Source organism: Pleurodeles waltl, chromosome 8 (genome assembly GCF_031143425.1).
Source record: "Pleurodeles waltl isolate 20211129_DDA chromosome 8, aPleWal1.hap1.20221129, whole genome shotgun sequence".
In the NCBI taxonomy this organism is placed as follows: Eukaryota; Metazoa; Chordata; class Amphibia; order Caudata; family Salamandridae; genus Pleurodeles; species Pleurodeles waltl.
In genome coordinates, this window is record NC_090447.1 from 1,494,573,539 (window position 1) to 1,494,717,717 (window position 144,179).

Sequence of the window (144,179 nt, forward strand, 5' to 3'; positions counted from 1 at the left end):
CAAAATAGCCCAGTCCTTTGGACCCCAAATGTTCATGCATCTGTAACAGACATGTCTATGTCTCCTAACAGGCACCACCACCCATGGCACCCTAACGGACGGGACAAGAAGAGCCAGCGCCCCCCAGGGAGACAGAGGCACCTCACAGGACACTGGTGAAGGATCCCTGGACACTGATGAGCAGGCAGGCCCCTCACACAGTCCTGGACTGTTACCTTGCAGCAGCCCCACCCAGGAAACCACTGTCACCCCTACCACCCAGTCAAGATCAGCAGCCCAGGGCAAGCATTCCCACATCAGTGTATCCAGGCCACAGACTGGTGGAACACAGGTACAGAGGCCACAGTCTCCCACTCCCAACATGCAAGAAGGCGAGGACCCCAGTACAAGTGGTACTGCCAGAACTGTGCAGGGGACACAGGCACAGGGGGCTAAGGCAAGTGCAAGGGTCTCGGTGGGCCAGGGGGAAGGCCACAGAATGGATGCAGCAGCCCAGGATGTGATATCAGAGGTATTGGGGGCCTACCAGCATACCCATGACTGGTTGGCACAGATAGTGTCTACCCTGGAGCACAGTCAGAGGATGCAGCAGGAACACCACCAACAGGCCATGGAGCAGTGGAAACAGCACTACGCCACAATGGCCATCATAGCAGGAGCACTGCTGCAGCTTGTACAAAACCAGTCTGAGACCCACACAGGACAGGAGGCCCCCACTACAGCACCGGACACACACCATGAAATTACACCATCAGCAGAAACATCCCAGGAACTTCCCTCACAGGAAACCCAAGGGCCTACCATGTAATCCCCTGAAGATCAACAGCAGACGCCCAAACAGACCCTCAGGCCACAATATGGCACTGGAACCCCAGCAAAGAAAAAGGCCCCCTTCAAGAAGTAACTCAGCAACAATCTGCACAGCAACCATCCCACTCAATCAGCCACCATACATTGCTAAGAGGCAATATGAACTAATGTAAAAAATGATGGACCCATCAATACTACCAACAAGGCTGCTACCAAGTTTGTTTTTAGGACACCCACCCCTGCCATCACTGTAAATAGCACTATTCACTCCCTGCAACCAGTAAAACACATATTACGCCTGTAACACTGTGTTAAAATGTGAATAAAGTGAAGTATGGATGCAACTGGCTGATAACCACTTTATTGTCAAATCGTTGCATGAAGGTAGTCCTGTGTGCCTAAATGTGGGCCCTAAGTAAATGCAGAAAATATCGATCTGTACCATACAGAACTGGACCATGTTACACATATCATTATCAACCCCACCTACATGACTGAGCACACTGACAGTATGTGTCACAAACCCCAATGTCAGCCCAAAGTCCCACACAGTTACTGGAAGTAGAGTTGTATCAGTTGGGTCCTGGAATTGACATCTTCCCCTTCCGCATCATCACCATCACTCTCCTCCCCTCTCTGAGGTAGCTGGTCAGGACATACAGCACCCTCCACGTCCATGAGGGGGATAGAATGTCTCACTGCCACGTTGTGCAGCATGCAGCATACCACCACTATTCTACACACCTTTTCAGGGCCATAGGCCAGGAACCTCCGGAGATATGTAGACAACGAAATCTAGCCTTCAGGAGACCTATTGTGCGCTCTATCACCCTCCTAGTACGTCCATGGGCCTCATTGTAGTTCCTCTCTGCATCCGTCCTAGGATCCCTCACTGGTGTCAGGAGCCAACGCAAGCTTGGATAGCCAGAATCACCTAGAAAAAGGTGCAATGGAGAGTAGTCATTGTTGAGCCCCTTAGTCAGACAGCCTGGCTGTCTGCTATGTGTTAGGTAGTGACTGTCACACTTACCTATGATCCACCCTCTGTCCTCTTGGAATTGTTCCATCCTCTGTGGTACACTACTGTTCCTCAACACAAAGGAATCATGGACTGAACCTGGGAACATGGCATTCACATGTGAGATGTACTGGTCTGTAGTACATACCAATTGAATGTTCATGGAGTGAAAGTTCTTTTTGTTTCTGTACACCTGTTCACTGACTCTTGGGGGTATTATAGGTATGTGGGTGCCATTGATGGCACCTATCACATGGGGTATGTTTGCAAACGCATAGAAGTCTGACTTGATAGCAGGGAGGTCAGTACTTTGGGTAAAAACTCACATAGGACTGCAGGTGTCGTACAAATGCATTTAGAAATCTTGTCAGTACCATGCTGAACATTGGCTATGAAAATCCAGCACCCATGCCCACTGCCACTTGAAATGAGCCCTTGACCAGGAAATGGAGTGCTGAGAGCCCCTGCACTTCAGTACGGATGGCATGCTGATTACGATTTCCCGGAGTTAGTGCAGGATCCAGTAAAGCACAAAGTTCCTGAATTGCTGCACATGTGAGTCTGTAATTGATTATGATCTGACACTCCACCATGGTCCTCATATCCACAAGTGGTCTTTACACCAATGGTGCCCTTCCTCGCCACAAGGGTCGGTACCTACGAGGGGTATCAAAAAGTGTGATGAACACACATACATAGGCACACATTGTCATCAATTGTGCACTGCATAGTTCATTGTAGTGACTCAACATTAACTGCTTCGTGACAGATCTACATCTACACCTCAATGAGGGAACAGTGTTTTTCATGCGTGGTATATTACGGAATGGTCACATGCATAGGTGCTTCATGTGGCTAGTATGGCCTGCATTGTGCAAAGTTTTATTTATAGATGCGTAGTTACTGCCAAAATGTCTGCCCACTGTAATCCAGGCCTTTTGTTGTGGAAGTGACCTCATACCGCTAGCGGTTGACGTCACTGCGTAAGGTAGTGTTTACCACCATTCGCACCGTCATTGGTTAACATGGATGCCAATGGGGAATCATGGCGTATCATAATTGCCCCCGGCGGTGACGGTGTACACCACCGTGGTACACATGCAATTTCATCTATTATTCACTTGACTCCCTGTTATTGTGCGGACAGGTACTCCACTCTGTGTACTGCGGTGACCTGCCTCTGGTCACGGATGTGGCTCGTGTTGCAGGGGGAAGTGCCCCGGCCTTCACCCAGGAGGAACTGGAGAGGCTAGTGGACGGGGTCCTGCCCCTGTACGCAAAACTCCATGGATGGCCAGAGGTACAGGTGACTCTGGGTTTGGGGGGCACTATTTGGGTGTAATGGATGGTGTTGAATGGACATATGTGTGCATCTCTGAGCCTGCATGGGCCGTGGTGCATGGCATGCTGCGTGCGTATGGCCTGTAAGTCTGAGAGTACTGTCCGCCCCATAGTGTACAAATAGCCAGCTGTACCTATCTTGCAAGTGCCTGACCTCTGTGTTCCATATTTGTGTCACCCTTTTAGGTAAGCGCCCACCAGAAGAGGACACTTTGGCATGCCATTGCCTAGGAGGTGCGAACCTTGGGGGTCTACAACCGGTGGAGCACCCACTGCAGAAAGAGGTGGGAGGACCTGTGGCGCTGGGCGCGTAAGATCTGTGAGGCCCAGCTGGGGAAGTCCTCCCAGCGTGGAAGGGGTGCCCGTCGGGCACTGACCCCCCTCATGCAATGTATCCTGGAGGTGGGGTACCCAGACCTGGATGGGTGCTTGAAGGCTGCACAGCAGTCACAAGGGGGTGACTACTCATGTCACAAACATCAGTCTGGAAGGATGTCTGTGTGTGCATTAGGGTTCATGCTGCTTAGAGGCATGGACTCTGACTGGTGTCCATGTACATGATGGTCCCCAAAGGGTGTAGGGGTGTCTTTGTCAGGTCTCCCACACGTCGCCTCCTTAGGTAGTTCAGGGGATGGGTGTAGAGCAGTGTTCAGGTCAGTAGTCAGGGGCGTGGCCATGGCCTTAGTGAACGGTGCTGCCTGTTGGGTGTGTCTTCTGGGTGGGTGTATAGATGGCCACTATGTACCTCCATTCAGCTATTTACAAGTGTCTCTCCTATTTTGTCTCCCCATCCCTGTTCTCTTGTGTTGGTTTTGTACAGCAGCATCATCTGGCGAGGGAGCTGAGGCACCAGCAAGTGGGGAAGCAGCGGCCCACGGATTCTCAGAGGCAGAGACATTCAACGCCAAGGGGACCAGTGGGTAGGAGGGCGAGGGAAGTACCACGGGAAGGCAACTACCACTGGAGGTAGTGACTCCGAGACCTCGTCCGATGGGGGCTCCCGGACGGCAGCTGATCCTAGTGGCAACACCACTACAGTGACATCTTCCGCCACCCCCATTCGATCACCGCCCTCCCTTCTGCTCCCCACCGAGTTGCCCGTGCCCGCTCACCCAGGAAGGTGGGCGTCTCCTTTGCCCCAGGCCCCTCCTCCCCTGCCCCAGTCAGCCCTGCTGCCCTCACAGAGGAGGCTATTGACCTCCTGAGAACCATCTCTGTAGGGCAGACAACCATTGTCAATGCCATCCAGGGGCTAGCATCAGAGGTGCAGCAGACAAATGCCTATCTGGATGGCATTCACGGTGCCGTGTCTGCCCTACAGAGATCTTTTCAGGCTCTGGCCTCCTCTTGGATGGCAGCCAGTTTCCCTGGTCATTCCGTCGCCCCTACCCCTTCCAGCACCCCACTTCCTTCATCCGTCCAAAGCTCACATTCTGACACGCAGTGAAGCACATCAACACACAAGAAGCACACTTCTAAACACAATCACCACACCCCCCACCACAAGCATTCACACAGCCAACAGACACATGCACACACAAAAACATCCACTTCCCCAGTGTGCCCACCTCTTCTGCCACCCTGTCTGTCCACTCTACATCCACACCCTCATGCACTGCACCAACAGTCACTGTTGCTGCTCCTCTTACTGCACTCACCACAATAGCTGACATCCATACATGCACCCCATACACCACACCTGCACTCACCACAACTACTGTAGTTGACACATGCACCACACTCACCAGACTTGCAGACACCCACACAACATACATCCACACTAGCTGCCTGTCTTCTCCCACTGTGTCCACCCCCTCCAAAAACACACAAACGCACCAAGACACACACCTATCACACATCCACCACACCACAGCATACTGTCCAGTCACCTGCACCCACTACGTGCACCCCTATACCACATACATCCACTGCCTCTGCCTCCACTCCCACGCCCTCATCCAGGACCACCCCAATTGCTCTGAAGAAACTTTTCCTCTCCTGTGCTGACCTCTTCCAACCCACTAGCCCACCTCATCTTGACCCTAAGCATGCTCACCTCCTTGCCCGTTCCACTCCTTCCACTTCACAGCCCACCCCTGTCTGCCCTTCACATTCCCGTGCTCCTTCCCCACAGAAAAAAGGCCCGGGCAGAGCCAAGTCCATCTGGCTCCACCCGCTTGAAACAACCCCCCCACACCTTCAAAGGACAAACCCCCACCACACCTTCCAAACGAAAGTCCAAGCCCCTACCACTGCCTGCCCCCGTTCTGTGAGGTGCCTGGATGCCGCTTTGTTGCCCCATTAGGTGGAGTACCGTGCACTTTTGGGGGTCAGGTTGGGTCCGTTGTGGCCCATGGCACTTGTAGCGCTACGGACTGGCCATTGGCCCTGTTTGAAGTAGTTGGCTCTGTGAGCTTTAATAAAATATTTCTGTGTGGCCTGTGTTTTGGCTGCACACTGTTGAACCCTGGTCTTTCGTTTCATTGTTTTGTGGGTCTGGGGCATTTGTATGTACTATGGTCAAGTTGGATTTGCCTTGTGTTGGGTAAGTACCTCTTGCTGTGGGGTGTATGGGTTGTGCTGCTGTAAAGGGTTTTGGGGGCATGCAGGGTGGGTGGAGTGGGTGGGTATGTAACTGTGCCCTTTCCTCCCTTGTTTCGTAGGTTGCCACACTTACTGTCGTCGTCTTCGTTGGCGGTCTCCGTCGTGGAGGTATATGGCAAGAAGCAGGACTGGCATGATCTGCAGCTCTCTGTTCATGTCTGCTTAAGCGCGTTGTGTGGGCCTCTGGTGAATGTTTCATTGGATTTGGTTCATTTCCGCCTGGCTTTGCGTTCCGGAGGTTCCCGCCCCGGGACTGGCGGCGGACTAGTGGTTCTTTATTTGATGGGCGGGTTTGGCCTTTGCGTCTGTCTGTGGGCGGACTCTGGTGTCGTCGTCGGCACTCTTCTACTTGCGGTGGGTGGTTTTTCTGGATGCCTGTGTTTTGTTTGGTTCATTATTTGGCCGTCCGGACCACTACTCTGTTTTATCGCCCACGGTATGGACCGCCGTGTTCATAATGAGGGCCATAGTCTGAAAGTAAAGACATGATATAAACATGAACTTGAACTACTTTATCAACATGTAACTTTGAATATTTGTTAAGACTGTAAGAATGCTGCATTACATTGGGTGTTTGGTCCTGTTATGAAAGAGGAAGAAAGCTACACTTGATAAGTTTATATGGTTATATCTAAAATATGCAGAATTCTAATAAAGTATATAAGAATTGCTAATATAGGAACCACATGTAGGAAGCTGGCTTTTTATATGATATATCAAAATGAGATATATTGTGCAAAGAGTTCAGGGGTTCCATTATTAGTGGACATTGGCTTTCTCTAGGAATTAATAGGTGCTCTTTCAGGGGGCTGGGTGGCCGAGCAGCCTTATGCTTATCGGAGAGGAGTGTTAGACATCTGCAAATACACACACAGTCAATAAATAAGACACACGACTCAACAAAAACAACAAGTACTGCATTCAGATATAGTACAGTAACTTAAGAGCTCAATCTCCTGGATTGTAGGTAAGTACTGTGCACGGGTCAGGACCACAGCAACAGGTCACCCCAGGCGGTACTGGGGAGGCCCCCTACAGGGGTGTAGTGCAGCGTTGGGTGCCCAGGATTACTCAGTGGAGATCGGTCCGGTCGAAAAGATGATGCAGATTAGGACTGGGGATCCGGTCGGGAGGAACCAACAAGTGGGTTCCAATCGTGAGATGTCCAGGTACATGGGGATACCTTGGGTCCTTTTCTCAATGAGTCAAGAAGGGTGCAGAGGTGCTTTGAGAAGTGTTTAGAAAGAGTGTTTTCTCCACCGGAGCACTTGCGGTTGAGTGAGCATGTGTGCAGACACTGCAGGTGACGTCTGGGGGTCCACAGTGGACAATTCCTAGGTGGGCTTCATCTCTGGAGGGCTGGGGAACCACAGTGGCACCATTGGTACACTTCAACTCAGGATGTGCATCATGGATGGCATGGTGCTTTCCGGTGTCGGGTTTTTGGTGGTCTGAAGTCCTCGCAATTTGTCTTACGGTGCCTGCAAAAATGCAGGGAAGCAGTCCGCTGTTTCACTGGAGTTTACTGGGTCTTTGTTGAAGGGCAGACTGTTATCCTAGGCTTTGGAGGCAAAACAGCTGCAAGACAAGTAGACTTTGGTGCAATTCTGCAGGAGCAGCGACAGGCTGTCAGGACTGGATCCAGGTCAGTTGCTTCTACCTTTGCTTTTGCAGCTCTTCAATATCCTTCTTCTTGGGTCGGCAGGAATCTGTTTTCCTGGTACCAGGGGTTCCCCTAAATATTGCAGTTAGGGGTGTTTCAGGGACTGCAGGGTTGTAGCCAATGGGCTACTTACCTCTGGGCTCACTACATGCCCTATATGACCACTTCCTGTGGGAGGGGGCATAACCCCGCCCCAGAGTCCCTAAATCTGCCAACACCAAGATGACAGATTTCTAAAAGTTGTGACCTGAGTGGTGGGCATACCTTCTTGAATTCTGAACTTCCCGCCTGTCCAGGTTCCAAATGGTCCCTGGGGCAGGTGGTCGGCATCTCTCCTGTGAGGGAAGCCAGATCTGCATACCAAGAGCAGAGGGCCTCTTTGAAGCCCCCTGCTTTGGAATGCAGATTTGCAGGTCATCTTGTTGGATGGAGTGTGTAAAGCACCTCTCCCAGAGCAGGCTTTGTGATTGAACACCCGAGAGCACAGGCCTCATGTCTGGTGGTGGCAGGCTGGCTAGAAATGGTCATTCTCCACACTGGTAATTGGTAGGTTTTCAGGGGGCCCCTCAAAGGTGCCTTGTGGGTATGTTTATTAATAAATCCTTCACTGGCATCAGTGATGGTTTATTATACAAGATGTTTGATACCAAACATCCCTATTTTCAGTGAAGCCATCATGTAGCTGGGTAACTCGTATTGACCAGTTTCCAGCACATGTACGTAAAATAGCATCCCTGTTCACTCACTATGTCTAAGAATCGACATAGCCAGGGCATATCTGCTCATGCGGACAAGTCCTTGGGTGCAATGTAATGCACCCTGCCTTAGGCCTGTGGGCCCTGCGCTAAGGGTGACTCACATACATTGCATGCAGTGTTAGGAGACATGGCGTACATGCGGTGTGTCATTTTGTGTTTTCACTTTTAGCTGCACCAAGACACGCAGCCTGCAACAGCAGTCTGCTTGTGCTAGGGTAGGGATCCCTGAAGGAGGCAAAATTTGTGCTGTCTCCTTGTGGGGACCCTCTTTGGTACCCATGCCGCAGGTACCACGGGTACCATTTACTAGGGACTTACGGGGAGCAAAAGTATTGCCAATTGGGGAACAGTTGCTCAGTTTTAGGGAGAGAGATCTGGCACTGGGGACCTGGTTAGCAGGAAACCAGTGCACTGTTGGTTAAAATTGCATTGTATACCAGGCAAAAAGTGCGGGTGACCATGTCAAAAAGGGTCACTTTCCTACACCACAGAATATTAATGCATGTGAATTACCTAACACAGTGGCACAAGATTCAAGTAGGATTTACACTTTTCTTCCACAGAGTTAGCATCCGAGGCATGTTCCTTCCTATGACTCACTGGAGAGTCATGACGTACATGCATCAAAATTATGTAGACCAGTAAATTTCATGATGTTGCTCTACCCAGATTCTCATGTATGTGTGAGTTTTCATTAACTGTTCCACCTCCCATATGGTTTGGATATTTTGGATGCTGATTTTGGGATGGTGAATGTTTAGATTCCCTAGATATTCAGCAAAGTCAGTGACCAATGTCCATTTTTACTTTGTAGAACAGTTCACACGTGTCCTAGGTTTTGTATTGAAAGCAGTGCTGTTCATATATTTCAGCCAGACAGAATAGGAATAAGCTGCCACCAACAATCTGTGGTGTTGCACACATCCATGCTAACATAGCTCCATAGTACGTTAACCTGTTCTTCTGTGATGACTGGCAGAGGATCCAGTCTCTTGCCGTGTCTTCCACAATTCGCTTCATATTGTGTGAGCACAATATTTCCCCCAGGTAGGCTTTTGTGTATGCCACAACTTAGTGACCATGGTAGGGCAGCTGAATGACTTTTAGAAGAGCGGTGACAGTACCATAATGCATGGTCCCCACACCATAACGCTACCAGCATTTATGCACAATTCATGACAGTCTCCAAAAGGCGGATAGATTGCTTTGACTTGAAGGTACAGTGTTGCTTCCTTCAAGAAATGAATGACTTCCAAGTGTTTTATTGAGCAGCAATAGTTGCAACCTATAGGCATTCATTGCTTTTGTGGCTTTTGTATCATTACCAGGAAGATTAAGGGTAGGATACACAAGTTATAAGATATACATGTTCTTCAGTTCTTTCCAGCTGGTATTGTTCTGCCACAGGGGGAACATGGATGGTGCAAAAGATGGTTGGCTGGGTTGTTACTTCCTATTTGGTACACTACTTCAAAGCCATATACTAGCCATTTCAATGCATATTTCTCAGTACAGGGTAGTGGGTGACGGCAGGTGCTATCAAACAAGGGTACACGCTATTTATGTTCTATAATGACAGCAAATTTGTGGCCATAAAAGTATGTGTGAAATTTTTGATATCTCCTTTTTATTGTCATGGCCTCACGTTCCATTTGTAATTCATCTCAATTTCAGTAAATACCATCATGGCCCAGTAACCTCAGCTTGATTCTTTTGGTGGTGCAGTTTCAAATCCAGTGGGACTGGCATCAACAGTCAGTCCACTTGATTTCATGGTGGTGTAATGCAGAAGAGGGGGTGCAATGGAACAGAGCATCTTGTGAAATGCCTCATTATGCTTCATGAGCAGTAGTCCACCCCCTTTGCATTTTGGATCAGAGAGGGTTTGCCAGATGTGGAATTAAACTACTGAACTATATTGTCATTCCTGAAATTCTCAGACCATTCACAACCATTGTGTTGTCTTGAATCTTCTTAGGGCCTGAGCACAATCCACTTTCCGAGAAGACGTGGCCAAAAAATTCCAACTGAACTTTGAGAAGTTCAGACTTGCCACAGTGTTGGGGGAGCCCAGAGTTAGAGACAGAGATTTGCCACAAAGTTACTTTGAAGAAGACACAATATTCCTAGACAATGGTGGGTCCATCAATATATAATCAGTTATCAGTTAAGTAGAAGGCCAGAGTAATGCCAGTGCAAACAATCTCCCAAAATATAGCAAAGTGTATTTCGTAACGTTCCCAGGATGCTTGAGCAGGAAGGAGAGCAGCCACACCAATACCCCCAAGATTAGGCCAAACCCAAAATATTACTTAAAGTCCTTGCAAGCACTCAAAGGAACACGAACTGGATCTTGTAAAGATTCTACCAACAAGTGGTCTTTATTTTGCTAACTTCATCAAAAAGCTTTCAGCCAACACACGTTTCATCCAGCCTCGTGGCCTACACTTCCTCAGGGCTAGAAAATATACATTAATTTGTTGTCCTTAGCATGGCATCTTACGTGAAATATTAATCCTTTAACCAACTGTAGCGATTCCAAAATGCAAAATAGCAAAATGAATGTTCCAGTGCACAAAACCCAAAAAGTCCATTGCCATCACCAAATAACAAAGGGCTAGATGTATCAAACGTTTTTGCATTCGCAAACGATGCGAATCGCAGAAATCAGCCGTTTGCAAATGCAAAAACTTGTTTTGCGATGTATGAAAGGCTTTTGCATGCCAAAAACAAGGAATCGCAAAAATTTTGATTTTTAGCGAAGCGACATGGCATTGCGTGTTGCAATCTGTGTATCACAATTTGCGACATAAAAAACCAAATCACTATTTGCATTTCGCAAATTGCGAGCTCGAATAGCGACTCGCAAATACAGATTCAATATTTCTTGTCGCAAGTTGCGATACGCAGATTGCGACACGCAAAACCATGTCACTATGCGATGCATCAAAACATCTCAAATTGCGAATATTCGCAGAATGGCCTTTTGCACATGCAATTTACCATGGATTGAAACCAGGTCGTAACCAGGTGCAACCTATATATTAATGGCCCAGAATGCCTCAGCCTCTTTTCCACAGTGGCTGCACTCTACGTCATGGTGAGGAGAATGAGGATCTTGGCAGGTTTGAGGAGAGGGAGGAAGAGACAGGAGCTCATTTTCAGAGTGCGCATTACCCTTTTTGACCAGACTGAGGAGGAAATATTTGATAAGTACAGGTTGAGCTCAGGTCAAGTGTCCCATGATACTTGACTTGATAGCTGAGCTACAACCCATACTGCAGCGCACAACACACAGGACCAATAACATACCCACCCATGTGCAGGTATTATGCTCCCTGCACCTACTAGCCTCAGGGAGCTATCAAGGGGGTCATAGCAGCAGCTGGAGGGGTATCACAGAGTGCCCTCTCTAGATTTTTCAATGCATTTCTAAATGCCATGCTGAGCAGGATACACCAGTACATCCGATTCCCCTACACCCCACAAGAAATACAGCAGACAAAAATAGATTTCTACCAGATAGCACAGTTCCCCCATGTCCTAGGTGACATAGATGGGACACATGTTGCAATCTGTCCACCATCGACCACAGAGTATGTGTACTGCAACCGTAAAAAACAACATTCAATGAACATACAGGTGATATGCAATGCCTCCTACATCATAACTGATATCGTGGCCAGGTACCCAGGGAGCACACATAATTCGTACGTCTTTCGCCACAGCGGGATTCACACAAGACTGGTAGCTGGGGAAGTTGGTGAAGGATATCTACTAGGTAATTTCCAACTTTGCAATGTTGCATTGATGGCAGTGTGACGTCAGTTGGCACAGCTACTCATTATACCCTCTGTTCCTTCCAGGAGACAGGCCTACGCAGTGCGCACCTACATGATGACGCCCTACCTAAATCCTGCAACACCAGCAGAGCGGAGATACAATTTAGCACACAGGGCAACCCGCAATGTGGTGGAGCGCACCTTTGGCCTGCTGAAGAGTCGCTTTCAGTGCATCCACAAAAGTGGAGAGGCACTACAGTACAGCCCGGACATGACCTGTAGAATAGTGGCCACATGTGCGATCTTGCACAATATAGCTACCACCAGGGGAATACCTGTGGAAATATATCGGAGCCAGACCCAGATGAGGATGATGATCCCATACCACCCCTACAGCCAGCAGACAGGACCAGTGCAGCAGAGGGCAGGCAAAGGCGTCCTGACATCACGCACAACCATTTCAGATGTAAGCAATGACAACACCACCTCTCTGACATGTATTCCGGTAGTTAGCACCTTGACTTCAGGTAACATATGTGTCACTAGGACAAAGCAATGCACAATAGGCAGACATGAGCCATTAACAGTGTCACACTATTATCATCATAGTTTTACTGTATTGCTACATGTGAAGGTAGTCCCCTGTAGCCCTCAATGTCACTTCCTATGACCACGCATTCCACTTGAGTGCACAGTGGCCTCGCCGGCTCCTCTTGTATCAGGCTCACAGGCAGTACTGTGCCTGGCACTGCAACACCTAGGATCCATCACGGGGACTGCAAGACTGTTGAGGCTAGATGACTCCTCAGTATCCCCAACACCCACTAGTTGGGTGTAGCACTGCGTGCTGTCAGCATAGCATCCAGAACATTGGTTATTTGCACCAATCCCTGTGCAACGTCCCTACTGCTATGTGCTGCCTACACCTGTGCAGCCACAGCACACCGTGATATCAGGGCAGTTGATGTAGCAAGACGATTTACGGATCTGCAAAAGCCATTAAACATTCCCATGAATTGTCGTTCACGCCTGCGGTGGCTCACACGCTCATGCCTGATCTCAGTACAGAGTTCCTTAATGCCATTTGTCAATTCCTTGGTGTTATCTGCAGCTGTTTGCTGTCCCTCATGCAGCTTGCAGATGTTTGCATTCAGAGACTCCAACTGCTTGTGCAGTCCTCCCATATTGGCATTGTGTGACGCTTCAAGGCCACCAAAGATTGATGGGCCCTCGCCTTCATCTGTGTGCCTGCATCGTGAGGTCTCCTGCGGGGAGTTGAGTGACGCTGGGGCAGGGACTGCTGCCTTCCTGTGGATCTAGCTTCTGGGGGTGGTGTGTGCCCTTCATCTGGCATTTCATCGGAGTCCAGGTTCAACTCATGGAGAGGTAACACCCTTGCCCTGCGTCTGATTGGTGCTATATACAATGACTCACTGGTGTTTGAGTCGGACAGTGGCTGTGTTTCTGCATCCCCCACAGTGGCACATTCTGCTGCTGCTGGGCCTGAGCCATCTGCAACGACAATGTGCAGCATGTCATTTATGAATGTATCACCAAATGTTGCACAATGGTAATAAATGTACACTTACATCGTATCACTGTGAATTGTGTGTGTTGTTCTTTGGTGTGTCTGTATACTTAATTGCTATCTATGTGCTATTTTCAGCTCTGGGTTGTGGACTACCACTCTCATAAGGCATTGTTGTGCCGCATGTAAGATGTGGAATGGACTACTTATCACAATGCTTTGCACTCATTGCTATTTCCTAAGTGGCATTTGTACATGCACATATGGTGATACACATCATTATTGGACTTACCTTTGCTGGTGCTGGGTGTGCCAGAAGTGTCAATGTCAGTGACCCCACTGACAGCTTCTGGAAGCAGTGTGGACTCCACCAGGTCTTCCATGGGGGTGGAAGGTGTCTGGGTGGATGGTCTGCCTCCTGTGCGCTTTGCCTCCTTTAGCCTGCTGGCCACCCTCTCCTTGGCACAGGAACGCAGGTCGTACCACCTTTTGCGTATCTCTTCCACCGAGCGCTGCGCAACCCCCACTGTGCAGATTTTGGTCTGGATGTCAGCCCAAAGTTTCCGCTTCTCACTCTTTGGTACCTGGGGTGAGCTCTTGACCACCTCCTCAGTGAGCACCTCCAGTTCTTGCTCACTGAATTGCAGCTTCCTCTTCCTCTCTCCCTTCTCCTTCCCATTGCCAGCATCGGCCATGTTGGTGTTAGGTCCTGGCTTGCTCCCACACTTGCTCCCTGGGGCTGGTCTGTGACTCTCTGACTGCTCCTGTGAGTGTGGTACCTGGAAACAGCATGGGCTGACTTACTTCCTGCTTGTGATGTCATCAGGCTGTGCCGGGTAACCGTTTTCGCAATTTGCGATTTTCAAATACCGAATCGCAATTTTGTTTGCGATTCGGTATTTGGACCTCGCAAATTGTATTAGCGAATTTTAAGAAATCGCTATTTCCGACTTGCAATTTTGTTACATCACATTTTGCGTGCCGGAAATAGTGATTTCTTAAAATTCGCTATTTGAGACTTGCAAAGCAAAATCTTGATACATCTGGCCCAATGTCCACAATCCCATATTAGGGAGTATCAACAGTTGTGATCTATTGCAAAACTGGAAGCTCATGCATTGTAAATAATTGTACATATCGGTAGTCTATAAGGCCCATAAATAAAGTTAAAGATATAGTTGTGAGGCAATGCACTTGGAATCACCAAGGTAATTGTGAATGAAAAGTATGATGAAGATAATCTCAAAAGACACCTTAAATACATAAATAACATCCATGATGATATCAGTCGCGGAGTAAACACGGATAGAGGGTTCAAGTGCAGTGATTCAAATCTCAAACAATATATTTCATATAAGAACCCCTTAGTTATTGTTTTATGTAGCACAGTTGCAAAGCTGTGTTATTTCTAATGTGATTTCTCATAGTTTTGTGACTACACAGGGTGAAAATTGACACAAAGTCTGGTGTCAGGGCTAGTCATGTGTAGCAATTGCAGTTATGTGTGCTTTAAAAGGGTGTTCACAATGGGGGACACTGTTTTGGCACTAATGTGCGAAGCACAAGAGGATACATAGTTATCACTTTGCAGGATTGGATTTTTTGATGATTCATATATATTGTACTTTTCAAAATTTGGACCCTGACCTTGGAAACTTTTTACATTCTATTGGGACACAGTGATGTTCAGTTATCCCACAAATTTGTGTGTCAACTTTCCATTTAGAGATTATCTTTATCATAGGTTTTATCCATACTTAACTTGGTGACTTACTCCAAATGTGTTGCCTCACAACTATAGCTGTAACTTTCTTTATGGGGCTTTAGGAGTACCAATATGTATAGTTATTTACACTGTATGAACTTAGAATTTTGGAAAGAAGCATAGCTATTGAAACACTCTACTATGGGATTCTGCATATGGATCGGATCGCGGGCTTTGAAATTTGATGATGGGAATGGACTATTTTGATGTCACTCATTGGAATCTTTATTTTGTAATTTCGCATTTTGGCATCAATATACTTGGGTGAAGGTCTAATTGTTTGCATAAGATACCATACTAAAGGCAACAAATTCATGCATATTTTCTAGCCCTGAAGAAATGTAGGCCATGAGGCTGGACAAAAACGTGTGTTGGCTAGAAGTTCTTAGACCAACCCCTTGTTGGAAGAATCTTTTCAAGATCCAGTTCATGTTCTTTTGTGTGCATGAAAGAAATTTAATTATTATTAATATCAGTTGCATTCATCAGGAAACTGAGTTAAGCCTGTGCTTTACAGACTGTATTTGGAATACTTCAGCTGAAAAGGAAATGGTGAAGTTCTGGCATTTATATTGGTGAGGGTGAAAGTGGTCATGAATCTTCTGTTTTCCTGAAGCATTGGTTGCTGATACCCAGACTTAAAGTTTAGCTTAGATAACCACTTGTCTTTATTCAGGTCTATCATCATATCATCCTTGATATGTGTCAAGTGCCTTTTCTATTTTCTATGGCTTTATTCAGGGGACTTATATCATTGCATAGGTGTACTGAGGCATGCAATTTGAGCTTGTCAAGTTCTTCCAACACCTAAGAATAGATCTGAAAAGGGCCTCTTTTGTGCCTGAAAAGGTTTCAATTTGTCATTGAAGTGAAGGGTCACAGGCTTTACTTTGAGGCACCGCAACCCTGAGAACAGGTGATCATAATCATCCATGAGGTTTCTTAATTTACATGTCCTTGCATTCAGCGCAGGGCATTAGCTGCTAGTTTCTCTAGGCTGATTCGCAAAGTGACTTTCGACTCATAAAGTTACAGGTGCAGAGTCTCTGCACATGGGGCAGAATCTCCCCACTCATTGTGGACTGTCGGCACTCGGGGCATAAACTCCACGCTGCAGTGCTCAGCGCGGTGATTCCACCAAGAGTGCAGAAATTTCATCCGATTGTGGAGACTCCACACTCACAACTTTACGAATCATAAGTGCTTTTTTTAATTGAGCCCTAAGTGTGTTACAACTTATCAATGTGCAGTGCCACACTCCACTAAAAAGAATTTGGCATTGAGTTTTCTCAGTGCAGTGCATTATCAGTGTCTAAACAGACATAACACATTATTTGCATGTTTATGTTTTGAAGCTTGGGGTGTTACCACTTCCAGACCAGACTAGTCTGACCAGACTAGTCAGAGGTTGAGTTTCTCTCAGCAAACTAGACAAAGAACACTTTTTCTCAGTTTGACCCAGTTCATTTCAGGGCTGTGCAAAAATAGTTTGGTCCATTTGTCACTGACATCTGACACTGGTCTCAACTTATTAGGGGACACATGATGTGTCCCTATGCAGCTGTTGCATGGAACATGGTAAATAGGTGTAAAATGGTTCTTGCGCCCACAGCTTCTCGATCTCTACCTTGACACTGCAGTTACCACAAGTGAGTTTTTGTACTGATTCCTTGTTAGGGTGGTGATGTGCATTTTCCCGTGCCGGGGAAGCTACAACATGTTTCTATGTATGAGTTCTGTCGTGGTAAACTCACAGTCATCTAGCTCTTGTTTGATAGACTTATGTGCCAGAGGTGATTCCATCTTGGAGGCTCGAGCTTGAGACAACTGGTAAGAGCAACCTAAATTCAAAATCGCTTTGAGGCTTTTGCGATGCCCCCTTAGGATGAGCTGTCTCAGTATGGCTTGCAACTCTATGATTTGGACCCTAAATTCTTTGTTTTGATCATTGTTCATGCAGGTACTTATGAGATTGCGCAGCTGTCTGTGGAAGTTGCCTACAGCTCCAGCTTCTTTTTGTTGGGTTTACCTCATAAAAATAATTCATAGCTGTTGTTGACTTGCACATTTAATTGGACAGCGAGCACAACCACCGCTTTGATGTATTCATGGCCGTCACCAGTGTCAGGCATGTTTTGAAAGAATTATAATCAAGTGTTATGGTGGAGAGATGCATAGTTTTTTGTTTAAAGGATAATACATGCAAGTTTAAGGATTACACTGGCATGTACATTACAAACCAATTTGTTTTTAATTCTAATTTGAAGAAGATTCAAGAGAGATGAGCCCATCTTTTCCTGAGTTTTTTTATACAGCCAGAGGAATAGAGCATTTAGGTCCAGATGTATCAAAGGGTTTTACCCATCCTGTGTAGATGGGATAATTTGTTCGTACAATTGGCCGTCACTGCTTTCAGAAACTGCTTAGCGAGTGATAAGTCTACTTTTGGAATGTCAGTGTATATTGTAAATCATAAAGAGAAAAGTACTAAACTAGACATAAAAAAATGTATCTTGTCACAGATGTGGATCTACGTATCATTTAAATAATTATGCTGGTTGCCTGACTGTGAGGACAAGGTGTTCCAAAGGAAAGAAAATTGGACATCTTCAAATTGTATGCAAGGTTGACAAGTCTGGTGGTAATGTCCGAGTGAACGGTGTTGAAGAAACAGATCAGAATTTGTGTGCTAATTTGGTTTTAACTGTGGAGGTTGGAGAAGGCAAGGTAAGGGAACTCTGGTTGTGGTGTGTATTAGAATGGCCATCTGAATATGATGGTGGATTGATGTCCATCATTAACTATTTTATCAGATGGTCAAATGGTGTGAAGTTCAAGAAATTGGATGTGAAGCCAAGAGCATATGGTGGTTCTGATATGAAGATGTTGCTTATTTTAGGACACCCTAGAGCTCCTGGAAGGAATGGTTAAAACAAAAGTTTATGTGGTTGAAAATTGTCTGATATTGTTGGGTGGCAAGATCTCAGTACACGTGGAGTTGTCCTTAAGCTAGGTTTGGAAAACCCGATGACATTAGATGATGTTTCAGTTTGTATGTTAGGAATGACTGTATACAGAGCAATAGCGCCATGGTACAAAATACAAATGTTTTTGCTGAACCTATAGGATGTGTAAAGGGGTTTGAACACAGAGTTACCCCCGCAAGACCAGTTGCTTTATCTCTAAGGGAAGATCAGGAGTGGCTGGCGGTGCTTGGAGGGGCAGGGCCGCGCGCAGGATTAATTAAAAAGAAAAAACCACTTACCTGCCTTGTCGCCGCTGCCGCCACCACCGCGTCAGTCCTCAGCTGCAGGCTGCAGCACAGGCTCCCAGCCTGCCCTGCGGCCAATCCTGAAGTTCTGTTCTTTTGGTTTCACAACATACACATGGAGCGGCATCCTTAGGATGCCTGGGAAGATGCAGGGTTGTGCATTTTTTGTGGCATAACACCTAGGGCTGACACCTGGCTGTTTTTGCAACCAGGCTATATTGTATGTCCTTTCTGATAAAAAAAAATGTAATAAGCAGTCAACCGTGAACATTTTGCCCTTTGAGATGTAAACTTAAAACAGCAAGCACAGGAAGAAAGCACTTACAAAGTGTTTGAGGGCTGTTTGAATAATATCTATTTGTTTATTAAAAGAAACAGTAGGATAATTGCCATGGTACCATCGAATACACTCACATAATTATTTTCTCACACACCAGCACTTGGCTTTCCAGTGTAGCAAAATGTAAACAAATGGCCAGTATTTTTTCTGAGAAAAAGACCTCTAATAAGACCTCTAAATCTAAGTTTAAGTTGATGCATCCAGTATTTGATGCAGACTTTGGGGAGTAGGGTAGAGCCACTGAAGAACGCATTTATGAGCATGTAATTATTCTTCATGACAATAAAGGTGTGTCCACGTATAAATGAAAACAGCAACACTAAAAGAATTGTTAGGAACATTTGCATGGCTTAGGAATTATACTGCTCATTTGGAGTGAAAGGACAACTATCATAAGCCAGGCTGTTCCCACACACATTATAACGTTTTTTGCGAAATCTCTTGTTAAAAAAAGGTTAAAATGGGCTTACAACCCACCCCTTATTTACCATTGGTTTGCTATGATGTCACTTTTGTTTCCTTGCTTCTTATAGGTTTGAGTCTCCTCCTCACCTCAACCTCCTCCTGGGGCTTTGTGTTTGCCCCTGCCCAGGAGCATGGCCCAAGCAAAGCTTCCTGTCTGCAGGCAGTATCTTTCCAGTGGCCACATGTTCCTGTAGGTACTCTTTTTTTAAAAACATTTTTTTACTTCTAAGAGTGCATGTCTGTGCAGTCCCTCTCCTTACCCCGCCCTCCCCCCACTGTCCGTTGTTGCTCAACTACCCCTGCTCTCCTCCTGCTGTTCGTGTTTTATTTTCCCATCCTTGCCCTTCTTCTGATGTCCCTGCTTTATTCACCACACACCGCAGTCCTCCTACTCTCCTCGCTTTAATTTGCCCCCACTGCTGTCCGTGCTTCATTTTACACTTCCCTGCCCCCCTTCTGCTGTCCGTGGTTTATTATGTACCCCCACCCTCCCTCATCCCCTGTGTTGCTTGCCCCTAACCACCCAGTGCTGTTTTACACATATTACACAGCAGTGCGGGCTGCTGTGCAACATGAGTTAAAGAAAAAAAGCGATATGACACAGTCAACTCTACCTGAACCATTGTACTTTAAAAAAAAATAACTTTAAGCCATGTTGCACAAAAGGTGTCTCTGCTGTGCAGCATGTCTAAAAACACATTGACAAAGCAAATAGGTGAAACATTGACAAAGCAGAGACAAAACCTATTGGCTTTGCCAATGCTTACTGTGCACGCCCCTCACCTCCCCTTATCCCTTCATGGCAGCCGGGTTCCCCAGGTTCTTGCGTGACCAATTAGTCCAGTTCTTTCTTGGAATTCTGGTACTTGTAGTCCTAGTTTTCCACTGGGTTAAATAAGACTACAAGTCCCAGAATGCTAAGCAAAAAAAAAACCTGGCCTGGCCTCACGAGTTATTTTGCAACCAGAAAACCTTTCAGCTATGTCCCTGCCTTGACCTCCCACCCTCCCTCCCCAGGCTCTCTTCTCCTCCTTCCACCCCTCCCCTGCAGCTGATATGTGCCCTCCACACAGGCACTGCGCGGGCCACCTCGGCAGCAAAGGGTCAGAGCCCGGCGGGTCCTGGGGGCGGTTCCAATATGGCGGCGCCCAGTGCAGGTGTGAGCTGCGAGGATTTCTCCGAGTTCCAGGTAGGCGCAGAGAGGGGGGCAGCCTAGGGGCCCAGAGGGGTGCGGGGCAGGCGGGGTGCGTGCTTCCCTGCAGCCAAAGGGGGGCTCACCCCGCCTGACGGACTGCGGGGGCCTCAGCCGTGCAGGATGGAGCCCCTACCCATAGTGCCTCGGGGCCAATGTGACTTATGATGAAGGGCAGACCCAGCTTCTCATGTGCAGCAGGTCGGCAGACACATTCAATCCATTCATCAGTTGAGGGATGAACTGACCCTGTTCAGTAAGACTGGGGCAGCCCCTTTGCTTGGGGGGCACAGGTTGTCCTCAGACTGCCCAACTACTTGTAGGAATATTTAAGAGGGAAAAGCAACTAACAACTTAATTTACAAACTGGTGGTGGTGTATATGTCAAGTGGACTGATGTGGTGGAAGGGGAAGGTGGTTCTGCATCAAGACACGTACGATAGGCGGTGTAACACCGGACAAGTGCCTGGTAGACCTGCTTTGGTTTAGAGACAGGAAGGAGAGCTTCTCTATCACCAAAACATGTTGTTGTGTGTCTGTCTGGGCGGGGAGAGATGCGAGACGGGGGTTGGATAGGCTCTACAAGACCCCAGGCATCAGTAGCCAAAGTAAATTTCCTATAGACAGGAGGGCAACGGAGGTTCCCCCCTCAGTCATTCATATTTTTGGATAGAATCGGGACCCCTACAAGCAGTGGTCGAAGTGGGCGGGATGAGAGGGGCACGACGTGTCCATACTTTTCTAATTTATGAAAAACCGTTCCCTTACTTCTTGTAAAAAGACAACAATCCCAGGACGATTAATTCTGATATTTTAAATGCTTCAGCTAAAGTGTCATGCAGTGAGTCTCCTGTGCTGTTAAACTAAAGCCAGCAGACAGCAAAACAGACCTTTCGGGCGGGGTGCCTGCTTCCCTGAAAGAAATGCAAATGTGCGCAACGAGTTACTCTTCAAATGAATAGGGTATTCTGCAAATGTATAGGAGGCTTGGGAGCCAGTACTGGCTTTAAATGATCAAATCACTCAAAGATATTGTATGATGACACAGATTTCTTTTTTGAGTGGTAGTGCAAAGAATTAACAAATGACCTGTGAAGTACATGCTTTTAATTGAAATTCTCTTTACATAGCGTTTCCTACCCCTGACAAGGTGTTCAAGGGTCAGTTAAATAAAAAAAATTGCATTAGGTTCAGTCTGGGTGTTACCAAAATCTATGATACAATGTGTAATGCAAGTTTAAAATAATAACGTACATATTCACATAGTCTCTAACCTCATAGTGCTAAAATACACAAGTCACTGTTCTTCACTGCACCAACCAAGATTCTGTGGCCCTTCGTTAACACACAGACCTCTACAGAGCATTAACTAATAGAGGTTTCATAGTATACTATAGGGTATTTCCCATTGAGTAACAACTTTTTTAAATTTATTTTTCTTTTGAACTGTGTGCTATTTTATATGTAGCAATCTGACAGTGAAAGACCAAAAGAACTTAAAGAATATCTTGTTTTTAGCCAGACCTGACCCCGCCCCCACAGTCACTGACCCCACCCCTTTGCATGCATCATTGAATTCCTTTTTCAACAAATTTCTTCTTTGAATAGCCAAGGCTGGACAAATACAGACCACGTGCACCAACGTTTCCACTGCCAGATGGCATAAGTGGCATTCCTGGTTAACTCTTTGAGTCTCCTTCTTCCTTTTGGGTAAGACGTCTACTGTTGGGATACCTCCAAGCCTTAGCCTTAAAAAGATTTGCTTAATTTTTAAAGAATAGGGTGCGGCAATAATTGGTGATTCTTTATATGTTTTACATGATTTAAGAACCAACCATTATGAGACCTTTTGGATAATTCCTCCATATCTTCTAGCCAGCTTTGGAGCTTAATTAATTTATTCACTGCTTTCCTAAATACTGGACTAGACAGAGTAATGTCCCATAGGTCACCCAGATCCAGCTGATTTTTTTTTTCCCCCAGATACTCTTTGTAGTTACTATTGCCCCTCTCAGGGCTAACTTCCTGCCATACTAGATTAGCTAACGTCCCTTCCAGGGAATGCTGAAGTTTATGGCAACATTTAATAAATGCTGCATGTCTAGCCAACGACTGCCTTACTAGCGAAAATTCCAGTCTGACTTGGACATAGGATGTCAACCTAGGTAACCGAAAAGCTTGCTTGTAAGATTTTACCATTAGTTTAGCCAAGAGAACTTCCTCTGCCCCCCTCATTATTTATGTACCATAGGAGAGCGTTGGTAGTAATTTAGCTCTCGTAACTGGTGCTAACGATTTAAGGGTATGCCCATGGGTGGTCTTTGCTAAAGTTCCAAAGGCATGATTGAGAGCTTGGGCTTTATTCTTTATCACTTCGCTATGGCATTCATACGTCCCTCTTGAATCTATCCTGACCTAGAGATACTTATAAGTGGCCGCTTCCTCTATTATCTTTACATTAAAATGTCACTTACGCTGAGTAAAGGGTCTATTATTAAGGACGATCACTTTTGTTTTACTCTGGTTTATTTCCACCTTATTAATTTTTGTATACCATCAGTTGTATTTCATCAGTTTTTCCATACCTATTCTAAAGTTGCTAAGCATCAGCAGGTCATCTGAGTATACCAGTTGGATCGCTGGTGACCACCAAGAGTTGGTGAATGGGCTGACTGACTGTTTAACACTGTGTGGAGGTCTGCGATGTAAAGATTAAAGAGGAGTGGTGCTAGAATACAGCCTTGTTTTAAACCAGTTGTTGTTTTAACTGCCCTAAATAAATGAGAACCATCTCCAAGCTTAACTGTCACCCATGTATCAGAATAAAGTAATCTAATAGCATTCAAGATAGTTGGAGGCAACCCCCACCCCCCAATCTCTGCAATTTTGCCCACAAGTTGCCACAAGAGACACAGTCAAAAGCTGCTTTAAAGTCAACAAAGCACATATGTATAATGGAGTCCCTGTTGCCTTTGCTCTGTTAATGATCAAACCCAAGGCCGTAATGTTCATTAAAGTACCTTGATTCTTGATAAAGCCGGTTTGGTTTATGGGAAGTCTGCCATTATCTACCGTCCAAGACTCATTTGGTGGTTTTGAGTTCTGTTTTTTTAAGATGTATTTAGGCAATGTTGGAAATGTTTAGAGTTTTGTTTAATGTGTGCTGATGATTGATGGGACATGGTGTCCCTGGTAGATCATACTGTTGTGAGCATGGTGGTACCAAAAAGGCTGTGATGTGCTCAATATGTGTGCAGTGTTCTGTCTTGTGTATCGCTGGTGAGTGTGTGTGTTGTCAGTGTCCAGAACTGGGGTATAGTTACCAGTGGTACGACTTGGGAAGTGTTACTGGGGCCAAGCATAGTGAGGGGCTCAGCCTGCTTGTAGCAGCTGCTCAACTTCGTAATTCGTACTATGTATCACACCTGGTAAATTTCAAACTCCGGGGTATCCTTTTTAACAGTTGTGATAAATAGCACACTGGGTCCACGGTGGATGAATCCGGGTCATATTTCCACAATAAACACCAACTCTTTAAAAGTCCTCTATTTAGTTCTTTTGTATATAAACTATTTGTTCAGGTATCCTTAAAAAAAATTCTGGTCCTATTGGACTAATGTTGGACATCACTAAGAGAAATCAAAAGAGCAAGTCTCCTCATGTTTTTTGGGGTGGGCGATTACTGATTACTGCCAAAGCAGCTCCCTCACCAGAAGCTGTAAGAATGTGGCATGTGGGGGCATACAAGTGGATGAGGGCTGCAACAGGCACCTCCTCTGGCCTTTTCATTGCCACAACAGTGATTTCAAGTTGGCCTATAGCCAGTACATGTAGTTCATCCAGATAAGGTTTGTTGCCTTCAGGTAGTTTCACATTTGTTTTCTTCATTGTAAGTACACCACTAAGTGTGCAAGTAAGATAAAGGGACTAGATGAGCTACTCACCGGATATAGGAATATACATTGAAACCTCTGCTGGTCTGTACTCGCCATACAAGAGATGTAGGCCATGGGAGCTGAGTAGGCAATGTTGGGTTATTTCATTCTCCTTTTACACCATCTAGCCCTATAGTCTCTCCTTACACCCATTCAGGAAAACAGCTATCTTTGCCTTCTCTAGCTGTTTGCTCTTTTATTTATTTGGTGGTGAGAGAATAAAATACACAGAAGAAAGATGAAGTAAAAGACAGAAGCAATGAAAGAGGGTGATACATTTTCTGAAACCTATTAAGACTATGGTTCGAGCTTGGGGATCTTTAGTTCCTCTGGTAGCACAGACATAAATAACATTCCATCATGAGATGGAGAACCTAGTGGACTGTGACCAGTGACTCTCCTGCACGTTGCACGAGTATTGTGCATTCTGAGCAACAGTCAGTCCTGTGAGATTTACAGGGGTTCATATTGTTAGTAGGTTCATTCCAAACCTCCTTTCCCCATGAATAGACACACTGAGAAATACACATTAAGCTTATATTATTATGATTTGTATTAAAATCATACCCGCCCTAGTGCATATGAGTGTATAGATGTGACCATAATAACAAACAGAATAGTGGTAACAAAGGAGCTAATAAACGGAATATTAGAAAGAATTGCAACATTATACCAGTATTTTTAGAGTTTCCTTGCATTTGTTCTCCAACTCCTCCCTTCTTGTCTCTAACTATGCTATGGTAACACCAGATGGAGACTGTACGAATTTCTCAGGTAGCTTTGCCTTTTACAATATCCCTTAGCAGAACATCAGAGGCACTTTTTCCATATGGAGAGAGCTAGTGCCAGAGCAAGCTGATAAGGCCTGTCTGGCAGCCTTCTAAAAAGTGTTTAAAGCTCCTGTCTGCCTGAGCCTGCTCCCTGGAGATACAAAGATTCCTCTCTAACACTTGTTTGTATTTAACTTAATACTCTTTTTTTCAGATTGTTTTGAAAAGAACGGATCTCTTATTGAATGTTATTCAAAATAACAATCAATATGCACTCTCACTTTTTCTGATTCTGTGAAACAATATTTACTGTTTGAAACAGATATATAAACAATTGCTGATCAAGCATTAAGTAATATGAAACATTGTTTTCAAAACACATTTTATTATGGGTTTTGCTACAGTGTGCATTCGTACAACAGGAGTAGAAATGTGCAAGATATGATCTCCTAGCAAGAGTGTCGCCAGTAATAGCAGATACATTGACAATACAAAACAAAGGGTACCTCTTCTGAAATCCAACAATAATAGTATTTGAACCAGGAATACAGGTATAAGGCGTCTTAACATGTGAGTACACTGTAGAGAGTGGAAGCGTGTGTGTCCTAGACATTAAGCGCGAGAGTAACGGGGAGCTGAGGAGCAGTCAAAAAGGGAAAACTCTTACAACTAAACAGGTGGGGTACCATAGTGAGTTAGGAAGGTGCAGTCCGTACATGCAAGAGTTTGGTGGGCTGGGGGGGTGAGTGGAGGAGAGGGAGAAGAGGTCTGGGATCTCAAATGGATAGCTTGCAGCTCCGGATCAGTAAGTGGCGCCAGGGCAGGGTAGATTATGTGGTCTACGAAGCTACTTCTAGGATCCATTGGTGCAATCCTTATAGGAGGATTCACTACCCATAGCAGAGAGCAACTAACCATCGTCGGCTCCAAGCGGGAAGTCCTGCTATATTTAGTCCCAGGACTGTGTGTTGTATGGGCTGGGCTAGCCTCTCCGCACCTCAAGCTTCAGCAGGGCGCCTTCTTAGTCAGACCAGTTGCTCAACTCACATCTCCAACCCTGTATAAGAGGGCCAGTGGGAGATCTGCAAAACTGGAACACATGTCTATGAGCCAAGACCAGAACAAGGTCAGCTAATTTAGTGGTTATTCTTTGGAGCTGGGTTTAGGGAATAGGCTGAGCAAGCAGACACCCGTAAGTTGCGGCCAGTAGCAATATTATTGAGGTGAACAACCGTTTCCCAATTTGGGGTGAGAGCCAGGCAGGCCCACACCATGTGATAGAAGTCCAGTCCTACTAACTGGTATCTGTAGCTGATGGCCTGTGCATCCAGGAATAACTAATTTATGCTTTTAGGGGTCAAGTACACTCTGTGCAGATAATAATACTGAATAAGCTTAAAGTGCGCATTGTGTAGTATGGGGGGTATCGGTTAGGATAATAAATCAGTCTGCATCTGTGACTTCCAAATTCATGTCAGTTGCCCATGACTCGCAGAGGGGGGAAGCTCTCATGTGATCTGGGAAAAGAGGCATTTATAAAGTAGAGTGATGCTTGCTCCCGTCCTTGTGTTGTCATATGTTCTTCAAGCGGACAAAAAGAAAAAAGGGAGCACACTGCCTCACACTCAAGCAAAAAGTTAGCCCCAATGCATCATGGTAAATGCAGTCACTTCGTTTTGTGCTGAAAAAGTAATCAAAAGTCTTTCACCTAAGTAGGTGCAGCAAGTGCTGTGTATCTCTGGACACGTGTTTCTAGGTTTAGCCCGTCATCAGCAGAGAGCAGCCAAGTCTGTGGGGTTGCTTGAAATGCCGCCCAAAGTCTTCTCAGGTTTATGTACCACTCACTGGCGCACAGGTGCCTCTCCAGAGCTCGTCAGCTCGTTAGCTCAAGGGAGCAGTCATTGGACAAAAAGAAAAAAGGGAGCACACTGCCTCACACTCAAGCAAAAAGTTAGCCCCAATGCATCATGGTAAATGCAGTCACTTCGTTTTGTGCTGAAAAAGTAATCAAAAGTCTTTCACCTAAGTAGGTGCAGCAAGTGCTGTGTATCTCTGGACACGTGTTTCTAGGTTTAGCCCGTCATCAGCAGAGAGCAGCCAAGTCTGTGGGGTTGCTTGAAATGCCGCCAAAAGTCTTCTCAGGTTTATGTACCACTCACTGGCGCACAGGTGCCTCTCCAGAGCTCGTCAGCTCGTTAGCTCAAGGGAGCAGTCATTGGACAAAAAGAAAAAAGGGAGCACACTGCCTCACACTCAAGCAAAAAGTTAGCCCCAATGCATCATGGTAAATGCAGTCACTTCGTTTTGTGCTGAAAAAGTAATCAAAAGTCTTTCACCTAAGTAGGTGCAGCAAGTGCTGTGTATCTCTGGACACGTGTTTCTAGGTTTAGCCCGTCATCAGCAGAGAGCAGCCAAGTCTGTGGGGTTGCTTGAAATGCCGCCAAAAGTCTTCTCAGGTTTATGTACCACTCACTGGCGCACAGGTGCCTCTCCAGAGCTCGTCAGCTCGTTAGCTCAAGGGAGCAGTCATTGGACAAAAAGAAAAAAGGGAGCACACTGCCTCACACTCAAGCAAAAAGTTAGCCCCAATGCATCATGGTAAATGCAGTCACTTCGTTTTGTGCTGAAAAAGTAATCAAAAGTCTTTCACCTAAGTAGGTGCAGCAAGTGCTGTGTATCTCTGGACACGTGTTTCTAGGTTTAGCCCGTCATCAGCAGAGAGCAGCCAAGTCTGTGGGGTTGCTTGAAATGCCGCCAAAAGTCTTCTCAGGTTTATGTACCACTCACTGGCGCACAGGTGCCTCTCCAGAGCTCGTCAGCTCGTTAGCTCAAGGGAGCAGTCATTGGACAAAAAGAAAAAAGGGAGCACACTGCCTCACACTCAAGCAAAAAGTTAGCCCCAATGCATCATGGTAAATGCAGTCACTTCGTTTTGTGCTGAAAAAGTAATCAAAAGTCTTTCACCTAAGTAGGTGCAGCAAGTGCTGTGTATCTCTGGACACGTGTTTCTAGGTTTAGCCCGTCATCAGCAGAGAGCAGCCAAGTCTGTGGGGTTGCTTGAAATGCCGCCAAAAGTCTTCTCAGGTTTATGTACCACTCACTGGCGCACAGGTGCCTCTCCAGAGCTCGTCAGCTCGTTAGCTCAAGGGAGCAGTCATTGGACAAAAAGAAAAAAGGGAGCACACTGCCTCACACTCAAGCAAAAAGTTAGCCCCAATGCATCATGGTAAATGCAGTCACTTCGTTTTGTGCTGAAAAAGTAATCAAAAGTCTTTCACCTAAGTAGGTGCAGCAAGTGCTGTGTATCTCTGGACACGTGTTTCTAGGTTTAGCCCGTCATGTTCTTCAAGCATTTATGTGGCTCCAGTTCCTCCTCACACCATGAAGGAGAAAGTGTAACAGAAGTAGGGCATAGTCAACCTTCCTGTCCTGAAAACTCTGCAGCTGGCCATTCGTGTAGCAGTCGCCCAAGCGAGTCATGCCTCTATATTCCAAGTCAAGCAGGCCAGACTAGACATTCTTATGCAGTAAATGCAACACAGTTGCCAGGAGCACATCCTTCGCATACGGAAGTTTAGTTCCTGTATGCTGGAGTGCTCAGGTCCATTCAAACTGTAGGGTGGAGAGTAATGGGCCCTTAAATTATGTGTGTTGCCGGAGTCGCAATGAGAGTAATAGGGCCAGCACGGTGGCACGGGTGAGGATTCATCTCAACGCATCAGCCATTCCACTCCAGGGCCCATCTCTCCAGTACTGTTTTGCAGTGCCCTTTTCAACTGTGGCAAATTTGTAAAGCTCCGGATCAGGGATCGTCAGGACCCCTGCATCTGCAGCGAACTACAGTTTATTCAGGGCAATCCGTGAGACTCTAGCTCCCCAAATGAGCTGAGTCAGTAAGCCATTCATCTAGTTGAAAAGAGACTTGGGGAGACAGATTAGGAGGGCAGCAAAGTAGTAGACAAGGCGAAGGAGAAATATCATTTTGGATAAGGTGAACCTTCCATCAAAGATATGGGAGGGATAGCCAGAAATGTATGACTTTGTGTAGAGAGGCCAACACTACCCCAATGTGACCCTCTATTAATTCTGCCTTGGTATGTTATGCATTGACTCTGAGATATCAAATTGTAATCTGTTCCCAAAGAAGAATCCATCCTATTTCAGGGGGAGGAGTCCAGGTGGGCAGGCTGTGCGGTGGAAATGCGTTGGACGTATTCCAATTGACCTGGAGACCAGCCCGGGCACCGGAGATCTCCAGTGCTCCGGAAGCTCCCTTCACATCTGAGCATTCTCGACGCATGTGTAAAAGGAGGTCTTCTGCGTACAGCGAACTATGAAAAAGAAAGTCACCAAACTGCTAACCATCGAAATGCTGACCCCTGGGGAGCGTTGGGGCCAGTGGTTCTGTCACTTAGGTGAATAGTAATGGTGATGGGGCAGTCTTGATGTGTACCCCTCTCTACTGTGCACGGTGTGGAAATAACAGTAACAATCTTTACGCGAGCCATCGGCCTCATATATAGCAGGTGCATTCAGTTGAGGAACCCTCTGCCCAATCCCACACCTCCCGTAGTGCCGGAGATCTAATCCCAACATAGGGCATTAAAGGCTTTGCGGATCATGATAGGCCTTCATGTGCTCAGGCTTTTGTAAGACTGGAATCAGTTCTTGGATGTTTGGTATGGTGCTGCGGTAAGGGGTAAAATCGGATTTGTCCTCGTGGATGAGAACACCAACAAGGGTCTTTTAACTCGTACCTTACCTAATATTTTATAATCAAAATTAAGCATAGAGAGGATTCTATAAGAGGATACCCTATCAATGGCCTTATCCTTTTTTAGGAGGGGGACCCAACAGGACTTCATGTAGCGCTGAGGGAGATATCCAGAGGACTTGGCTTTGTTAAACGATTTGTTTAAACCCTGACGCGCATGTAGGTGGGAATAATAGGTGTGGAAAATGCCATTGATCTCAGTGTGGGAGTACACTAATTCATCAGTGGCATCGCACAACTGTAGGATCTGGGAGCTCCGTTGGTTATAACTGGCCAGTAAGTGGGGATCCATGCACAATAAAGGGCTTAGTGACTCCTGGGGAGCTCCAATCGAGTGCTGCTTATTCCGTGGCAGCTGACTCGGTCCTCTCCAGTAATATGAAACATTGTTGACTGTTTTAATTACATATATAAATAATTGCTGAATTATCAAATCGTTCTGAAATAAACATTAAAGAATATGTGCATGCTAACAAAACTGATTGCAGTATGCATTAATAATGGAAAAATTTGCAGTCACACGTATGACATAGGTAAGCAGAAAACATGCAAAAGATTACATAAAGAAGGAGAGAAGATACAGGCAGAAGATGTACTTACATGTAGAGCAGGAAATGGGAACGGTGCCGGGATGGACACACAGATGGGAGACAAGTTGAAGGGGCATAGAATGAAAGGACATTTTAAGAGAAGGAGGACTCAGTGATGACATGTGAGAACATATGTATGTTGAGGCATAGTGCCAACCTGTCACTTTCAGTCACATCAGAGTGGTTGGAGCAGTGCTTAATTTGTGCTTCTTGTTTCCGGTGCGGAGCACTGGCACTTATTTTTGAGGGCCGGGGCTTATTCTTCTGCCTCAAGCATTTGCTGCGAGCAAAAGACACCTATGGGAAAGACGGAGGAAGGGAAAAACAAAAAAGCGTCACAAAGGGAGAAAGTAGAAAGCTGGAGGAGTGAGCTGAAGGGGCAGAGAGTGGCTTTAAAGGGATTGAAGAGGCCTGGGATGGCTTCAGGATTACGATGCCTCTGTATTCCGTGTTCACACATTTAATTGCAGCAGCCACGTGTTTAAGAGGAGGGCTTTGGGCACCAGCACCTTTTTATTTACGAATTAAGCACTGGCTTGTAGTCATTGATATTGCAACATATAAAAAGAAGACTCTAATTCAAAACCCACAAGACGATCAAGTATCTTACATCCTTGGGCTGAATGTGGAGATGAGAGGTGAGTAGAGTAACTTCCAGGGTGAATGGCATCCTATGGTTCACTGGACAGCTTGACCAGGCTGTTTAGGTGTGTAGCTATTATTGTTGCAGTAGGTATAGTGGTATAATGCCACAGGAGTTTTAGGGGCCTACTTAACTTAACTCCAATTACACCTTTCTTTAACCACCCAACTGAAGGTATTTTGCTTGCGTTGGGGCCCATGGCACTCTTGCTATGCCTCTGATCCCTAATGGTTCTGGGAATACGTGGGTAAAGCTGGAGATGCAAAATCAAGGAGATGAGGTGTTGGAGAGAGAACAACACTAGGCAGTGAAGGAGGTGGAGTGGCCATGGTCAGATGGCATACAGATAAAGAAAAAAACAGCTCCCAGTAGTTGAGTGGGAACATGCATCAGGCCTCGAAAAATCAAAAAAATGTTACTAGACCTGCAGGTTGGGTAACTTCAATATTCTACTCGATCTAACTAAAATGTACTTGACCCGTAAACTGATCGCTGATTGTGTAATCCTAGGCAAATATTTTTTTTACAGACTCACCTTTTTCTTCATTCTCACATATTAGTGCACATTCAAATAGTTTTGTTTGATTAAATTGACTAAGCGTTTGCTCCATGTATAATAATAGCCCACATATCAGGTACACATGATCCCTGACTTGCCTCTTAGTTTCCTGGCATTGCCATCATGGCACGGACAGGAGTGATTCTCAGTTCATGTTTAAACACTCACTTTTAATAAATACAGTACTTAAGCATGATGTGATAGCACACTCTCATTTACAGACAGTAAATTTCCCATTGAAATGGCCAAAAACTTTCCCATGAGCTTGCAACTTTGCTGATAAAACTATATAGTGTATTAAAAATAAGCTGAGAAAACATTTATCATTTGCACATCACCAAGTAAAGTGTTCTGATTTGTTTTTATCCTATTAAAATATTTTTTTCATCCCACAGAAGTACAAAACAAGCATTTGCAATGCAATGGGTCTCACATTTTCTCGAGTTAAAGCTATTAGCGTTGTAAATTCCTAACTGGACTTTTCTTGTCACCTTAATTGAAAATGAAAAGTAAAATAGTTGACATAAGTGAGCTGATTCAAAGCGCCATGGCCGCCATGCGCATGAGTGCAAAGGAGAGACACAAAAAGATAAAGAAGTTTGGTCGCAGTCAAACGTATGGCAGTTGTGCAATTATTCATGTAACAGGGGCACAGCAGTAACCAAACCGCCCCAAGAGGGACAAAAGTAAAGCATTCATCAATGATGACAAAGGATTTTTGAAAGGCAAGCCACAAACAAGTGAAAGTGATGAGCGTGCGGTGGGCATGGTTAAGAGCCCACGATTCTTACAACAGGTCAAAGCGCTTGCACGTTTGACTTAAAAACAGGCTTTCACAACTACTGAGATATATTTTGAAATGTTTGTACAGTTGACTTAGTTATTTAAATGTGTGTTAAGAAAAATCTGACACCCTGTAGCCTCTCATTTCACTTTTTGTAAAGCAGGTCAGACAGTTCACTTTAGAAAATCCTCTGCAGTTAGAGAAGTCAACTGACTTCTGACCTCTTTCTATGAACATAGAGTAAATGTGACAAGATGAAAAGAAGATTTAAAGACATTTTATTGCTTCTTCACTTGAGTGAACAGAACACCTGTTCTGTGTCAACTCGCCAGAACGGGCGAGTAGGTTCTGAATTTAGTTCGACCTGATCAAGTCTGACTCTGCATAGTGAGTGGGCTAGTAGATTTTTCTAGGCCTGCTGCATATGTTCCCTAAGGTCAGCCTGGGCGGATGTGACTGCTGCACCATTCCAGTGTGCACATGCACAAGGGGCAGGGGAGCGCCAGCTTGATGTGGACAGACACAGGGAAGGGAGCTGCACTGAATCCTTGTGATGGACTGCTCCAATTCCTTATATACTTGCAAACAGGCAAGTGCATGAAAAGCACCATGCCACACAGGATCTGCACTAGTTACCCGTAGGCAGGAAAAGGTGAAAGAGCCCACCACTGCTCAGTGGTCTAGCATGTGGGTGTGAGCAGCACCATCTGTCTCCTGAAAAGAATAGAGAACGGGACAGCACCCTCTTGCTGAAGATCTCTTAAAGTCTACTCCCAATATATGATTCACTTAGGGTAGTCATTTTCAGTAAAGTTAACAGAGAAGATGTAGGCATTGATTGTGATTCTAACTCCTTGCCACCAGTGTAGTGAGGAAAATGCCCTGTGAGGTCTTAAACCTTCTTTGTAGAAGGGACATTAGTGTAGACATCTCACTTCCGGCTCCTCGAGCTTTAAACATTTCATTCAAAGAATACTGCATAGACAGCCTCAAAATCCTCTTGTCAAACTCGCCGTTACCCTTTCGATGTGACACAGCTTCTTGCTGCAGGCTATTAATGTTGAACAAATGTAAAATATTTAGAAGATTCTTTTTACAGAACAGATTAACATTCTATAGAAACCTGATGATATGTATCTAAGTGTTGATTGCCAGATGTTTCTCGTCCAAATTAATGATAGAAAAGACACCAACAGATGTTTATTTCGAGATCCCTAAATGAATATTTTAGGCGAATTACTAATTTGGAATGGTCACATCATCCACTTCACAGAATGCAAACCTCCATCTTCACTACAAGCTTCATCTATTTCTAGTCACCTGTAACCAAGGGCTATATGCATGCCAAAATGCGAGGTTCTGGATGTCTGAGGAAACAACTCAATTTGGAAGGGTTGTTGTAATCGGCTGCCAGTGGTGGGCATTTAAGGAAATCTGTAATTGCTTGAACTGTGGGGAAGACTGCATAAGGAGCAAGTAATCATAAACTATAGTTAAGATGCATTGAGTGTTCAACTAGTTCCATATGGCAAATGACTAAAGAATAATTTACTCATTTGCCATCAGTTAGTGTTGTCAGTCCCACTTTTTTCATGCTCATTTAGTGTTGCTGTCTAGAGTACAGATGACCAGTCAAACCCACAAGGATTGTTTTTGCGTCCAGTAAATACCTGGACTCTTTTACGCCCTATTAATGAAAAGGAGGAAACATCACACAAGACAAGAAAGGACAGGGCAAACAGATTAGTGTTACCAGCCTCAAACTCCAGATATTTATGACTTTGCAACTTAGCATTAAAACATTTTCTGGCTGCTTGTACTGGGATAAACGCATGGGTCTTTTCATCCTCCACCTTTCTTGATTTAGCTAGTTATCAGAGGCATCACAAATTATTTGAATGTGTTCTTTCTTCACAACTTGTAAGTCTTGATATCTTCTCTGAGCCTTCTGAGACAGGTCCGAAAACACAAAGCTCTTGCACCTTTGGAATTGTAGCAATTGTTGTCTTGCTGTTGCTCATGTCACCCATTCCATTTGATCTGTGTTCTCTAGCTTCACAATAATGGTACCCCCTCTGAATTTCTCTGCCACAGCCTTGCTTCAGCATTCTTGTTGCCTTAACAGTGTCATTCTCTGTGCCCATGACCTCGCTTAGCATCGCGGAAGAAATCCTCGCAGGAAGGCCACCACATCTTCCTCTGCAGCAAGTGATGGAAATCATAGAACTCTGATTCTGTTTACCTTCAGTCTATTTTTGAAGCTCTCCACATCACTTTCCATTCTGGAGGTAACATTATTCCTGAATGCCGTATTCTGAAGTGGTTCTTCACAACAAGATTGCCCAATAGCTTCTATGTTCTCCAAGCACTTTTCTTAGATTTTAACTTCCACACGTCTTCATCTTCAGCAACTTCAGTTCCATGCTTGTCAGTTTTGTTAGTGAATCCATAATAAATATTACCTTTTGTCAGTTGGGCTTCCCCTGCTGCCATCATGCTACTTGGTGATCCAGTTGAAGGTCCCTCAGAGGTCTTCTGATGGTTAAAATAAAAAACAAGCATTTGCAATGCAATAAGTCTTGCATTTACTTGAGATGGAGCTCTTGGCGTTATAACTGCATAACTGGACTTTTTTGCCACATAAAGTGGTCAACCCTGCTGCATCTTTTGATCCTTTCTGCCACATAATATCAGTGGCCCTACATGTAACTAAAAGGCTAGTAGGCCTACTGGAATATTTTTTCAAACAAGGCCCTTATAACACAAACTACTCCCAGGTGCTAAACAAAAGTTCTAGCCATGAGAGAACTTAAAATACACTGAAAGGTGGGATGGGTTATTCTATTGGGGTCACCACCAATCTAGTGTGGGGACCCAGAGATGATCTAGACGGAAAGAGCATGTTGTGGTGAAACGTTTTGAAGGTGGTCCTATTGTCTCAGGACCACCACAGGCTGAGTTATGAGCAAAAATGTTTTGTAAAAGGAATAGCCTGCAAAGCATTATGGGACGGGTTTCCAAGTGCTGCACATATTGCAGTCTATTGACTGTAATGCTCAGAACAGCCCCTAGAGGACACCACAATAAAAATAGCATTTCCAAGAAAATTGGTCATATAACCATATAGTTAGCCCCTAGAGAGCACAACCACCTGAAAACAGAAAGACAGAAAGTAATGCAGTGCAGCCATATATTTAGCCCCAAGAGGGTATAGTGCATTACATATGTTAAAGGATAACAGGCCTACTACAATGATATTATAAACAAGGCCCTTAAAACACAACCTACTCTCAGATGTAAAACAAAAATTAGAGCCATGAGAGAGGTTAAAAAGACACTGAATAGTGGGAGGGGTTATTGTTTTTGTATCCCCACTAACCTAGTGCAGGGACCCAGAGATGACCTAGACAGAAATTGTGTGTTGTGCTGATCATTTTGGTGGTGGCCCCATTGTCTTAGGACCACCACATGCTGAGTTATGGTCAAAACGTTTTGAAAAAGAATGCTTGCAAAGCATTATGGGGCGAGTTTCCCCATGTGCAGTGAATATTGTAGTATCGGCTCTCACGCTGTAATGTGAGAGCCTCTTTGATAATTTCTGTGTTTTATTTAGGGAAAGCATTTACCAATTCCAAGAGTGTTTTCTTAAAGCCATGGACCCCGAAGGGGAGAAACAAAAGCAAAATTGAAATGACTCAGATTAGGTAACGGTGTGAACAATGTGACGAGCGTTCCAATACCACTGATCAAGTTTGCACGGTTTGTGCTTAAAGTGCCATGGAACGATAAGGGGAGAGACAAAAGAAAAAAGTAGCTCGCCCTCCCAAAAGTATATCTGCAATCGTGCAATAAACCATGTAATAGGGTCAGTCTGCAAGGCATAACAAAAGAGCTGCAAGGTGGGACAAATGTAAAGCATTTACCAATGATGTCAAGGGATTGTTGAAAGGCAAGCCCAGGAACGAATGAAAGTGATGGGCATGAGATAGGCGTGTTTAAAGCCCACGGAATAGATTACAACAGGTCGAAAAGCAGCGCTTGCCCTCTGCTATGCTCAACCTAAAATTCATGCTTTTCCCTTATGTAGTTAGGCGTCTGTTCATTTGCCATCACAGATGGGAGTAGAGCAGAAACCTGTGGCACAGAACCATGACTAGAATCTCATGGGCCCAGTGGCTCTGACCCACCCCACCCTAGTTGCACCATTTGTCAAGGCCTCCTTAGGCATCATCTCTTGTGGTAAGGGAATACGTCCCCGGCTACATCGTTGATTGTCATGCGGAAGTGAGGAACTGTCTTATCTGCATTAATGTGTGCCTTATCTGCCAGTACTGGGACACTTTCACTTCAGCCAATTGGTGCTCCTGTCTGAGCGTCTCAAAGGACATTAGGCCATTCTTGTCCAAAATGTCCTCCAGAGTAGAGATTCCTGCAGTATCCCAAGGGCCAAAGCCTTTCATCTTGCCCACCTTCCCAGGACATTGCTATCCCACAGAAGAGTTGATCTTGTCAGCTTTTTACCCCACTCCAAGTGCCTCGTGACCTGGTTCCAGATCCGGGCTACTCTTATGGTGTGTTTTCGGAGCTGAATCCACAGTGGGTTTCTTTAGAACCCTGCTGGGTACAACCTACTTCCAATTGCATGTCTGTCTACCTCCAATTCTGGCTCCTCAAAAGGTTCGAAGGCCCAATCATTCACCTTTACCATTTATGCCACCCAATAATATGTAATCCCCCATTTGACTATCTATTTGGCAGAAGTCGTCCTCTGGTCTTCTGTACGGGGTGTTTTGTAGCACATACACCAGTTTTGATAAAGTAATCATTTTATACATGGCTTCTGTGCCTGAGAGTGATAGGGTTAGAGTCCTCCAGTGCTTCACATCATTCCGGAGCTCTTGCAGGAGTCTGTACAAGTTGTCTCTGAGAAATATGCCCAGGTATAAAAAAGCCACCTAGTGTGGTTTGTAATGGGAGGTCACTGGTAATTGCCTCTCTGCCTCCTGACAGCGGGTGTAGATGGGACGTCTCCCAATTAATTGTGTAACCGGAATACATTCCGAAGATGTGGAGTATTTGTAGAAGTCTTGGAATTGAGTAGAGCATTGTCCTCATATAGTGAGATATTTTCATCCCATGTGCCATCTCATCGTAGCTCCCTCACCAGCCCATCTTTCCTGATCCAGGCCACTAGCAGTTCTAATGCCATGGCAAAAAGCTTTGGGGGGAGAGAGGTCATCCCTGTCTCATTCCCTTTTCTAGTTAGAAAGCTTTGGAGTATACCCCTTCTACTCTGAACTGAGCCATGGGCTCGCATTATTTACCAAAATTGGGAGCACATATAAATCATCTACCCCCCCCACCAATATGAGTATAATTTAATACTTAAATAAACATTATTAATAGCTCTAGAACTGCTGAAGGTCTGAACCAGAACCATATGATGTATCATGTATCTTCATGATGTATTCATAATAATTTGGTTGTATGGTAATTTGTTTTAGCATATGACTGATTGCAAATAGTAGTTCATTTGTTCTTCTGGAATGTAATATATGTTTTAAAAAAAAAGTTTGAATGTATGATAAACACGTTTGTTAAAATGAATGTGCGTTAGAAGTGAAGTGTTCCCAAAATTGCCACTTAGCATTTTTTCACCTCATTTAAAAAATGCCCATGTGGGACTGGAACGTCAAAAATACGTTTTGCTTTTATACTGAAATTTTGAAGTAGTGTGATGCTGAACACTCTGAAACAGTCAAAAACACAAATAAATACCTAACATAAAAATTCCTCATGTGAAATCCAGCAGTTTTTCATGTAATTAACCTAACTACTTTCAAAGGGGCCTCTTTGCCTTTTGGTGCGGTTATGCCTGTGAATGTTTTTTTAAGGAAACAGTGAAAGATATAGTGAATTTTGTTATAAAGCTGGCAGTAAAGGGTGACTCATTGATAGGTTGGGGTAGAGAAGAATTCATTGATGGCAGTACAGATTGAGTCGTTGATATCTGTGCAGAGAAGGATATCTACTGGCATTATAGATTGCCCTTGATGAGTGGGTAGAAAAACATGTATGTGAAGTAAGCATTGGAGCCTGGATAATGTTGTTCATATGTTGAAGATTAATTTATCACCAACAGCGCCACAGGAGTTCCCTTGCCCGCTCTCTGTCAAATGTCACTGAGCCCCTGTGGAACACAGTGACCTCTTAGACATCCCTGGTTACCATGACACCAGTGATGTTAGAAACTAGAGAGCATTGAGAAGAGTTTGTACAACAACATTGCACAATATAACATATCTCTTTTTTCCAATAATAACAATTGAACAAATGATTTACAAAAAATTAATAACGTTTTTTTGCGTAATTGTTCACAAGATAATAGTGCTCTACTTTTCTCAAATACAAATTACAGGTTGAAGTGAATAAAGTTTAAAAATGTGGTGGAAAATATATAAATTATTCTAGTTAAATGTATAAAATGTTACCATATAACACATCCCCTCTTTTACTAATGAAAAGAAAAAACATGCTTGTATAATCAACATACACAAAATTAATCCAGAAACCAAAACAATTGACTGGACTAATTTATACTATCGCCTTGATACCTAACATGTGCACGAGGTTCCCTGCGGCCCTCACCACATGAATTAACAATTGCCCTTTTATTCCACCTTTTGGCTGTACTTTAAAACATGCCAATTGTGTACACTTCTCACTTCCATGGAGATCGAAAATTTATTAACATCATCTCTTTTCCTTCCCAATTTGATTTTGATGTAGTCACCTTCTCCAATTGTCTTTCCTTTCATGCCTTTATATGCTTCGCTTTTGGTTTCACATTCCTTCATCTACAGGGAGTGCAGAATTATTAGGCAAGTTGTATTTTTGAGGATTAATTTTATTATTGAACAACAACCATGTTCTCAATGAACCCAAAAAACTCATTAATATCAAAGCTGAATATTTTTGGAAGTAGTTTTTAGTTTGTTTTTAGTTTTAGCTATGTTAGGGGGATATCTGTGTGTGCAGGTGACTATTACTGTGCATAATTATCAGGCAACTTAACAAAAAACACATATATACCCATTTCAACTATTTATTATTACCAGTGAAACCAATATAACATCTCAACATTCACAAATATACATTTCTGACATTGAAAAACAAAACAAAAACAAATCAGTGACCAATATAGCCACCTTTCTTTGCAAGGACACTCAAAAGCCGGCCATCCATGGATTCTGTCAGTGTTTTGATCTGTTCACCATCAACATTGCATGCAGCAGCAACCACAGCCTCCCAGACACTGTTCAGAGAGGTGTACTGTTTTCCCTCCTTGTAAATCTCACATTTGATGATGGACCACAGGTTCTCAATGGGGTTCAGATCAGGTGAACAAGGAGGCCATGTCATTAGATCTCCTTCTTTTATACCCTTTCTTGCCAGCCACGCTGTGGAGTACTTGGACGCGTGTGATGGAGCATTGTCCTGCATGAGAATCATGTTTTTCTTGAAGGATGCAGACTTCTTCCTGTACCACTGCTTGAAGAAGGTGTCTTCCAGGAACTGGCAGTAAGACTGGGAGTTGAGCTTGACTCCATCCTCAACCCGAAAAGGCCCCACAAGCTCATCTTTGATGATACCAGCCCAAACCAGTACTCCACCTCCACCTTGCTGGCGTCTGAGTCAGACTGGAGCTCTCTGCCCTTTACCAATCCAGCCACGGGCCCATCCATCTAGCCCATCAAGACTCACTCTCATTTCATCAGTCCATAAAACCTTAGAAAAATCAGTCTTGAGATATTTCTTGGCCCAGTCTTGACGTTTCAGCTTGTGTGTCTTGTTCAGTGGTGGTCGTCTTTCAGCCTTTCTTACCTTGGCCATGTCTCTGAGTATTGCACACCTTGTGCTTTTGGGCACTCCAGTGATGTTGCAGCTCTGAAATATGGCCAAACTGGTGGCAAGTGGCATCGTGGCAGCTGCACGCTTGACTTTTCTCAGTTCATGGGCAGTTATTTTGCGCCTTGGTTTTTCCACACGCTTCTTGCGACCCTGTTGACTATTTTGAATGAAACGCTTGATTGTTCGATGATCACGCTTCAGAAGCTTTGCAATTTTAAGAGTGCTGCATCCCTCTGCAAGATATCTCACTATTTTTGACTTTTCTGAGCCTGTCAAGTCCTTCTTTTGACCCATTTTGCCAAAGGAAAGGAAGTTGCCTAATAATTATGCACACCTGATATAGGGTGTTGATGTCATTAGACCACACCCCTTCTCATTACAGAGATGCACATCACCTAATATGCTTAATTGGTAGTAGGCTTTCGAGCCTATACAGCTTGGAGTAAGACAACATGCATAAAGAGGATGATGTGGTCAAAATACTCATTTGCCTAATAATTCTGCACTCCCTGTAGTGCTGGGTTAGTTTGATTTTGGGTTCTCTACCTCTCGACGTCACAAACGGTAACACACCAATTACACCATTCACAGTTGTGTTGTACGCCTGCACTATTTTGTCCACAGCCTCTCTCACTCCCTTCCTGCTATTCACTGCCATTTGTGTGGTTCCTTTGACTAGTTGGTTGGCCCTCTCAACTGTGCCATTACCTTGGGGATTATATAAGGATGTGCAACCATGTTTCACCCCATGTCCTTTTAAAAATGCTTGCATCAGTGTGGATTTAAAATAAGTACCATTATCTGTAACAATGATTCCTGGGCATCCCTCTTTCATGAATACATTGTTGAATACTTTGATAGCCTTGTCCATTGTAATATTCCTTACAAATTCAACCGTTGTGGAGATTAAGCAGGCTATTGCCCAGAGTTACAGAGTGGAACCCATTAATTAGATCAGGCACTGAGGTGAGAATTATCTGGTCCAAGGGAACTGAGCCCAAGACCTGCTGAGGCGGGAATTGAACCATGGTCCTGGCCAGATCTCTGCATCAGGGTCTGCCGCTCTAACCATTGTGCCACACTTCTCCACTGCATCCAAAGTAAAGAAGGCTTGAGAAAGAATAGGTAAAAAGCAAGTTTCTTGGTAAATGGTGCACTCATAGAGTTGATGTTTGATCTTGGATCAATGTATACCATAGTCACACTATGTTTATTTCACAAGGTATTGCCACACACCTACAGTGGCATGCAGCTAAAGGGTTATGGAGGGGAAGAGATACAAATCTTAGGATTTATTGAGTCAATATTTTAATTCAAAGGTTGGGAGACAGCAGAAAAGATGTATGCATCTCACAATGGTCGAGCCGTACCGGCTGGAACTCAGCAGTATGATTTGAACATTGTACTTGATCCCAAATCTAACAAACAAGTTTTAGTTATCCAGGGTAATGAGAAAATAGATGCAGTGTAAAACTGCATCTATTTTCTGCACTGCACTGTTTTCTGATGTGTTCTAAGTGAAAATTGGCTCACTTAAAGGTTATGTTCATGAAATCAAATTGAAGGTGGAAGTGATACCAGTAAGGCATAGTTTGAGGAAGGGTTCCATCGTAGTCCGTGAAAAGGTAAAGAAAACATTAGAGGCTGTGCTGATGGAGGGCATCATGGAGCTTGTTGAAGCCTCAAAGTGGCAATCTCCAATGGTTACCCCAAAAAAGGGGATGGTTGTTTAAGATTTTATGTAGACCATAGGAGCTTGAACCAATGCATAGTGAGGAACAGTTTTCTTTTCATATCAGAAATTATCTCCATAACTCTTTTTCTACATAAGGTATTCATGACAAATTTGCATTCTTTTTTTCCAGAATTTTGGGGTTTCTAAAGGAACTCGGAGTTTGTTGATTCTCCTGGATGGGACTCAGAAAATAGGCCAAATATAGCTAAATTTTGAGTTTTTTGGCAAAAATAAGGAAAAAGTGCTCCACAAAAAAGTGTTTGTTTTTCCCCTAAAAATGAGATCAACAAAATATTTGCTGTGCTAAAGTCACCGTTTTCTTGGCTTTTGGGAACATGGAGAACTGAATCAAAAAACGTTTTGCTTTTCCTTTTATCACAGTTTTGGCATTCTTCAAAGAGGTAGCCCATTTTTGAAACTCATGTATGAGTTTGGACAGCTATAGATTTCTGAAAAGTAGACAGAATTTTGATTTTATCAATAGGTCATTTGTGTACATGCTGCAAAGTTTTTTTTTTTCTTCAAAGAAACAAACTGTTGAAGTGTGAAAAAAAAGGAGTAGAGCAAAAAAGTCTATTTGAGACAACGTTTTCATTTGTAACTTCTCGTCACAATGGCCGATGTACAAAAGTGATATGTCATTACATCTGAGAGACCCTTCTGGTTGCGGTGATATATAGGGTTTGTGCGTTCTCCAAAAACCCGAGGTTCCTAGAGCCAATAACTGAGCTGCTCCTTGCAATTTTTTTTCATTGTGTATTGGGTATAGAGCAATACATATGGTAAAATATAAAGAGTGGAAAGTAGGTGTCAAGGAACCCTTTGTATTCCTGAAATACGCACAAGATATGTAGTTTAGAATTAGTGGCAATTTGTATATCTCTGAGTTTGTGGGTACCCATACCAGCATGTGAATTACAGGGCATTTCTCAAAATGTCTTCTTTCTTACACACTAGCTTATATTTGGAAGGCACAAATGCAGAGAAATACAATTGGTAATGACACTTGTTCTACTACTCTGTGTTCCTCCATGATACAAATGTTCCACACTTGTGTGGATTAGCCTAGTGCCCCCGATAAGAAGGGGCCCAAAACGCAACATGAACACATCACATTTTTCCACTGAAAACCAATGCTTTTTTGCACTTTGGAAACCTACCAAACCTGCTCATTTACGAAAACTAGACACCCAGGGGAATCCAGGATGGGGTGACTTGCTTGGCTCTCACCAGGTTTTCTTACCTAGAAGCCCAGGCAAACCTTAAACTTTGACAAAAAACACACATTTTCCTTACATTTTGTGATGAAAAGTTCTGGAATCTGTAGGGAGAAACAAAGTTCCTAATGCGTATCATTCCCCCAGATCTCCCGTTAAAAATGGTACCGCACTTTTGACAGTGGGGCTAGGGGCCGCAGCAGGAAAGGCGCCATAATGCAACATGGACATATGACATATGTCCACTGAAAACTGACACTTTTTTCCAATGCAGCTAGCCCTGGATTTTGGGTTCTAGCTCAGCCGGCACATAGGGAAACTGCAAATTTTTTAAAACTAGACACCTAGGCGAATTGAGAGTGGGATGGCTTGCATCACTCTCACCAGGTTTTTGTAGCCAAAAGCCCTTATAAACCTAGAACTTTGAGTAAAAAAGCATTTTTCCCACATTTTGTGATGGAAGGTTCTGGAATCTGCAGGGATTAACATGTTTCCTACCATTTACCCTCCCCCCTCCCCCCCCCACCCGAAGTCCCCCGATTTAAAATACCTCACTTGTGTGGCTGTGCCTAGTGCTCACGACAGAAACTGATCAAACTAAGGTCAACAAGTGTAATTTTATGAGGATTCCCATTGACATACGTTTGATCCATTCCTGTCATGGGTACTAGACCCAGCCACACAAGTGGGGCAGCATTTTTATTGGGAGAAGTGGGGGAACGCTGGGGCTGTAGGAATTTTGTGGATTCCTTCTGATTCTGGAAGAATACATCACAGATGTAAGGGAAAAGTGTGATTTCAGGCAAATTTTGAGGTTTGCAGGGTATTGTGGGTAAGACATATTTGTGGATCCACAAGAGACACACCTCTCTGTACTCCCCTAGGTATGTAGTTCTCAGAAATAACTGGGTTTGGTAGGTTTCCCTAGGTGGCAGCCCTGCCGAGGCCCCAAAACTTGCAGCTCCCACTTTTGTTAATGCGCCACACTGCGTCTTGGGCCCCACCCTTTTAGGGTGTGAGGCCTACCCGCTCAGGTGAAGTACCATTTTTATCAGCAGACATGCAGGAACTCTTGGTGCCAGGAAATCTCATAACTTTAAGTCACAGAAATATGAAGAAAAGGTGTGTTTTTAGCCTGTGTTTGAGGATTGCAAGGGCTTCTTGGTAAGAAACTCTTGTGGGATCCATGCAAGACATACCACCCTGGAGTCCCCCTGGCGTTTAAGTCTGACCCCAAACAGTCACAGGCGCAGTACTTACATCATAAATTGTTGTCAGCATGCAGACATCTCGTCTGTCTGAAATTTTCACAGCAAGAAGTTCATCACTACCAAAAAACACCGCTTTGTCCCCTTTCAAGTTTTTGTACACATGAGCTCATTAGGGTAACCTTTGCAGTTAGAGTGGATTGTGCCACACGCCACAGAGCCCACTCTGAACAATTCATTAAATAATTGCACACCTGTGTAGAATTTATACATGTGTAAATTGTGACTTTGTGAAAAACGTGCTCTGGCAAGATCCCACATACATTTTCTCACTAATCCAAATTTGGAAGGACAACCAGAGGGGCAATTGAAGAATCTCTGCCAGTGCACACCCTGAAATTATATGCATATCCAGTGGCACTTTCACAAAACATATGCAGCTTAATGCCATAACATACTCTCTTGCTAGGAATGCATTGTCTAGAAACTAAACATTCCTTAACATGAGACCAGAGACTCATCCATAAATATTTCTTTCCCTGGAACATAGATCTTTGAGAAATGAGGTACTAAATAATCAAGGACAGGCCGAATCTTTAAGAGACTGCCACAATCATGTTGATCTTGTGGCAGTGCTGTAGCATTTCCCACAAAATTCAGTATTTGCTGTAGAAGCAAATACTGACTTTGACTCATAGTTGCTGGAAACATAGCAGTTGCCATCAAGGGACCAGTAGACCACTATAAAGACAAAGATGGCTTCCTTATCTATCCCATCAGAAAAGTTAAATCCCTAGAACTGCTTAATCTCATGAAGATTTGTGGGAGTTTACCGGTAGCTCTGGAGTAGGTCTTAAGTGTGGCACTGTTGTCCCTGGAAACTGTTCTACAGACAAATTAGTCTGCTCAACAATATCATCCCAAACACATCATCAGTAAACAGCAGGAAGAAAGGTATCTATTGATTCCACTCCACTAAAGGCAGTCAAAACAGGCTGCATCATGTTAGGGTCAACCCAGGGTTCAGCAGTTCAAATGGAAGCCTTTTGGCCCATGACTGCAGTTCAGCTTGCACTTGCTGCAATCCGGGCAAATCGCCTGTAAAAGAGGCACATCATCACATGATTCCTCTTGAACAGAAAATTCACTGCCAGAAACTTCAACTTGGTCGTCCGCCTCAGAGCCATTTTCGGAGGCAGATACAAAAAGCAAATCTGCAACCTGCTGGGCGGTCAGCCTGCGGTATGCTATAATGCTTACTAATGAAACTAACACAACAAACGACTGCACTAAACAACACTGTGTCAAATTAGAACTCCACAAGCTCAGCTTTATCAAAGAGTAAATATAACTATTGACATATGAGCTTGTACAATCCACACAATGAACTTGATACTCTAAAATTTTACCTCTCACTAGCTACAGACATCTAGGCTGAGGATCAACTGCACCTACTCTGCACAGACAGAGCAAGCACTAACAACACAAAACTGGAAAGGAAAAACAAAACCAATTGCACACAAGATAACTAAAAGATCTTGCACAAATCCAAACATGAATTTGAAGAAAAGGAAATCATGAACTAAATATGCTACAATTATTACATCTGTTAAAAAACATTCACCCAGGGCAGTGATACTCGTTTGAAGTAAATATTACAAAGTCTTTTTTTTTACCAAACACATGCAAGTACACAGATCCATCAGTGCTGAAACCGAAAGCAGGAGTCGCCACCAAGGAAATCAAAAGCTTTGCACTAGAATAAAAAGGAGAAATAAAATGGAAAACAGTCAAAACTTGTAGTGATATATTTGGCCAGTGACCCTTGCCCAAGGGCCCGCTTTCTGGCATGTATCTATATTAATCCCTGGTGTCTAGTGGTTTTGGGGGCAGATCGACCTAAAGTATGGCTGATCTGCCTCCGTGGGAGGTACGAGGTTGGGAGGGGGGTGGTGAACAGCCACAACATTTCCAAATAATAGTGAGCGAACCTTGCCCAAGGGGCCGATCACCGAATTGTAACTAAATTAAGCACTGGTGTCTAGTGGTTTTTCATCCTCCCCTTGGGAGCAGATCGGCTTAAAAAATGGCAGATCTGACAGGGGGGGGGTGGGGGGTGGGCAAGGGAGGGGTACAAAAACGGCAAAAATGTTGTCCTGTAACTGGGAGCGATGCTTGCCCAAGGGGCTGCTTCCTGCATCAAAAGAAAATCCCTGGTGTTTAGTGGGTAGATTCAACCCCCCCCCCCCCCCCAATCCCACAGCAGAAATGTACTGCAGAGACACATCGGGGGGAAAGGAAAAACTCTTAAAACTCTTTCCTTTCCCCCTGTTCCTCTCTGCCTTTCTGATCCGTCCCTGGAGGAAAGAAACTTCCCTTCAAACTGACGCGCTGGAAGCCAGTGGCTTCCAGCGCTTTGCTAGCTTGTTTTGATGACATTTGGCGTGCTTGCATGAGCTGATGTCATCAGCTCAGGGGTGTTGACATCCCTGGAGGGGGCCTGAGATGGGGGGGGGGTTTGGTCATTTCCGTGGGAGGGCACCAGCGCTTCCCCCTTGAGGGCATACTAGGATATGCTGGACATATCCTTAGCACCTGAGTGCTGATGGTGAGGTCGTGTCCAGCACGCCCTTAGCACAAGAGGGTTCAAGAGGAGATGATACAGAATCCGATGTGAAAAATATCATACAATTTAACTAGGCGATGCTTGGTCACAATAAGATCAGCTTTGCTAAGAAGGAAGATACTATCTTTCATTTACTGGGCCTCTGAGGTAATGCTAGGTGTTCTGAAGAGATTTCCTCATGAAAGGCAAATGGATGAAATTAGGAGGCGTGCACAGAGATAAGCGGTGAGAGCTTCTGTCTCTAACATGCTGAATACATTATGGGTGCATGCTTACAGAGTTAATTACTAATAAAATGGGCAGATGTGTTTGTAGTTTAGGCAGTAACTAATGAGTATGTTTAAATTCCAAGGCCAATAAAAACATTAATCAAATTAGGATTTGAAGGAGGGGTCACAGTATGGCTGTTAAGCAAGCATAACTGTACCTCACAGGACAATGACAAATATAATTCTTCAATGATGGGTTCGCCTCCCACGCTGCTGGTTATCTGGAGCAGATGCTCATTGGCAAATTGAAGTAAGCACTGGAGCCTGGCTAATGTCTTATTTTGAAGTTTAATTTATCACAGGCCCCCAGGAGTTCCTTCACCTGTTTTCTGTCAACTGTCACTGAGCCCCAGTGGAACCCAGTGACCCCATAGATATCCCTGTTTACCATGAATGAATGAATACAGTGCTTTTAAAGCATACAATCACTCAAACTAGAGCATCCTGGCGCTGGCTTAGACAACGTTTCTCAAAAAAAAAAACATTGCAATGAAAATCAGAAAAAGGACAAGGGTAAAGAAGAGACAGCACAGAGAAGGGAAAAAAAGAGCAGTAGGCCTTAGCCAAACAATTATATTAAAGGATAGCATAAAACACCTGGGGCAAGGAACAGCCAAGTCTTCAGGTTCTTCTTGGAACTGGCTTCATTTGTTAATGAGTCAGAGCGAACCAGTAAGTTGGTTCCAAGCGTTTCATCCTAAGACCATTAATGATTTACCTCCTATGGATTTGAGGTTAAAAGAGGGAGGTTTTACCAAGTTGACATTGTAAGATCTGAGAGTCCTCTGAGTCCTTTAATGGCAAAACCAGTCGGATAGATATTTGGGGCCCGTATCATGAAAAGCTCTAACAATCAGCACCAAAGTTTTGAATAGAACCCTCTTGTGAATAGGCAGCCTGTGCAACTCTCTTAGTGCGCAGAGGTATACCTGGGAAGATTAAGCATAAGTCTGGCGGGCGAATTTTGGACCACCTTGAGCCTATGAAGCAATTGCTTTGAACTTCCTGCGTGAGGCTATTGCAGTAGTCGAGCTTCAAAGTTATAAGTGCTACCATGACAGCATGACAACAGTGGTATTAGAAACTAGAGAGGATAGAGAAGACATTCTACACTCACATTGTACACTATAACAGCATGATTATTAGAAAGCCCACATACAGACTGAGTTACTGGGAAGTGGCTAAAGAAGGATACATTGCTGCTAGTATGGACTGAGTCATTGATAACCAGGTGCAGAAGGCTACACTGCTGACAGTACGGACTGAGTCAGCCATAAGCAGGTAGAGAATGATACATAGCTGGCAGTATAGAATGAGTCATTGACGAGTTTTGGAAAAGGATGCAGTACTGACAGTGTAGATGAGACACAGTCAGTGATGACAAGGTGAAGGATACACTGCTGTCAGTACAGACTGAGTCATTGGTAAGTGGCTATAGAAGGATATATACTGCTGTCAGTACAGACTGAATCATTGATAAGTGGATATAGAAGGATACGCTGCTGTTAGTACAGACTGAGTCATTGGTAATTGAAGATAGAAGGATATATACAGCCGTTAGTACAGACTCAGGCCCTCATAATGAGGGTTGCGGTGGTGATTGGACTGCCGCCAGCACCGCCAGGTTGCTCCCGGTTGACAGCCTGGTGGTTGTAATCCTCCAGGGCAGCGCTGGATTCAGAGTTCCCTTTCCGCCAGCCTTTGCATGGCAATCAGACTGCCATGCAAAGGCTGGCGGAAAGGCAGCATCGGTGCAGTGCATGGGCAGTGCAGGGGCCCCGACCGCCAGCACAGCCAGGTTGCTGCCAGTTGACAGCCTGGCGGTCTCGGCAATCGTAATCCACCAGGGCAGCGCTGCCTTCCGGATTCAGAGTTCCCTTTCTGACCTCCTTTGCCTGTCGGTCGGACCACAAGGCAAAGGCTGGTGATAAGGGGGCGTTGGGGATGTGCATGGGCAGTGCAGGGGCCCCCAAGGACAGCCCCGTCGTGCTTTTCACTGCCTGAATTATGGGCAGTGAAAAGCGCGACGGGTGCTGCTGCACCCGACACACTGCAACATTGCCGCCGGCTCGATTACGAGATGGCGTCAATGTTGCAGTGAGTTTCCAGCTGGGCCAGCGGGCAGAAACACTGTTTCTGCCCGCTGGCCCAGCTGGAAACTCATAATAGGGCCCGCAGAGGGACGGCTGCATAGGCGGTCATCCTGACGTGGGACTTTGGCAGGTGGCCTCCGCATGATCAAAGGATCATGCGAGCTATTAACAATTAAATAATCCAAAAAAGCAGATCGTTTTTGCCTTCCTTGGTGGGTGATTACAAACCCACACTTAATGAATCCCTGATTCCTATTGTGTGTGTTCCAAAGTTTCAAATATTTTTTCGTATCCTTAGATTTATTGTCAAATTATCTTGTCTCAGTTTCACAAATTTCAAAGTAGATCAACAGCATCATGTTCCACAGATGAAAACTTGTGCATGTGATCACTGAATGTGCTTTGTGTCCTATGTTTTTACTCTGAAAAAGTTAATATTAAAAAGGAAGTTCAAAGAAATTGCACTGTTAATACCAGTGAGTGTTTGCGTTCCAGTTACTCTTTTTTGTGCATTGGTTCATGGTAGTGTAATTCCAATATGTTCATCTCTGTTGTCATAGTTCTAATGTTCTCTGTTGGAGACCATCCAGGTCAGTGGTCTGGATGTATGGTGCAAATATCGTTGGTGCTACTGTGCTCATTTTGCATCCAGCCTATACTGTGGGAAGTATGCAGTCAGGCACTTGTTATCCTTTGAAATGATGTTGCTAAAGAGACTTACATAGCTCATTTATATACACAATTATTTCAAGTTCAAGAGTTCTTTATTCAGTTTTTTAAAACAAATCATAAAAGTCAAATCTAACACAGAACAATCCCTTATAATAAGCAGGCAGCCATTAAAACTGCTGAATAAAATAGATAAAGACATACTAGTACAATTGCACAAAGAGGAATCCAATCTCTAGAAAGTGCAGTGTATGAGAATAGAACAAAGTACATTTACACAGGAAATAAAAGGCACCAAAAATGTACAAGTAATACAATTAAATAACTTCATAGGGCACTCCTCAACCGTCTATGGATTTGTTATTACTGACAGCCATTTTAAGAAAGCAGCATACACTACAGCAAACATTTGGGGTGCATAACAACTGTAAGTACAATAAGGCTTCATTACATTTCTGGAACACAGGAAATTTCAGGATGTGTTTAAGACAAATTAAAAAGAGAGGTTTATAAAATTTACAAAAAACATAACGTGTAATAGTGATCGTTTTGCTGCCCCATTACATGGGCAGGCCGGTATTTGGCTCCCTGAAAGCTTAGTCATCAGATAAACACGAAAGATGCCATACTGCACCAGCCCTAAATCTAAAAAGTAACAACTTTTCCCACTGTGAAAGTTCTAGATGCAGATAATATGCCACATCTCCTAAAGCTATAAACATATAACAATTACATTGTTGAGACTTGCTAAAAAAACACTACAATCTTTGAGATGCAGAATTCTACATGGGGAGATTTCACTAACTCCTTATTCAATTTATTTATGCTATTCGGGCGATAGACATTTCAGGAAGACCAACGTCACCAAAAGTCTTTTAACATACCTCAGCCAAAGAATTGAAAGTCCCTTATCAAGGATAAGGGAGGTCAGAACAACTTCCCTGTTAAAACTTTGGTTAACGCTGGACTGTATCTTATCCCACAGTAAAAGTGGTGCCAAATTGATGGAGTTGGAAACTTATTGCAAATTTAGCTCCGAATGCAGAATAAAATTGGAACTAATTGGTGGGAGATTCAGGAACACAATTATTATTTCCCTATCAAAATCAGTACTGGTTTTGTTGACTTTGAAAAAATAAAGAGATGAGCCGACCTTGCCAGGATTTTAATTCCCGCTCTGTAGAATTACATGGATCTAAACACTGAGCAGTTTTACATAATGTCTAGTCAATGTGTGCTAGATAAGCCGCATAAGGAGATCTTCAGTATAACACGGACATCTCTCAGGGTTACACAGGTTGAGACTTTTCCCTTTCTGATTGTGACACATCATTGCTGTGTATTTAAATGGGGAGGAAGCAGTTGACCAGTGACACCTGGAGGTATTGGCTTGGGAGAAATCTCTGGTGTGTTGTATTGAAATATAACAAATTTAGCCTACAGAGTAGGTGGAAACGTGTTGCAACATGAGAAGTGATCTTCATTATATGGTATGTGTAGGCTTCTGCCCAGCTTCTCAAATCTCTAACCGCATCTCTGCGTCTCTTCACCCGCTAACTGAAAGATGACCTTCTATTCAAATCTTCAACCTTGTGACCCCGCTTCATTAACCCAGATACCAAACTTTACCCCATGAATCTCTTCCATGCATCAAGAAATACCTAGTGGTCACTGTGAAAATAATCTGGAACATAAGAGTTTGTTCCTCTGTATTCTTGCTGGGACCATATTTTTACATACATGACGTTCGTCTCAACTCACCATTGTCAACTACTTTTCCTCCTTAACATGCCCTTGTGACAAAATGTACTGTGTGCATACTCCCTGCTACTTTATCTCCCTGCTGGTGAGCGTCTTACTCTGATCTCTTTTGTTTCTGGTGTTCTTTTCCCTGGACATAGTCTGTGCTTGGCAAAACCTCTAAATAAAATAAAGGTGGCTCTGGGACAAAAATCCTATTTTGTTTCTCATGACGTATGTGTTCATTCACATAGCATTTTACACATCGTAGTTGGATGGAGGGAAGCAAAATGACCTGTATGCGATTATTAATTCCAAACCCTAATTTATAGGCCAGAAGTTCTTTGGTTTTGGTGCACAGAATGCATTTATGAATGCAGAAATAACACCAGTATTGTGGATTTACAGCATTCACAGATTTAACATAATGCTCCATTGTACATATACCTGAATGTGCATACCTGCAAAAGTAGGTGAGCATGCATAAACTAGGATACTTGTAACTTCGCAACGCTGAAACGCACAGTTTGGAAATGAACTCCTGTTAAATGCGTTAGAATGTGTGTTTCAAAAGTGGGAGTGGGACGTGGAAAAACCCTGATGTTTATTGCCTGTCGTTTGTGAGAGTTTCTCATTTTCTACATTTGACAAATATTTCTTCTGTGGAAAAATACAAAAAAGTTAAATGTATATTTGTGTTACAGTTATGCATGCGCAATTCTCTACCTGGTACTAGTTACACATCCGTTTTCAGTACTCAAGGAAGTTCACTACTGGAATTGATTTCCACACTATTCTTGGGGAAAATCTGTCAGTCCCATTAAAGCTGAAAACTTCTCCAACCTTAGAAGTGGTCCTAGGAAGACTTGTTTCAATAGTGACTGTACCCTGCTCCAATTTAGTTAAGAACTTAGGACACGCATCTTTACATTTTCATGCATTGTAAGTGCACTTCTGCTCTTAGAACCCAGCTAGCCTGACAATCACTATTTAAGAGTATCTTTGCCTTTGACCATATACAGTGCTCTGCAGCCTTATGACTAGGTTTGTGCTATACCGTAGACTTATTTACATTATTTCTGACCATTTTTATTCAGTTTGATGCTGAGGTTTCAGATGTTGGACAGTTATGTTCTATAGAAAGGCTTGTTATCTCTCAGGCCAGAAGTCTTATGTTGAAGCACTGCATAAATAGTGTGTAGTTTGTCAATGTCTTGACAAATATCACATTGTTGCTGATTTCTTACTGCCTCAACCATAAATACATTGTTGATAATGTGCATTTATCAAGTTTTTGGACAGAGCAAACAGGATTGCTGCTTTTATGAATATGGTTATGCCTAGAGTTTCAGTTCTCACAATGTTTCCAGTTGTATAATTGTTTTATGTTTTAAAACTTTACTGCTTCTTCTTGTGTACCACTTCTTTCACAACATTTCTAGGAAACGCTCAGAGCCATGCGAACAATTGATGACCGGATAGTTCATGAACTGAACACCACAATACCAACCGTGTCCTTCGCAGGGAAAGTTGACGCCACCCAAACGTGTAAACAGCTCTACGAGTCGGTAAGTTTTGATGTTCTCAATGATATTCCATGAGGTATTTTCTGCTTTGTGCGTATGTTTTATCCGTGCAAGTTCCAGGGGTGGTCAGTCTTGGTCCCAGTGAATCAGTCTCCCACAACCCTTGAAGCAGTAAATATGCCTTATAGGTAAATGATCATCACTCTAAATATGAAGTGGTTAAATATACACAGGGTGCACCTGGTCACTCTCAGACTTTGGGTCTGTTACATATCAAATTCCAGAGCGATTCTGTTGGGAAGACTTATTTACAAAACAAAAAGATTTAGAAAACCAACATTTTGATAAGGGGTTAATGACTCTTCCCCCTTAAACAGCTCATGTAGGGACTTACAACAACACACCACTCAGCCAAAAACAAAACTATATTTAAGAATTCTAAGACAACAACATTATATATAAGGGTGTTCCACGAGGTGAGATTGACGTAGAGTTTGTGAAAGTGAGGTCACAACAAAAGACCAATGTACAACATCTAACACATCATTAAGAGCCTGTGAACAGTTATAAAAGTTTGTCAAATCGGGCAAGTTGTCAACTCCTTGCTTAGCCCTGTAACTGTAAACCTCCATCAGGATCATAACTTAATTCATTTTTGATGTTTTGACTCATGTATGCTTTGGATTTGGGTCTTCAGCAGGGCAACAAGAAAGGTATACAGCCTTGAAAGCTACTTAATGGTGACTGGTATCTGGGTCACTAGACCTCAAAGATACACTGTGCGCAAGCTTATGATTAGTGGCGCTGCAGCTCCATTAATCGTAACCTTGAGTGCAGTTAACAGATATTTTCCATGGCCCCTCTCACCCTGCAAGTAAGGTTACTTCTAAAATGTGACTTTCTAAGGTGAGAATCGATGGGAAAGAACCCGAGGTTTAATGTAGATGCAATTGGGAAAAACAAGAATTGGCACAGCCAGTACGTTTCGGCTATATAAAATCTTTTAGCTTTGTCAGTGTTTTTTTTTTTTTTTTTTCATCTTGCACAGCAGTTGAGCCTCTGTGCAATATGTTTTAAAGTAATAAAATAGGCTTTTCAGTACCTAACCATTGCTTGTGCCAGCAAATTAATAAAGTTCAACAGAACATTACAATACACAATAACCATGTCCCTGTTAAAAATCTAAATAGTCTATAACATAGGTTAACTAAATCGAGTACCTATAAAAAAAAAAGCTAATACCATCTGTTATTAAATAAAAATTCCCAACTTTACCAACGTTGGTTTAACAATAAAGTCTTATAATTATACAGAGCTTGACAAAAATATACAGTATAACTTTAAGTGAATTTATAGCTTTAGCCTCTTAGTCCTATATTTATACTCTTCTAATTACCCTCACCAAGATAGAATTTGAGTTCCATCGGATCAGCTGAAATGCACCAGTACAACATCTCCCAGAATGCACTAGGATGTTAAAAATCTCAAATTAGAGCACAGCGTCCTTAGTGACAGACTCATATGGTTACCTTAGCTTACAAGCAATGGGGGTACTCCGATATAACACTTCTCCGGCAGTATTGTCACTGGGAGGCCTTTCTCAGCTTCATTTTTTGCCACCCTGTTTATGTAGGATATTTTTAACAATATTAAACTGCATAATCATTAAAACGGTGGCAGATGTCAGAGTCCAACAACGACTGCAGAGAATATTGCAGGGTCTCAGGAAGCCATTACCTTTTAAAAAACTAAGCAAATCCAATAAGTCTGCATTGCCAAAGCTAAACAGAAGACCGCTTGTCTTTGTCAATGCTTGTTTTAAGTTACCAACACCTACTTTAATGAGAAACACAATTTCTAAAGTGCAGTGCACTTTTTCAAAGGACAGGCTTCTATTTTCAGTTAGCATGAAGTCTCTCAGAAGAGCATTGCTCAGGCGTGGTGATGTTCTCTGCCATTTCTATTTGTTTGAAATTGGAGCAGGTGTTTGCAGTTGCATTCCAAAAAACTTCCTTTTATTCATCAAAGGGTTGTTACAACGTTTTATAACAAATAATATATAGTAGGAGTTGTAATATGCTTTATAAACCCTATTTTTTTTGTGAAAATTCTGTAGTACTCAACATGAGTGTTCACCATTACGTAGGATCAGTTCACTAATTTGAAACATAAGAAAATTATTTGAAAATTAACAAATGGTGTCTCACAGGGCTTATTATAATTAACATAGTCAAATGCTGGTTTTTAGTTTCAGCACTGTTCCCAATTCCAGTATTAAATAGACAATTTCCTGGTCAATACTATTTCTGTTTTTGCCATCAGGCCTGGTTTTAGGTATTTACACCTCTGTTGTTAGTCTATACTTTGCATATCCAGTACCCATTTTGTAAAGGTTAGGAATAAGCTATCTGGCTGCCAATGTTTAGAGGAGAAAATAAATGATCCTGCCACCTCCAACATGATGTACTGTGAGAGGGCACACCCAAAAGTGTCATTTTAGTTGTAAATTCATTTTTCTTTTCCACCTCTTACCCTAATAACTCTACTGTCCCATCCCAGAGGTAGGCTGACATGGGTCATTCTGCCATCGTGTGTTCCCATGTACCAGTGGCAAGAAGGCGTATTTTACCATAAGGGCTATCTTCTGGAAACAATTAGTGATTTTTACCTGAATAGAGAATCAGCAAAGTGTTATGAATTATTCTGATTAGCACACAGTAGTACCCCTCGTAACAAGGAATGTATCACTGTGTACAGCTTAAAGTGATAAAACCTGGTAAGTAATATCACATATTCACCCAGGTGTCACCAATATTCATAAAATGAAAAGGCATTTATTTGTCAGTTGATTGCAAGCTCTACTCGGTCAAGTTTGAATTTTGGTTGTGAGCTCTACTCAATCAAGTTAAATTTTAACTTGCATAAATTACATAAAATAGGCTGGAGAACTTTATTCATGAGTCCAACCAAAAATAAACTTCTTGCAAAGAATCACAGTAGATCCAGTACATATTCAAATTTCATGACTAGTCAAGCAACACTGTTAAGGAAGTCATCATTCTTATACAAGCAGCACATGGACATCCGCTTCCTAGACAAACATTGTATGGACAGCCACAGCCAACATGTGTTTGGCTTACACACCGCTTCTTCAGGGCTGGAAAATACCAGATTAACAGCTTGAGTTACAGAATACATTCCTTGATTTTTACAGCACCTAATTGAACAGATAAGTATTGTATTTGAAAATTGAAATGAAGAGGAAAAAATATCAGTTCACAGTATGCCCTCAAAAAAACCTTTTTCAAGCAATATATATTGATGTATCATTTCTAAACATTGAAGTTGGTATACAGACTGAAACAAAAAAAGTTTTGAAGAGGAAAAGGAGTAAAAACATGAATTTGCAGTAAGATAAAACCTAATAACATTTCCAGCTTACCAAAGAAATATATGTCTATCTACCCTTTGTGAATTTTATAAACATCTGAAGCAGAAAATCCTGAGTATAGGTTATTTTTTTAGTAGCGGAGACTATCTTCATTGGAACTACAATAGAAATCCTACCTGACCAGAGAACAGAAAAAAATATATATAAAGATATAGATAGATAGATAGATAGATATAATCTCTCTCCCCGGGACCCTACAACCTCCTTACCTATTTGTTAAGACTCCTCGACATTATAAAACTCCAAAATCTCACAAAAAAAACACTCACATATATGTATATCTTGCCATTCAAATCAAAGTACATGATAAAACCCACAGATATACAGACGTGATTTCTAAAATACAAATAAGAGCAGTAAAATTAATTAGCCTCCCAGTCAAAGGGCTACAGCAACCAGAAAGTAAAGCTCAATTACTAGCTGTACGTTTACCTGATTGATTGTTCGCCGCGTGTCAAAAGAAGCAAACCTAATCAGAAAAATCCCACCCATTTTAAACTCTTGCGTAAAGGGTTGGCATCTGACATCACTTCCCAACAATTACCCTAACCTATTTTTTAACTGACCAATTAGCACTGATTCTTCCGTTGAGTTTCAGTATTCTAAATCAACCCTTTACCAAACGTCCGTAACCTAATGGTATACTACAGTGGTTCTCATTCAATCATTTTGTTTTTTTATATATGTTTTTATTGTTTCTTCAACAGTAAAGAGGAGAAAAAGAAGGAAGGAAAAAAAAAAAAAAAGGATTACAGTTGCACTCCAGGATAATACAAATGATTTTTCTCCCTCTTCTTCCCTCCCCTCACACATATTCCAAAACAGATTCCTCACTTATTAATGTCCATTTAGCAATGTAGATACTATTATGCATTTAAGTAAAGAATCCTGGAGAACGTATTGTACCTAGGGAGTGCAATAACATAATAACATAAAGAATAATGAACAAAAGGCTGAAAAACGAGAGAAAGAAGAGAGAGATGGGGCCGTGATCATGGCGGGCGTGCGCGGGGGTGGGGGCCGGAAGGGGAGGGGAGGTGGGCGATGCCGGCACCCCCGCTAACAATGCCCCCAATGGAGACTGGATCATTCCGGTATATGCTCGCATTAAGGCCACGAGCCAGGACGGTCATGGGGGCCCGGTACTCGCACATGCACGGCGGTGGGGCAAAGGCGGGACAGTCGCCCAGGCAGGGAGAGGCCACGACAGTAGATCCGTCTGGGGTGTTCAGTGTGCCTATGTGCATTCCCTCTTTTAATTTAGTAAATTACCAGAAAGCTTCTATCACTAATTATGTTCTGTATGTCGACTCTTACCAGTTGCGATTGTTTCAATTATTAATTACTGGCTTACAACTTCTTTGTGTATACTGGGATAGCCAATTGGGACAATATTACAATTACAACCTGTAAATGCTATTTGTTACCTATCCCTGCTATTTATTCAGGGAGGTCGGTTATCATCTTTGCTTTCCATGACTGTCACGAAGGAGCTATTCTCATTCAATCATCTATTCTAATTTAATTTCAAATTGAACTACAAATAAATTCAAGTGCTCAAAACAATAAGCACATCTCACCTATCCTAATGTAGTTTTGAACTGTGGTCCACTCCCTTTCAGGATATCCCTCTTGTAGTCTCCCTCCATCAACACGCATAAACTACACTGATGCCAAAACTATTCGTGTGTATCTGAGACTCCTATACTCACACAGCATTAATAATATAAAAAACATCAGCCAACACTTCCTAACGGTTACTCAAACTGATTTACCCCCACCACTTAGAACCAACTGTATCCTCTATTGAATCACCCATTATCAAACATGCATAACATTCAAAGTAAAATTAAATGCTATAAACGGTAAACACATGTTGCCTTGTAAACTGCATTCACAAACAATATCAAATCACCTAAAAAAAAAAAAAAAGTCCCTCGAAAATGCAAAACTTTTTTGCCTACCTTGATTAATCCCAACACAATCCATTGTACCACAAGGAGCCCATTCCTCAACAGCATAATAGGCTCACAAAATATGTAAAGAAAAGCACTCATAATTACTTTCACCCAATTTCAAATGCCAGACTACCCACAGATTATCTTGCAATTCAGTCTAATCAACACCACTTATTGAATCTTGATCGTTTTGATCTGCATTTAATCAGATAAATATTATATATTTTTCTAAACAGTGTGGATCATTTTTGTGGCATTATACTGTGTTATTGCATGATTTATTGCACAAATACTTTACACATTGCCGTCTGTTAAGCTTGACTGCTCAGTGCCAAGCTACCAGAGGGTGGGCACAGGATAATTTGGATTGTCTGCCAACACTTCACCCAGGAAGTGCTGGCAGGTAGCTTGGGCCAAGTCACAAAAAAAAGAAAAGGGACCAGGTTAGGGACACCCTGACCCTCTAGCTCTGGTGTTGGGGTCCCAGTGAGAGCCTGCCAGGGGCAAAACGCATTTTTGTTTTTAAAACAAAAAAAAATTGGAAAATACGCTGAGCCAGATTCCCAGATTTTTTTTTAAAGCACGGTCTCCTGCCCTTTTCTTTTCATTAGCCCCTGGGAGGGCCAGGTCCCGGGGGCATTGGGGCCTATAATTAAGGAGGGGGTGCATGGGGGGCCCCCTCATAGGGCTTCCGTTAGCCCTGGGGGGGCACTACCTCAGTGCTTAATTTGTAATTAAAAATGTGCTGGTGCCCAAAGCTTTCCTCTGAAACACGCTGCAGTTGAATGTGCGAGCACGGAATTCTGAGGCTGTGCGATCCAGAAGCCGTCTCGAGCCTCTTTTATTCATTTACAGCCACTCCCTGCTCCTTCAGCTCACTCTTGCACCTTTCTGCTGTCTCTGTGACGGTTTTTCGTTTTTCTCTACATCCATCTTTCTCATATTTGTCTTTTGCTCACAGTAAGTGCTTGAGGCAGAGAAATAAGTGCTGGCCCTCAAAAATAAGTGCCAGTGCCCAGCAACCGGAAACCAGCAACACAAATTAAGCGCTGAGCTACCTCCCTGGGGCGATCAGTAATCAGAATGAGGGGGCCTGCGCAGCTTCCTCCATGCCCTGGGGACCACCTCTGCCTCCCCAGGGCAAAGTTTTACTTTAAACTGGGGGAGGCCCTACGGCCTCCCCCTGAGCCATGGGGACCACTACCTCCCTGGGGCTAAATTGATTTGGAATGCGTGGGGCCGCGCAGACCCCCGCCACCTCCCTGGGGATCTATTCAAATGTAATGATGTGAAGTGTACTCCTACCCCCCTCCCTCCATACACAGCCTCAGGAACCACGTGGGGTTAGGGGGTTGGCTGCGGGTTCTGGCTGCAGGCAGTGGTGGTGGTGGTTGGATTAACGTATAGTAATGAAAAACATACAAACTGACTGACAAAACCAAAGGTTAAAGGAACATTATAGCTAGGTAATAGAATTTTTAAAAAACATAGAATATCACTTAAAAAAAAAAAAAGGGTTACAGGGACGTTATAGTTAGGCTCACATTTTAAACATACAAAATCATAGAAATTCACCTGTTATAGGTATCTCAAGTACCTATAACTTGTACCCTAATGTACCTCTAACTTGCAACATCGCCATGCACTGCTAATTACCCCTCAAATTACGGCACTCATGACATCCTTGATAATATCAATGTAATATTTGAAGTAAAAAAAAAATATGAAAAAACTGTGCATGGCGGGGGTGCGAGTTGTAGTTCCCTGTTGGCACGACTTACAGCTACTTGAGTTAACTATAACTATAACAGGTGAATGTCTGTGGTTTTGTACATTTACAATGTGAGCCTAACTACAACGTCCCTGTAACCACTGTTTTTCTTTTTAAGTGATTACATACACATTTGTTACGGTTTAAGCACCCACTGGGTTTACCGCCTATTCAAGTGAAGGGCTTCTTTTGTGAAAGTTTGAATGTAGCACTTAGACTCAGTACCTTTTTATGTGTGTCTGATTTCTTTAATGTCATTAATGAACATTTCATAATATACTTCGCCAGATCCTGATCCAATGTTAAAATAGTCTAATGCTTCTTTAAAACATTAGACATTTTTAATTTTCAGCACAAAAGTTTGTTACAAATCTCACCCTATTAACATGTTGAGGGTAATCCTTGTGTTTCACTGTAACCTGTAAAAATACTGCTGGATCAATATTATGAGCCTTAGTGACCCCCATATCTAAGACTTTTCTGGTACCCAAGCTCAATAAATCTAGTCTCCACGTCCTGTACATGATATTCATTCTCATCACTACAGTTATGTTTTTATCTCCCCATAGGGGATATTGGTTTTCTGTTTATGTGGATCCCCTGATTGAAAATGTACAATACCATTGTTGGAAGTAAGTTTCCTATACCATCTGTTATTTAGTGTCTGATCCTTCACATAAAGTTCCAAGTCCAAACAGTCAGGTGTCTTTGTTTATGTTCTAATGATAGTTGAACATTTCAAGTACTGGGATTTAAATATTCAAGATAGTGTTGTAACTTCTTTTCAGTACCATTCCACATTATTAAATATATATACACACACCATGACACAATATGAGTGTAACCGTCATGTAGTTTCTCATTCCAAGCATGCTCCCTCTCTTACCAACCCATATAAAGGTTGGCATAAGAGGTAACAAGCCTGGCTGCCAATCTGTTTCTCGTTTTTGATGGTATAACTTACCCAGATACAGGCAATATGTGTTATGTAACATGAAATTTGTAATTTGTAGCAGCATCTGTACATGTCCCTAAAACTGGCTGATTTGAATAAGTACTTCAAAGCATTGATTCCATCCTCATGACTTATAATAGTGTAGAGTTGTTTCACATCCACGGGCACCAAATAGTATGTATCTTCCCATGGGATCCCAGAGAGTTTCCTAAGCAGGTCTTTGATGTCTTTGATATGAAGACTAAATGGAAATGTTCCTAGCTATCGTAAAGGAATGTTTCAGTTCTATAAAGGACTCGGAGACGAGGATTAGGCTTTAGTTTCTTTGTTTATTTTCCACAGCACCCAAGTAAATAGTATAATAATCATAAAACTTAATTTCCCAGAAACACTAGGGAAAACCATGAAGGTGAGAATTCATCCAATAAGCACACAGGACTGTCCATATCCATACTATTCCCCTCTCGCTCCCCCTTTTTCTTCCTGCGACAGAAGCCAGACTGGGAAGATTTATTCCTGTTTAGAAGTATCCAAACCTGCAAGAAACAACAGGTAAGAATGTAAACCACAGGTACAATAAGGTTGAAGCATAGCACCAAGAATCCCATACAATGCAGCAGAAAAGAACGTTGCAACTGAAATGTCAAAATATACATTGATCTATCCAATCATGTACATTACTTGAACATAAATGGATTACTTGCATCTCTTAAAGCGGAGCCACCATGTCAGGGTGGGCAATGATAGCTAGGAAACTTTTCATTCTGTGTCAAGACCTTGAGGCGAGGATTAGGCTAGTTTGAGGTTTATCTTCCAACAGAGCTGCAATGGAGGATACTCGCTTGAAAAAGAACCTCCTAAAGGTTGGATCTGAAGACCAGTCTGCTGCATTCAAGATATCCTCTAAGCGAGCTCAAGGGCAAAGGCTTCAGAAGCCATAGAGCCTCCGTTAGAATGTGCTCCAAATAATTTTGTATCAATGCCTGCTTCCTGCATGACCAATTGGACCCACTGTGTGAGGGTGGGGTAAGAAACTGCCTTGAATGGTTTTTGGTGGGCGAAGAGCAATTGACAATTGTCAATTGTTCTTCCCCATGGGGACGAAACTCCTTAGCCAAAGCTTCATATGCTTTGAAGCAACGTACTACGCACAGTTTTAGGGAATCAGGAAAAAACGGTTAGGAGATTTTTGTCCGTTTGGAAACATGAAAGGTGACCCCATCCTGGGTAAACGTCCTGCCTGTAATGTCCAAGGTCCAGACATCCGAGACTTTACTGCACAAAACCAAACATAAAAGAGTGGCCAGCTTGGCTGACACCTGTTTACGCAAAAGGTACTTGTTGCTAGGCCAGGATGGGAAAAGATTCAAGCCTTTATTGACATCCCAAATGACAGAGTGGCGGAGTTTTGGTGGAAGGGATAGATGGATGCCCCTGAGCAATGTCCACACTAGCAGATGCTAGCCTATCAGAAGCCCTGCCACCGAGGCGTGTCCTGCCAAAATTGCTGATCGAAAGATATTAACCGACCTGTAAGCCATCCCCTCTGAGGCCAAAGAGGCTGGAAATTCAAGAACTGGAAACCAAATTTGCAACTTCCACGTCGGGGACACCAACACCAAGTGCGCTCTATGCCTGTGCCGCCAAACTAATGATCATGGCAAAATGGGGGGGGGAGGCGTAACTGCTCTCCTTCGATCAGTCCTGGAGGAATGTGTCTGTTGCCACCGCCTCGGGATCCGACCTCCAACTGAAGAATCGTGGGAGTTGGTGGTCGAGGTGGGACGCAAAGACATTGATCGTGAACGGGCCCCACCATCCTGAAAGAGCTTCGAACAGGGATTGGAGTAACTTCCACTGGCTCGTTTCTCATAGATGATGAGATTGCCAATCCGCCACTTGGTTGGCGAACCCTCGGAGGTGTTCTGCCATGACTGAAACCTGGTGTGAGAGGCAGTATTCCTAGAACTCCTTGGCCAGGTATGAGAAGGCTTTTGACTGCGAACCTCCCAGGTGGTTGTTGTAGTGGACTGCCACCTCATTGTCCATCTTTAGAAGCACACAACATTGCACCTGTTTCCTAGTCCAGCATTTCACTGCAAAAGAACCTGTCATCAATTCCATACAATTGGTATGAAGGGCCTGCCCGTCAGAGGACCTTCCGCTGCCTGTGGTAAACTCCCTGCAGTGTTCTCCCAAGCCAGTATTGCTGGAATCGGTCTCGATCACAAGATCCGGTTGAGAGCCGAAAATGTCTCATCTGTTCCAGGCCTCCATGTGCGTGAGCCACCATTTCATTTTGTCCTTGGCCTCCTGTGAAAGGGAGATGAACTGAGAGTATGTGACACTGCAGTGCAGATTTGAGACCTTCAGACTTTGGAGGGCATGGAAGTGGCAAGGGTATGGGAACATGGCTTGGATAGAAGAGGAAAAGAGGCTGACCACTCTGGCAATCTGGCACAGGTAGGTTGTTGATTTGAAAGGGTCCTGCAAATTTTGTGGCAAAACTTGGCCAACTTCCTTGATGGCAGACTCAGTGTGGCTTCCCAGAGTTGATCACCAACCAGAGGAATGTGAGAGTCTGTGAAGGGAAGAAGGCCGATTTGTTTGCTGTTTATGATGAACCCTAAGGACTGGAAGAGATCCACTGTCCTCTTCTGGTGGGTGGATAACGCCCATCGGCATTGATCCAGAAGGAGCATGTTGTTCCAGATCACGAGAATCCCGGACGCCTAAAGGCGTTCGATCACTGGCTTCAGGACTCTGGTGAAACACCAAATGGCCAAGGATAGACCAAAGGGAAGAGAGGCAAATTCGATGGTCTGGCCTTGCCACTGGAACTGTAAGAACTGCTGATGGGATGATTGAATTTGAACTGTGCGTTACCGTGCTTGTTATCCAATCTTACCATCCAATCCTTGGGCCTCAAAAGATCGCGGCGGAGATGGATGCCCTCCATCTTGAAATGGTGGAAGACCCTCCATTCTTTGAATTCCCGTAGATTGATCACCGGGCGTTGACCCCCATCTTTTTTTTTTCCCCCACCAGGAACAGGTTGCTCTGAAAGCCTAACAGGAGGATGGCCCCTTTGGAAAGGAGTTCCTGGGGCTTCACCTGGATGAGGGCTGCCTCCTGTGCCAAGAAGTGGAGAGGGTAAGAGGGAGCAGGATTGTGATATTCTTCCAGTGGTCGTTAAAAAGTGCCAAACGTCCCCCCAAAATGCTCATGTGAGCGAAGATGTGAACTCACTGTCGGAGTTGGTGGAGGGGCTTCCCCCTCTGGTTGTTGCGAGCGCCTCTCCACCGTTGGTAGCCTCAGGTTCGGGTAGAGGTTCCCGAAGTGGGAGGACTCCTGCCATTGGCCTCTTTGGGAGGGCTGGCCTCTAGATGGGGTGTATGCCTGGGCATGACCGGTCACACGCTCCCTGCCACGGCGAGCCCGGTGAAAACGTAGGGTTGAAAATGAGGGTGCTTAAGATCCTCAGGGTCCAGCAAATCTGATTGCAGCCTTCGGGGGCCTCCGAAGCAGAACCCATAATCTCAAGGGAAGTTTGTGCCAGCGCCAAGACCTCTCATGGTCTGAATCGCCATTGGAGCCAGAACTGTCCGAGGCGGGGGGGTTGATTGTGGTTGAGAGGTAGGGCCCTTAGGATCTGGTATCTCACTCAGTGTTTCAGACTGGGGTTAGGGGGGGGGGTGTCTCATGGTCCAGACATGCTTCTTTAAGCCTGGCAAATGCAACCAGTTCTACACCAGAGGTCTGAGGGTGCTTGTGCGAATTCTCAGGGGGGAGGTGGGCAGTGAGCGGCCCTGGAGGTAAAAGGCCTGTGGGACCAGGTAGGACTTACCTCTCTGGGAGAGGTGCAAAGCACTGCTGTGCATACTCTAATAAAAGTTTTGTTTCCAAGGGAGCCACTGCTGCCAGTCCGCCTTTAGGATTGACGCATTCGTGACCCTTGACCCTAGGGTAGGTCGCTCCCCCTGCCGCTGCAGCCCCTCCAGGTTCCTGAGTTCCTGCGTTCCTGAGACCCACCTAACAGTAAGTACCCCCCCCCCAGCCCCTCGCTCTGTCCCGTGCTACTCACCCTCTCTCCTGCTCCGCGCTACTCACCCTCTCTCCTGCTTCTTTTCTTCTTTTCTTCTTCTCTGTTCTTCTGTTCTTCCTCCTCACTCCGCGTCTGTAATCTTCTTCTGTACTCTTCTTTCCCCCGTCTTCACTCTTCTTCTCTTCTTCCTCATCTTCTTCTGTGGTCTTCTGCCCTCTGTTCTCCGTTTTCTGGATCTTCTTCTGTGTTCTTCTGTGTTCTTCTGTGTTCTTCTGTGTTCTTCTGTGTTCTTCTGTGTTCCGCTGCGTTCTTCTGTGTTCTTCCGGTCTTCCATTCTTCTCTCCTTCCGGTCTTCTGATCTTCCTTTCTTCTCTCCTTCCGGTCTTCTGTTCTTCTGTTCTTCTGTTCTTCTGTTCTTCTGTTCTTCTGTTCTTCTGTTCTTCTGTTCTTCTGTTCTTCTGTTCTTCTGTTCTTCTGTTCTTCTGTTCTTCTGTTCTTCTGTTCTTCTGTTCTTCTGTTCTTCTTGTCTTCTGCCTTTGGCTCTTCTGCCTCCTCCGTCCTCTTCTCCCCGCGCCTGCCCTCCTGCTCCTGCCTCATCCCCCTCCCCCACTCGCATCCCCCTCTCTATCTCCCCTATCTAACCCGTTCACTATCTACCTCCCTCACTCCTCCTATCTACCTATCTCTCTATCTCTCTATCCCAACTATCTAACTCCCTCACTCTCCACCTCCTCCTATCTTCCTATCTCTCTATCTATTTCCCTATCTATCGATTTCCCTATCTATCTATTTTCTCTATCTATTTCTCTATCTCTCCCCCCTCCCTCACCCCCTCTATTACCTATCTTCCTATCCTCTCACTCTACCTCTCACCCACCTCTACAACCCCCCCTCCCCTATCTTCTCAACCCTACTCCTATCTTTTTCCCCTATCTCCTAAACCTCCTAACACTCACCCCCCTCCGCCCTTAAACCCCTCTCCCCCAGCTCTTCTCACTCTACCTGTCCCCCCTCCCTCGCGCTTTCCCGCCTCGACCTCCTGCACGCCCCCGCCCCCCAGCTCCCATTCGCCCCCACCTGACCCCTCCCCCCCCCACCTCATATGGCGGCCGCTGCGCGACAGTGGCAGCGACCCTTGACCCTAGGGTAGGTCGCTCCCCCTGCCGCTGCAGCCCCTCCAGGTTCCTGAGTTCCTGCGTTCCTGAGACCCACCTAACAGTAAGTACCCCCCCTCCCAGCCCCTCGCTCTGCCCCGCGCTACTCACCCTCTCTCCTGCTCCTTTTCTTCTTTTCTTCTTCTCTGTTCTTCTGTTCTTCCTCCTCACTCCGCGTCTGTAATCTTCTTCTGTACTCTTCTTTCCCCCGTCTTCACTCTTCTTCTCTTCTTCCTCATCTTCTTCTGTGGTCTTCTGCCCTCTGTTCTCCGTTTTCTGGATCTTCTTCTGTGTTCTTCTGTGTTCCGCTGCGTTCTTCTGTGTTCTTCTCTGTTCTTCCGGTCTTCCATTCTTCTGGTCTTCCGGTCTTCTGGTCTTCTGGTCTTCTGGTCTTCTGGTCTTCTGGTCTTCTGGTCTTCTGGTCTTCTGGTCTTCTGGTCTTCTGGTCTTCTGGTCTTCTGGTCTTCTGTTCTTCTTGTCTTCTGTTCTTCTTGTCTTCTTGTCTTCTGCCTTTGGCTCTTCTGCCTCCTCCGTCCTCTTCTCCCCGCGCCTGCCCTCCTGCTCCTGCCTCATCCCCCTCCCCCACTCGCATCCCCCTCTCTATCTCCCCTATCTAACCCGTTCACTATCTACCTCCCTCACTCCTCCTATCTACCTATCTCTCTATCTCTCTATCCCAACTATCTAACTCCCTCACTCTCCACCTCCTCCTATCTTCCTATCTCTCTATCTATTTCCATATCTATCGATTTCCCTATCTATCTATCTATTTTCTCTATCTATTTCTCTATCTCTCCCCCCTCCCTCACCCCCTCTATTACCTATCTTCCTATCCTCTCACTCTACCTCTCACCCTCACCCACCTCTACAACCCCCCTCCCCTATCTTCTCAACCCTACTCCTATCTTTTTCCCCTATCTCCTAAACCTCCTAACACTCACCCCCCTCCGCCCTTAAACCCCCCTCCCCCAGCTCTTCTCACTCTACCTGTCCCCCCTCCCTCGCGCTTTCCCGCCTCGACCTCCTGCACGCCCCGCCCCCCCAGCTCCCATTCGCCCCCACCTGACCCCTCCCCCCCCCTCCTACCTCATATGGCGGCCGCTGCGCGACAGTGGTAGCGACCCTTGACCCAAGGGTAGGTTGCTCCCCCTGCCGCTGCAGCCCCTCCAGGTTCCTGAGTTCCTGCGTTCCTGAGACCCACCTAACAGTAAGTACCCCCCCCTCCCAGCCCCTCGCTCTGCCCCGCGCTACTCACCCTCTCTCCTGCTCCTGCTTCTTTTCTTCTTTTCTTCTTCTCTGTTCTTCTGTTCTTCCTCCTCACTCCGCGTCTGTAATCTTCTTCTGTACTCTTCTTTCCCCCGTCTTCACTCTTCTTCTCTTCTTCCTCATCTTCTTCTGTGGTCTTCTGCCCTCTGTTCTCCGTTTTCTGGATCTTCTTCTGTGTTCTTCTGTGTTCTTCTGTGTTCTTCTGTGTTCTTCTGTGTTCTTCTCTGTTCTTCTCTGTTCTTCTGTGTTCTTCTGTGTTCTTCTGTGTTCTTCTGTGTTCTTCTGTGTTCTTCTGTGTTCTTCTGTGTTCTTCTGTGTTCCGCTGCGTTCTTCTGTGTTCTTCCGGTCTTCCATTCTTCTCTCCTTCTGTTCTTCTGGTCTTCTGGTCTTCTGGTCTTCTGTTCTTCTGTTCTTCTGTTCTTCTGTTCTTCTGTTCTTCTGTTCTTCTGGTCTTCTGGTCTTCTGGTCTTCTGGTCTTCTGGTCTTCTGGTCTTCTGGTCTTCTGGTCTTCTGGTCTTCTGGTCTTCTGGTCTTCTGTTCTTCTGGTCTTCTGTTCTTCTGCCTTTGGCTCTTCTTCCTCCTCCGTCCTCTTCTCCCCGCGCCTGCCCTCCTGCTCCTGCCTCATCCCCCTCCCCCACTCGCATCCCCCTCTCTATCTCCCCTATCTAACCCGTTCACTATCTACCTCCCTCACTCCTCCTATCTACCTATCTCTCTATCCCAACTATCTAACTCCCTCACTCTCCACCTCCTCCTATCTTCCTATCTCTCTATCTATTTCCCTATCTATCGATTTCCCTATCTATCGATTTCCCTATCTATCTATTTTCTCTATCTATTTCTCTATCTCTCCCCCCCTCCCTCACCCCCTCTATTACCTATCTTCCTATCCTCTCACTCTACCTCTCACCCTCACCCACCTCTACAACCCCCCCTCCCCTATCTTCTCAACCCTACTCCTATCTTTTTCCCCTATCTCCTAAACCTCCTAACACTCACCCCCCTCCACCCTTAAACCCCCCTCCCCCAGCTCTTCTCACTCTACCTGTCCCCCCCCTCCCTCGCGCTTTCCTGCCTTGACCTCCTGCACGCCCCCGCCCCCCAGCTCCCATTCGCCCCCACCTGACCCCTCCCCCCCCCCCTCCTACCTCATATGGCGGACACGCAGCGGGCGCGCCGCTGGCGCTCCGGAGGCGCGCCAGAGGCAAGCCCGTCTGCGCCCGTCTGCGCCTGTCCCGCGCCCAGCGCCACGACCCCTGGTCCCCAGCTCTCCCAAGCCCCGCTGACCCGCTACGACCCCACCACCCTCCACGCCCTCAACCCAGGACGCTCCAAAACTTGCTTCCAAGCTCACCCCAAACGCACCCATGGACCCTTCGCCTGCAACTCTTGCAAACGCACCTTCCACTACGCAACAACCACAAGCCCACGCGCCATCAACCACCTCAAGTGCATCCTAGTCAACGCCCGCTCCGTCCACAAACACGCCGTTGAACTCTGGGACCTCCTGGACTCCATAGCACCGGACGTCGCCTTCATCACGGAGACCTGGATGAACGCCTCCTCGGTCCCCGACATCGCCACTGCCATCCCCGAAGGCTACAAGATCTCCAGAAAAGACCGCACCAACCAGGTAGGAGGAGGTATCGCCATCGTCTTCAAAGACTCCATCAGCGTCACCACCTCCACCGAAGACACCCCTCTCGCCGCTGAACACCTGCACTTTCAGATTCGCACCGATCCGAGGACCACCCTCAGAGGATCCCTCGTCTACCGTCCTCCCGGGCCACGCGCCCCCTTCAGCTACGCCATCGCCGACTTCATCTCCCCGCACGCCCTCGCCTCACCGGACTACATCCTCTTAGGCGACCTCAACTTCCATCTGGAACAAAACAACGACCCCAACACCACCACCCTGCTCGACAACCTCGCCAACCTCGGCCTCAAACAACTGGTGAACACCGCCACCCACATCGCCGGACACACGCTTGACCCCATCTTCTCCGCCAGCAAACACGTCTTCTTCAGCCACGCCTCCGCCCTACACTGGACCGACCACAGCTGCGTCCACTTCACATTCCGACGCGAGACCCGCCACCTCCGCACCCAACCCATCCCTCGTCGACAGTGGAACAAGATCCCCGAAGAGCAACTCTTCTCCGCACTCGCCGCCAACCAACCCACCCTCACCACCGACCCCAACGACGTAGCCCTAAACCTCACAAACTGGATCTCCAACTGCGCAGACATCCTTGCCCCCCTCAAACGCACGCATCGACAGACCAACACCAAAAAACCTCTCTGGTTCTCTGACACCCTCAAAGAATCAAAGAAAACTTGTCGCTCCCTTGAGAGAGCCTGGCGCAAGGACCGAACCGCCGACAACATGACCGCCCTCAAGAACGCTACCCGCGAACACCACCACCTGATCCGCGCCGCCAAAAGGAACTTTTTCACCGACAGACTGGACAAAAACAGACACAACAGCAGAGAACTCTTCAGCATCGTCAAGGAGTTCTCCAACCCCAGCGCCAACGCCGTCACGCCCTCACAGGATCTGTGCGAATCCCTTGCCACTTTCTTCCATCGCAAGATTAGCGACCTCCACGACAGCTTCGGACACCAGACCCAACCAAACACCACCGAACCGGCATCCACGGCCATCACCCTCATCAACTGGTCCTTCATCAACACAGAAGAAACCAAATCCATCATGAACTCTATCCACTCCGGCGCCCCTTCGGACCCCTGCCCGCACTTCATCTTTAACAAAGCCGACGACATCATCGCCCCGCACCTCCAGACCGTCATCAACTCCTCTTTTTCTTCTGCTACCTACCCCGAATGCTGGAAACACGCCGAAGTCAACGCTCTACTAAAGAAACCTACGGCTGACCCGAGCGACCTGAAAAACTTCCGCCCCATCTCTCCTCTGCCTTTCCCAGCCAAAGTAATAGAGAAGACCGTCAACAAACAGCTGACCACCTTCCTGGAAGACAACAACCTGCTCGACCCCTCACAAACCAGATTCCGAACAAACCACAGCACTGAAACCGCCCTCATCTCAGTCACTGACGACATCAGAACCCTGATGGACAACGGTGAAACAGTCGCCCTCATTCTGCTCGACCTCTCGGCTGCATTTGACACCGTCTGTCACCGCACCCTTATCACCCGCCTCCGCTCCACCGGAATCCAAGGCCAGGCCCTGGACTGGATCGCCTCCTTCCTCTCTAACCGCTCCCAAAGAGTTTACCTCCCTCCGTTTCGCTCTGAACCCACCGAGATCATCTGCGGCGTACCCCAAGGCTCATCACTCAGCCCGACACTCTTCAATGTCTACATGAGCCCCCTCGCCAACATCGTACGCAAGCATGACATCATCATCACCTCCTACGCCGACGACACCCAACTTATACTCTCCCTCACCAAGGACCCCGCCAGCGCCAAGACCAACCTACAAGAGGGTATGAAGGACGTCGCAGATTGGATGAGGCTCAGCCGCCTAAAGCTGAACTCAGAAAAAACGGAAGTCCTCATCCTCGGCAACACCCCGTCCGCCTGGGACGACTCCTGGTGGCCCACTGCCCTCGGCACCGCACCGACCCCCACAGACCACGCCCGCAACCTCGGCTTCATCTTGGACCCTCTTCTCACCATGACCAAGCAAGTCAACGCCGTGTCCTCCGCCTGCTTCCTCACCCTCCGCATGCTCCGCAAGATCTTCCGCTGGATCCCCGCCGACACCAGAAAAACCGTGACCCACGCCCTTGTCACGAGCCGCCTGGACTACGGCAACACCCTCTACGCCGGGACCACAGCCAAACTCCAAAACCGCCTGCAACGCATTCAAAACACCTCGGCCCGCCTCATCCTCGACATACCCCGCAGCAGCCACATCTCCGCACACCTGAGACACCTGCATTGGCTCCCAGTCAGCAAAAGGATCACCTTCCGACTTCTCACCCACGCACACAAAGCCCTCCACGACAAGGGACCGGAATACCTCAACAGACGCCTCCGCTTCTACGTCCCCACCTGCCTCCTCCGCTCCTCTGGCCTCGCACTTGCTGCTGTCCCTCGCATCCGCCGGTCCACGGCGGGTGGGAGATCTTTCTCCTTCCTGGCGGCCAAGACCTGGAACTCCCTTCCCACCAGCCTCAGGACCACCCAGGACCACTCCGCTTTCCGGAGACTCCTAAAGACCTGGCTGTTCGAGCAGCGATAACCCCCCCTTTTTTCCCCTAGCGCCTTGAGACCCGCACGGGTGAGTAGCGCGCTTTATAAATGTTAATGATTTGATTTGATTTGAGGGCAGTAGCAGATTTCCTCCTCCTCCTTGTAGCAGTCCTGGTAAAGGGCAGACTGCATAAGGAGATAGATCTGCCCACGGGTGGGCACTGTGAAATTAGGAGGGACAGTGTGGCTGGTGGGGAACTCGGGGATATTTGGGTAGCAGAAGCTACTATTAGGTATTGAGCCCCTACATGCCATGTAAAGCCATGTTCCTGAGCAGACACGCCTGTATGCTTATGAAGGGCCTGATGCTGCTGGGTCGTGTCTGCAAGCATGGATAGAGCAGGATAATATCACCGCATTATTGAACTGACCCCACAGGGCATTCAGACTCCAGGCGGTTGTGACTGAAAACAGGCATTCGTAATCAGGAAAAACTGACTGGAGTGCCGAGAGGCGCTCCGATCTGCGGGTTTTCCGCGAGGAATTCCATGCGCGCCCTCTAGTGGTCGGAGGACTGCTGTGCGCCCTGCCCGCTCTGAGAAATTGTCTCGGTGAAGCACGTGAGCCGCATAAGCAGCGACCAGCGTTCCCGTGGCCGTGACCTGGGGACCGACGACCCCGCCTGAAATAAAGGGCACAACTAACAAGAAAAACGTATAAAAACAGAAGAAAGGGATCGGAACCCCGATACTCCTCTTTGTTTCCGCTGCGAAGTAGCAAAGCAGGAGGGGACTAGAACAGACATGGGCAGCCCTGTGTGCTGATTGGATGGATTCTCACCTTCATGTTTTCCCCTAGTGTTTCTAGGAAATTAGGTTTTATGATTGTTAAACCGTTTTTATCGGCGAGCGCAAAGCACTGCTCCCATGCTGTAATCTCTCTTTGGGCTTCCAACCACGCCCACGTCAAGTCATTCACTTACATTGGTTGGTGGGCTAGCCTTTTAAAATCCGCTTGTTCTCATTTGTGAAACTCATGCTTCACAAATGTTTAGCCCACCCACACAGCACCGGTAAACTACTAAAAATATACGAGGCTCGATGTTTTCAGCCTGGTGTCCGGACTACTTTATCTGTTTATTTTCCACGCAGCGCAACGGGGCCATCCAATATTTATTATTATAGATCTAAAGGTGGCATGGAGCCACCTTTGTGAGTCTTCAGCAAAAAGTATGTTATCTGCATAACTAAGTTCCTTTATATACAAATAAATAATCTGTTCTTGATACATTAAATCATTAAACCATTTTCTAATAACATTGCCCCTGTGAAAACTCGGGGGATGAAAATCCTTTAAATTGAGGACTGGGCTTTATCCAGTGAATTAAAAGTAGATACAAACTTTCGAGTTCTTTGACAAAGGAATCGCCTGACAGAATACACTCCCCCCTCCCCAGCCTCTTCACCATCCTTACCTTCACCATCTTCCGTCCTGCCCTTGTCACACAGCAGCCCTCGCGCTCATGACCTGTCCAGAGCAGGTGGTAAGTGCCACAGAAAATAAATACCATGCATAATTCTACGTAGTAAAACTAGGTCTGCTTGGTTATTTCCCATTCCATGGGGATAAACTTGCAATTTAATGGTACTGGTAGGGTGTGACCTCACAGTAAAAGTTCTTACAGGTGTGGATTTATCACCTGTCAGTACTTTGCAATTGAGCAGGCAGGGTCTGGAAGTACGGAGGAATTTGTACATCCATGGTTGGAATGCTCTGTCAGTCTGTGCATACCCACAAGCATATGTGCTTAAGGATATTTATCAACTACTCTCCAAAAGTTTGGAAACTTACTTCTACCCAAAGGCAGGACTACAATGTTTCAGTGTTGGGAAAACATTTCTATCGAAAATGAATTTAAAATTGTTCAGCCTATTTTCACATGAGCAATCATACGTATGCATAATTGCTCATGAAAAAATGTATATCATAAATGTTTGCTAGGAGTATGGTTTCCAGGCCTGCTACTATAAACTCTTGCATTCTTGAAAGTTGCCTGCACTAATGCATGAATATATACTTGTGAGCGAAATTAGGTGGCTTTCTTTTTGTAAAAAAACACAACAAAGCACAATGATGTGCACCAAACCAGTTTTACTAAATGATGCGTCGGAGAATTGATATTTAATTGTGCTCAATAGTCTTGCCAACTCTTTTTTTCAAGTGGGCATGTTTGTGTACATTTTATTTGGAGAGCGTTTGCTAATCTTGCTTTCAGGTTTCTGTGTGTATTTGCATATAACAAGAAAGCAATCTGTGAGCATTATAGCTTCAAACTGATAGAATAGCTTCCGCACAATTACATATCCATTCCTGTGCTATTTACTTGTAATACTTCACATTGCCATACAGCATTCCTTTAAAACCAGACCTAATGGCATTGACGATGCTTGTTGAGATTTACGATGCAACTGCTGTCATACTATTGACTTTATTCCATCATTCAACAACGTAAAGACCTCTTCTCTGGCACTTTAATCTGGAGACCTTTTCATTTTAACGATCTTTAGAGCATTCTGTGGCTAGGTACTAGTTTGAGACTTTTTTTACGTCTGAGCTCAATATTTCAAAGGGCAAAATTTGTCCTGTATAGTAATTACTGTGGTTATTTTTCTAATCATCTCCATATTTTTCGGATGCCTAGAATTTTCTCTGAAATTGTCCTTATTTGAGCAATGGCTCTATGTGACGGGTGGACACAGTTTGATGAATAAACATTTGTGTGTAATGTGAATTATATTTTATCGCTTAGTCAATCAAAACTATCACAATTTTCAACTCCTATGTTAACACATATATAACATTATAAAAGTAATCATTATGCATAAATAGCTTATTAGAACCCTGCTGGGAGAAAACTGTATCACCAGTTATTAAAGAGTCACTGGTTATTTTGTTCTTGAAGCAAGGATAATACACTTTGCAAATCTTGACATTATATGATCAACAGATCGCGCGTTGTGAATGAGCTTTTTGCATTAGTTGGTATATACAGGACAAGAACAAAGGATGTGCATGTTACATTCTTGCTTGTAGTCGCAGAACCTGCAACCAATTGTAGCTGAAAGCCCAGCCCACAGTGATGCTTGATTGTTGGAAAATTCCAAACTGATGGCGTAGTAGGTTACATTTTACCTTAGAGGAGTAACATTTACAAAAATAACAATGTCTGCTGTTCGAGTCATATGAATTATTGACCATCAAAGTGTGGGATTGCTTACTCAAAACTAGATTATCCTCTGTTTAAGAGATTTTAAGTTTTTTCATTAGCATATATTTGAACAGATTAATACTTAGTTTCCCGTCCCATTGTTCCTTCATGTCCACATTTTCAAAGGGCAATTTGAGGTAACCCTCCCGCCTCCCCGGGGTTTCTTTGCCATGTTGTGTGTTCAGTGTCAATCCATGTATTATAATTTAAGGAAGGACTGACCGTATTCTTCAATTTGTAACAAAGCTGTAAAAACAGCCACTTAACATGCCAGGGATTACCTCACCAGTCGGAGTTTAACCTTATCTGGGCTGAGAGGGAAAGCAGAATAGCTGCCTATAAGCGTTGCTGACATGCAGTGTCCAATGGCTTTAAAGGTTTCCCATAGAGAGTTTTAATCCCATATGCGAGAGGTTTTTAAAACATTGCTTGTAATGACCATTAAAATTGTCTTAAAAGAAGGGTCCCACTTCTCTTTTTGCAGTATCTTAAAAGCAAATACTAAGAGAGACCTTTACCTTCATTGGTACTGATGAGCCTTAAAGTTTCCATGGTCCTCAATAAAAATCCCAAGAGATTTGTAGGTAGTCACACGCTTGATATATTTTTTTCGTTTAGATGCAAGTGACATATCTTCGTCAATTGTCGCATCACCTTAAGATGAAGAATTGCAACACCTCAGAAGAAAAACCCCACTTAGAGAACTACACTGATAAAGCTAACAAAATGTCCAATGACAAAGGTCAAATTCCAGCTGTTTTACAAGACAGTAATGCACAACAATGTGAATCCTTGTTGAGCACCTTCATTGCAACAGAAAAGGCTCAGAACTTTAAATCAAACAGGTGCAAGTCAATTCTGCACACTTTAGTTCTATTTGTGTTTGAAATCGATGAAATACTTGACCCATTAAGCAGTTATGCACTGGACAAAGTGTGAAGCAGAATCTAGAGTTGCAAACTGCATGTGCTCTCCAGTTATTGATAAACATACTTCTTTAGTTTCTGTGCTAATTTCGCTTTCAGCCAAGTTGAAAAACCTAATTAAAAAAATGAAGAGCAAACAAAGAAATAGGTGAACAACACCCCCATCGCCCTTTGAGAACTCGCTAACAATTCAAAACCCTCTGTACACTCTCATGCATAACTACATATGTAGCACAGCCTCATGCTCAAATTATTGTGCATGAGATCTCCGATCCGATCTAAGGTCATCTTTACCAGAATCTCTGGGCGCAGTGACCAATGATAATGCTCATAAGACCCAAGACCAGCAGACCAAGGTCACCTCACAAGCACTAACAAAGAGAGTGTGAAAGAGACCATGGAAAGCCCCCAATAAAAAGCAACGTGCTACTGATACTAAAATAAATCTCAATGCCATTATTGAGGCTACTCCCATATTTCAGAGTAAACAGAAAAATATTCATATAAACAACTTTGAATTTAATGATCATATGCAAATTCTGAGACACGATGAATCAACTCCCCAACTGAACCTTGTTAAAATGACTCCAGAAATGTCAGATTATGTTACAGCAATGCAAGAAACGAATTCCCCTCTGAAAACAATGACTTTAGGCCGAGTTCAAAATACAGACCAAAATGTTCAAATAAAAACTTAATAAACTCGAAGTATTAGTCACTGATAAGAACACACTACCATCACCTAACAGAATCTATGATGTAATAGTGTTCAGGAAACAGAAACCCAGTAGGGTGATGAAGTACGATACAACTCATTTTATACTCTGAGTATAAGTCAGGAGGAAGTTTTCATATATTCAGGGCAATGTGTAACGAAGTAGTATCTCGTCATTAAATCCAGGAACAAGAGATTGTTGATAAGATTAGGTTTTATTGAGTAAAGAAGGTCCCATCCACTCCACGCAACTGCTGCTAAGCATCTCTTGCATTCTCCTCCTTCACATTCCAAGGTGATTCACTTGCATTCTAACTAGAACACTGTGTCTTCACTTTACCCATGTTCATTAATGAAATGGAAATGCAATGGATATTACACACACCCTCCTTTCAACAGAAAACAAAAATACTATTGCTAGTTACACATAAATACATGTATACTACTATTTTACAAAAATTATGCAATTCTGTCAATCGTCATACTTACTTAAAACACTTTTCCAAGTATTTTGGAGTTGCAATTTTCCTGTTAGATTTTCTGACACATGTTGATAAGTCACCACCATTAGGTTCTTCCCCAACCAGATTTCCTTCGAGCACCACCACATGATTAAGAGTCCAAATTCTATAATCTTCCATCTTAATTGCATTGGTGAACAACTTGACAACTCTCACAGGTTTTGACATGCCTGTACCCCCTCCTTTCTTCACACGTTTTCTTATCAATATCCAATCTCCTTTTCTTTGTTTAGTTTTTTTTTTCTTCCCTTACTCTCCAATTTTTATCTGATACTATCTTGCCCGTCCTTTACTTCATATCATTCACCCAGGTAGGTGCTACAATATAATTACAAGAGTATTAGGGTGTCTGCCTCTAAATACTTCAAACGGAGTATTCCCAGTAACCGAGTGAGGTGAAACCCTATATGCCTCGATTCTCTTGACCATCTCCTTCTTCGAATTTAGCCTACTGTCTTTGGCCATAGGTATAGTTTCTTTCAGCACTCTGTTAAAGCGCTCTACCATGCCATTGGTTTCAGGATGATATAGCACACACTTCTTGTGTTGTATAGCATAGTCTTCCAAAAACATTTCCATTTCTCTAGAGACCAATTCTACTCCATTATCAGTGACCATAACATTTAGGATACCCTCTCTCCCAAATACTTCTCTCAGAAAACCTATTGAATGTTTTGTTTCAGTTCCTTGAGTAAACATGACCTCTGGCCACCTTGAGTATAAATCAATCAGAACTATGAGGTATGTGTTGCATTCTTCCCCATGTCCTGGACATAAAGAGAGTCCTGTGCAAGTCGTGTAAATAGAGCTAATGGTATGCTCTTGTTCAATAGAGTGCTACAACCATGACAAGTCGTAGTTGCAGGTGTCCATCACGCGTTGTATATGCAGTCGTATATGACAGGATATAGGAAACTGCCAGAATTCGTGAAATTGGCTCAAGACTTGTACTCTGGCCTTGAGAAAGTCATATTGATGAAACACATGTCGGGTGTTATGTCATTGGACTGGCTGTTGCTTTGATTGGGGCTGTTATGTCATTGGACTGGCTGTTGCTTTGATTGGAATCGTATGATATTGGCTGAATAAAATCCTCATGACGTACTACACACTCTTGTTGTGCTTTGAGTGATCCACCACATCCAGGATTGGACTCTTTGGACTCACGGTGTGCCCTGGTGTATGTATGTATGTATATATGTATGTATGTATATATATATATATATATATCTCAATAATGATAAATTAAAAAGACATTCCAGCATGTGTTAAAAGGACTATATTATAATTTTAATTGTGGCCTCAGGGAAAGGCCTAATTTTAAGTCCGTCATTTTTAAAATTGCCATTTGAATCAGGAACAATTGAAGACACAAAATCTTCCATTTCAGCAGGTGGTAAAGTAGGAAGTTCATCGCCAAAGAAAACCAAGGAGCATTCGTGTTCCAAAGCCTGCGCTCCAGCCAAGGCAGCAGCATTCCGGGGTGTGTCCAATAATGAGTTTAGAGCTGCATAGTCCACAAAGGGCAACTCATAAGCAGCTTCCCATAGCAAACGCACTCTCAACGTGCATGTCTGGTAATGAGCCCTCAGCGAGAACTTCAACAGATCAACATCCAATGGAAGCAAGCGCTGTGTAGAAAGACAAACTTTCAGTGCATGTTCAAACGAGCACCAGAGGCACTGAAACACAGCCTGCACACAATGCAAAACCAGTCTGAATGACAGAGGCCAGTCACACTCCAATTGCTCCAGGAGTGATGCAGCTGCGCTGGTGGAAGCAAACGCTTTCAGTCCTCCTTGTTGTGACGGGACAGATATTGCGCAAAAAAAGTAGCAATAGCAAAATGCCACCTATTATAGCCAAAGTTATCGGAAATCCCCCGAAAATACTGGAGAATATTGAGTGGCTGTCTGAAGGTATTTAGCCACATATAGAGGAGAATGTGTGAATGAAACCAGAACCAACAGCCTTAAAACAATTTGCAATTCCAGTAGTACTGGACACATTAAATATTCTTCCCATGTGCTCACCAAAGTGTCTCGGAAAGTTAGTACTTAAGAAAGGGACTGTATTTCTGCTGATGACCTTGCAACCTGAGTGCATAGGTCTCGCATGCAGATGTGAGCGCCACATATTTTTGAAACAATAAAGCCGTGTGTCTGCTCAACTTGTCAAACTTCACATTTGAAGTAGCGATATGGGGCCAAACCTCAGCTACTTCCCTCTGTCGTGTAGGAGGAAAAAGTACGTTCCCACAGCATGTAACCATCTTAGAGACCGAAACGACAAACGATTCCAGCTTGCATCCCACAACAGTTCTCACTATTGAGGAGGACATAGCTGCCATTCGAGAGCACCTGGAATGCAGGTCTAGTCAAGGGGACTGGGACTCCCTTTAAATAACAAGTCAGATTCGCTGCTGAAGCGTTACCTGCCCCGTGCAAGGACAGCTGTTTATAAACCGAATGGCAGAAGTCTCTTATTCACTACCGCTAAGAAAGACCTCTTTCATGCCACTGAGACATTTGTACGAGAAGGGCAGCTCCCACAGCTCATGGATGTAACTGTCTCCTAGCCTTTCATATCTGCCCACTGGAATGTGTTTTAAGCAGGACGTTAATTGAAGTGTTGAAATAGGCAGATTAATGACCCTGTGTATTAACCACTCAGCAGATGGTATTTCAGCCACAGTAATTTTCAAATTTTTCAATATTTAACATGACATAAGTCGCTTCTTTCTTTGCCATTAGTTGTTGTCGCGTTAAATTAAAGGTGAAAAATATATCCCTTGCGCTGACTTGTTGCCAGGGAACGCAACCTGCCTTTAGTGTTTGTAGTGTCCAACCTAACTGCATAATGGACCTTAGTTGACTCTGTCCATGGTGTAGAGAGTACATATCACTTTGTATTATGTCTATTGCAGAAGAAACAATGTTGTTTAAGGTGTATATACAGTTGGACAGGGTATTAATTCCCATTATCTACAACAGCTAATACTTTCTGTAAATTTTCCTGATCTATTTGCCTTAACCGGACAGCGGCTTCTTGTTGAGAAAGCTTCCAAATTTCATTATGGACTTCATATAAGAAACGCTTTCTGCGTTGTTTTCTGGGGCCTAACAGGAAATCCTGCAAGTCATTGAGACAGGAGGACTGAGGTGTTCTCTAACAACATCTAGTGAGGAACCATTGCTGGTATCGTTTCCCTACACTGTATGTTGTTATAATTCTCGCATGTTGAGATGACAAATCGCGAGGGTCAAGCCTACTTGTTCTAAAACCTCCCATGGAGTTTATAAAACGTTTGACACCCCTTGGTATTTATTGGACACAATACCCACCCACCAGGACGTGAAAGTGAAGCATTAAATGTGCCTTTCTGGACCCATTCATCAAGCTGATCTTCAGTTGCATTTATATATTTTTACCATTTGTCAAATTTTGCAAGGGCAGGAATACTAGGCACATTCAATTCCTTAATTTTTGCTAAGCCTAAACAGCTTGTCTGTTGTACAGTTTCATAAAAAAGTATAATTTAAACAGGTATCAGGCATGGTCTAAATAAAGCTTTCTTTCCCCTTATTTGCCATTTTTTTTTGTTCCCCACACACTTTTTAAGTCAATCGATTTAAACCAATATTCATAGCCTTCTATAGCCAACCGGGAAACAAAGGAATCTGAATAAATGAATTTTGTATCTGTCAATAATATATGTAAATTTTCCATAAATGGCAATTTGAAATAATATGACTCAGAATTTTTTACTTTGTGCCCAGAAAAATATGCACATTTTTCACAATATGTTTTAGAACGCCCTTGTGGTGGAGTAGGACAATGTTCCCATTGTGTGTGATTAAAAATAACCTTTAGGGTACTTGCTCTGTGAATGAAATGGTGTCCATAATAATTATAGCAATACATGTCACCATAATTCTCTTTGGATTGATAAGCATCCTCACTTTCAAATACAGTAAAATACTACAATTCAGTCATCATAGAATCAACTGTTTTCAGATCCCAGTCATCCGAAACAACTCTGGGTATTATTACATCGCTCATAGAAATTTTAAACACATGTGGTATTTGAATGACCTCCGTGGGGCGTATATATCAAATGTGTCTTTATCCCAAACAATCCCATCAGGAATTGGTATAGCGGAAATGTTCACGACAGACAAGGGACCTTGTGAGAAGAAAAATGTGGTTTTAGAACCTCATCCACCAGTTCAACTGTTTTATCTTTCAGGAAGGTAATGACCATGTAATAATAAAAAGAATATAATAACAAAGCCAGTCCAAACGAGGAAAGCAACAGATAGTTCCATGGGAAAATAAAGTAATTTGTTTTAAGTCTATTTATCAGTTTATGTGATTTTGACAGTTCGGGTGTAGAAGAGGCAAAGGAGTCCAAAAAGGTGTCATTGATGTAGGCAAAGTATCCAAAAGCAGTTGGAGCCGTATTTGAAGGACAAAAACTGATAGCGGTCCCTCGCGGTGGTTCACTGTAAATGATGCCACCTGTCTGTGTAGAAGTTGAATCAAATCTATCTGCAGTTTCTGTGCTGTTTGTTGTAATAGATGTTAATGGAGCTAATGCAAGATAATTTTCCAGACTTTAAGAGGTGTCAGGGTTGCTGCTCAAAACTTGTAGAGGGGCATCTTGACCAGTATTGAGAGGGATTCGGGAACTACTGGTTGGGCGTATCGGCCACATGGTGTAACTTGACATTGTCGTTAGAGACAAAACAGTTTTCTTTAGCACCAGGCAACAGTGGTAGAACGACAGTTCTGGTACCATGTATGCCCAGGACTGAGACCGGTGCACAATAAGAAGGACCAAACTCCTTTTTCAGCGCAACTTTTTCACGTACTAGAACCCCCAAACTTTGGAATCCAGCCGGTAGGTATTATTGGTACATCCTTAATTCCTACGGAGGCAGCACTGGCAGAAGCGTTGTCACAGAACTGTTGTAATTCCTGCAAGACAGTGACACGTTCATTTATATCAAAAGGTGTTTCTGCTGCCTCCATGCCAGGGTCATCAAGATCTGGAACATACATTTGAGTTCCAAACAGGCACTCGAATGAAGTATGACCCCCCCCCCCGGGACCTTCTAGGCAGATTATTAAGTGCTCTCTGGACTCCATACAGGTGATTAGGCCAATTACGACCCATACCTAATACTCTGGCTGTTAAGGATTGCTTTAAATCTCGATTTCGTTTCTCCACAACACTATTTCCCTCGGGATGAAATGGAGACGAGTAATGGAGTTGGACCCCTAACGAAGCCATGGTGTCCCTGAATGCCCTTGAGGCAAAGCAGGGCCCTGGTCCGAGTGGAAAGCCGCAACTGCATATGTACCGATAAAGATTTGCAAATCTTTATTAACAGTTCAAGCGTCAGCCGAACATTGTGGCCACACCCATAGAGATCTGGAGCAGGAGTCAACAGCGACTAAGACGTATTTGTATTCACTGTCCGGTTTTAGGGGACCGCAATGGTCCAAGTACAGACATTGTAATGGTTTGTTTTGAAAATAGGAGGGGTGTCTGCGGTGGGCGTTTGATGGTGGACCCCTTTATTTGTTGGCAGATATCAGAATAAAGGACATTCTGCTTGGTCGGTTTGTATAGACCTAGCCACCAATAACTAGCTTGCAATAATAATATTGTAGCCGCCGCACCAGCATGGGCAGAGCCAACCCCCTCATGCGCTGCTTTAATCAACTCTGGTCTTAGGTCTTTATTGTGAATGACTCGAACCTCCATGCCTGGTATTTTTACTTCTGCACCAAGGAAGCCTCCCATTCGGTAAGAGTATTTAGCAGGAAATGCTTTTGGAAAGGGAGTGCCTTCAGCTGTGGCTTTCATGGCAGCCCATATGTCATTGTCCGATTTTGTTCTAGAACGTGTTACTGCAGCAACAGAAGCCGTGGCTACTGCTGATTTGGCTGCTTCATCAGCCAGTGTATTTCTAGCAATGTGTATTCCAACGCACTGGTGTCCAAGTGTATGTTCAACATGGACGTTTGGTAACGTTTCTTTCCGGTCCACTACCTTCACCAACAGAAGTCTGTGTTTGATGGTGTAAACTTTGGAATCTCTGAACCCAGTCTGGCGCCAATAATGCAGACATTCATTGAAGGACTGGACACAATATTACTAATCACAGACAATCAGTGTTAGCTTTGCAGGATCCATATGTTCCAGTGCCATCACCAGAGCCTTCAGCTCTGCCAGTTGTGCAGTGCAATCCCCTAGAGTTTGAGTGAAAGTATGTTGTGGATAGAACTTACTTCCCTCCATATAGCCACTTACGACTGCGCAAGCAGTCGAGTATTGATGCTTTGTGCCTATTGCAGGTTGTGCTGAGCCATTGGTGTACATGACTCTTTGATATTGTTCAATAGGCAATGTGTTTGCCGGAACTGGGTATTCTAGTTCATATTGCAAAAATCCTTGAGTTTGTAACTTTGGGTCAAAAACATAGTCAACATCTGTGGCTGTCAGAGACGTTGCCCATTGGATCCAATGTGGATGTAATGCTTTAGTGTTCAGAACACTGGCTTTAGTAACAGCCTCAAGGGCTGGGATTGGGGATACTACAGTGATGCGTTTATCCTGGGCTAGTGGTCTCTCTTTAATACAAATGTGATTTATATGCAATCGGGACCGTCGCTCCCACATTGAATGTTACATAGGTGAAACCATCGGCACCAGCAATTACTCTGATGACCAGGTGTTTTTTATTGTCCCTTGTGTGTAGGTGTTGTGCTGCAAGCATGTATGTTTGCAAAGCTCTGAGAATGCGTGTGTTAGACTGTCCAAAATTTACTGGAAAAATCAGGACGTATTAAGTCTTATAAGGGTTTTATGCATGATGCGTAATCTGGAATGTAAGTTATTGCAAAATTTAGGAAACCCAATAGGAATTGGAGTTTTTTAATGGTATTTGGAGGTTGTAACTGTGCGCATTTTTTCAAGAATTGTGGCACTAGGCTCTTTCCTTCACTTGATAGCTCATATCCCAAAAACCGGATGCTAAGGAAGGATATATATATATTTGTTAAAAATTTAATTTAAAGCCGAATTCGGCAAATCCAACAACAATGCGGGCAACCTGTTTTAGATGTTGCAGTAATTCATCATCCGTGAGGTAGATATTATCTACATAGGACAATGCTTAAGTATCAACGTTGTGCAATATTGAAGTCACACGAACCGCGAACAGTCCTGGACTGTTCTTATATCCCTGTGGTAAACAACAGAATTTTTTCTGGGAGCTTATTGCGCTGAAACTTGTTAGATCTCTACTCTCGGGCGCTATATTTTGGCAGAAGAAACCATTGGAAATATCCAGTGCTGTTTTGTATTTTTTGCTCACTATGTTGTTCATAAGTGCCGTGCTATGGGAGTTTTGTATAGCATTTGTGCGTGTATGACTGTTTAAGTGTCTGTAATCTAAGACAATTCTGTAGGAATGGTCTGGTTTAGCTACAGGGAATAAAGGATTATTCATTGGTGAGACACAGGGTTCGATTACACCCTGGTACTCCAGTTGTTTGAGGATTTCCCTCACGGGTGCTTCAGCATCATGTTTTATTGGATACTGTGGTTGAGGTTGGGGTTGATTTTTAATTGGAATTAAATGACAGGGGGAATCTTTATCCCACCCTACGTGGTTGCAATATAACCCGGGTGCTTGCGCCAATACCCAATCAATGGCGTAGGATTCTGCAAGCTCATCTGAAACAAGGGGCTAGAATGAAGGTTTGATAACCCCTTTCCCATATGGGCAAGTTACAGACAAATTCAGGTGGCCAATCCTTTTCGGCCAGTAGAATATCATAAATGTTTACGACGCGGTCCCAAAAGATTGCGTTCAATGTCTCCTTCTAACTGTATCGTTACTTTGCACACCCTATCGGGCGTGGCAACACCCATGTCCGCTGTTTCAACTTGTAAGAAGTCATCAGTTGCTTTCACCTCCAGATGCTCTTGAAGATTCCGGCAAACTATTGTGACCTCTGCTGTGCTGTCTAGCAGAGCTAGTGCCCACTTCTTATTCTTCAGTAGAGCCCTCCTCTTGAGGAGTGGCATGACGAATCGCAACTGCTGCCACTTTTTTTCTTTTAAAATTGGGGTTTTTGTTGAGGAAGTTTCTCTTCTTTTTTTAACAGAAACTTCTGTAAAGCGTTGTGATTCCTGTCTCAGTTTCACATACTCAGTTCTTTGCACTGACCGCCCACCTGTCTCACTGCGTTTTTCCAGGGAGTCCTGAAAGGAACGAGATTGGCGTGTATCAGTATATTGATATCTGTCAGGCGTTTTTATATTATCTCTATTTCTGAGAATATATCTATTCTGTGGGGTCTCCGTATGCAGAGATTCTCCCCTTTAGTTTTTTAGGTGTTTGTTGTTTTTTATCCCAGCGTTTCTTAGAACCCTGAGGAGCTTGCTTGGTAGAATCTTTATTAGATTTACCCTGAAACTGGGGTTTCGTGGGTCTGGCCCCCAGACTATCTCGACCAATACTAGAGTAGCTCTCCGCAATAATCTTTGGCAGCTCACGTTCTTGATCCTGTGGAGGGACGTCCCGGAGCCGCATGTGGCACTGCTAGTGCAACTGCTTCCCCTTTCAAGATTACTCAGTATAATGGAAGATACAGTGGCAAAATTGCCCATAAGTTGCATCCTCAAGTCCAGGGCCGGGGCAGTCCCGTATTCATCTTGAATTTGTTTTAACACTTCCGGTAGATTGGCAAGTGTCGGTGTACAGTGTGCGGTAATATAGAGCATGGCAAATACCGTGCCCCATGTATTCCAGTTATCTACTGTGGGAACCAACCCAAATGGCAAGCACATAGTTAATATTATATGCCTATCCTGAGGTCCCGTATGGGGAAATACTGCTTCCAATCCATTTATTTTTTGAGCTAACCAAAATGGAATCTCTTCTCGTTGGCGGGTACTTTACCCATGATCAAATGTTCAGTAGCAGGATTAATGCCTGGTGTTACTGCATGTGGTTGTGCCGGGGATGCATGTGCTGGGTTTGTATTTAATGTTTGCATTATAAACTGTACTAATTGTCTGTATATTGCCGTAAGCTCAGTATATAAGCAACGGACTTCAGCTACCGTCCAGTTTGCTGCAGCGGGGTGCGGTGTATATGTGGCCAACAAAGGCCAGGTAGGACCATCATTACTTAGAGGACCCAACCTAACGTGTAGAATTGTATGTGATAGGGCGCCCTCAAGGCAATTATTATGTTCTTGATAAGACAGAGGTATTTCTAGATATGCATATGCTCTATATTGTGCAGGTATGTTTGCAGGTGTATAGTGGTGAAATGTATTTGTGCTCCCATCAGCTGCTGGAAATGTGACCAGAGAATATAACATTTCGGTTATATAGACTGGATGAGCTTCAACAACAAATGTAACAGGACCCCCCTGGGGCGTTAGGCCATGTACCAATAAATGTGCAGTAAGGGGTGGTCACATATTGACTGCAATTGCAACCTGTTGCGGGTTCGCCATGATGAATGGTACATTTTTGTTCAGAGATAAGCACACCAAATGGAGATTATCCTTTAAGAGTTCAAACTCTGTCTCGCATTCATTACTCCATACAAATTCCACACCTTTCCGTAGCAATTTCCTCATATTTATGCAAATCTCTGCAAATCATTTCACGAACTTGCTATAGTATTCAGCCATTCCAATGAACTTCATTAACTCTTCCTTATTAGACGGTGACTCTAACTCTTTTATTGCATTCACCAAATCAACTTTTAGAGTGATGCCTTCCCCCAGTGATTGTGTGACCTAGATACTGTATGGAATTTCTTTGAAATTTACATTTCTCTACTTTTACAGGGAGTGCAGAATTATTAGGCAAGTTGTATTTTTGAGGATTCATTTTATTATTGAACAACAACCATGTTCTCAATGAACCCAAAAAACTCATTAATATCAAAGCTGAATATTTTTGGAAGTAGTTTTTAGTTTGTTTTTAGTTTTAGCTATGTTAGGGGGATATCTGTGTGTGCAGGTGACTATCACTGTGCATAATTATTAGGCAACTTAACAAAAAAAAATATATACCCATTTCAATTATTTATTATTACCAGTGAAACCAATATAACATCTCAACATTCACAAATATACATTTCTGACATTCAAAAACAAAACAAAAACAAATCAGTGACCAATATAGCCACCTTTCTTTGCAAGGACACTCAAAAGCCTGCCATCCATGGATTCTGTCAGTGTTTTGATCTGTTCACCATCAACATTGCGTGCAGCAGCAACCACAGCCTCCCAGACACTGTTCAGAGAGGTGTACTGTTTTCCCTCCTTGTAAATCTCACATTTGATGATGGACCACAGGTTCTCAATGGGGTTCAGATCAGGTGAACAAGGAGGCCATGTCATTAGATTTCCTTCTTTTATACCCTTTCTTGCCAGCCACGCTGTGGAATACTTGGACGCGTGTGATGGAGCATTGTCCTGCATGAAAATCATGTTTTTCTTGAAGGATGCAGACTTCTTCCTGTACCACTGCTTGAAGAAGGTGTCTTCCAGGAACTGGCAGTAGGACTGGGAGTTGAGCTTGACTCCATCCTCAACCCGAAAAGGCCCCACAAGCTCATCTTTGATGATACCAGCCCAAACCAGTACTCCACCTCCACCTTGCTGGCGTCTGAGTCGGACTGGAGCTCTCTGCCCTTTACCAATCCAGCCACGGGCCCATCCATCTGGCCCATCAAGACTCACTCTCATTTCATCAGTCCATAAAACCTTAGAAAAATCAGTCTTGAGATATTTCTTGGCCCAGTCTTGACGTTTCAGCTTGTGTGTCTTGTTCAGTGGTGGTCGTCTTTCAGCCTTTCTTACCTTGGCCATGTCTCTGAGTATTGCACACCTTGTGCTTTTGGGCACTCCAGTGATGTTGCAGCTCTGAAATATGGCCAAACTGGTGGCAAGTGGCATCGTGGCAGCTGCACGCTTGACTTTTCTCAGTTCATGGGCAGTTATTTTGCGCCTTGGTTTTTCCACACGCTTCTTGCGACCCTGTTGACTATTTTGAATGAAACGCTTGATTGTTCGATGATCACGCTTCAGAAGCTTTGCAATTTTAAGAGTGCTGCATCCCTCTGCAAGATATCTCACTATTTTTGACTTTTCTGAGCCTGTCAAGTCCTTCTTTTGACCCATTTTGCCAAAGGAAAGGAAGTTGCCTAATAATTATGCACACCTGATATAGGGTGTTGATGTCATTAGACCACACCCCTTCTCATTACAGAGATGCACATCACCTAATATGCTTAATTGGTAGTAGGCTTTCGAGCCTATACAGCTTGGAGTAAGACAACATGCATAAAGAGGATGATGTGGTCAAAATACTCATTTGCCTAATAATTCTGCACTCCCTGTATAGTTAAGCCAAATTCTCCAAGTCTCTTCAAAACTTATTGTATTCTCTCATCATGCTCAAAGTTGTCCTTTCCAAACGCCAGAACATCACCTCGATATACTCGTATGCCTGTGAGATCCTTTAATACTTTCTCCAAAGCCCTTTGAAACACTGAGGCTGCAAAAATGTATCCAAATAGCAAGCTAGCATACTCAAACGTTCTAACAGACTTGACAAAGGCAGTGAGATATTTAGACTTATCATCCAGACTTAATTGATGATACGCCAATGTCAAATCAGTGGTGGAAAACAGTTTAGCTCCTTCAAGTAGTATCAACATATTTGAGATATTGGGCAATGGAAAACTGTCTACCACTATATTTGTATTGATTTCCCTCAAATCAACACATATACGTAGACTCTCATTGACTTTCTTGGCTGCGACCAGTGGGGGCAGCCATTCTGTTCCTTCTACTTTTTCAATTATCCCTTCCCTTTTAAGTTTTTCCAATTCCATTCTCATTTCCTCACACACTGCCACAGGAACATTTTGAACCCTACCACACACAGGCTTTGCCCCTTCCACCAATCGGATGTGATGGGTATAGTGTCGAAGACACCCCAGCCTGTCTTGGAAAACCATAGGAAATTTCAATTTTGAATTCTTCACAAAATCATTTACTGTCACACCCACTTTCTCATTTGTTATATCCTGCTCATTAACTGCACTTACATACATTTCTTCTCTCATCCTTTTAGGTGGGTCACTATTTGGATCAAGAATTACCCCTAAATCTTTTTGATGAAACCAACTTAAAATACAGTCACATTTTTTAGATACATACATCTTTGCATTAGTATATTTATGTTTATATCCAAGTAAACCCCATAAATATCCATGTAACCTAATAGGTTCACTACTAGAGGTGTATGGTCTAATATCCGGTTTGATCAATGTAACTTTATCTTTGATTTTCTTCAAGTAAAATTATTTCAAAACAATGGTAATTTTTGCTCCAGAGTCAAATAGAACCTTTGTACCTTCACCATTTCCTATTATTTCATCCATTGGAATTCTCCTTTTCCCTTCTTCTATTTGGAGAACAGTCTGTCCACATTCAAAATCGGTGTCACTATCACCTTTGGAATCTGATTCTTCCCTGACTTCATATATGCTACCCTTTCCAACTTTTGCTCTGCACACAGAGGCAAAGTGACTTTTTTTCTTACAGTGACTGCATATCATTTTAATTGTTGAGCAACTTTTATCATTTGCCATATGTCCTGTTTACCACAGCAAAAGTGCTACCCTTGCAACTAATTCTTCTTTTCTTTTTTATAACTACTTCCTCCCTGAGCCTCATGCTTTCCCGCATTATTCTTAATTACCTGCACACTATCACCTTTACACTTCTCCTTCTTGATGGCTTTAACACATTTGAGGGAGTGTTTAATTTTCTTTGCTATTATCAACACCTCATCTAATGATGGTTCATCCTTTTGCCACATTTCCTCCCTTATTTTTTCTGTGTTGCAACCTGGCATGAACTGATCTCTGATCCATTCTCCTGGGCAAGGACCAAACTTGCATGAGGAAGCCAACTTTCTTAAAACTGTTTCATAGTTTCCCACACTTTCACCTTCTTTCTGCTCCCTCCTCTCAAAATGGTGTCTCTCCAAAATGGTACTAACTTTGGGTAGATAATCCCTATCTAATTTTTCTATGCATGCTTCATATTCATTTAATCTTCCATCAAGGACTTCTGGCAGATTATCAAATAACTCTTATCCTTCCGAACCTAAGCAGTGTAGCAGTAAAGCAGTTTTTCTTTCTGCACTCAGAGGTGCTCCACACACTTTGGCATATCTTTCAAACACTTTCTTCCATTTCTGCCACTTAATGGGAGATTCTCCCGGCACAGCCAAAAAGAAAGGTGGTGCAATGACGTTTTATATAATTATTAAAATAATCAAAATTGTAGCCAGAGAATTATAAAGTAAGCATGTAGTAAGACAACACCATCCAATTATCTGCTTACCCAATATACAAGTTTTTTTTTTTCACTGAAACCCATAAAGTCATAGCAACCGATTCTCTAACATCCCATGTAGACTATAAATATGGGAACCTGTACAATTTGCGCACTTCCTGTTTGGTGTCTCCAACATGAACACACCCTCCCACGTATAAATGATTACAAGAGACTTCCAGGCAAACGTGCTGCACTGTGCCAATTCCTTATATTGATGGCACAGCAACATGCTCACACAGTTGGAAAAATTTACTCAGAAGACTCCTCCAGTAACTCCATTTTGTGCCGATCCCCTTTATTGATGGCACACTGTGTTTCCTTTATGATGTGCAACACCAACTCCAATGCGTCAGATTAAAAGAACTAGTGTGCTACTCCACTTCCTCCTCCTATTTGCAGCACTTCCTTTTAAACGCTGGTTCACGCTACGCACAATGACTCTTTCTGTAGCTTTGTGTGTCTCACGTGATCTCCACAGTGATGAATGCTCGGGCAGAACTAAACGGTGAGAGTAATGGTGTTGTTTAAATTTCCATGGAGCATGGTGTAGCCGTTTGCCTAATGTCTAAGTTTAATGTAATAATCTAACATCAAATCAAGCAAATTTCCAATATCAAACTGTGCATTAGGCAGTTGCACTCACCAAAAAAATAAAAAACAGCAAGTTGTTCACGACATGGGGTTTATAAATCGTAGTGATCACTTCCTCTCTTATGTTATCCAATATTAGTGTAATAGCGTATTCCTTCCGTCTTGGGTCCGTAGTTCCCCAAAATATAGTATGATATCATGGTGAGAAGTATGTCTTTCCCAGATTTCTAGTGTTGAGACCTTCAATACAAAAAAATAATTCTCCTGGGAATTCCTTCTGGACATTCACATCCCATCCTCCGTCGCCAGTGCAACAAAGTAGTCTCTCATCATTAAATCCAGGACCAAAAGATTGTTGATAAGATTAGGTTTTATTGAATAAAGAAGGGCCCATCCACTCTACGCAACTGCTGCTAAGCATCTCTCTAGCAGTCTCCTCCTTCACTTTCCAGGATGGCTCAATTACATTCTAAATAGAACACAGTGACTTCACTTTACCTGTGTTCGTTAATAAAATGGAAATGCACCAAACGTATAGTATCAATCTAATTCCACCACCCACGTGACCATCCGATAAACAAGGTCACATTAGTTAGTGGACTGCAACAGAAATTGATAATTATATGTAGTTGAGTGAAGATCTATTTAAGGGATGGGGGATTACAATAACTAGATCACCCTTCAACTCATAGCCTGATTTTCTTATTCCTATGTGTGATCGAAAGATACCTTGAAGGATGCCTTCTAAAGCTGGCTTCTTGATTCCTTCTAATCACAATGGTATCCCATATTCTACCATGAAGGTGCAGTAGGGACAAGGAAAGGTCTGCAAAACACCATACCAAATCTCACTGTCAAGTTCTGTTTATCTGTGGTACCACTTGAACACAGTGTGCATCTGAAGAGCTTTAAAGAATTTTTGAGATGCAGAGGGCTACTACGTATGGGCACGTTGAAAAATGTAATGCCTTAGTTGAAAGCACATCTTCTGTAAAATGACAATCATAATTTGAGAAGAGTGAAAACATGAATGGCCAATAGTTTGGACAGTCACGTGGTGGAAGTAATAAAGAACTATAAAAGTAATGTAAAATGGTGCCTAGGAATATTTAAGATATGTATAAGATGGGGATTTATGGGATATGGGTAGTTGCTATATGAACCAAAAATTAACTCTACTATGTTGTTTTGTTTTCGTTAGTTGATAGCTGCTCACCGCAGCCGGGAATATGCCATAAAGAACTGCATTGCACAGACTTCCACTGTAGTAAATAAGCTCCGGGATGAGCGACTTAAGGACGCCGATGACTTAGCATTAATAAAACAGCTCAGAAAAGAGCAGACAAAGGTACGTATCACCAGGCACCAGTTCTGTCTCCTGCTCTTGAGTATGGAGACTCCACACTGAGGAGGCTACAGATGGTTTAAACAAGTTGGGAAGTTGTCTCTGCATCTGATTCTATAGAGAGATGGGCTTTGTATAATTAATCGGGTTATTCTGAAAGTGAGAAGCCTGCCATGACTCTTGTTGAAAGCCAGAATCTCCTTGTCATCCAAAGAGAGGGGTGTTCTTGGCTCTACCCAGGAATGCTTGTTTACCAGCTATGTATTTTTCTTGATTTCTGGGAAGTATTTGTAGATGTTGCCCAGAAACCACTGTTATTATCTTCAGTTCTTCTTCTTCCTCCTTACCCTTTAGGAGGTCATCCAGACTCCCCAGGAAAGTAATCAGACACCTTTTCCCCATCGAGCCGTATTGTATGATTTCCTTGATAGATTGTAACCCTTCTTGTATGATGATATGAAAAATAGTCACCCCAAACAGAATGTTTCTCTTTAAACAATTCGGATTGCATAGATTTTTTGAATCCGTTAAAGTAATTGATTAGACTGCTTCTTTGGTTTCCTTTCAAGCCTTAGCCTCATTAATATTTCAAATGGATGGCCTGGAAGTAGCAATGGTTTCTGGCTTGAAGGAGTGGGTGTTGACTGGCTTCATATACAGAATTCCTGATTCCAGACATGCTCCTGAGACCATCCATTTAAGTTTCCTTTAAGCTCCAGATTTCACTCAGCACTGCCTTGTTAGTTTATTCTCCTGCTAGCATTTTTAATGCCTGATGGCGGCGGTTGAGACTTGTGTGTAGTGAATTTTCTGTTGATATTTGGTCCTTGTTGCCACTTATTCCTCATAGACTGCTGGCTCCACCTTCTGATTTTCATTGAGGTGTGATAGTTGTGTAACTATTATCTACTTTATGTCTTATTTCCATTTCTGCAGTTAAAATTGATGCAGTCTGAGCTGAATGTAGAAGAGGTGGTGAACGACAGGAGCTTAAAGGTACTGTGACATTTTCCAATTCAAGGATGTGGTCTTTGCTCTCAACTTTCTTGAGCAGACCCAGCACATTATCAGGAATACCTATAGTTTATGGTCTGAGCTCTTTCTAGTTTTAATAGTCACTGACCTTGCAGGGATGATACACACATTATTATAACTACTGTGGGGCTTGGTAACATTGTGGATGGGCAGAGTGTCTTTTTCTGGGGCACTGCACTTTGCTCAGCACTGGAATCTCATGCAGATCTCTGTCTAATCTGTCAGACATTTGGTCTCCAAAAATCTTTGCCTTGCATATTTTGCTTTGAATGAAAATGCCTGTACTCGATTTAATGTAGAAGTTGCCTTTGATGTTCACATTAGCATGCCCTACAGCAGTGCTTAATTTGTAAATAAAAATGTGCTGGTGCCCAAAGCCCTCCTCTTAAACATGCGGCTGCTGCAATTAAATGTGCAAACACTGAATATTGAGGCAGCGTAATCTATTTACATCCACTCCCTGCCCCTTCAGCTCACTCTTGCAGCTTTCTGCTTTCTCCCATTGTGACGCTTTTTTGTTTTTCTCTTCCTCCGTCTTTCCCATATGTGTCTTTTGCTCGCAGTAAATGCTTGAGGCAGAAAAATAAATGCCTGCCCTCAAAAATAAGTGCTGGTGCCCTGCACCAGAAACAACTAGCACAAATTAAGCCCAGCCCCATAGGCTATAAACATGCCTGGGATTTAAGTAAAGCAAGGACTGGTCTAGTATCATATGACCTGTCAACTCTGCTCCCCAAACCCATTCATCTTGAAATGTAGGACATTTCGTGTACAGGCACCTGTAGACTGTTCCAGGGTATACACATATCGATGCTAGTTGTGGACACAACTGCTGCCAGCTCGGGTTTCCAAAGGACTCTCTACATTGCAACCAGCTTTCAGTTTTCATCTCAAAGCAGAAATGTACCAATGAGATGACCCTTGTGGTCCAGAGGTAAGCCAGGAGGCAGTCTCTAGAAGTTGGGACAGAAGTAGGCAGTGCTTACACTTTCTTATGCTCGCTGTTGCATGACATTAGCAGTGGATGAGTTAAGTTCTTTAACATTCCTATAATCCAGTTCAGTTTTTTTCTAAACCCTCATCACTGGATCTCCTCTAATTCTTTACTCTCATCTTAAATTACTAGCCCTCATTAATCTAACATAGTGCCACAGAATACTTGTCCGCATGTGTAAGATTTGTGACTCTGAAGTATGTTTAAAAAAATAAAACAGGAATGCTTTAACACTTCAGGAACTAGATGTCTTTCTGTGGCTTAGTTGCTTTTGTAGTACCTGTGTTCCAATTGAGGATTTTGCATTTTGCCAAAAGCAAAGCACTTAACATCATCCCTGTGCCTAAAAAATGTGAAACTTAACACTATTGTAAACATGAGAAATGGAATGTATTTGTGTAAGACCCCTCATGATATACGCGATCTTGAGTCATAACTCACCCCCTGATGTCTGGAGTTCTGTTTTCCCAACTAAGTCTGCACCTTGTAAGTACCTAAGCATACAGCCTCAACATTTACTGAAACATTACTCCAACAGAAAGTGTAAAAATTAAATGTAATTTAACATATTATAATATAAAAGAGTATAAATGTAGTTATTTTATTTGTTCCACTTAATAGGCTTTCATTGTAACTAGTTTGTGACAAATGAGCAGAAACGTGATTTTTAAATTGAGAACATCTTTACCATGATTTGCATTGCGCTTCACTATTAGTATCCATTTTGTTTCCTTAATGTTGTTATTCCCTTTTATAAAAGACCACAACCCCAGCACTCATCCAAATTGAACAAGCCCCAGATCTTCATCAGAGAGGGAGTATTGTAATTCCTAAAAATTGATGTAAGAGTCTCCAACTGTGGGGCAACAGAGTCTTAAAATACATTTGCAAAATTCTTTCCTAACCTGAAAAATTCAGTGCGAAATCCAAATACTGTTGCCAAGTTTCCAGAAATTCCAACCATCCCAGATGCATTTGTCTGGGTTAGAAAAGCTTGCCAGACATAGAGGTACATCTGACTTCTGCTTTAGGCGGTAGTGGGGAAGGCACAATAGTAGCTTTCCCAACACTTACCATTATACCCAGAAAGTCCAAAAGAGTGGAGTAGAGAAGTCTGTATTTGCCAACAGCCCCTGAGGTACTTTTTTGGAGTTGCTGAACAGTTAAAAATGCAATAAATGTCTCCTTCTTGAACAGTGGGTTTACGTGAAACTAAACCCTTCAGTGCCCAAGATTTCCCATAAACGATTTTGATATCAACCTAAATGTTTTGGTTAAACCACAAAGACGATTCAGATAGAAAATACACTTCAAAGTCGAGAGAAAGCCAAGTCTTGGAAAACTTTTACCGCACGATTAAGGATAAATTTAACATGCACCAGGTTTGTCTTGTGGCAGGAGAACAACTGTGAGAACAGTGTAACAGAAAAACAGTCTAATAGAGATCAATGTCCTTGATAAAACAACCACCCTCTCCACACTAACTTTAAAACGCCAAAAGACTTTGTATGCAGGCAACAAATCTTTTTTTTTTATAGATGAGATAAGGGATGTTAGAAAATGAATACCGTATCCCGGGGTGAACACTCAATCACAAAATTACAGTAACCTCTGGTAGCTATCTCGGAGAGCAGACATACTTAACTTAGGGGAATGCATAAAGTATTTATGCAGTACCAAAACAGTAATAAAGTTGATATACAGCACAATGAAAGTTCCAAACTGGATTAGAAAAAGAGTGTACAATTTTATAAACAAAATGACACCAAACTAATAAAAATACAATAAGAAGAACCAATGATAAACATTTTAAAGTTTAATTAGTAATAGTACCAATAAATACAAAGTGTCAATGATGGTCAATAGTCTCCGTAGACCAGGACCTAGGTGGAATTTGACGCTGACCACAATGGACATTAGAAAGGATACAGCATCCAGATTTGTCCTGGTCAATAATTTTACCTTGTGGTCTTAGTCCTCTGAGGCCCCCCTAGATATCGGGGAGGCACTTGGGAGCCTCTCAGGGTGTCAGACAGAGGCCAAACAGCAGGGTCTAGTTTAGGTCTAGTTGCCACTGGTCAGCTGGACAGTTCCTGGAAAGCACCTCTTGTAGCTTGTTGTGTCCATGTAGTTTTAACAGGAGGTCAGCCTTATATCCCTTGGAGTACAGTACTTTGTCCTGCGTACAAGGATGAGCAGGTCCAGTCCTTTCAGGACTCTTTTCAGGTTGCACACAGCAGGCTCAGTCCTCCTCTGTTCTTCTAGGAGTGTTCTGAAGTGGTTGTTTAGAAATGCCACATTTATATCTGGCACAAGCTAGTGGGTGGGAATGACTGTGGGACACGCTCTGGCTAACGGTGGTAAACGTTTCCATGGCCAACCCTGTCCACTTTGGGCATTTTGAAGATAGGGAAGTCTTCAACCACACTAAACTTGGGCTTTGAGGATTGTGGGTGTGTGGGGATTGCACTAGTGTCGACTTAATGTCACACATCTAACATGAAAATCCAGCTTTGGGGGCAGGCTTATTGTACCCCCAGTAAACCCAGAAACAGATGTCTGGTAGAACAAAGCAGGACCAGCAACACAAGAATTGTTATGGCATCCTTTTCTCACCCCTTGAAGTACACCCCATATATTTAAAACCCCAGCAGACTTTGTCAGCAGACTTTGTCAGCAGGATTTGACACTCTACTGTCAAGAAGGATGCTCACAGCCCCACCTCGCATATTCTGCAAAGTTCCGAGGGGGTCATCTCTGTCTATTCAGGGCAGCCTATCAATTGGTCCTTTGATGCTCTTCACACCCATTCACATCTTTAAAGTTGCTAATTATTGACTGGCAAATGTTGCAGAACAAATGCAGATACACATGGCTAATTCTGTATATTTATTTCTATGTAGACGAGGAAGAATGAGTACTTTCTCAAGGAGATAATGGTGATATTAATGGTGAAGAGTTCTTCATTCCAAAGAAAGATACTAACCTGCCCAATCATCGAATGAGATATCCCGTATCCGTTCTTTAATGGAAAAGGCTGCTTAGAAATTCAGCCTGCCAGTGACATCAGTGGAACAGCAATGTTTCCTTACAAGCTTAAAGAACAGTCATGAAAACTTACAAAATCCATACCACTTCTGGATTTTGTCTGGTTTGAAGGGCTGAAGCTAATGCAGAGCCTGGCTACACATGATGCAGCTGTGATACCACATTTGGAGAAAAAGTGCAAACTCCTAGATTCAGCACGGGCTTGTCTGACTGGCCACCTGAAGCTGGATTCAATTATAATATCGGCTGCTCAGAGGATATTAAAAAAAAAAAAAAAAAAAAAAAAAATTACACCATTTTGTAGCCCTTCATATAGAGACAGTAAGTGTAAAGATAATCTGGGCAGAAGAATTTGTCCAATTGCAGTGACTTCCGTTGTCAGCCAACACTCTGGCGACCCTAAGATGTTACGATCGCCAAATGGTATGACATTGCACCATTGCTTGGCCTTATTCTGGTGAATAAAAAGGTAACCGCTAAGATATCCTCAAGGAAGGAGAAATTATTTCGGCAGCCATAATTGATGCTGCAGTGGATGCCCCATACACAGGTTTTATACAGCTTGCTTGAGGAGGTGTTTTAAGAAGACAAGACTGGCTCAGATCCACAGCCTTCCATCCAGAGGTTCAAACACAAATCCTGGATACACCTTTCAGTGGCCTCACCTAGTTTGGAAATCATGTGAATGAGGCTTCCAAAGTCTTAAGAAGGACACGGATACAGCAAAGGTATTGGGCCTTTTACAGTACCATAGATCTGAGTAATTCAATTTTCGTGGCTCATCCCAGAATTTCAGGGGAGGTTTCAACCAGCATGGTGGTCAAAGCCGACCATGCTGCCCCCAAAGAGATTCTGGCTTTGACCAGGGACATGCCTTCATTCACAGTCAAAGGCAAGGATGTAGGTCATCAGGATGAAAGAGGAGTGCTTCTCAAAACAAAAAAAGGGCTTGACTTACCACCTTTGCCCCACCTTCCATCTCAAACACAGAAGCTAAAGGGGAGGAGTTCCCTTTTTCGTCCGTGCTTTAGAGTCTGTAGAGTCGGACAAATGGCAAATTGTTTGCACAGGACACACAAGGCCCTAGGAACTCTATATATCAATGACGTACCCAAACATTGGTAAATAAGGACAGTCTTAACCTCAAGGTTAGGAGGCAATGTGTATCTAGAGACAAGAGTTAAGCATCATTTAAAAATACAGTCAATAAAAATGAGCTGACTCAAAAAGGGAGTTTGCGGTCAGAAATTTAGGAAAACCGTGAAGGTTTACTAGAAAATTCAAAGGCACTATATATGAATTAATAAAATGCAGATGTAGGACGAATGAACATCAAAATCAGAAATATGCTAAGCCAAGTGCACAGCAAAATCAGTAACAAATTGGACAGCATCTCTGGAAAGGTCTCAAAAAGAGTCCTGGCTCACCACAAATTCAATGGTTTATATACAGTTTTCTTGCATAGAAAGCACAGGAACTGCAACACCGGCACAGTATGACCATTTCTTCAACAAATCACAATTTTACATTCTAAAACTTCACATAATCTTATCGCCTAAGCACTAAATACAATTTGATCCTCCCCTACTGACCTATTGTCAGAAACAATTGGAAGTGATTGGGAATTAATGTAGCACACACTACAAGCCTGAAGAACCTTCAGTTTTGTTGTAAATGAAGAACAATGTCATACATAATTAAACAAAGCACATCTTGCTACATGTACTGTTGGAAAGAAATATGAACACAGAATAGTCATCATGAAACTGCATCCATTCTGAACAAGATGACATTGAGGCCTAGTTAGCCTTAGCAAGAAAAACATGCTTTTGCGCATTGCAGCAAATTTGCTTCAATTTCAGTAGTCTTAATGTCAGGATATATGTGTTGGTGAATCAAGCGCAGAGCAGCTGATAATAAAACACATTTTAGTAAATTCACGAAAGCTCTAACAATTTCTCCCCTGATTACATCATAAGTAAAAAAAAAAAATTAAAAAAAAGCTACTTACAATACGGAATGCATCACTTTTTTGTGTCTTGCTTCTCGATTTCTCTAGCATCTTAGGTTGATCATAGGTGCGCTTCTTTGGCTTCTTCTAAATCCATCCCACTGTGTGTCTTTCTGGCCGCCATCATTTTCTCATCTTTGTAGCCAACTTATTAATGATAAGTTTGGAGAATTTGAGCAAAAGGAATACAATTTTTGCACAAAATGACACAATAATTATAGGAGTTAGTATAACCCCCCCCCCCCCCAGCATGCCCCCTCCCAAATAGTAAAAAAAAAACACCAACTTTCCTAAACTCATTTCCGATCTCACCAAACCAGGAACCTACCGATTTCCACAAGCAATTCTCTTTAAAAGTATTGACTCCACACAAAACATTATTTATATTATTAACATATCCATTGATAAGGTTATCGGTAGTGAAGGCACAGCACTCTCACCTTTTCGAACCCTGCAAACTACGCCTGCTAGAAGAATGGTTAGCGCAAGGTGGGTCTGTATAGTCATGGCTTGCATTGCAATTTGTGGTGTTAGAAGCACGGTGATCTACAAGCATAATTAGTCTTCTAATTTTACACCACTAATAGCCACTCCATTAGCCCCAGCACATCTAACATAACTTGTCCAAACCCTTCCTTTACTCTCTTTAAATTAACAGCATCATTAATCTTATTTGCATGGTACATCCGAAGGAATACCAAAGAGAGATAGCGGCTCCCTACATAATAATGGGATAGGGTAAAATAAGCAGTCTTCCTACACATATAATAAATTCCTCCGAATGTGTGCTCCTCACAAATCAGAAAATCTCCATGAACAGTATAATTCCATTCACACTCACTTACTCCAACAAATTCCACAGTTCTTTGTGACTTTTGACGTACTATACACAATAGACCCCCTCCCCCTTCTCCATTCTTAACCTTGGATTAAAATTTTGCATTTCTAAATTATTCTTCAGGCTCCATTTGTCCCTTAATACCTCTCACATCTCCAGTCTCTCAAAATCCTCACACTAATTCATACCCAAGGTTCCGACTGACTTTCGATTGAGTGATCCAGTCATTCTGTGATCTTTTTCCTCAAACCCATCTACATCAGCAGAAAGGTCCTCGCACTAAGTGAACTTTCATAGATGTGTCAGGCTCTGCATTGACAGAACAAAAGACATACTTTCATGAGGTCAGGTTTTCATTTCCTTTGGACAGCCAGGAAAAGATTCTCTCCTTCCTATCTCCCCCCTCTGGTTCACGCATGGGATATCACGCTTCCTCTCAGCCTGCATTGCCTTCTGTCGCATAAGGCCAACAAAGAGGAGAACTGTTGTTTCAGGTAACTAATTTCTTCTCTAAAGATGGATCTTTAAATAATTAACATGCTTGTATCTCAACAGTACGCAGTATACATATATAACAAAAACAGGAAGAAGATTCTCCTTTATTGAACAGGTTTCCGATTACTGTTGGCTTCTGCATCCACGCCGAGGCAGTAGTGCTTTGTGAACGTATGCTCTTCTAAGTGCCTGCATGGCAGCTATCCCGCAGGGGCCGCTGGACCGTTACTGCCAAGATCTAAATTAGGCCCTGAATGTTTTACAGACATACTCTTTGCCATTGCTTGGAGCTTTTATATTATTTCCACAGATGGAAATGCATTTCCCAATCGCGTATTGAATATGGCACCCAGGAGCTGGATTGTTATGTGCAGCTCTACAGAGGATTTCTCCAACATTGAAACGTTCATATATATGAGCGTGACCCTCCTTGCTCCCCATTCAGAGGCTCATTTGTTATATAGTCATTTCCCACTTATGCTTTGAAATCTGAGCTAGGGTGGCCTCTGTGAGGAGTAGGAGAGCTGCCACTTCCACCTTATTAGCTGGAGTTTGCATTGCTCCAAGTGAGGTGGATGGGCTACTAAACAAACACTGTTGTTCAGGCCTATAACCATTCTAACACTGTTTACTGTACTGGGGATTTTCAGCCTGATGGCGGGAATGATTCAAGTATACGAATATATGAAGGATTTCAATGCTGGATAACTGCAGTTAGAGGTAATTAACTAATTTATTTTCCTGTGGAACAGCCAGCCTTGCAGCAATGAAAATAACTTCTGGGGCTTTTTCGCTGTAAGGACTGCCTTGTGGGCAAGAAGGCCTACATAAGGGTGATTTATAAATATTTAAAAAGAAGGGTTTGACCTGTCAAAAGGGGTTATATTGACCGGTCGAATTTGCAGGTCAAAAGTGCAACAGTCAGACTTCAAATGTTAGGCCTGCAGTCATTTTTGCAAAGTGACTATAGTGGCACAACGGGTGCTGCAGTCCACGAGTGACATGTAACCTGCAGGCCATGGGTACACTTTGTACCATATACTATGTACTGATAAGTAAGTTAAATATGCCATTTCGGTGTATACTAATTTGTCAGGTTGAAAAGGGGGGGCACAGGCACTTTACCACAAAGAAGCAGCACAGTCACTTTACGACCGAGTACCTGGGGTAAGGTGCAGAGTGCTATTCCCAGAAAACATAAAGGGTCCGGCAAAAGGCAAAAAATGCATGCTGATCCTCTAGGAAGGGCAAGTTTCCTACACTTGGGACAAATCTTTATAGAGTTTTTTTAATGTACTTATTATATACATTCAGACCAAAACTCCTGTCTATTCAGACCATTATCTCTACAATCAGTGGAACAGAGACACCAATGAGGACATTATAAAGAAGCATATAGAATCTTCAACATTACTTATTAAAATAACGTGGCCTCCAGCATCAGCTCATGGAAGCAGCATTCCTCAGAGTTATTATCATAGCATGTATGTTGAAGCCGAGCTCTGTCATTCACATGAAGTTATTACATCCTGAGGTCTTTATTGATATCCATATCCTCTCAGTCATCTAACACAGATATTTTATTTTTAATATAGAGTGCTAGCTGTCATATGTGTATAATCACATTTAGCAAATTCAGCCATAAAGAGTGAACTCCTGTACATACCCCATTCTTGACTTTAATGGAAGGGTTGTATATCATTTCTTGCTAAACATTCTGGGTAAAAAGACCCCACCTATTTGAGTCCAGTAATCTGCTGCCAGCCACTACGCCCATGATGAATCATTTCTGCATCCTTAGGGTGTCCACGGCGACTGCAGTTTGGGACCACCTTCAAACCCATCACATTCAGTCCCGCTGGAGTATAGTGCTGTCTAGGAACATATTTGTAATATATTAGTCTGTGTCTGAGATTAAGAAATCCTGTTGTGAAGCAGCATTAATACTAAATGTTCTATCCAGGTCAGGCTTACTTTTATTCTTTGCTCCTGCCTCCCGCCCCATACAGGCATCCACCATCTTGCCACTGAGTTAAGTTATTAGCTTTCTATGAGTTTCACTTTCATTCATTATGGTCACATTAAAGACAGACTGCTCTACCAGAAATTCCATGCAGTCGACATCGATGAATGCTTGGATCAAAATTACATAAAGACACCTAATGGGGGATGTCCCCACTTTCTCTTTAAATTGTTCTAATATGATGACCTCTCATTGTACACATCTCCTATCTTGGTTACACCCAGAAATGTCAGTGGTTGTTGAGCTTTCGGTTCCATTGTTGCTTATATTAGTGGCTTCTTAAATAATAGCAGCTCTAGTGTAGTGAACCTCTGCAGCCTCACTGTAAGTGCTAGTGTGTGCTATGCATGTTCTGTGTTTATTACTGTGTGAAACTGTGCCCTGTTTCCTGGCATTGTGTTTATTATTGAGGTGGTCAGTGGGATCGGAGCTTCTATATCTTTTATTTGAAAGTGGGGTTTATATTCTGCGTAATACCAGGAAAAGGCCTGTTTCATTTGGGCCACCCAATAACATCTCTCAAAGTCCAGAAGAGCCAAGCCTCGTCTAGTACACTGAAGTGTTAAGTGATTCCAATTTAATTTAGGCTATTTGTACGCCAATATGAATTTTAATTTGATTGTGGAGGAATTCTTAAAGAACACTGCATTTAGAATTGGTGTGTTAGCATACAGATATAAAACACTGTATCACAAGGTAAAAACACTGTCTTTATTATCGCTTTGTGGTCTGCCAGAGAATAGGTGTAACGTTTGCTATTTAGTGGCATTTTCTTCCAGTTTCATATTTGCTTGGTCATAGTTTTCTTTAATCGTGGTCTCTGCCTTCCTGTGCATTTTAACACCGAAGTACCGTACATGCTCCTCACTCCAGGCCACTGAGTAATCTGTTATCAGCTCCACCTTTGTTGGTGGTACAGGGATTAACAATGACTTGTCCCAATTTATGGTCAATCCGTAATGGCGGCCAAACTTCTAGAATTCCCTAGTTAATAGGGAGATACTGATTGGGTCCTTGGGCATCATGACATTATATAGCCCTTACCAGATATCCACTGCCACGTATGTGCACATTGCTCTTAAAGGATACAAATCCAGTGTTCAGTTGCACATGCAAAAAGTACAAGGCAGCCTTGTAAAGTACCTCTGTTATCCGGACTGTTTGAGTGAGAGCCCACCGCTGACTGATTCGGACAGTTGGATCTATAAAGAGTGAGTGGATCCAGCCAACCAGGCTTTCTCCTAATCCCATCCGATTTAACACTCGGAACATGTAATCCCAGTCTAAAGATCAAAAGCCTTTTCAGCCTCTAGCAACAATGCAGTCAAGGGTATTTCTGGATTAATTATTACATTAATTATAGGACACACAGTTGGTGGGAATCTTTCTTGGTTTAAGGATTCTTGTTCTTCTTGCTTATCTCATTGTCTGAGGTAGGGCGGTAAATCCCTGTGCCTCTTCCAAGACCACCAGTAGGTGTTGGGCCAGTATATCCAGATATTTATTTTATAATTTGACTGTGTAGCTGTCAGCACCAGGCTCCTTTCCATAGAGTAATGTTTTCACTGCGTCCTTTATTCCATCATCTGTAATAGGTTCTCTCTCGTGAGCCTCCAGCCGAGCCAAGGTGGCCTCAGTTAAAAATTCCACCATTGAATTTCAGAGTTGTTTCAATATTTACAGGTCGTAGTAGAAACTGGCAATTAATACTGCATTATACTCTTGGCAGTTGTATGTCTGGTGCCCTCCCTCTCTTTTAGCTCTAAAACCTCTCCCACTGCTCATTTCAGATTAATTTGCCTGGGTAGCATGAGGCTTGATAGGTCTTTCTCCCTCTCTGTATTGCTGTTACTCTGCACTCTTCCTTAAGTACTTGATCTCCCAATCTGCCTGGTCTCGAAAATTATTTTTCCTTCACTTTAATATCATTTTGTCTGATGTATTTAAATTCCAAGTTTTAATTTGGTTTATAGTTTACTCAGGGTATTGTGAATTGATTAAGGACCACTGCTGAAACAGAAGTACACATCCCGGTAGTCTAGGCTTTAAAAGCCACCCACAGTATAGCATGGCTAGAGATTGACCCTTCATTTAATTTAACATATTCTTCTACATTTCATCTGAGGCATTCATCGAAAACCCCACTCGCAATCTGGAGGGAAACACCCGTGGATGCTTTGCAGTGTTCAGGGTTGGTGTAGCTATCAGTAAAATTGCTGAGGAGTGGTCAGAAATGGTGGGCGGCTCTATTGAACACTCCCAGGTCATTGTCCTTGCATCGCTGGTGACCTGCCAGGAGTCAACAGATTAATGTGCTTTGGCAACTGATGAGTAAAAAGTGTAGTTCCTCACATTAGAATATTAGAACCTCCATCCGTCAATCAGTAGATGGCTTTTCTTTCTTGTACTCTGTGTGCTGCTGATGTGAGAAACCCTGGTGACTTGGTTACTTTGTCTTTTTTAGTGTCTAATTTGGTGTTAACATCCCAACCCCATATAATTGTGCAAGTAAATAGTACGACCATTGCGCTTCGGCGATAGGGGAGGTGGTCCATGTCCAGTTTCCATGCAGCGAGGGCTGCTGGAATGTACACTGGCACCTTCTCCAGATATGTTAGACTTCTTGATTCTACATTAATTAGCTCTTACGACACCAGTGCATAAGATGGAAAATTTCTGCCTCTTCTATGTTTAACTTCTAAACTTGAGAAGTAGTTGAAAATAGGTTTTACCCTTGACTTATATTATTGAAAGTTACAAAACAGAAATTAAGTATTAAAGTCCCTAAGTCGATCTGTTCGATTAGATATTTTATTGTTCATATGATCATCAAGTTTGATGCCCCACTTTACATATTCTTTACAGCCTTATAGCCTACATTTCTATTTTGTAACTTTGAATATTATAATACAAGGGCACAACCTATATTCAACTACTTTATCATTACCACATTGTGGATTTTAGGAGTTAATCCACTCAATGGGTTGATCCACTTGGAACATATAAATTGAGCCCTGTTTAAGTTAGCGTAAACCCCTGGATCCTTGCCCCTGCTTCTGAAAGGACATTAAACCTGAGAAGGTTCCATACTGTTCAAGCACATTCAAAACCTGAACCAAACAGTGTTCTGGGTTCGACAGAAGATGAAGCATGTAATCCGCACATGACAGAATTTTAAAACCCTGATCACCAAAGGCGACGCTAGTAACAAGAAAACCCCATCTTCACCCATTAAAGCTGGAAACGATTCTAAGGCAAATATATGGACAAACTGAAGGTCTCCCACATAGGAAAACAGTATTTTTCTGGTGCACCATATTGTACTCAGCTATATTAGCAGACTAATAAAAGCAACTTCCAGATGGCATGTGGGGGGAACAAAATAGGAGACTATGGGTGATATGGACGCTGTTAAATTAAGCATCCCAAAACAACAGAGCTATAATTTCTATGTGGCACTGTTTGGAGTTGTTTTAGGATTTTATTTTTGTGTACCAATGGTTCCATTGTATGCAATATTGTGTATTGTTTATTTATAGGTTAATGTGTAGGCCAAAATGATTTATGGCACATTACTTTAGGTATTGGTTGATAATGCTGCCATGTCTCATCCAGGGTGAAGTAGGGACCTGAAGGTTTCAGCACTGTGTATAGCATCACTGTATATAAGCACATGTTTAATAAATTTTGAAGATAACCAAAATCAAGATGTATGTCAGTTTTGTAATGGAAAAGGGGCCTTCCCTGGTGCACTTCGTGTTAATTTAATATTGTTTTCCCTCAATGATTAAAGATTTCTTTAAAAACAACTATTGCTGTAATGGATCTAGATTAATCTGTGTGAGTTTTCTTTAATACTCAGAGCAGAATTTCGTGAAATCCAGTCATGACAAGGGTTACCGAGTTGTCAATTGATGAAACATTCACAGCATCCATCACATTTTGTTGCAAATATTTCATCTTTCTTAATGATCTTTCATATCGTTTCCTATGCTCTGAGTGGTTCTGGGTCTAATCTTTCTTCTCTTTATTTAAAAATGATCCACCATCAGATCATTAATGGTTAGCTCCCATGCAATACACAAAACCTGAAATTCGACATACCAGGCCCAAGCCCTTTATTACGTCTTCAAAAGATTTAGCACAATACCCCGGAAGCAGTATACATTGTTTAGCAGCCAAACCCCGAACTGAGACTAAAGAAAGCTAGAAAGTGAAGTAAATCATTCATGGTTGCATGTTTTCTTTTTTTAAGATATTCAATGAACGCTGCAGGATTCACTACAAGCCTCCCAAGAGCCCATGAGAGACGGCAACTCTTGGACCTGCACAGAGGGCGCTGCTGTGTTGATGAAGCAGACGGGTCCTCAGGTTGGACGGCCGCCTGGAGGGCCCACCCAGAGCCAGGATACACTATGTGTGTTTTCCCTCTGTTTTTTATCTTTGGCTGAAGATGCCGGGATGTTAGGTTCAGTATTGCATCGATAGAGCCAATTTGGAATAATCAACTGCTCTTTTGTACAAAATCTGTGAACAAGAAGGGATTGTTTTATAGCAAATAAACATAATTTTCAGATGGAAAGTCAAGCCCTGAAGCTCTTTTTCCACAGGTCATTTTGTTTCTGAATCAAAAGAGCTTGAGGACGAATGCATCGCTTCGGTTTTCACACCCTTAAATGAGTTACACATTTTGCTCAGTGGTGGAAAGAAGGTGTTTTTGTGTGTCAAGATCTTATTTGCATCTGCCTAATAAATTGGAATTCTCTTTATTCACCCCTGATAATCCCAGCAGGGGAGCCTACACTTCTGAAAGCTCAAAGAGATGTTTTATTGTCAAAGCCTAAGGTCCACAGATACCTACGAAGACTTCAGATATTGACCATTGATGAGTCCCCTATGCACACATTTCAGTTTTCCCTTAATTTCCATCTCTTCAAATCATTCACAGCACTCCCACTTCAAAATACTCCTTGTCTGTCCAGTAATTATCAAAGACTTCACACTTCTTTTCTTGGCCAATAATACAGTGATACATATTAGTTCCCCAATTTATTTAACCAGTGCCCTGTTTTTAGAGGCACATGACTCCCTGAAGAGCTGAACCTTTTACTGACTTGATGCGCTTTCAGTAGACGTGTGAAATGGTTCAACTGCTCCACCTGTGCCTGGCTGTGCAAGCCCTACAATATTCTGTCTTGCTTCTCCCTCTCCAAAACTAGGCCTTGGGATTGACAGGCATGTGGCGTCTAGTTATTGAAGCAGTGACCATTCAAGGGGCTCGTGTGCTGACTGCATGCGCTTTCTCACAAAAGGCAAGTTTACCTACCAAGGCTCCGCACTAACCACATCAAATAATCCAAACACCGCCACTCCACTCGTACTCACCTGTACGCATACATTCCTTGCATCCTGATGCTGTTAAATCAAGTGTAAAACAGTAGGGGCTGGTAATTTTCACACACGCATGCACACACACATCCATTCACAACACTCATCAAATATTCAAACATACATGCACGCACCAAACATTGATTTAAAAAAAAAAAAAAACCACCCCCCCCCTCCTCAGCTCTGTCTCGGAGGTCCCAGGATGGTCCACAGGAAGTCAGCCAGTAATGGAAGTCAGCAGTCCCAACTTCGTCACAGAGTGGGATGGGGTCGTCGAGACTGCTGACCTCTCCCCACTCTGTGACGAGACGTCACTGATTGACACTTGCCCTGGACGCTTCAGGGCTTAAACTTGAAGCGCCCAGTTCGGAGTCAATGGGTGACGCTTCCCCTGGTCACCCAGGGGAAGGGCCTCGAGGCACCTTTGCTGAGCTGAAGAGGTCACGCCCATAGGAGCTGTGACCTCCTCAGCCCAGGCAGCCAGGGGTCTGCGCATGTCTCACTCCTGGCTGTCTGAGCTGAAAATGAAGAGTGTCTGTCAGGCTGACCTTTGTTCAGCCTGACAGACACTCTTCATGAGGGGCATCTCCCTAAAGGACGGGCCATGCCTGATTGATATTAAGTCCATTATAAAATATGTATTTGATTTGGTAAACTCCCTGATTTTTTTCTCCTTAAGACACAAGGGCATGATTTCTTGAACCCATTGTTATTGATTTTTAAACTTTTTTAGAGTATAAAAAGAGAGTGTGTATATTGCGGACGGTGGTTGTACCTTATATCCTAAAAAAAAACCTCAAACATAAACAGTATTCAAGTCCTGTCCAACAATAGAAAACTATACAAAGTCATCTACAACTGAGTTCTGGGTGTGGGAGAATACTGAGATGGGACAGAGGAGTAATATCATGGGTGGCTATTTGCTCTCATGTTTTGCAGGCAGCTTGAGGGGGCAGCGGGTGGGGAAGTTATTACTCAAGAACAACTGAAACAATGTGGGGGGGGGAAGATCCTTGGTGTGTAAAGCCATGCAACACGATAATGAATAGTGTCTTCTGGGAGGGGGATCAGAGGTGATTATCAGTGAACTTCTAATAGAAGATGAAATCTACAGCCCACAGTCCTGTAGGGGAGCCTGGAAGTTAGATGGATCCACCCCCCTTTAGGAGGGTAATGTATCATCTTCAGAGTCAGCACCCAGGGCCGTCCAAAGATCATCTCAGTTTTCTGCTATTGGGTGTTTTCCTAATCCCCTATTCTCTTCCCTCTGAAGAGTGTTAGGCTCAGCCTGGTCCTAGTGCGGGACGACTGTGTGCCATGATTCCACTGAAGACGCGCCGCCAAAGGCTTCCATCTGCTCCTCTGCTGTCTTGGTCAGGAGGGGACCCAAGTGTAGGAACAGGGATATCCCCGTACCCTTCTTGAGGCAACATAATATCCCCAGCACCCGGATTTATCAAGAGGAATGTAAGGGTATACTAGTGCAGTTGGCCAAAACTCTGAAAATGTTGTCCCAGTAAGTTGCCAAGGGCAGGCAGTCCTCACACCATATAGTAATAATCCACCAACGTCGACTTGCAACATGGAAATATTCAAATAAGCTGAGCGAGAGAGATAAGCTATATGCAGTATAAAGAAATGGATCAGCTTAAATCAGGTATTACAAGATATTGTGCATGGATAGGGAAGTGCCCATCCCTATTCCTTCTCGTGCGTCACTCTCTGAAATTCCATCTCTAAGTTATCTCTCAATTGTTGTAATGGTGATTGGAGGTGGGAGCATTGCAATGGTCTCACAGTGTCTGCCAACGCCTAACGTATGGTGAATGCATCGGTTGGTGAGTGTCAGGTTCTTTGTCTTCCATTGTCCATCTGGTGTGCAATATATGTGCAATATGTTAGGAACTGCCCCTTGTGCAGCAGATAACAGTCTCATAAAGCCAGGAAGAATTGCAGTCATCCACCAAGTAATAAAACCGCCACCCCCTCCAGACTGGTGACCATCCAGTGTATGAGCTCTCTCCTGCCCAGGAAGGAATGGTGGTCCGAAAGGGCCAATAAAGGGATCTCTGGGCCTTGAAGGGCTTTGGAGTTTGTGAGTAATTGAAGTCTGTCAAAGCAGTGTATTACCACCTCAAGCAAATGGAGCAGTTGTCCGTCACTTGGGGAGTATCAGAGTATATAGCTCGCCGGGATGCAGCAGTTGCCCTAAATTCCTCCAGGGACGCCTTAACCAACCACCTGGACATTCACTGCGATTGGGCCGATAAATACTAACTCTTGGAGTGAGGAGCTCCCAAGCATTCCTGATTAATTGAGAATCTCAGAATGGGCATGGCCATTCAGCAGTATATCCTCCATCACACCAAATCTCCTGATAAGGCATCGAGATGTACTAGGTAGATAGTATAGGAGCCTCACATTTTGGAAATTGCAATGAGTCCCATGGTTGACAGCAGGAGCGCCCTCCAAAAGGCTACCTGACTCCTCCATTGCGTGAATCTTCATTTGCAGGGAGGATATTAATACCAAGGTGCTTGAGCATGGTGCCTACTACTTCATATGGTCACAACTCAATGCGGCAATTAGTGGGGCGGTTGTCTGGACACAGAGGGAATATATACTATTTGCTGTTGTTAACCAACAGCACAGAGGCATTTCCAGATTCCTCCAAAACTAGTGCTTAAGTTTCAAAGCCTGTACAGGCGTCTTTCGCATAAAGGAGGACATTGTCCACATAAAGGACAATTATCCTTGTACCATCATGGAGGAGGGTACCCCAGTCGTAGCCCTCCATTCTCACTTGGGCCCCATAGCTAGGGAAAATAGGAGGGAACGAGCGGACAGCCCTGAAGGGTTCCCCTTCCAGTCACAGTCAGGTCAGATATGTACTCCCCAAGTTTGACCCTGGCCACTGGGTCAGTATATTGCAGTTGCACAGTTTGGATAAATCTCTGTCCAAATCTGACCTTGCGGAGCACTTCAGTTCTAAATGAGCATTTCAAACTCTTGTTCCAGGTCGAGAAGTAGGGCAACGGAGGCAGCAGAGTATGGCCAACTTCTGGAAGCTGCGTCCATTGTACAGCCGGAATAATTTTGGGGCAACACATGGGGTAAGACATAAAAGTCGATGGGCAGTCCATTAAGGCCTAGTGTTTTACCCATGGCACATTTTTTTGTTTTTAACATCGGTTATTTCTTGGAGTTGGTGATGGGGGATTGGGGGGGGGGGTGGGGGGGGGGGGGGGGATCAGAGGTAATGGGCCTTCCATCTCTTTACGGAGCCCGGCCACGGTCCTTGGAAGTTTCAGGGTATCTAGAAAAGCTTAAGATGCTACTGGTCTTGTAGCAGAAGTAGCTCTGTTGGAAGCCAAGATATGAACACATACACGCTATAGTGCCTGTCCTTTCCCCTAGTTCCCACTGCTTTACACCTGAGTACCATGAGAACACAACAGGCAGGTAACAGCTGACGCGCCCCTCTTCTAGTACCCAATGAAGCGGATGTGAATTTGACAAATGGAAATTGTTTTGGAAATGGATCCTGGTGTACCAGAGCATTATTCACTCCCAATGCCAGATATTTGGAGGGTGCCTGAGGCCACCCAACAACACAGTTCAGTGGCATAGGTTTGAATCTCGCTTTATTCTACGCATCCTTTTGAAGTCGATGGGCAAAGTAACTTTAAATTGACTAATAGCAACACGGGTAAAATCTGTAAACATTAGTTTAAAAACTTGCTTTTCATCACACATCAAAACCTCTTCACCATTTGAAATTACTTTTTCATTTTTGTGCTTGTACTCGGCATCTAACATTTTAACTGCTTGCCTTTGCAAATAAATTATGCATAGTTCTGCTTGATGGGAGCGGGAGGGTGCGGAGCAAGGAGTTGATAAATGAAGGCAGGTGGAATCTTTCCTGGCATAACTACCCCAAAAAATGGATCTAACTATTCTCTTGCAGCCAAATAACTTTAGTTATTGTGACATAACACAGAGGGAGGTGGCGTGTAACAGCCAGAGCTGCTGACATTGGAGGAGGGGAACCATGTTCAACATCCCTTGGTTCTGTGCAAATCATTTAAATTCCCTGTGCCTAAAAAAACCAGCATTGGCAAAGCCAATAGTTTGTGCCTATGCAAGACCTATTGGCTTTGTTTGCCAATGTTTATGAGCCATGTTGCAAGTGGCTGAAAGTAAAGATAAAAAACTTTGACACAGCCACCGTTGACTGCGTTATAGAGTTTTTTTTGTTGTTTTTTTTTACTTGCAGCTATGCGCAATGAAGCCAGCACTGATATAATCGATACTATAATGTACCTGTAGATCTATAGTCTGGGGGACTCAAGTGCACTCCTGACCTTTGCATGTAGCCCCCTGTTCAAAACAGGCAAGCATTTATTTGAAAGTTAATCAACATGAAAGAAAGCAAGTAACTAGGGTATCCTACACAGTTAACTTCTGGGCCACCTTCATTTTTAAAGACATTCTGCATCAGACGTGCCAAATATAAAAAAGTATCTTTAAAAAATTACAAAAATATATTTTATTCACATGCAGAACTGTTTCATAATAGTATCCATCAGACTAAATCAGTGCAAGTATTTTTTTTTTTATTTAATAAGGAATAGGTTTCAAACATGAACTTTGAAACTTTCATGCTTTCAAACGCCCTGACAATGCCAATAGTGAACTAAGAGGCAAGTCAGTTATTTACACCCTTTCCATGGCCTTAGTTGCTATTCTACATGGATAACATTTTAGTAAAATCAAATATTGGAGAAGTTTTGGATCAGTGCACATCATGAACGTATGCAGTTCAAGATCATAGTAAATGTAATAATAAAGAACAAGCATTGGCAAAGCCAATAGGTTTCGCATATGCAAAATCTATTGTCGTTGTCAATGTTTTTTGTGCATGTTCCAGATAACTCTAATAAAGATGTGAAGTAACGGAAAGAGCTGCCAACTTTGTGAACTGAGTTAAAGTCTGCTGAACATCCTGTAATCCTGCCAAAACATGTTAGCCGTCCGGGTGCCATAAAAAAGTGTCTTTGTGCAATATAACTGATACTCTTGTAAAGTGCTGAAATACTTAATAGAAGTTTTAAGTGCTTTTTTGTATAATAGCTGCGCCATTTAAATCATGACCCTACTGCCTGCAAGGTAATTGCACTTGTGATTACTTGTTTAGTAGTAAAATATAGCAATAGTTGGTGTTCAGTGGGTATCCTAGACCTTTTGTCATCTGTGCAACTGCACCTGCTGCACCATTCAAATCATGACCCTAATGGCTGCAACGACAAATGAGAAAATTGTTTGTTCATTAATATGTGTTCTAAAAAAGGCACAGTTGCAGACAAAATGCATAATTACTGTGTAGCTAAACATAAGCTTTCATAAAAAGTGCCTTTAAACTTATCCAGCTCTCCAAAATGAGTTGCCGCAAATGTCATAAATAAAGCATATGCTTTATACATCAAAGTGAAAACCAAGAATTGTTAAATTGTGTTACAATGTGGCTGGCTCTTTCCTGTGAACAGATCTTATCATGTACTTGACAGTGAATGGGCCATAAACACAGTACATTGCCCAAGATCACCATATGTTAGGCTGAAGCCGAGACTGAAATGCGATTTTGTACTTTGTTCCTAAAAAGGCAGTTTCACAAACTAAATGGACTCACGAAAAAAGAGGAATTTTGCAAAAACAAGTGTTAAAAATGAAAAATTATCTGCAAAAATTCCAAAAATGTATTTCATTAACATGCAGAACTGTTTCATCTTAGCATCTTAGTAGTACTAGTACATCAGACTTAATCAGTGAGGTCAGCAAACGCCGTCCTGAACTTTGCATGCTGTCCATGTTGAAAACGGGCAAAATGTATTTACAAGTTAATCGAAGTGAAAGAAAGCAAGTAACAAGGGTATCGTGTACACTTAATGTTCGTGCTGCCTTCATTTGTAAAGACATTTTGCAAACAAGGTGTTAAGTATGTAAAAGTCTCTGCAGAAATTGCAAAATTTTATTTCATTCACATGCAGAACTGTTTCATCTTAGTAGGACTAGTACATCAGACTTAATCAGTGCAAGCTTTTTTTGTTTGTTTTGCAAGTAATCCTTTTCAGACATGATTTTAGAAAAGTTCATGTTCCACCCACCCTGACAATGCCAATAGTGAACTTCATACGCCGGGAATGAAAGGCAAATGTTTTGTGCAGCTGAAGAACCAGATACCTTTTGAGATGGCTGCGTCTGAAATAAAACTTTAAAAAGGCACAAGCGGGCTCCATGGGGAAAGTATGCTGCCTTCCTTTTTCCTGTAAACCTCTCACTTTGAAGTCATCCGAAAGCAAAATAAACACCAGGCTCTTCAGCACCCAGCTTGATATGTGAGCTCGGCCTTTGCATGCCCAGCAAATGTGTCAAGATAAGAACAAGATTTACATGCCTGTTTATTACAGAAAACAAGTTTGTGGGAGAATACTGTAAACATGGCTTTGGCAAGGGGAGGTACAAACTCGAGCTGGGGAGACTAAAGCAAATAAGGCCAGCAAATGGGTTGTGATTCGGTGGGCGGTGTTCTGATGACGTAGTGGTGGAGGTGGCCGACCGCCAGTATGGCTGCTGGTGGCTCTCTGTCCGGAAAAGGGCGGAGGGCTGCCAGCAGTCATGATACGCTGTGTGGAAAACCACCTGCACTGGCCTTCAGCACAGCAGTACCTCTGTGGTCTTGAAAAAAGACTGCCAAGATTGAAATGAGGCCCTTAGTGTTTGGCAGATGGGGCTACCCCGTCACAAACGTGATGGATATTCTCTCCGCCATATTACGATTCCATTTTATCGTATGTAAATTGTAATCTGACGGACGGGATATTCGTCATGTCTGCGACAGAGCAACCCGTCTGCCAAAGACTAAATCAGGACCCAAGGAAGGAGGCAAACCAAGACAGATCCTTGCTGCGAATGCATATATTGTAGAGGTGCTACAAAAGCATCCTTTGAGAAACAGTATCATAGGCAGCACTCGAGTCCAGAAGCATGAGGAATGAGGAGTCACCTTCGTCTATTGCCCTTCAAAGCATCTCTGTCACCGCCAAGAGCCTCTGTATTATGATGGCAACTGAAAACATTTTGGGATATGTTCAGAATATGATTGGCCTTTAAAAACTCAGTCAGAATATTATTAACATGTTTTTCAATGACTTTAGCTACAGAAAGAAAACAGAGAAATGGGGCAGTAATTTTTGGGTCTGGTTGGGTCAAGACATGCTTCTTTCAGAAGAGGAGTCACTTTCACCTGCTTCCAGGCCTGTGGAACAGTGGCTGAAGACAAAGAGAGATTGGCAACCTTTGGAAAAGAAGGAAGAATAACCTCATGAAATGTTATGACCATTTCAGGTTTATGGGGGTCATCTGGAGAGCCAGATTTCACTATAGTACATAGCGTCATTAGTTAAGGCAAGTCCAGGAGAGGCAGTTCATTGAGTTCTGGTGTCATTTGTGGCTCATCCTTCTGTCCTGGACACAACTCACCATTGGTTAAAGCCTTGGGCAGAAAGTGGGCATAGATGGTGTTGATCTTTTCCACAAAAAAGTTGACTGTTTTATTACAGTGGTCAGTAGAAACCACAACAGGTCGTGTGGTGGCTGGTTTTGTTAGACTGTTAACCATGAAAACAATTACTTTAGCAGGATTCTTACTATTTAACATTTTGTTGGAAAGGAACTCGGCTTGAGATTTCCTTATCAGTTTCTGGTATGTTTTGGACCTGGCCCTTGTGGCAGGTTCATCCCCTGACTTTTTGCCTCCTTCCTCTGATTTTTTTTCTGACCTCTCGCTGTTGGCTCTAGGAATCTGAGCATTTTATCACTGCTGATCAGTAGTGCAGATGCACTCCCTTCTAAATTTGGTATGATTGGCTTATACCTATTTGGCATATTTAATTTACCTGTAAGTCCTTTGTACAGTGGTATCTCTATACCCAGGGCCTGTAAATTAAGTGCTACTAGTGGGCCTGCAGCGCTGCTTGCACCACCCACTGAAGTAGCCTTTCAAACCTGTCTCAGGCCTGTTAGCGCAGGGCATGTGTGCACAGCTTTCTGACACAGGGACCTGGCATCTAATTTTACTTTCCAGGCCCAAAACTCCCCTTTTACAACATGTAAGTCACCCCTAAGGTACGCCGTAGCTAGCCCTATGGGCAGGGTGCCATGTATGTAGAAGGCAGAACAGGTTGCATGGCCTGTCCTGGTAGTGACAAACAGCCTATTTGGTTTCTCGCTGATGTGAGTGCTGCCTTCTCATTGGATTACATTGGAAATGCCCTGCTTTATGTCTAGGGGGTATTGTCTGATTTATGAGGGGTAGCATAGGTATGGTTGTAGTGATAGTGAGAAATGCTGCTTACTGGTGTAAGTGGATTTTTTATTACTATTACAGAAATGCCACTTCTAGAAAGTGAGCATTTCTCTGTGCTTATGACTCTAGTATTCTGTAGCTTGACTCCAGTCCATGTCTGGGCAGAGTGACAGTTGGGGTTTGTGCATACGTTACAGACAGCCTGTACACAGGGAGGGTGGAGGTGTCACCGAGGTGCATCTGCATACTGAATAGTCTTCCTAGGCTGAGAGAAGGGAGAGGCGGGGCACACCTGCATTTGTAAAGGTTGTGCCCTTGCCTCACACAATAGGGTTGTTTACCCCCAACTGATGTTTGGAGCCTGTTCTGGAGGAGAGAGGGGGCACTCCCAGAACCAGTAGTAACTGGCTGGAATTTCCTCTCCCCTTTCTTTTTAAACACACTATAAAACTGAGTATAAGTACAGGGAAGTTTTCCCCACAATTTGGAGATACTTTGGAACTTACCTGTAACTGGACACAGAACGCTGGAGGGACTAACCAGGTACCACCATGGACTGCTGTTGCTGTGCTGACCTGTAACCTACTTGGTCACCTGGAGGGACTGCTGCTTGCCTGCATCCACCTTGTGCTGACCTGCTGCTGGTCCCTTTGAAGCCCTGACTATTCTTGGCAGAGACCGCAGCGGGCGGAAGCCTCGCCGGAGGCCCCCCCGTGCCGCAGGTCTCCTTGTGTGGCCCCACTTGTTCTTTTGGGGCATTGTTGTGGCCCCCCTTGTTGGAGGGCCAGTGGAGTCCTGGCGGGGGCCCCCAGGGATCGCATTATAAAACCAGAGGGGGTGCGTGTCGCAATCTGCAATGTCAGGTTCCTCTTTGCCTTAGTTTGGTGCATATTCTGGCAACTCCAAGCTTAAAAAATGATGGAAAACTCTAAAGCAATCCGTCTCTGGTGGTGCTGGATGCTCCCAGCGGGTAGCTTCACAGGGGTGTTTGGGGTGCTACACACCCCTGATAAATGTATTTTCTGGCAAATAGTTGGGTACAGGTGCTTTCAGTCGGGTATGGTGAGGTGTCTGTCAGATCCCACCAGAAATATTTACACTCACAGACAAAAACGCACACACAGTCTCCCTCTCTGCTTTGAAAGTTCTCAAAAATGTTGGTTATTTTAAAAAGTATTGTTTTCTCTCACTTACTTCCCTTGCCAATCCACATTCATCTCTCTTTCCACTGGCCCTTTAGCCCCTATCATGCACCCTGCTTGTCGTATTTGTTAGAAAACTGGAAGCTCCCCCCGCCAATCTTTCTGACAAAGCGGTATTTTCCACTTGCCAGTATCACGTTGACCTGCTCAGGAGTGTTTTTCCATATCGTCATAGGTTGGTACACATTGTCCTGACATGTTTTCAATTTGCGCAACCCAAGAGTAATACAATCTGTAATGCCAGGTTCACACTTGCCTTCGTTTGGTACATATTTCCAGTCAGGGTCATCTCACTATGCCACGCAGACAGTTGCCCTAGTTAAGTGCATATTGCATTGCCATGTTCACAATTGCCCCGTGTGTTAAACCATTGCCACACCAAGTTCACAGGTGCACAGTCACATTACACTAGTCATTCCATATCCACATTTGCCTTACTTATGTTTAAATATCTGTGCACGGCTCACTTTGGCTCGGAGGGAAAAACAATCTGGATCCTTCAGTGCTGGGGCAATGTGCTCCAATGTCTTCAAGCTTTTGAGGAGATGAGGTGCAGCACGGCCAGACCATGCGTAACAGGAGTGCTGTCGGGGAAAACAGTTGAGCAAGATGTTGCCTCCACAAAGAAGTGAAAGGACTAATGTTTGGATGGTTGCTCTAAAGTCAATTTTCATAGCCTGGGGAGCTGGTATCTTGCTGTTTTTGACAAGGTGTAATTGAAAGGTGTAATTGAATGGAGAGGTCAGAGTTGAGGATACATTTGAGTGATTTGGCAGTGGCTGTCAGCTGGGACTGGAGGTGTCCAGGTTCATGTCAGATAGCTAGGCTTGAACTCAGTCCTGGTGGCCTAAGTTTTAGGTTGGTGCTTGACATCCAGTTCTGGATAAGAACATGACTGCTTTTCAGATGCCCAATGTCGTGGGATGAAAATAGTTTGAGGGAGAGTTGTGACTTGTCAGCATGCTGGTGGATACATTATTATGTAGCAATACTCAAAATATCAAAAGAATTAAAGACTGCCTTACAGGGGGAGCAAAAAAAAACACACAATCGCTTGCAAAATGCATCTATGATGAAATGGGCATATCCTCATGTGTGCTACCCCCAGACAAAGGGTCCTGATTTCTGAGGCAGACTGTCAAGAGTATGTTGCAGATTGCATCAGCAGCAGACAATGTAATTGTTAAGTGAAAACTGTGCAGCGAGCCTAAGTTGACAAAACATATTCCCTGCTTGTTTTCACCAAATACAGTGCTGATGTGTAGTCAAGTATGCTTTATTTGAAGTAGAACAGTATCCCCTTTAGGACATAGTAAAGGAATGATTCCTGCTGCTACTGCTTCTCACTAGCAGTGCTCGGTCACACTCCAAGTGCTTGGGAAATTTAGGCGCATGTGATTTTAGAGTGTGCAACACAGAGGATTTGATTGCATACAGTTTTAGTGCCCATAATTTTGCTGCATAATCAAAAATCACAACTATACCAAAATGGATGACAAGGAGGCAAATAGTCAATTTACTTCTAGGAGCACCCTCCAGTGATAAATAAACAAAAGAAGTAACCAACCAATGACAGTAGCCAGGCAGACTAAGAACTAAATGTAGTACAAACATAAAAATATTATGGCAAATATATGGTTAACAATAGCACCATTGCCCATAAAAGTGCCAGAGTGACCACACACATGAGGACCTGAACAACACTGGACACAAACCACAGGTAAGAACAAGTACCTATCCAAACCTGCAGCTCTCACAAACCCTCGAAGCGTCCAACATGTTATGTTGTGTTAGGTATGTGTAGAGCACCCATACAAAGGAGTTCCATGGCACAGGGCCGGGCACGGGGGTACTAACAAAACAGAACCGAAAAGAACACCAAAGAGGTGGGGAGAGAAAACAAAAATCACCCTGAGTTACAATGAAAAAAAACACAAGTTGCTTTGCTTTTTTTGTTGGATACTCTATTTAACCGCAGATTCCTCACTTTTAGAATTTCCCCAGGTGCCAGGCTGGATCTGGAAGATTTAAACATTACTGTTCCTGCATGTCAGTAGGTGGTGTCACACACCTCCGCACAGATTTTGTTTTCTCCTGGAAGTGACGAACAGAGCTGCGTAGAAGCACCAACCCTGCGTGCTGACATCTCTTTCTTTGTTGACTTTGTCCACGCCTATGGATGCGGAACCCAACAATAATCAGCGATACCAATTTGAGCTACAATAGGACCTTTTCAAATCAGAAAGGAGACTTTTCTACAGAATGAGGAGGGCACTGAGGAATCGGTTAGATAGAACATCTACCAAAAAGAGCATTAACAAAGGCAAGTAACTTCCTCTTTTGGATAATTCTAGCCGCAGGTTTCTCTATTTTAGAATAGATATCAATCAGTGCCTCTGAAGGTGGTCGATCTGTGGAATGCTTCAGATCAAAAAGTCTTGCAGAACCGAACAAGTGAAATGCCCTTACTGTTGCGCGTGGCTTTATTGGCAGAGATGCTACGTGAACACGTGAACTAACAACCACCTCACAACCTGACACATGTCAAGTATAGGTCAGCGCACTGGTAGCAGCTTTGGCCCTGGTGGAATAGGTCCTCAACCCCTCAAGAGGTTGCTTCTTGGCCATTGTGAAGTAGATTTTGATGCAGAAGACTATCCCCCATAGGTAAACTATCTCTCTGCTGCTAGGCTATTGCTAGGCCACCGATCAAGCATGGTCAATTGATCAGCTCAAGAGGTGAAAGTGAAAAATAATGGCTGTACACATATGTTGAGAAATGTGACGCGCTTTAGACTGGACTCAAACGAAGCAGTAACTTCTAGACCGTAGTAGTGTCAGACATTACATGGGAAAGAGTGTACACATTGACAAGCAGATTCTGCAGATGCTGGAGAGGATGTCTTCTGGGTTTCATCCTCAGGTTTTGCTCACGGTGTTAAATATACAGCAGAGTGGGATCTGTTTGAATGGCGCTGGTTTGCATTGATGAAGATAGAAAGGGAGGACAGCATCCCAGACAGTGGAAGTGTATTACCTGCATGCCAGTGGCTGGAGGGTGGAGATGCAAACAATGGTGTGAGTGTTGGGATGGTGAAAGGGCTCCCTTTACACATTAAATAAAGACTTTGTTGGCAAACGGCTGCCATTAGACATCTGAAGCACTACCGTTTTGTAGATGCTGTGGGTGAGGAGGGTGGGGCTGCAGTTCAAAGGGGGGCCGTTAGCCCTTTAGGCGAGGCCTTTTGTCTATGTTAGAAGTGGGATTCCTTGTTGGCTGAGGTATGCACCTAGCCCGGGCAGGAAACATCATTCTAGTCAGGGTAAGGTAAGTACACACTAAAAGATAACCTCTGCTCACGCTATGGTAGCTTTTCACAGAGCAGTCAGCCTTATCTAAAGAGGCAATGTGTAAAATATTTGTGCAACACACACGCAGTAGCACAATGAATACACCACAAAAAGACTATCCACACGTTTATAAAACTAGATTATTATAGTATAAGCAAAACAAGACCACAATGACAAAAATCCAATGGATAGAAGTTGAAATGTTGAATTGTAAAGGAATAAATGCAGTAAAGCACTTAGAAGCAAGTAGCACTAAAAAAGGTTGCTTTAGGTCACACTAGGCCGGGGCAAAGTCAAAGTTCGGGCCGACAGTAATGGAGAACCAGCCGGCTACAGGACCCACACAGGCCCACATGAACAAAGTACCTTGTCTGGTCACAAGCAATGAGATGCGTCAATGTCAAGTCCCATAGGTGCAGAATGCGTCAATCTTCTCCACGCAGTGAAGGCGATGTGTCAGTTCCGAAGACGGGTGCTGGAGTTGAGATACCTCGAGTGATCCACTGGATACTGCTATGCATTTGAAGCAATGCATCAGGCTCACCAAGCTGCAGCTGTGGCGACGTGTTGTCCGAAGCAGCGATCTCTGAAGGCAAAGCACTGGTTCCGATGTGATGGGCCGAATTTACTCAAGCAACTAAGTTAGTTAATCAGTTCTGTTACACACAGACAGGAGATGCGTCTAAATCTGTGTTGCAAGTATCTGGACCACTTCCAGTGAGCCAGGCACAGGAGCAGGTGTAGAGACTTTGATATCCCTGAGTCTCAAGCAACAGGAGGGAAGCCATCAAGCCGTTGGAAAACACTTGGAGCAATAGGCAGAGTCCAGCTCCCCTTTCAGGAGGGTCAGAGAGCAGCAGGGCAGCAAGCAGAAAAGTAGCCCTTCCAGAAAAGCAGTCCAGTTGAGTCCTTTAGGCAGCAGAGCAGTTCTGACAGAGGTTTAGTTCAAGATCCAGAAGTGTCTAATTTGTTGGGGTCAGAGACCCATTACGTATACCCAAAAATGCCTTTGACGTGGGGCTGACTTCAAAGCAGCTCTCTGAAGAGCACAAGTATCCCTTTCAAACCTATCTGCCAGGCTATCTGTGGGGGGTAATCAGCCCTTTGTGTGGGTACAGGAAACTACCTTTTGATGTGTAAGTGTCAGCTCTCCCTGCTTTCCCAGGTAGAGCTATCAGAATGCAGATGAATGCAAGCGAGTTCCCTGTCACATCCAGCCTTCCTGTGTTTGTGGCTGTCTAGAGGGAATGCACAAAGCGCAGCTGTTGCCCACCCCAGATGTGTATTGGCAACAGGTTGCAAAGTACACAAAGCAGTAAGACTAGAAAAATGTCCACTTTTTAAAAGTGGCATTTCTAAACAAGTAATGTCAAATCTAACTTTACCAGTAAAGAGGATTTGCCATTACCAATCCACAGATATAAAACATGAAAAAACTACTACTCTCAGATCATAAATTACAGCGTAAAAGTGTATTAAGGAATTCCCAGTGCTAGCCTATGAGAGAAGTAGGCCTCACAGTGGTGAAAAATGAATTTACCTATTTGTCTCTACCAGGACGAACAAATCTAAAAGTACATGTCCTTCCTTTTATTTACCCAACACCCTGTCTTTATGGTCACTTTAGGCCTACCTTGGGGTGAGTTGCATGTAATAAAAGGGAGGATTAAGACTTGAAAAAGTGTTTTAAATGCCAAGTTGAAATGACAGTAAAACTGCACACACAGGTCCTGCAATGGCAGGCCTGACACAGGTTTAAATGGCTGCTTATGTGGGTGGCACAATCAGCACTGCCAGCCCACTAGTAGCATTTAAAGTACCGGCCATGGGTATATGGTATAGCAGTTTACAAGGGGCTTACGAGTAAATCAAATATGCCAATCAGATATTCACCAGTATCATCGTGTTTAGGGGAGAAGCACGTGCACTTTACCACTGGTTAGCAGTGATAAAGTACTCAGAGCCCTAAGGCCAACAAAAAGATACAGCAAAAACAAGAGGTAAAAGGCAACACGTCTAAGGGAAGACCACCCTAGGGATGCCAGGTCTAACAGTCTACCTAGATCACACTTCAGTGGCTACCTCTCACACCTCTTTGTGCCTCTTTTGCGGACCATCCAGTCTGGAGTCTGCCCTGCTGTGAGGGGCATCACTACACAAAGGCTCTGTCTGGAGATCAGCCTGGAAAAGGCATTTGAAAGGAGGATCCCCCCAAACCAGTTCTGAAGCATGAGGCGCTGGTTGCACTTGCAGTTTGAGTCAAGTAGAAACTCTGTTTTTACACTGAAATATTTGCTGTATGCTTAAATATGAGAAAACTGACAGTTTGTGGAATAATGTGATTGGAATAATTTGATTAATCGTGATTGGACATCTGCCAGCTTTTTGTAAAAGTGATTACAGAATTCAGACTGCCCCATGGAGAAGACAAGCATTTGCGCTGCAAGAGGTCTTGCATTTGCTTGAGTTAGAGCTATTGGAATTGTAAATGCTTAACTGGACTTTTCTTGCCACATAAATTGCTCAACCCTGCCAGATAATTTGATCCTCTCTGCCACATAATTTCAGAGGCCCTGCATATAACTAAAGCACTTCCATTTACCTTCTTCCTCTATCTGCAGCAAAAAGCCATTTAGCATCCTAGGATAAGCTGGCTCTCTATATACTATATCAAAATGAGATACAGTGTGCACATAGTTCAGGGGTTCCCCAAGAGGCTTGATAGAGGCAATAGTAATAATACTAATGCTCTGTTTGTGGTAGTTTGGTTGAGCAGTTAGGCTTATCAGAGGGTAGTGTTAAGCATTTGTTGTACACACACAAGCAATAGAAGAAACACACACTCAATTACTTAACTCCAGACCAATAGGATTTTAAATAGAAAAATATTTTTTTTTTGCTTTATTACTGAAACCACAAGATTCAGTTCAGAAATAATTATTGTTGCAGGTAAGTACTTAGCATAGACATCAATGTAATTTTGTTTTGCTTTAGTCAAGTAAACAGTTTTTAAGAAAACAGAGAATATCTATTTTAAAAGTGGACACTGCATTTTCAGAACAGTTCCTGGGGGGAAGAAAATAAAGTTCAGTTTTAGAGTTAAGTACATGACTTACAGTTCCAGTCTCTGGGTTAAAGGTAGTCCACCGTTGGGGGTTCATGTTAACCCCAAACACCCACCACCAGCAACACTAGGCCGGCTGGGTGCAGAGGTCAAAGTTGAGCAATTTTCATGTGGGCTCCTATGGAGACAGGGGGTACTCGGAATTCGGTCTACCAGCAGGTAAGTACCCGCGGCTTGGAGGGCAGACCAAGGGGGATTAGAGTAAAACTGGAGGGGCCCCAAGTAGGCACCAATCCTATACCCTCAGCAGCACTGGGGCAGCCGGGTGCAGGGTGCAAACAGGGCGTCAGGTTTCCAATGAAACTCTATGAGGGTACCCCGTGGGTCACTCAGGCGCTGCAGGCAAGGTCCGTGGGGGGTGTCTCGGGCACACCACGGGTCGGACAGGGAAGAGGGCCGCCTGTTGATCGTTGCTGCACCACGTGTCGATTTTTCTAAGGCCTGGGGGCTGCGGGTGCAGTGGGTCCTTTGGCGTCGGTTATCTTCATCCAGGGCAGTCGCGGTCAGGGGCGTCTTCGGGATTCCCTCTGCAGGCGTCATCGTGGAGCAGTGGAGAGGTCAACCCAGGGTGGGCACTTGGTCGCTGTTCCCTGGGGGTCCTCTCTGGTAAGTTGGGCCACCTGGACGTGGGCGTTGGGTGCAGAGTGATTAGGGCTCACGCTTCTGGAGTGAGGTGGGAGTCCTCTAGAAGAGGTTTCTTTTTGCACAGGGCCGCTGTCCACGGGAGGTCTTGATCCTCTGTGATGCAGGCAGTCCTCTGGAGGTATTTCAGAGGTCGCTGGACCTGCAAGATGCATCTCCTTTCTCCTGCAGGTTCTTTGAAGCAGGAGACAGGCCGGTAGGGCTGGGGCCAAGTCAGTTGTTGACTCCTTTCCTTCTCTGCTGGGGTTTCAGCTAAGCAGTCCTTCTTCTTCTTGTGAGGTCATCAGGAATCTGACTCCCTGGGTTCAGGGAGGCTTTAAACACAAGATTTAGGGGCCTTTTTTAGGGTTAGAGGGCAGTAGCAAATGGCCACTGACCCTGAGGGTGGCTACACCCTCCTGGTGCCCACTCCCTTTGGGGAGGGGGCACATTCGTATCCATAGTGTCCCTGATCCTCCAAACCAAGATGGAGGATTCTGAAAGGAGGGGGTCACTTCAGCTCTGGACACCTTAGGGGCGATCCTGACTGAGGTGGTGACTCCTCCTTGTTTTTCCTAATTATCCCTCTGGACTTGCCACCAATAGTGGGGCTTTGTCTGGGGGCTGGGCATCTCCACTAGATGAAGTGCCCTGGGGCATTGTAACACGAAGCCTGAGCCTTTGAGGCTCACCTCTAGGTGTTACAGTTCCTGCAGGGGGGAGGTGTGAAGCACCTCCACCCAGTGCAGGCTTTGTTTCTGGCCCCAGAGAGCACAAAGGCTCCCAACCCAGGGGGTCAGAAACTCATATTTCAGTGGCAGGCTGGCACAAACCAGTCAGTCCTGCACTGAAGGATTGTGTAAAATACAGGGGGCATCTCTAAGATGCCCTCTGTGTGCATTTTTTAATAAATCTAACACTGGAATCAGTGTGGGCTTATTATTCTGAGAAGTTTGATACCAAACTTCCCAGTATTCCGTGTAGCCATTAGGGAACTGTGGAGTTTGTTTTGACAAATTCCCAGACTATATACTTAATATGGCGCACTGTACCTACAATGTCTAAGAATGGACTTAGACACTGTAAGGGCATATTGCTTATGCAGCTATGCCCTCACCTGTGGTATAGTACACCCTGCCTTAGGGCTTTAAGACCGGCTAGAGGGGTGACTTACCTATGCCACAGGCAGTGTTTTGTGTGCATGACATCCTGAGGGGGGTGCCATGTCAACTTTGCCTATTCCTCCCCACCAACACTCACATCCTGCAATGGCAGTGTGCATGCGTTAGGTGAGTGGTCCCTTAGGGTGGCACAACACATGCTGCAACCCTTAGGGACGTTCCCTGTTCACAGGACCCTTGGTACCACTGGTACCTTCTACAAGGGTCTTATCTGTGTGCCAGGGGTGTGCCTATTGTGGAAAGAATGCTACATTTTTAGTGAAAGAACACTGGAGCTGGGGCCTGGTTAGCAGGGTCCCAGGGCACTCTCAGTCAAGTCAGCATCAATATCAGCCAAAAAGTGTGTGGGGGAAGGTAACTGCAACAAGGGCAATTTTCCTACACATCCTAACTTAAATATGCCATACTAATTAGAATAAAATACCAGTTTCACTGCCCCACCATCAGAGCTGCTGTTGCTGGCTGGCTAATGCTGGAGGAAGGCAAGGAGTAGAAATATTAAAAAGGATGTGCGGAAAGGCTGACGTGTGGGAGGAAGGTAGTGGTACTGTATTACTGGATGTTCATTGGTTTGTGCCGGAGACAGAACTGTCTACCAGCAGCATCATGACACAGTGTGTCTGTACACTTGTCAGGATGAAGGGGGTTGAAATCGGGACAGGTCTACCTGGAATGCACCAATGTCAGAGTCTCGCACCAAGTCCTGGAGAAGTTCAGGGCGCTCTGGCATCTAACAAGCGGGCTTTTCTTGGCAGTTGAGTGATGAGACAAATAAGAGTGAAGTTAAGCAAAACACTAAGGGCCTGATTACGACTTCCGCGAAGGGGATTACTCCGTCCCAAATGTTGCAGATATCCCGCCGAATTCCGAGTCTATTATATCCTATGGAACTCGTAACACGGCGGGCGGGATATCCGTCATGTTTGGGACGGAGTAATCCCCTCCGCCAAAGTCGCCATCAGGCCCACAATGCCTTAACTCCAAACACGGAATACGAAACTTCAACTGTCAGAAACACACACTTTCACCAGTGGCCATCTTAACTCTGAAAAGCACGTTATTATTGTCCAGCTCAACAATATTTATTTTATCGACCTAAGTGAAATGAAAGGTAAATGGGCAAGCTAGGATTTGAACATGTGATCATGGAGTCCAACACAGAGACCTGACGTGAATGCATTCGATCACAGATTTTTGTTGTTTTCGAGATGTGTTGGTCAGGTGAGGGGGCAGAGTGGGCATGGTCATGGGCTACTGGATAGTTTTGCATGTCTGATAGCTAGACAAGGTCACTAAATTATGGGGTAGGGAAGGACCAAATTATGTGGCAGAGTTGGCTATATTATGCAGCAAGAAAAGTCCAATTTTGCAAGGTGCCATCTTTTGTGATACTATTGTTATATTGAGTGTAACAACAATTACATTATAATGTAAGGATGTATACCTTGATATAGTATGTATGGGCAGCTTCTAACACATGAGTCTGTGAAAGTGTTTTAACCGACTAAATCTAAGTGTCCACATTGTGAAACCATGTGACTGTTTACATTGGATCACTGTACTACGCCACATGTGTGCGCCTCTGTGCATTTCACATTTACTGTGGAACGGATACGGCAAAACCTACTCTTTACCTACTGTAAGGCATCACAGCCTAGCGTATGGCCCAAGGACGTCATGACACCATCTCCTTACACCTTGTGCCAGGTGCACATGGTACATGAGGATGCAGCAGACAGCGCACTCTCTCCTGTCTAAAACAGGTTATGCTGCTGATGAGAGCTGCAAATCTGGGATTATGGCAGAGGGCCACTAAACCCGGAGCCTTGGAATCATCAAAAAGCATTAAGGATATCAGGGAGGCTGTTTTGCAGTTTTATATAGCACAAACTTGACCCAAAGGTTTTGGAGCACTTTACTTGAAGACATTTTGCAGGAAGCGGCTGCGGAAATAAAGGAAGGACCACAGGCATCGCAAGGCAAGTAAAAAAGAGAAGAAGGACTCGTGAGGGAGGTTGGGAAGATGGAGGGGGCGGAAGCAGACGCATCGCTATTCAGAATGCTATCGCTCTTGTGAAGAGCATAATTGCCTGGAATTCTATAACAGGACCGGAGGCGAGGATTATGCAGATCTTTCTTCACTTTTTATTAATAGCAGGTTCAAAGTTCAACACAGAAAAACATTAGAACCACAACTCCCATGAGTCCGTCGTCATGGTAACCAAAGTCCAATGAACACCATTAACACCGACAGTATAAATGCCTAATAAAACGTCATCCGCCCTCTTTCTTCACTGCTCGCGGTGACAGATAAGTGCCTTCTCTGCCTCTGAGCTCTGTTTTGTTAATAGAGTATGTATTTGATGTTTTGACCGTGCGCGCGTCATTATTATTGCTTCCTTCAGGATTTTTTAGTTGTAGCAACGCGGTTGCTACGCTCGTGGTAGGCTTTTGACAGCCCGAGCGCTTCTAACTGCGGTGACGGGTCGGGCCCTCTAGAGGGCGCACGTCCCGTTTTTTCATACGCGTTAAGCGCGCGAGTCGTTTTCACGCTCGGCTCTGTGTTTCTACAAACGCGTAGGGCATTAGAACAGTTTTCTTCTGCCCTGTATTATTTTTTACCCCCTCACTTGACTCCTTTGGGTTGATTCTACTTAGAGCGGAAAGTACGCTCTCGTGTTCCACGAACATACGGGGTATTCCCTGTTTGTTCTGTGGGTCAGGCTGGTGAGTTCTCAAGCCTCATTTGTGACAGGAGTGTGAGGGAGCTTCCCCGGAAGGTTTTGGGGTGCATATTTTATTTTCTCCTGTCTTTGCCACCTTCAACACTATGCAACCTGCCCAAGACCCAGACTCTTTTCCCCTCATGTCCTCGGAAACCCCTTCGCTGCGCATCCTTCCTCCTGGGGTGGATGTTGTGTTGTCTCAAGCCATTGCGCAGGCTCTCGCTCCTGTTAAGGAGAGCATGGCGCAGTTGGCCGAACAAGTCTCTAAGGGGCCAGGGATGACAGGGGTGATGGGGGTCGCCCAAGAGGCTTCCCCCAAGAAATCACGCAAGTGTGCAGCAGATCCCCTCGGGGAAATGGATGTTTTTTCTGCGCTGCAAGGTAAGAGTGCACGCGCGCATTCGCGTTTACCCTCCCGGGAGGGCTCTCTGCCCGGGGTTACTGGTGACAAGTGGCACCCCAAATCGGACCTCCTTGTGGGGTCTTCAGCGGGCATGGTGGATGACTCTGACGGGGACTCCTCCTCGGTGGAGGAGGTGGAAACGGGACGTCCTTGGCACCCGGGGGAATCTCGGGATCCGGGGGAATCAGACTCCGACATGTTTGAGCCGGAGGGGATCTACCACCCCGCACATCTGAGTGGCACCCGGACACGAAAGTGGCAGATTATGTGGCGAGTAAACTTTGGCAACCTTTGGATAAGGATATTCGAGCGCGGCTCAGGGCTGAGTGCCCCCGCCCTACTCTCCCTGACAGAGTAGCTTCTACTCCTGACATAGACCCTAAAATGTGTACCTTCTACGGAAAGTACGTTAAGGATCCTAAAAAAGGGATTGATAGGTTTTGGCGGGTGTGCCAGGATAAGCTCCTGGACGTCGTTGGGCCTCTGACCCAAATTATTCAATTGGCCAAGCGGGCCAAAATGTCAAATACACCTCTCCAGACGGATGTTGTTGCGGGTTGGGCTCAGAGGGCTTTATGCCTTCTCGGCAATGCCAACTGCGCTATATCAGCAGAGAGGTGCCGCTCCCTGCTCAACAAAATTGATCCCAAGTTGGGGGAACTGTCTAATTCAGAGGCGGGGCGGTGGCACAGGGTCATCTGTTTGGCGACCCCTTTGTCAAGGAGCTCGGGAAATTTGTGGCCACTTTTTCGGACCTTGATAAAGCTCAATCCTCAATAAAGAAGATCTTCCCGGGGATGGTTTTTGGAGGGGCCAGACGAGGAAGGGTCTCTCTTCTGGCCGCCAATTCCACCAAAGCCCTGGAACAAATGTCAGACAGTTTGGTTGGCGAGACGGTCGCCAAGGAACATTCTTCCCCAACAGGGGTAAAGGAAGAAGTAAAGCCAGCAGAGGAGCCCGCGCAGCAGCTAACGCCCCAGGAGGAGCCTCGGGTAAGGATTACCCCTTTTTTCCCTCAAGAACTGGGGGGGCGACTTCGTTTGTGCAAACGCAACTGGGAACTCCTCACCTCAGACGCATGGGTCTTACAAACAGTGTCAGGCTTCCACATAGAATTCTGGGGCCCAGGCCTAAGATGTTTTCGGAGACAGACTCCAACCTCATAGACGCAGGGGTTCAGGAGTTGTTATGCAAAGGCGCTATTTGTCCCGCGTTGCTCCACCCACGTGGTTTCGTCAGCAATCTTTTCCTCGTCGAAAAGAAAGACAAAGGTTTTCGCCCGGTGATCAATCTGCGTTCTTTCAACGAGTGGGTGGTCTATCGACACTTCAAAATGGAGGGTATCCACCTCCTGCGGGACATCTTACTCCAAGGAGACTGGATGGTTCGTCTGGATCTCAAGGACACGTACCTCACGGTCCCCATTTTTCCCCCTCATCACAGGTTCCTGCAATTTCAGTGGCGACAACAGATATTCGAGTTCACCTCTCTCCCCTTCGGTCTCTCTTCAGCCCCTTGGTGCTTTACCAAGCTCCTCAAACCGGTGGTGGAATTCCTCCGTTCTCGGGGACTCCGCCTCATTATTTACCTGGACAATATCCTTTTGATGGATCAGTCCAAGCCTCATCTCATATCCAATGTGAACATGACTATTGCCTTGTTGCATGATCTGGGGTTCGTGATCAATTACCAGAAGTCCGATCTGATCCCCTCGCAGTCAATGACCTTTTTGGGTTTCCTAATAGATTCCCAGGCGGCCGCTCTGAGTCTTCCGTTCCAAAAGATTACAAAAATCAAGAAGGAACTGAGGATTGTATTGAGGAGGGACAAGATCTCGCTTCACCAACTTGCCAGAGTAGTGGGCTTACTGTCCTCATCGATTCAGGCCATTTTTCCAGGCCCACTTCATTACAGGGCTCTCCAACGCCTCAAAGCGCATCATCTTCGTCGGAGGCTGACTTACTCCGAAAGGATTGCTCTCAATTCGGAGGCCAGGACGGAGATACAATGGTGGCTAGACCACATGGAGGCTTGGAACGGCAGGGCCATCTTTGGTTCCTCTCTCGATCTGGTCATAGAGTCGGATGCCAGTCTGCAAGGCTGGGGAGCTCGATGCGGGGATCTTTCCTTCGGCGGTCGATGGACGCCCCAGGAACTCAACCTGCATATCAATTGCTTGGAGCTCCTAGCGGGTTCGTTCGCGATCAAGTCCCTGACTCGGGACAGGGTCTCTTGTGTTGTACTCCTACGGATGGACAACGTCTCAGTGGTTCAATACATCAACCGCCTGGGGGGCACCCGATCTCGGGCACTGGCGGAACCAGCGAAAGATTTCTGGCATTTCTGTCTGGCGCACCAGATATCAGTCACAGCGGAGTATCTCCCGGGCATCCAGAATGCCACGGCGGACTGGAACTCCAGGTATCTGACGGACTCCAGCGACTGGCAGCTGGATCCAAGGATTTTTCAAGCGCTCATGTCCTATTGGGGTCCTTGCGCGGTGGACCTCTTTGCATCCCGGTGGAATGCGCACCTGCCGCGCTATTTCAGTTGGCACCCCGACCCGGGAGCGAAGGCTGTGGATGCCTTTCAACAGACCTGGAGTCTGTTTCTGGGGTACGCCTTTCCCCCGTTTTTGTTGATTCTGAGAGTTCTGTCTCAAGTGCGTCGCCAGCAAGCCACGATTATCCTGGTGACTCCCATTTGGCGCTCTCAGGCGTGGTTCCCGACACTTCTGGAACTGTTGTGCAATCTTCCTATTCGCCTCCCTTCTTATCCCTCAATCCTTGGGGTATTCCATGGGTCAGCACCACCCGATGGTGCTGCAGGGTCATCTGCAGCTGGCATCTTGGAGGATTTCAGAAACAGCTGGCACGATTGCCGACTTTCACAAGAGGCTTAAACCTTCATCTCTCAGGCTTGGGCTCCAGGGACTGGTAAGAGATACAAATCAGCCTGGTCTCGCTGGACTCGCTGGTGTTTGGACAGCCTAAACATTACCCATTGCCCACATTACAGACGTGCTAAATTTTCTGGCCGAATTGGCCGCCTCGGGTCTGTCGTACTGCACTGTGAATTCTTTTAGGTCAGCTATTTCGGCAGTTCACCCTCCTTTGGAGGGCCAGCCAGTGGGAGCTCACCCAGTGGGTGTGCAAGCCTCTCAAGGGCATTCGTCTAGCCCGTCCACCTCAACCCAGATATTCGGAACTTTGGGATGTCAACCTCGTTTTGCAGTTGTTATCCTCTCAGCAGGACAATTCTTTCCTTTCTTGTAAAGCGTTATCGGCTAAATTGGCCATGTTGTTGTGCCTCATTTCCTGTAAGAGGGTGTCGGACGTCCGAGCTCTGGATGTCTCGGCCAGAGTTTTTACTCCTGAGGGAGTAACCTTTACGATCTCCCGTAGAACTAAATGTAATACCAGATCAGTGTCCTATCCGGCGTTTCCGTTCCCTCCTAAGTTGTGCGTGGTTCGATGCCTAAAGGCATACGAAGAGATGTCAGCTCCCCTTCGTCCTCCAGGGGAATGCCAGCTACTCATTTCCCTGAAGAAACCGTTTAGAGCGATTTCCTCCCTACCATCGCTAGATGGATCAGATGGATCCTAGCGGAGGCTGGTGTGGACATTCAGGTTCTTGGGGCCCACTCGACTAGAGGTGCTATGGCTTCTAAGGCCATACAGGTAGGTGGTAGACTGGAGGACATCATGAACGCAGCGGATTGGTCCTCGAAGTCGGTTTTCAAGAGATTCTATTTTATACCGATACATGAGGCGACCTCATTGGTGGTAAGTAAGCTTAGAACTTGCATAATCCTCGCCTCCGGTCCTGTTATAGAATGAGAAATTTCCTAGCTATTGTGAAGGAAAGTTTCAATTCTATTAAGGACACGGAGGCGAGGATTATCCCACCCGGCACTTGATCTGTTCCTCCCCACCCGAAGAGTACAAGTTGGATCCCGTTTTAAGGTGGTATATCTTGATATGTTTTCGGAGAATGTTCTCGACCTGTGCCAGTATATGCTTTTGCGGGGTATTCACCCGGTTTGGGGCACGCTATTCATGTACTACTCTACATGTGTGAAACCTATTTTGTATATTATTTCATGAAGGCTTCATGTTCTTGGGTTTCAGATGTAATGCTCACGTTGGTTTTACATGATCTGATATTGTGTACGATCTCTCTTAGGTCCAGAGGCAGTGACCACATGAAGTTTGGATGTCCCTTCGCAGTGAAGTCGAGGGCGGATGACGTTTTATTAGGCATTTATACTGTCAGTGTTAATGGTGTTCATTGGACTTTGGTTACCATGACGACGGACTCATGGCAGTTGTGGTTCTAATGTTTTTCTGTGTTGAACTTTGAACCTGCTATTAATAAAAAGTGAAGAAAGATCTGCATAATCCTCACCTCCATGTCCTTAATAGAATTGAAACTTTCCTTCATGATAGCTAGGAAATTTCTCATTACACAACGGGAAGCTTCCCACAGAGAGATGACTCAAGTTAACAAGCTGCCAAATGTTTGGTGGAGCGACATAAGCACAGCATTGTGTTTTTTTGTGTATGTTGTAATGTCTGTAAAGTAAATAATTACGTGTTCTTCTGGTGTACTATGCTTTTAGAGCATCTAAATGACAAAGTGTGTTTCAGTTGTTATCTATATACAGTACAGGGAGTGCAGGGAGTGCAGAATTATTAGGCAAATGAGTATTTTGACCACATCATCCTCTTTATGCATGTTGTCTTACTCCAAGCTGTATAGGCTCGAAAGCCTACTACCAATTAAGCATATTAGGTGATGTGCATCTCTGTAATGAGAAGGGGTGTGGTCTAATGACATCAACACCATATATCAGGTGTGCATAATTATTAGGCAACTTCCTTTCCTTTGGCAAAATGGGTCAAAAGAAGGACTTGACAGGCTCAGAAAAGTCAAAAATAGTGAGATATCTTGCAGAGGGATGCAGCACTCTTAAAATTGCAAAGCTTCTGAAGCGTGATCATCGAACAATCAAGCGTTTCATTCAAAATAGTCAACAGGGTCGCAAGAAGCGTGTGGAAAAACCAAGGCGCAAAATAACTGCCCATGAACTGAGAAAAGTCAAGCGTGCAGCTGCCACGATGCCACTTGCCACCAGTTTGGCCATATTTCAGAGCTGCAACATCACTGGAGTGCCCAAAAGCACAAGGTGTGCAATACTCAGAGACATGGCCAAGGTAAGAAAGGCTGAAAGACGACCACCACTGAACAAGACACACAAGCTGAAACGTCAAGACTGGGCCAAGAAATATCTCAAGACTGATTTTTCTAAGGTTTTATGGACTGATGAAATGAGAGTGTCTTGATGGGCCAGATGGATGGGCCCGTGGCTGGATTGGTAAAGGGCAGAGAGCTCCAGTCCGACTCAGACGCCAGCAAGGTGGAGGTGGAGTACTGGTTTGTGCTGGTATCATCAAAGATGAGCTTGTGGGGCCTTTTCGGGTTGAGGATGGAGTCAAGCTCAACTCCCAGTCCTACTGCCAGTTCCTGGAAGACACCTTCTTCAAGCAGTGGTACAGGAAGAAGTCTGCATCCTTCAAGAAAAACATGATTTTCATTCAGGACAATGCTCCATCACACGCGTCCAAGTACTCCACAGCGTGGCTGGCAAGAAAGGGTATAAAAGAAGGAAATCTAATGACATGGCCTCCTTGTTCACCTGATCTGAACCCCATTGAGAACCTGTGGTCCATCATCAAATGTGAGATTTACAAGGAGGAAAAACAGTACACCTCTCTGAACAGTGTCTGGGAGGCTGTGGTTGCTGCTGCACGCAATGTTGATGGTGAACAGATCAAAACACTGACAGAATCCATGGATGGCAGGCTTTTGAGTGTCCTTGCAAAGAAAAGTGGCTATATTGGTCACTGATTTGTTTTTGTTTTGTTTTTGAATCTCAGAAATGTATATTTGTGAATGTTGAGATGTTATATTGGTTTCACTGGTAATAATAAATAATTGAAATGGGTATATATTTGTTTTTTGTTAAGTTGCCTAATAATTATGCACACCTGATATAGGGTTTTGATGTCATTAGACCACACCCCTTCTCATTACAGAGATGCACATCACCTAATATGCTTAATTGGTAGTAGGCTTTCGAGCCTATACAGCTTGGAGTAAGACAACATGCATAAAGAGGATGATGTGGTCAAAATACTCATTTGCCTAATAATTCAGCACTCCCTGTATAACTCTATTTGACAATTGCAAAGATTGTAGATGTAGGTCAGCACAATATCTAAAGGGTCTGCCTATATACGCAACATTATCAGTTAAAAAACATAAATTAGAATTAGACGCTACTTTGAAAATGCCTGCAAACCACATTACCCAAAACAAAAAGCAAAAGAAACACAGCTTTTCAGCTTTCAAAGATGCACCAATAAATGGGATTGCTTGAATGAAAAAGCACATTCTTTTTATCCGCCAGAAAACATAATGTCCAAAGAAAACATTATAGCAAAGCCAATAGCCTTTAATTTTCCCATTAGTAGAGCCTTGGAACAACTGTAAACAAATATTAAAGGATGGTTGGGGGTTGTGTGGAGACAAAGAGTGAGAGAGACAAAAACATAGCGCCATCAGCGCACTGGAAGTGCAAAACAACAGGCTGCGGAAAGAGATCAAAGTCGGCTGCAGAAAGAGATCAAAGACAGAGTCAAAGCAGCTCGCTCTGATACATTGTGACCACTCACAGTAATTGTAGGTCTGCTGCACGCAAAACCTAAGGGAGAGTATGTGGCCTAATGGCCTGACCTGCCGACTTTGGATCTGGGGAACCAGATACGAGTCTCAGCGTTGGCTCAACATCCTGTGATTCTGGGCAAATCACTTAGGTGGTCATTACAACCCTGGCAGACGGTGTTAAAGCTGCGGTAATACCGCAAACAGGCCGGCGGACAAAAAAAGGGAATTATGACCGTGGCGGAAACCGCCAACATAGACAGCCACTTTAACACTCCGACAGCCACGGCGGTACAGACAAGCAGCACGGCAGTCACCGCCAACAGACAGGCGGGAGACAATCTACCGCCCACAGTATCACAACCCGACAATCCGCCACCTTTTCCGGGGCGGATTCACCGTGGATAAAAACACAGCGGAAACAGCTTTTGCAATGGGAAAACGCTCACCTTAACAAACGCCACGAGGAAGGAGGCCACCATGGAGCCTGAACTCCAAATACTCCCTGTGATTGTGTTCCTGCTCCTCTACGATCACCAGCAACGCAGGCGCCGAAGACAACGGTGAGTACTGCACCTACGACATAGGGGAGGGGGGAGGCAAAAGTGAGGGGGACACACACGCAACACCCTCACCCCCAACCCGACCCTCACCCACTACAACACACACACCAATGTATTTCCAAACAGCACAGTAACAACCCACAACCCCCCATGAAGAATGCAAAGACAAAAGGAAATCAGTTCAAACACTGTAATGTATCAAAATACAGTAACCAAATATATACAGATATAAATAAACAGTCAAAAATCATACATCACGAGTAGTACTGCAGGTATGCACATATCAATGTCGGGACCACTGGGCCCAAAATGCATGGGCGAGGCCCACACTAGATACCTGTCCACAAACGGAGAGAACACTGCAGGGGCATCAGATAGAAATACAACAAGCACCTCAGGGGGATTGGAAGGGGGGGGGGCACCTCAGCCAGATTACAGCACCACGCCAGATCCACGACGGGGCTCCATGCCCATTGATGTATCCTGGGGAGTGCAAAGCCACAGTCTCTCAAGTCTCTACCGTGGGTGGGTTTCCCACTGTACCATCCTGGGGAGTGCAAAGCCACAGTCTCTCAAGTCTCTACAGTGGGTCGGTTGCCCACTGCCTTATCCTGGGGAGTGCAAAGCCACAGTCTCTCAAGTGGATGCAGGTCTCCACTGGTTCTGGAGGGGCACTGGTGCCCAGAGTGCTTCATCCTGTGAAGGACAGACAGAGTGGATGCAGGTCTCCACTGGTTCTGGAGGGGGAATGGTGCACAGAGTGCATCACGCTCCCTGTGACGGTCCCAGTTCCGTCACTGTCCCAGCTGCACATGGGCTAACAATGCTTGATTTGGTGGTCTTTGCCCTGTTCAGCGGTCTTCACCATGGCGGTCTTTGCCCTGTTCAGCGGTGCTTGCCTTTGCTGTCTCTGACCTGTTCAGCGGTGCTTTGCTATGGCGGTCTTTGCCCTGTTCAGCAGTCTTCACCATGGCGGTCTTTGCCCTGTTCAGCGGTGCTTGGCTTTGCTGTCTCTGACCTGTTCAGCGGTGCTTTGCCATGGCGGTCTTTGCCCTGTTCAGCGGTGCTTGCCTTTGCTGTCTCTGACCTGTTCAGCGGTGCTTTGCCATGGCGGTCTTTGCCCTGTTCAGCGGTCTTCACCATGGCGGTCTTTGCCCTGTTCAGCGGTGCTTGCCTTTGCTGTCTCTGACCTGTTCAGCGGTGCTTTGCCATGGCGGTCTTTGCCCTGTTCAGCGGTCTTCGCCATGGCAGTCTTTGCCCTGTTCAGCGGTGCTTGCCTTTGCTGTCTCTGACCTGTGCAGCGGTGTGTGGCATTACGGTCCCTCAGTGCCCAGTGGGTCTGTGGCTGCCGGGGCCCTCCAGGTCACTGACGCTGGCGGAGGTCTCCGGACCAGTGACGATACTGCTCCCCTCCAGGGCACTGACTCTGGCGGTGGTCTCCTGACCAGTGACGATACTGCTGCCCTCCAGGGCACTGACTCTGGCGGTGGTCTCCGGACCAGTGACGACAGTGCTGGCTGTGGCGTCCCGGCCGGCGGGGAAGATGGCGCCCTTCTCCTCCGTGCTGCTCTTACCAGACTTTGGAGACTTCTTCTGCCCCTTCACCACCTTGGGAGGAGTCACAGCTGACTCGGCACTCCCCCCGGAACCCTTGTGAGCTGTTTTGCCGGTAGGAGTCTTCACCCTCTCCCGTCGGCCACTTTCCAACTTAAGGTGCTTTACAGGGGGTGGACTGGCAGTGCTTTGGCTCCATGTCACACTGTCTGCCCTGGTGGCCGGTGCACTCCACACACCTTTAACACGCACCACTGGTACCGGACTTTTTTTGGCTGAGGTGCTACTACGGGACCTGTGAATTGGAGGGGTGGGGGTGGTGGGAAAGAGGTCAACGTTGCTGAGGAAGAGTTTCTGACGAACACTGGGATGGGTAGCTGGAGGGGGTCTGGGAGTGGAGGAAGAGGAGGTGGTTGTAGGAGGTGTAACTTTAGGTGATTTGGGTGCAGGTGCAGGTACTGGAGGCTGTCGTGAGGTGGATGGATGTTGGGTGTGTGGGTGCCCGCGTTTGTGTACTTTTGGAGGGGGTGTCACAGACACACTGGGAGTAGACACAGGGGACGTGTAAATGGTAGTGGGGGTGGTGAGTGCAGGTGAGCGGGGTGTGGTGCTGGGTGTTCTGGTGCGAGTCCTAGTGCCTGTAGATGTAGTGCATGCAGGTGAGAGTGTAGACGACACTGGGAGGGAGGAGGGAGACGAGGAGGAGGGGGACACAGTGGAGGCAGTGGATGTTGCTGTGTCTGTATGTGGGTGATGCTTGTGTGAGTGCCTGTGGGTTGTGTGGTGCTTATGTTTGCCTGAGCTACTTTTGTGTTTTGAGGTGTGTGCATGCTTGTCTGATGGTGTGCTTGGGATAAGCTGGGGTACAGGGGACTGGGTCTGGGTGGAGGAAGTTGGAGGGGGGAGGCTAGACACAGGGACAATGGCTGCCATCAGTGCTGAGGCCAGAGATTGCATGGTTCGATGAAGGGCAGCCTGACCAGAATGAATGCCCTCCAGGAATGCATTACTGTGTTGCAACTCCCTTTCTACACCCTGGATGGCATTCACAATGGTAGACTGCCCAACAGTGAGTGACCTGAGGAGGTCAATGGCCTCCTCACTGAGGGCACCAGGGGTGACTGGGGCAGGGGCTGAGGTGCCTGGGGCGAAGGTGATGCCCACCCTCCTGGGTGAGCGGGCACGGAGCGAAGGCTGAGTGGCTGCTGGGAGGGCGGTGCTGGTAGGGGGGGTGGTGGCTGTACCTGTAGAAGTGGGGGGCACAGATGGTGCCGCCACCACAAGGGAGCTCCCATCGGCGGACGAGTCCGTTTCGCTGTTTGGTGATCCGGTGACCGACGTGAAGCTCCCCTCGCCCTCCGTCCCACTGGTGTATTCAGAGTCTGTGGTGTGGCCCTCCATGGCCATGTGGGATGCAGCTCCCTCGTGCTCCGGTGCCACTGTACCTCCGCCTGATGATGCTGATGCACAAAAGAACAGGGAGAGCTCAAAAAGGGGGGGGGGACGACAGAAGAAAGACAGGTTGAGTGCATGGATTAATGCTACCGTTGGCGGACAATACAGACACAGCAGCCCCCTGCACTACGCCGTGCTCTTGGCCTCTACAGATGCAATTCCTGGGATCTGGCCTACATGGCTATGAGTGTCATCTGTCCACATAGATGACACAGGGGCATGTATACCTGTACTTGGCACTCTACAGAGGTGGGGTGGAGGGCCACAGGGCCATGCCTTACGAAGTGGCCTAGCCTACGTAACTCGCCCTGGCCTAGGGAAACCCACAGCCCTCCTCCCCCACCCAGACCCCTCCACTGCGCGCAAAGTCCGCTGAATGAGAGTGTACTCACCCCCTTGTGTCTGTGTCCCTCAAGCGCCCATCCAACTCCGGGTAGGCCACCGCCAGGATTCGGAACATCAGGGGGGTCATGGTGCGATGGGCACCCCTCCCACGTTGGGAGGCCATCCCCAGCTGAGCCTCCGCCGTCTTCTTGCTCCAGCGGCGAATGTCCTCCCATCTTTTACGGCAGTGGGTGCCCCGTCTCTGGTGGACCCCCAGGGTCCGGACGTCCTTGGCGATGGCACGCCAAATGTCCTTCTTCCGGTGGGCGCTGACCTACATGACATGTACAGGGGAAGAAGAGAAGTCATTACCAACTGCACCGTCGAAGTGAGTGGCCCCCATTCCTACCCTTGCCATGTGGCACATGCATTCACACTCCTTCATGGTCGCAGAACTCTGCCCCCTTCCTACTGACATCCAGCCCTCTCCACCCAGCATAGCCCATACAACGTGCTCCCTGTGTACTTACCTGTTGGTCTGGAGGACCGTAGAGTAGCGTGTACTGGGGGAGGACCCCATCGGCTAGCTTCTCCAACTCCTGAGCAGTGAAGGCAGGGGCCCTTTCCCCAGACGCAGCAGCCATTGTCTCTTCCAGACCGAGGTCACAGCAGCACTTGCAGTGTAGGTCCTCTCCTGTCGAAGATCAGGTATTGAGTGATTGAACAGATAGAAAATGGCGGTCACGTCCGCAGCGGTGACGTCCACGGCGGTGCGTATCATCACCGCCGGCGCACTTCATCATTGGCTCCTGGGACCACTAGGGTCCAATGTTAACCAATGCAGCATTGTGCCGCGGTCTACGACCGCCTACCGCAACGGTGTACAACGCCAGCGCAGTTACCTCACATCCCATTCTCCCACTTTAGAGGTCAGGCAGCCGCCATTTCAGGGGCCCACATGGCTTAATTTACTACTGCGTCACACATACCTAGGCCTACACTCAACACACATACAGGAAGAGTTTTGTATTTGGTGTCGTGTTCTGTGTAGCTGTGGGTACATACCTGGGAATTTGTTGACTCTGTGGTCGCTGTTGTCCTTCTTAGGCACCGTCAGCTGGGACATTTGAGGAGATAGCGGAATCCTCCGGTGTACCGACCGCTGGTGGACCTGTTAACAATGGAGGAGCGACATTTGATCATCACCTACAGGTTTGACCGTGCCACAATCCAGGAACTGTGTACCCAGTTGGAGCCAGACCTGATCTCACCAATCCGCCATCCCACAGGAATACCCCCTGAAGTGCAGGTGCGATCAGTGCTCCACTTCCTTGCAAGTGGATCATTTCAAACAACTGTGGCCATGGCATCAGGGATGTCCCAGCCTGTTTTCCAACATGTTGTCCAGAGTATTGTCTGCCCTGCTGAAACACGTAAGGAGCTACATCATTTTCCCTCAGGTGGAGGATTTGGCTACAATGAAAGGTGACTTCTATGCCCTGGGACCAGGGCAGAGTAACGCTACAATGAGGCCCATGGGCGGACTAGGAGAGTGATAGAACGGACCTTCGGCCTCCTGAAGGCCAGGTTCAGGTGCCTCCATATGACAGGTGGTTCCCTATTCTACTCACCAAGGAAGGTGTGCCAGATCATCATCGCCTGCTCCATGCTTCACAATCTTGCTTTGCGACGCCAGGTGCCTTTTCTGCAGGAGGATGGTCCAGATGACGGTGTTGTGGCAGCTGTGGAGCCTGTGGACAGTGATGAGGAGGAAGCTGAGGAAGAAGACATAGACAACAGGGAGTCAGTCATACAGCAATATTTCCAGTGACACACAGGTGAGAACAATTTTTTTACTATTACATTCACTTTCACACTTCTACCTCTTTCCTGTCTGTCAATTAGAAGCAGTATTTGGTAACTAAGATGTACATTTCCATTACGGTTTCACAGGTGTGGTTACCAACGTGTGTCATCTGCTTGCATCCTTCATGGACTTGTGATGTGTGACATAGGTATGTTGGCATTACATTTGAAAACGCATTTTGTCACTGTCATAGCTAATACACATTTTCAAAATCACAGACTGACTCCAGATTGTTTTGTGGTTCAAGGGTGTTTATTGAAGTGCTAATTATTGGAGGTGGTGGTAAAATGGTGATGGGTGATGGTGGAGGAATGTCCATGGCAGAGTCCAGTCTATTAGTCACACAGGTGCACTGCCCATATGGGCATAGGAAGTGGAGCTGGGGCAGTTCCAATCTGGACAGGGTAACAAAGTGAGACAGTGGGAGGACAATCAGGGTGGTCTCATTTCCTGGTGGGGGTCTTGCCATCTTGCTCTGTCCTGTTCCTGGATCTCAGGGGCCGCTTGCGGGGTGGTTGTCTGTCTGCAGGGGGTGGGGTGCTGGTGTGGTGGTCCTGTGGCAGGGCGTCCTGTCCACTAGCGCCGGCGGAGGTGGTGGGCAGTTCATCGTCCATGCTAGTGTCAGGGGCCCCTTGGAGTGCCACGGTGTCCCTCATGGTCTTTTGTATGTCCTTCAGCACCCCTACGATGGTGCCCAGGGCGGAGCTGATGGTTCTGAGCTCCTCCCTGAAGCCCAAATACTGTTCATCCTGCAGGCGCTGGGTCTCCTGAAACTTGGCCAGGACCGTAGCCATCGTCTCCTGGGAGTGGTGGTATGCTCCCATTATAGAGGAGAGGGCCTCATGGAGGGTGGGTTCCATTGGCCTGTCCGCCCCCTGTCGCACAGCAGCCCTCCCAGTTCCCCTGTGTTCCTGTGCCTCCGTCCCCTTGACCGTGTGCCCACTACCACTGCCCCCAGGTCCCTGTTGTTGTTGGGGTGGTGGGTTACCCTGGTTTCCCTGTAGTGGTGGACACACCGCTGATTGACGTGTCCTGGGTGGGTGCTGTGCTGGTGTTACCAGAGGGTGGAAGGTCAGTGTTGGGCTGTGCCTGTGCAAGGGGGAACCGACTGTCCCGAGGCCCATGATGGTCCGGGCTGGTCATCTGGATCCAGTTGGCCAGAGCTGCTGTCGTCACTGTGGGCCTCTTCTGTGGGTGGAGTGGAGATGTCTGGACCTTCCTGTGTGGTGACGTTACGTAATGGTCCTGCAGGGGTATAAGAGCATGATTATTGCATGTGTCATGGTGTGCAATGGGTGGGTGTGTGTGTACCCCAGTGCAAGCATTCCTGTGTGGGGGCTTGTATGATGATGGTTGGGGGGTTGTTATGGGTATGTGCAGTGAGCATGCTTTAGTGCTGGGTGTCCATGCTTAGTTGTGTCATGCAGGGCTTGGTGTTGGGATGTGTGGTTAGTGTTATTAGTACATTAGTGAGGAGTTGGAGTGATAGGGGAGGGAGGTAAGGGTGGGGGTGTGTGATAGCATGCAGGTAGGGTGGGGGATATGATAGTTAAGATTTGACTTACCAGTGTCCATTCCTCCACCGACTCCTCCGAGGCCCTCTGGATGAATGATGGTCAAGACCTGCTCCTCCCATGTTGTTAGTTGTGGGGAAGAGGTGGGGGTCTGCCGTCAGTCCGCTGAATTGCGATGTTGT

General features: G+C 44.7%; 1 protein-coding gene across 2 annotated transcripts; it reads left to right on the forward strand.

The window, feature by feature from the left end:
• Window positions 1–20,392: 20,392 nt before the first annotated feature.
• MIX23 (mitochondrial matrix import factor 23) lies at window positions 20,393–108,215 on the forward strand. Of its 2 annotated transcripts, XM_069202721.1 has the most exons (5): window positions 20,393–20,534; window positions 53,503–53,628; window positions 93,046–93,192; window positions 94,126–94,185; window positions 107,889–108,215. In XM_069202721.1, exons 1-5 carry the CDS (start codon window positions 20,484–20,486, stop codon window positions 107,937–107,939), a joined length of 435 nt encoding a protein of 144 aa, XP_069058822.1. In that variant the 5' UTR covers window positions 20,393–20,483; the 3' UTR covers window positions 107,940–108,215. The 2 variants fall into 2 exon arrangements, with proteins under 2 accessions (XP_069058822.1, XP_069058823.1); XM_069202722.1 differs by lacking the exon at window positions 94,126–94,185.
• Window positions 108,216–144,179: the final 35,964 nt, after the last annotated feature.

Bases quoted from the DNA above. Each gene is read 5' to 3' on its own strand.
- MIX23 (XM_069202721.1), top strand. From the start codon at position 20,484: ATGGCGGCGCCCAGTGCAGGTGTGAGCTGCGAGGATTTCTCCGAGTTC. The intron at 20,535-53,502 runs GTAGGCGCAGAG...CAACATTTCTAG, and splicing joins AGGATTTCTCCGAGTTCCAG to GAAACGCTCAGAGCCATGCG. The intron at 53,629-93,045 runs GTAAGTTTTGAT...TGTTTTCGTTAG, and splicing joins GTAAACAGCTCTACGAGTCG to TTGATAGCTGCTCACCGCAG.